Here is a 116,387-nt window from a genome sequence, read left to right as displayed (position 1 = left end):
ACCTGTGTAAACAGTTGTGACATTCAAGGTAACATAAAATGGACTTTCAATGATAAAAGTGATCTAAGCTTTCCATTGGGAGTTTCTGCAGATAACTATGGAAACGTTTTTGTTGTCGGTGCTAAGACGGAAAACGTGATAGTCATCTATTCTGATGGACAACACTATAGACAAGTTCTTTCCAAAGAAGATAGGCTCGTTAATCCGACTGTTCTTCAATATGTCAGGTCTGACAATGAGTTGATAGTTTCAAACTGTAGCAGTATTGCGTTCATTTATATTGTAAAACATAAACAAGGTGCTTGATACATGCTATGACAGCTTACTTAAAAAAGGTTTTATGTTATATTCAATATTAAATTCGCTAGCTCGCCATATTCTGTGTAACCCATAGATTTAATCTGAAGTTCTCACTTGTATTTGTAAATTTAAATAAAACGAGATGATTGGTTTACATCAACGATGCAGCATCCCAACGACACAATTAATAAAACGACAGCTAGATTTTAACAATGAAAGGATGTAACAATATGAATAAGTACTTAATCGTCGTTAACACTTTTTTTCTCAGAAAAATCTAAAGAAATACGAATGATACCAAAGTAATATTCAAACTTATAGTTCGAAAGCAAACTGACAATGTCATTGCAAAAAGCTACGATCAAAAGACAAACAGTTCACAGAAAACAACATAAAAAACTAAAGACTAAGCAGTACAAACCCCACCAAGGTATTGTTGATAATATTACTTTACGATTTAGATTAAAATTGTTGATAACATTACAATACGAATTCAAAAACTGATTTTATATGTTTAGAAATAATAGGTTGTTCTATGTTATCAAAGAAGTAAATAAAAAGTTTTAGATTGTTGGGACTTTTAATATACTTAATATATTAATAAAAACAATACCTTTATTTATTTTTGCTAGAAAAGACCTTTTTTTATCTTTTTATCAATTCGCGGGAACAGCCTATGGTAATTAAAAACCGTAACGATAAGTTTTCCCTCAATACATAGACTGAAAAACAGTATTGTATCACACTCTTAAAATATTATTTAATTCATGAATTTGTACTTCATCCATTTTCCTTAATAATTAATATTGAATGAGGATATTGTATCACACTCTATCAGTTTTATATCATTTCTTAATTTGGATTTCATCCATTTTGCATAATGATTAATGTCTACATTTATTCTTGAATATAGACATAAGATTTGGAAGTGAAAAACGTTTTCCATGTTCAATTCGTCTATTATTGTTGATACGTTTACCATGAAACCTGTGTTTCATTGCCTTTTATACAGTCAACAATACTCATGATATCAATTAAAGATTTAAATGTGTTGCCTTGTCCCATGATATAGTCATTTAGACCGAGAGTATATGCAGTATGTGGATTTGTTTTTTCTCAATCGATTTATGAATTTCGAACAGCGGGATACTACTGTTGCCTTTATTTGTCATAACTCTTGTAATCAACCACAGCTTTCAGATTTTTAAGTTAGGGGAATCTTCGAATTGTTTATATGATTGTTCATTTTTTTCAAAATGCTTGTAAATAAAAAAAAATGGATTTCTTTGGTCTATTTAAGTGGCATAGATTTTTGATGGACAAAATTAACGACATGTTTGTCCGACATGCAGTTATATTTTCGTCATGAAACCAGGTATTTAACGTTAAAAGTTTTCAAGTATGTCATCGGAAAAAGAGATCAATGAACTTCCCAATTTTACTGACATTATTTGTTGATGATATACAGGAGGAGGTGTGTCATGTTATGGATGTTTTATACATGTTGTTTAAACGATCTATGAAAACAGTAAAACAACAAAAATACCGAACGCCAAGGAAAATTCTAAACGGAATGTCCCTTATAAAATGGCAAAATCAAAAGCTCAAACACATCAAACGAATGGAAAACAACAGTCATATTCCTGACTTGGTACAGGCATTTCCTTATGTAGAAAATGGTGGATTAAACCTGGATTTTATAGCTAGCTAAACCTCTCACTTGTATGACAGTCGCATATAATTCCATTATATTGACAACAATCTTAATCACTATAAAAACAAACAAATATGTCAACAAAGAAAATCAAAATGGCATATGGATAAAGCACATAAGCAAAAATGAATGACAAGAATACAAAAAAGGCGATAGCACAATAACACAAAAGTTCTAAATTTGCAGGATGAACCGTCTAGGGGAAAGAAACCTGGACGTCAGGTGATACAATTAAATTCTCATAATCAGTTAGTCAGAATCATTAAAAAAAAAACTGCACTAATCCTTGACTGTTTGCTGACAAACTGCTAAATTCTTAACACTATCTACACAGAGCGAGCTAAATTGAAAAATTTATGAACAAGGAAGATGCTTTGAAACATAATTACATTCATTTTTTTCGTCTTTTAGATTGATATAAGTGTTAATTTTTAACGAAATGCTACACTGCCTATCGAATCTTTTACGTACCACAAAAATAAACCAGGAAGATATTTCTGAAAGGAAGATATTCTGTAACATGGTAACATAACGAAAAAAAATGTATCTTTTAGATAGATAAAAGTGTTGATTTGGGAGAAATATAACACTGTCTACTTTGGATAAGTACCACTTATTTGGATAAAAACACAACTGATTTTTATGCACTTGGTAACATTTCTGAATAATAACCATTCAATGGATATAAAAGTTTATAAAAAAGCGGTAGATGTTGGGGTTACGTCATCTGTCAGCAACCTATCTATACCAAATAACAAAAACGTTTTGGAGTCAATATACAGTTACTTTAACAAAGCATAAATGTCGTTACAAAATACCGAGCTCTAAATCGCCCTTAGTCTAACAAGATATAAATTAATTAAACAGAAACTATTTTGCTGCTCAACAACATCATAATATGATATAACCCCTGGTCATCTATACAGAGGGGAATCCTATGCCAAATGTAAATTCCAAATCAAATATAACAATATTTCTCTCTCTCTCTCTATCTATCTATCTCTCTCTCTCTCTCTCTCTCGATCGATCGATCGAGATCGAGATCGAGATCGAGATCGATCGATCGGCACATCATTTCTCGTTCCATGTGATATTTTTTTTTTTTATTTTTGATTCAATTTGTATATTTTCAATTGATGTGTTTTACAAGAATAAACTATTGTTGTCTCTAACTTGTTATATAAAACAAATACTAAAATACTGCAAGCAATAAATAAAAAACGTCTTCCAAAAAACTTCTAAAAACTTTTAAAAAAAAAATAAAGCAAAAACAATTACCATTTAATGATATCGCTAGACGCGCGATTCGCCTGCATAAGACTCTTAAGTGGTACTCGGATTTAAACAGATGGACATCTAAAATAATTAAAAAGTTAAAAGAGCTTCGAATTTCTGGATGCCTTCATGATTGGATTACACAAAACGATCGTATTGAAGGTATTTCATGTTAGCATTCTGGTTAAAAAGAGCATTCAAAATAAAAATGTGTACTATTTCTGGTAAAGGACATTTAAGCTTTGATTATGATATACCAAAGTTGACCACATCTATGGTAGTTCATGTAAGACCATGAGTTCCGACTATGGCGATGGTGGTACCCTTGTAGTCGGAGCCGAAACTTACACCAGAAGAGACTTCGACCCAGTGATTGTAAAACATACAAAAGATACCAGACATATATTTTCGTATGCCATACGCGCGTTTAATGAACCATACGACTCATCTTAAACGGTATTATAAATTGCTTCTAAATAAACATCATAGATACCAGGATTTGAATTTTATACACCAGACGCGCGTTTCGTCTACAAAGGAATCATCAATGACCCTCGATTAAAAAATTCAAAAAGGCCAAACAAAGTACGAAGTTAAAGAGCACTAGCTAACTTCCCTGTCTTGATATCTATTATAATAAGTAGCGAATACCGAAAGTGAAATAATAATAGATTATGGTGGCAATTTATTTTCTTCACATTTCAAATAAAAGAAAGGCAAAAGATACCAAAGGGACATTCAAACTCATAAGACGAAAATAAACTGACAACGCCATGGCAAAAAAAGAAAGAAAAACAGACAAACAACAGCATACAAAACACAAACTAGAAAACTTAAGACTGAGCAACACTAACCCCACCAAATCCAGAGTTGATCTCATGTGCTCAGTGTGGGTAAGCAGATCCTGCTCTACATGTAGCACCCTTCTTGTTGCTCGTGTAAGTAAAATCGGATGATATGTATGTCATATTCGCGGAAAATAGGATGGGATTTAAGGTACGACAATTGGAACATATCATTCGTCATCTGAGAAACAGAGATTTCATAGCAGTAAACCACCTCGCCATGGCGTCCGTAAAAATAACGAAGAGATAATTTCAACATCACCACTTTGAACTCTTGGTTTAATAACTTCCTTGTGAGCAGCAACTCTCAATCACGGAAATCATGATAAGTAATACATGGCCTAGACTATCATTTAAACTTGAAACTTTATACTTCATATGCAGGCGCTGCTGGAATGTTGCTACATAGAGTTCAAAAGTTCAAAAGAGAGGCGAAAATAAACTGACAACTTCATGGCTAAAAATGTAAACGATAAACAGACAAACAACAGTACACAAGACACAACATAGAAAACATACGACTGAGCAACACGAACCCCATCAAAATTATACTTATAATGTTTGTTTTGTCAAGTATTTGTACTGAAATATATATATATATCTTTAGCAACGTAATGCCTCAATGCATATCTTTTGGATAATCTAAGATAATATATATTTTGCTCTTCTGTGTGTAAAGGTGTAATCCTTAGTCAAACAATTGGCCTGTTATTTTTATATTGCTAAGCATTTAAAGATGAAAATGTACTCACAAATTAGAAAACAAACAAAGTAAATGCCACAGGCACTTTTGTTTGAAAAAAATCGTTCTCTGGTTAGGCGATGAAAATATCTTTCAATGAATTTGGTATACACATATTTGTGAATGTCGAATTTTATTTCATTTAAAAGAAAAAAAAATAAACAGATGTTCGATTCATTGTTGAAATATAAAAATTCCAGAAAAAAGGCGTCTCCTCTTTTACTACGACCATGCCTTATTCATGTTATTGGAAACAACGTAAAAGAAAAAATGATACGGAAGGCGGTCCAGATTATATGCGATTGACAGATTAAGTAGACATACACTTACAACTAAATAAATGTAAAGTACAATCTATTCAGTCAGGCGTACATCAGCATCTAGCAAGGTCGAGAAATTTATGGATATCGATAAGTCGTCATATATATAATGTTAAAAAAAAGTTTCAACCACTGGATTACTTACTGCATAACACAACGATTAAGTAAAACATTTCGGCTTGAAAACTAATAATAGAACGTTTACTAAAAATTTCGAAACAACCTTTGATATATACTGACTGTCTCAATTCAAATACAAGTAAAATGTCTGGAGGCGAAGCATTAGGTGATGTCCCAGGTTTGGCAGCGTCCCTAACCATCATGTGTGTCTTAGCTGTAATATTGAACAGTATTGTGATAGTGGTCTTTGCAACCAAAGCACAGTCGTTCACTTCGGTGCATTTGTTCATTATGAACCTCTGCATCAGTGATATATTTCTTGCTGGAATAGCTTTACCTGTTCGACTGGATAACGGCTCACACGAAGGAGAAAGTTTCAAGGGAGGTATGTTCTATATGTACATATATAAATGGCACATGTCGCCGGATGCCGAATGAATTGCATGTAAAAGATTTTTTTCTTAAAAAATAAAATGTGAATACAAAACTTTTCAAAAACGGGCCACCGAAACTTTACGCAAGTTGAACATTTGTTTTTGTAATATACAGATAACTGAATATATGCTATCTTTAACGAATATCCTTGGATTAGAATTGCTATGTGAGTTATATACAACCTAAATCAACACTGAATATCTAATCTAATTTCCTTAAAAAGTAATCAATCATGATAAAAAAAAACTTAATTCATATATAATACTTACTTGTATCTCATTTGTTCAAATATTATACATTGACTAGAACAAAATGTTAATTAATTAAAAGATCCGACTTTGAAACCTTTTGTAGTTCAAAGTCAAAAATCGATTTTTAAATTGCCAGCAGGTTACTATTTCATCTCCTAAATCTCGTTTTGGAAGGAACGTATTATACATGAAACACAACATGCAACTATTAATATTTATAGGCGAATTTGAACCAGTTTTAACGTACTGAAGTGTGAAAAATGAAACTTCCTAAATAAGAAGGAGATCTAAATTATCTTAAAACAAGGTATTCTTAAGTCTCAATTTATAACAGCAGAAATATCTTTTGAAATTAATTTAGCAAATAAGCAAATATCATACCATGTCATCTGAGTGGTTTAATTAAGACATTTAAGGATGTTCGCTACTCTTGTTTTTGACTTTTTGTCAGATATTCGGAATCCTCTAGTTTTATTCATGTTAGTGCCTATACAAATTTTGCCCGCTAACCCCTATTTTTCTTTTCATAATCTTATTCCATATAGTTTAAATAGCCATATTTTAAAATGCTTTAAAATCCTTGTTATTTTTTCATAATTTTTTAAAGAAAAAGGGTGCCAATGTTAAATGTATGAAAAGTCTAGAGAGAATTATTTCCCGCCAAATTTTCAATGGCTTATATCTCGAAAACAAGCACACGGACCCTTAAATTTTTTCTGCTTTTTTAGTTCCTTTATTTATATACTATCAATTTATAACAGTCTTTTAAACAGCTTGTTATTTTGAAACAGAGTAGCAAACATCCTTAAAAACAGTCCTTTCATACTAATTTAAAATATATATATCAGCTTTTCACAATTTATTAGAGTTACTATATATCTCTTATAACAATTATACATCCGTCAATTATTCGTTGATATATTCAGAATTAATTAAGAAACTAAGGTTCCAACTCACTGAAGCAAAGTTGACGTACGAAGAATTTGGCAATTTCTTAAAGTCCCTTTTGATCATATATCTCTGCACGTGTTTAGGTCTTATACATCTTTGGCTTTCAAATGTTTGAGGTAAAGGATGTACTTAGGTGAAATTGAAAAAATCTAGAACTTAAAATTGATACTATAAGTCAGAAGAACATTAGTTTAGGAACAAAATAAGCTAAAAATATTAATAGATTATGGAGCTCCTTTTCGAGATATTTATTTTTTTTTTTTAATGGCGAGAAAAGGCTGACTCGGACTTTAATCTTATATTTGCATTGTTATTATTTGGGTCTCAAATCGAAAGAAAAGATTTCTAGAATCTTCTTAAATTTTGGTAAATGACTTTTATGAGCTATTGAAGTCTTATATGAAAAGAAAAATGGGTGTTATGGGGCAAAATATTTTACCCTGTATCGTAGGAAAACAAACCAAGGAGTCCGAACATCTGACAAAAAATCCTGAACCTGACCTAAGTACATCCTTAAGTGTTCTTGGTGAAGGTCAATTCAGAAAAGCGCTTCAGACGCATGAAGTAAATAAAATGTTATTTTCATCATCTGTAATATGTGTACAAGAATTATGAATATACACATTTACTAATAGTTGACTAAATTAGCAGGCTGTTTTACTAACTGCTAGTTCAGATATGGTGGTGAGATTGCGTTGCACTGCATAAAAGTTTAAAAACAAAGTGAGATGAATTCAATTCAAGTGTTTCATATAAAAAATTGTTAATTCTTTCTTTTTTTTTTTCTTTTTTTTTATCAATCCTAATCTTATGTATACAAACACATTGTCATCTATATTTTCAACTTATTAGGCCTCTAAAGTTCTTACTGCCATTATTTAAAGTAAAAAATTGTCTTCAAAAATATTGTGATGAGGTAAACTCAACCAGCGGTGTCAAAAGGATGTGGATTCTTAGAAATTCTAAAGAATCTTCAATCCCAGTCCTAATAGTTTTGCAATACTCTCTTTACTAATATTCCCTATGCTCATTTGAAAGATCGATTATATCTTTCAACAGTGCTTTTCTAAAAAAAAATTGGAATCGATACATTTTTTTTTTGTCTTAGGTTATTACAATTCTTACCTTGTGAAGAACCACACTGATTTCAACAACAAAAACACAAATGACGATATCTTCACTTAACATTTTGATCGACAACATATTTTTTGAGTTTATTGGGTTTCTAATTCAGGAAACAATCGGTATTCCAGTGAGTATTAATTGTGTACCATACCGGTCGACTTGTTTCTGTACTCATTTGAAACAGAATTCTTGCAAAACCGTCTCAAAGACAAAAGGGAAAGCCTGCCAGGTTAATTTATTTTAACTTTCAGATGTATTGATGATGGCCTGTCACTCAATAACTCCCATTTCTGTGAGTACTTGTGTCCTATTTATCCAAATGAACTTGAAATTAAGGGAGCTACCATTTGATTTTTTTCGGGGGGGGGGGGGGGGGGGGGGAATAGGATAACAAATTGTATCCTGCATTTTCATTTTAGTTGTAATCTCTGTCCTGCATTTTTATTTTTCACTCTATTCGGTCCTGTCTTTTTTTTTATATTAGTTTATCATGACTTTTTTTACTTGAATTGTCATCCTGCCTTTTTTTCAAATTTCATCCTAGCCCCTCACCTCATAAAAATCAAATGGTAGCTCCCTAAGGATACTACTAGAAATAGAAGGTCTACTCCATATCTGCGTGTTTTTTTTTCTAATATTGACACATATGGACGTCTTCTAACTAGGATCACTGACAAAAGTAATACTTACGATTTATATTTTCGCATTGTCAACTTCCAATTTATCAGCAGTACCACTCCCTCTTTCCCATTGCATTATGTTTATATATCTTAATTTATACGCTATGCGCATGCACGTTGACAATATCCATACTTAATTAACTAATAAATAAAAAAAATGGTTTAACAGTATAATGTGGAAGAAAACCGATTTTTTCCCATTCCATATTTTTACACTTTAATAAAAAGTGGATTTGAATGGCAGGTTATGCGTGCATATCAGAGGACACACGTACCCTGGGGATGCATCCGGTCTTACTCCTTTTGAAATTCGTGTTATTTCACCAGTTTTATTCATAAAAAACAAAGATGCGGTTATAAGTTGTAAAACATTATTTACATTGGATGTTATTGTGATACTGGTATATGAAATTTGGTCATTAATGGTTAGACGTTAAAACATACGAATACTTAAGTTAATTATATCTTGCCCCTTTCATGTTAAAAAAGGTTTTCGTAGAATATGGTATCATTTGAACGGATCTACAACATTAAATTCGTGTTTTTGTTTGGTAGAGAACAAACAACGGTCCTCAATTGTTTTTTTAAAAAAAAGTAAAGTAAATAACAAAAATACCGAAATCCAAGGAACATTCAAAACAGAAAGTCCTTTATCAAATGGCAAAATCAAAAGCCCAAACAGATCAAACGAATGGAAAACAACTGTTATATTCCTGACTTGGTACAGGCATTTCCTTATGTAGAAAATGGTGGATTAAACCTGGTTTTATAGCTAGCTTTTAAGTTTCTTGTAAATGGTATATGTATTTGTTTTGCAGGGGATCCAGTTTGCAAAATGATTATGTTTATCCCTTTACTGTCTATATCGTCATCAATTTCCACCATGGTCGCCATTGCTGTGGACAGGTTTAGGGAAATCATTAAACGCCACAAGCTGCTTTCAAAACAGGCAATGTACGTCATTATGGTTTCATGGGTTTGGAGTGTAGTTGTAAGTTCTCCACAACTTTACGAGTATAGCGTTTACTCGAACTATGATGAAGAGTACAATGTTACCTCATGCGGGTCACATGACATCGTTGAAAATTTTGAAACTGTGTACGCTGTCATTGTGATTGTCCTGTCTTATGTCGTACCTTTGATACTCATTACGATTAGCTATGTCAAAATAATGATCTTTGTTTGGAAGACTGGAAAAAATGTAGCTGGAAAGGAAAGTCAAGTCCTGAAAAAGAGAATGAAAATTGTTAGACTTCTCATCACAATAACAGTTGTGTTTGCTTTGTTGTGGTCACCTTACTTTGCTTTGTTTGGCATGGAGGTATGGATAATTAATTGATTAATTGATAAATATTTATTTGTGTACACAATTTTAAAAACAGGAATTCGAACATGAATACTATCGTGTCTTTTCAAACTGTTCAGCAATTTTGAAATTTAAATGCCCCACACATAAAAAGTTATCTTAAGCTACAATAACTTAATTCCTTTCCCTAATAGTGAGGTTCCGTTTGGTCCTTCTTATGTAGTGAGTATTTCTCATTTGGTTCAACATGTGACAATTTTTTTTGATAAACATCATTTCGCTTATCAATAATTGGAAACAATACTTATTTAAATGTTTCTTTATTTCTCATTGAAATTCTATATAGTTTGTTATGGGCATCATACAAAATAGTGTCTTTCTGTACTGTCGTTGCATGAAATCTTCTTTGAAATTAGCAACCAATATCAATAGGTCGTACATTGAAATATTTGTATTTGAGGTCTTTTCTGATTTACTGTTGAAACAAGTTTACAATTACATATGCCTATTGCTTGTGTTTAATACAGCTGCGTGTAACTCAGATCTCATTTAAGTATTATACATTCAAAGGATTTCAAAAATCTAAAAAACATATTTGACAGTACAACAGACCACCCAAACCAACGATAATCGATAAAATAGACGTACAAAAAAAAAGACAAACAACTCCAAAAACATGGGGGACTAAATAGCCTGACTTGGTCCATGCATTAGTTATGTCGCTTCATAGAACGCTTCTATTGGTACGTATTTCATCTCTATCTAGATTAGACATGCAGAGGATTCGGAAATTGAATCAAATGTAATTAAGTAGTTAAAGTCATCATATTACATGTGAAGTAAATGATGCCTCCCGTATGTTTTCATTTTACTATTTTGATCGGTTGATTGATTGATTGTTTGTTGGTGTTGAACAACACTACTTTCAGCACTCTTGACTACTAGTATATCGTTGCAATAAGATTTTGTTGGTAGAGGAAGCCGGAGTGCCCAGAGAGAACCACCAACCTTAGGCAGGAAAACAGGCAACCCTAGTCAATTAGAAACGGAATGGAACGCATCTGCCACATGCGGATTTCGAACGCACAACTTCAGTGATACTGAAGAGAATATTCTTTTACCACTCGGCCATCGAGGCCCCTTTGTTATTTAGAAATATAACATACTATAGAATGTTACTGCATCTAAAGCTTATACATTAGACTAAGTAAATACAGACGTCTTTGGGTTTGAGTACTGGAATATTTTTTAAATACATTAGAAATATCATTTTCTTTTCAGGAAATATTGGGTCTGGATGATACACTTCATACTGAATCTGGAACACATGTGACCAAGAATGTACTTGTCGTGTTGAGTACAATGTCAAATCCAGTCATTTATTTTGTATTCGATGCTAAGTTTCGAAAGGATCTACTCCAGTTATTGACGAGAAAACCATGTGGACAGCTACACGTGAACCAAGTACAGCCAAGTACGGATGTAATAAATGAATTAAGAAATAAGTTAAATACGGCGAGCACAACCGTCGAATCCTTTGAAACAGATTAAAAACTATCCAGTCTATTAAGTGATATTGTGGAAAATCTTGGTGATCGATAACAGTCATAGGTTTCTTTCAATCATTTTCGTCGAGGTTTTGCCTATTAACAGTATAAGCTGCTAACGGAACTTTAAACTGTAAAGTTTGTTATATAATTGTCGCAATAATCACCTGTTTCTGGTTTATAGTTTCATTTCTGCTTAATATATTGTTAAAAATAATTATTTTCTGTGATCTTTTAATGTGAGTTACCGATATCTATATAAAAATAAGGAGATGTGGTAGTATTGCCAATGAGACAACTATCCATCAAAGTTGTGGATGTAAGCAATTATAGGCAACCGCACGGCCTAATCGTTTTATAATAATTAAAAAATGATAGGAATTCTTAATATAAATAAATAATTTGTTAATATTAATAAATAGGGAATAAATTCCACAACAGCTTGCCATATGAAACAATTCAATTGAGAAAACTAACGGCCTAATTTATAAAACAATTTACGAAAACAAATATGACAGACATGGACGAACGACAACCACTGAAGTACAGGCACACATGGCGGGGTTAAACATGTTTGTGAGCGCTCTACTCTCCCCCTAAATTGGGATATATAACATGTTTTCTTTCTTTTAAGGATGATGTTGATTTATCATGATACTTGATGATTTTCAGTTGAAAGAATCGTGAGTAAAGTTCATAAATTCCAATCTCATTCAGACCAGTAGATGCACACACGATTCATAGCTAGTTTACCAATCTTTTGGCATTAGTTTTGGTTGACTGCTGTATAACTTTTGATACCGTCGATTGTTTATCCCTTGTTAAGGTGACTCGGGTGTCTTCCTCCATCTTGGATTTCGAAGTAGCAGATAACGTTGGTCTAGATATTTCATGAAATGTGCAAATTTTGAGAGTAGTATGTAATTTATGTAAAAGACTTTTGATGTAAATATAGAAAATTGTGTGTTTTATCATAATTACGGCTGTAATTTCTCAAAAACACCTTATGTGTGTTTGATTAGATTTGTTCAACTTTGCCGAATAAGGGGAGATAACTCAGATAAAGTATTTTTTATAATAGAAAGTGAGTTTACTTATTTTGATATGTAACAAGAAAACAAGTTCCGATCGGTGACCCCATTTTTTCTTTTTCTTATCTGGAAGCATCTTATAAGAGCTATCTTCTCACATTTTATCTTAAAGTTCTATCAAGTAGTTTTCTTTTTATCACACAAAATTTGATTTTCCATGTATAATCTGTGCAAAATCTGACAATTTTGCACAACCTCTAGCGTGAAAAAAAGTTCGGTGACCCATACTTTTTATTATAATTTAAAAAAAAAGCATGATAAAAACTTCATTTTCACAAATTATCAAAAATTTCTATCAATTTTAATTAAGACGCCCCAGCCACCTTAATAGGCACCACTAATCAGACAAATTTTTCCATGCCCATAAATTCCGAATCTTGAAATTTTCCATTCCATGAAAAGATGTGTCTTCATCATTGCATCAGAAAGGATTGTGGACATTGTTAATTAACAGAAAACGTACAATTTTTCGGGAGCTTCTTGAATTATTCAGGCTTTGTTGATTTTTGATTAAATTCTATTTTCTATGAAACCCCCCTTGAAAAAGCAAAAACAAAGAGCACATTCATTCGGTTCATAAATATAACATCATTAATTACATTTTGATAATAATATTTCAGTAAAGAAAACTTTCAGTTTTGATAAAAACCTATGAAACAGAGAGCAAAGATTGTGAATTCTGTATCAACAGTTTAAGTTAACAACAAAAGTTAACCCAATAACCTCGTCTGTTAATTTGATAATTTGTTGTTAATGGCAGATCTTCGTTAGTCTCTGTGGTAGTTATTCCCAACTTTTTTTTTAAGACTCGGTCAATGTAGAGCTTGACATGCTGTATGATTAAAGACTGTAGATTTATTTTGTATTTTTGTGTGGCGTAGGTTTTGTCTCATTTACATAAACCCCCATATTTCATAAAGGTTGATTTCCAAATCTAATCATATATATCAGTTATAAGGTTGTTACAAAGTGTTTGTGTTATGCAACGATGCACCTCTGATTTTCCCGAACAAAATGGTAGAATAATTCTTCGACAATAAAACAAGAGTGCACACGCTGAAATGTCTAGCCTACTATACTGACCATTGATTTTGTGTTGATAGTCCTTCATATAAAAATTTTCTACAAGTATCACATTAACATTTATAATCCAAGAAAATGAGGTCAAGGTCAGATAAACCAAGCCGGAAAAACATGTACACCTTTAATACAATCATTCCATACACAGAATATAGATGACATATTGCTTATAGTATAAACGAAACAGACCAAACCATGGAAATTCTATATTGACCAATGAACCATGAAAATGAAGTCAAGGTCATATGAACCCCGCTAGACAGACATGTACACCTTAAAATCATTCCATGCATCAAATATAGTTTACCTATTGCTTATAGTATCTAAGAAACAAAGTTAACCAGGAAAACAGAACATTGACCAATGAACCATGAAAATGAGGTAAAGGTCAGATGATACCTGACAGACAGACATATACACCTTACAATCATTCCATACACCAAATATAGTTGACCTATTGCTTAAAGTTTAAGAAAAACAGACCAAAACACAAAAACTTAACATTGAGCAATGAAACGTGAAAATGAGGTCAAGGTCAAATAAAACCTGCCAGACTGACATGTACATCGTAAAATATTTCCATACACCAAATATAGTTGACCTACTGCATACAGTATTAGAAAAACAGACAAAAGCACAAAAACGTAACATTGAGCAATGAACCGTGAAAATGAGGTCAAGGACAAATGAAACCTGCCAGACTGACATGTACATCGTAAAATATTTCCATAAACCAAATATAGTTGACCTACTGCATGCAGTATTAGAAAAAAACAGACCAAAACACAAAAACGTAACATTGAATAATGACCGTGAAAATGAGGTCAATGTCAAATAAAACCTGTTAGACTGACATGTACATCGTAAAATATTTCCATAAACCAAATATAGTTGACCTTCTGCATACAGTATTAGAAAAACAGACAAAAGCACAAAAACTTAACATTGAGCAATGAACCGTGAAAATCAGGTCAAGGACAAATGAAACCTGCCAGACTGACATGTACATCGTAAAATATTTCCATAAACCAAATATAGTTGACCTACTGCATGCAGTATTAGAAAAAACAGACCAAAACACAAAAACGTAACATTGAACAATGACCGTGAAAATGAGTTCAATGTCAAATAAAACCTGTTAGACTGACATGTACATCGTAAAATATTTCCATACACCAAATATAGTTGACCTATTGCTTAGAGTTTAAAAAAAAAACAGACCAAAACACAAAAACTTAACATTGAGCAATGAAACGTGAAAATTAGGTCAAGGTCAAATAAAACCTGCTAGACTGACATGTACATCGTAAAATATATCCATACACCAAATATAGTTGACCTACTGCATACAGTATTAGAATGAAATTCTCCGCTGGGCGCAGCTTGATACGACCGCAGAGGTCGAACCCTGAACAGATGGGGCAAGTATGGACACAAAGTTCAGGCTTGATACAGCACTGAATTTGGATTGTGATTAAATATTTGACACAGCACAGGTTTCTGACACAGAATGAATGTGGTCTAACCATATCATTATTATTTGCTTTTATATATAAATCAGAAATAACCAATTTAAAATGGAAAATTTAAAAGAAAAAAAATCCCCCCCCCCAAAAAAATTTTTTGAACCCCCTTATGATTCATCACCCCCAAACTCAATCTTAGCCTTCCCTTTGTGGTATGGTACCTGCCGGACAATTTCAGAGAGATCCATACACTTGAACACAAGTTATTGTCTATAAACTAGAAAAATGCTTGTTTTTTGGCCCCAAATTCCTAAACGTTTAGGGCAATTACCCCCAAACTCAAACCAAGCTTCCCTTTGTGATATGGAACCTTGTAGTACAATTTCATAAAGATCCATACACTTACACACAAGTTATTGTCCTGAAACTAGAAAAATGCTTGTTTTTTGCCCCTAATTCCTAAAATTTTGAAGCAATTACCCCCAAAATCATTCCCAGCCTTCCCTTTGTAGTATGGTACCTTGCAGTACAATTTCAGAGAGATCCATACACTTGAACACAAGCTATTGTCTGGAAACTAGAAAAATGCTTATTTGTGGCCCCTTTTTGGCCCCTTATTCCTTAACGTTTCGGGAAATTACCCCCAAACTCAATTCCAGCTTTCCCTTTGTGATATGGAACCTTGTAGTACAATTTCAGAAAGATCCATACACTTACACACAAGTTATTGTCATGAAACTAGAAAAATGCTTGTTTTTTGCCCCTTTTATGGCCCCTAATTCCTAATATTTTGAGGCAATTACCCCCAAAATCAATCCCAGCATTCCCTGTGTGATATCGAACCTTGTGGTACAATGTCAGAGAGATCCATACACTAACACACAAGTTATGTCTGGAAGTTACAAAAATGCTTATTTTTGGCCCCTTATTCCTTAACTGTTGGTACCATAACCCCCAAAATCAATCCCAACCTTCCTTTTGTGGTATTGAACCTTATGGTAAAATTTCATAGAGATCCATTCACTTAAACTAAAGTTAGAGTGCGAAAACCAATGTGTCTTCGGACGACGCCGGACGGGTGGGAAGTCTAGGATGAGATTTGAAAAAAGGCAGGACAGGAGTTTTGAGTAAAAAAAAAGGGCAGGATGAGCAACTTGGCAAAAAAAAAAAAAACAAAAAAAAGGCAGGATGACAATTTATGTAAAAAAAGTCAGGACAGGCAGGACAACGTTTTTCATCCTAGCCCCCCCCCCCCCCCTAAAAATCAAATAGTAGCTCCCTTAGTCTCTGTGGTAGTTATTCCCAAATTTTTTTAAGACTCGGTCAATGTAGAGCTTGACATGCTGTATGGTTAAATACTGTAGATTTATTTTGTATTTTTTGTGTGGCGTAGGTTTTGTCTCCTTTACATAAACCCCCATATTTCATAAAGGTTGATTTCCAAATCTAATCATATATATCAGTTATAAGGTTGTTAAAAAGTGTTTGTGTTATGCAACGATGCTCCTCTGCTTTTCCCGAACAAAATGGTAGAATAATTCTTCGATAATAAAACAAGAGTGCACACGCTTAAATGTCTCGCCTACTATACTGACCATTGATTTTGTGTTGATAGTCCTGCATATAAAATTTCACTACAAGTATCACATTAACATTTATGATCCAAAAAATGAGGTCAAGGTCAGATAAACCAAGCCGAAAATACATGTACACCTTTAAGACAATCATTGCATACACAGAATATAGATGACCTATTGCTTATAGTATAAACGAAAGAGACCAAACCATGGAAATTCTATATTGACTAATGAACCATGAAAATGAAGTCAAGGTCATATTAACACAGCTAGACAGACATGTTCACCTTAAAATCATTCCATGCATCAAATATAGTTTACCTATTGCTTATAGTATCTAAGAAACAAAGTTAACCAGGAAAACAGAATATTGACCAATGAACCATGAAAAATGAGGTAAAGGTCAGATGATACCTGACAGACAGACATATACACCTTACAATCATTCCATACACCAAATATAGTTGACCTATTGCTTAAAACAGACCAAAACACAAAAACTTAACGTTGAGCAATGAACCGTGAAAATGAGGTCAAGGTCAAATAAAACCTGCTAGACTGACATGAACATCGTAAAATATTTCCATACACCAAATATAGTTGACCTACTGCATACAGTATTAGAAAAACAGACAAAAACGTAACATTGAGCAATGAACCGTGAAAATGAGGTCAAGGACAAATGAAACCTGCCAAGCTGACATGTACATCGTAAAATATTTCCATAAACCAAATATAGTTGACCTACTGCATACAGTATTAGAAAAAACAGACCAAAACACAAAAACTTAACATTGAACAACGAACCGTGAAAATGAGGTCAATGTCAAATAAAACCTGTTAGACTGGCATGTACATCGTAAAATATTTCCATACACCAAATATAGTTGACCTATTGCTTAGAGTTTAAAAAAAAAACAGACCAAAACACAAAAACTTAACATTGAGCAATAAACCGTGAAAATGAGGTCAAGGTCAAATTAAACCTGCCAGACTGACATGTACATCGTAAAATATTTCCATACACCAAATATATTTGACCTACTGCATACAGTATTAGAAAAACAGACCAAAATACAAAAACTTAACATTGAACAATGAACCGTGAAAATGAGGTCAATGTCAAATAAAACCTGTTAGACTGGCATGTACATCGTAAAATATTTCCATACACCAAATATAGTTGACATATTGCTTAGAGTTTAAAAAAATAAAACAGACCAAAACACAAAAACTTAACATTGAGCAATAAACCGTGAAAATGAGGTCAAGGTCAAATTAAACCTGCCAGACTGACATGTATATCGTAAAATATTTCCATACACCAAATATATTTGACCTACTGCATACAGTATTAGAAAAACAGACCAAAATACAAAAACTTAACATTGAGCAATTAAACGTGAAAATGAAGTCAAGGTCAAATAAAACCTGATAGACTGACATGTACATCGTAAAATATTTCCATACACCAAATATAGTTGACCTACTGCATACAGTATTAGAAAAACAGACCCAAAAACGAAAGTTAACTTTAACCACTGAACCATGAAAATGAGGCCAAGGACAGATGACACCTGCCAGTTGGACATGTACACCTTACAATCATTCCATACAACAAATCAGGCATGGGGCGAATTACATTGCAATGTTATGCATTATATTACAATTACTTTGACAAAACCATGCATTAAATTACAATTACATGCATTTATAAAAGTAAGGCATTAAATTACAATTACTTTTGCAAAGTAATGCATTGAATTATACATTACATTTGTAAATTTTATTATCAAGTGAAAAGAAAAATCAAACATTTTGAAAAACAACATGAAGTCACAAAAGATTCTAGCATATGCAGTAACTATTCCATGTATTGCATTTAAGTATACATGTACACAGTCTATTCAATACAACTATTGCATTTTAACATCATAAGGGTTTCAAAGGTTTTATCCTTCATGTGCATTCTATGTTTCAAGGTATACATCTCTGTGTTTTCTCTAAAAAGAAATCACAGAGATGAAGTTTAATACTTATTTCAACTTAATGTTAATGTTAATTTTACTTTATAAATATACATTTGTTTTTTTAATTTCAATCAAAATATTTACTGAGAATTTCTTTCCTAATTATATAATAAACATAGAGCTTAATTTATGACCGAGTGTCAAAATGATGAAAAGATTGATTGTAAAACAAACTAATTAGTATTTTATGACAATGTTCAATTATCTGTTATTTAATCATCACAAGGTATACATCGATCTTTTGACAACAATGGAATACAGTAATGCTTTTCAAATATCAATCTTTTTATGCAGGAAAATGTATGAAATAAAATGAAATAAAAAAAAAAAAGAACTCAATCTGATATACAGTGTTGTGTTATTCATTTAGAGTTGTAATTTGGTCATTCTAGTATTTATACCATTTTTTTCAAGTTCTACCTGGGGCAAGACCAAATCTCCAAATTCCCTCTAGTGATTTATGTAAAGGGTGAAAAATAAATATCAAATACAAAATCAATATTCAAATGATTATGTTCTTAGTTAACAAAGAAATCTTAAATTCTGCTTTAGTTAAATCTCCAACAATCTGTTAAAGATATATAGTATGTGAAAAAAGTAATGCCATATAATGCATGAAATTACACAACATTTTGCTAAAGTAATGCATTAAATTACAATTACATATAATGCAAAAATTGCTACATTACACATTACATGCAATTACTTGGAAAAATGTAATGCATTACCATGCATTACAATTACAAATTTGCATTACCCCATGCCTGCAACAAATATAGTAGACCTATTGCTTATAGTATCTAATATATGGACTTGACCACGAAAACTTAACCTTGTTCACTGATTAATGAAATGAGGCATGAGGACCTTGCAAGGTACGCATATACTAAATATAGTTATCCTATTACTCATAATAAGAGAGCAATTAACATTACAAAAAATGTTGACTTTTTTTTCAAGTAGTCACTGAACCATAAAAATGAGGTCAAGGACCATGAACATGTGACAGACGGAAACTTCATATCATAAGGTATCCATATACAAAGTATGAAGCATCCAGGTCTTCCACCTTCTAAAATATAAAGCTTTTAAGAAGTTAGCTAACGCCACCGACGCCGCCAAATCACTATCCCTATGTCGAGCTTTCTGTGACAGAAGTCGCAGGCTCAACAAAAAACCATCACGGTTTTAAACTTAAAGTTAACAAATCGCTGTTCGTTTCATCAACTGTGGAATTTAACGTTTCATTTTTGTTCAGTGTAGCTGTTCCCTGTTTTTCCCATTTATCCTGTTTGTTTAAAATGGTTATGTATTTTATTACCTCTTTTACCATTTGGAGGAAATTTTTTCAGCAATAAAAATATATCTTGTGCATATTATAATATTCTGTGAATGTTATCCACGGCTTTGGGAGAGTATGTGTTGTTTGTCTAGAGTTTTCTTCTTTGTGTTTTGGTCGGGTTTTTTTTTACATGGTGTTGCGAGTTTTTCATTGAGTTGGTAATAATTACCATAAGATGTGTCCAGTTTTCAAATAAGTATTAGACTTAACTTGTACATATTCGTTCAAGGACACGTAACTATCTATATGTTCTCTGATTGGTAAATATGTGTCATTAAATTTAGGCATTTGGTATGTCCACTTTCTTCCATGGTTTAAATTTAAAAGTATTGCACAGTCCTTTAAATATGTTTATATTTTTTAATTGTATATATTAAATAAGTGTGCTACATGTTTTTTGTTTCTTTTTGTAGATAAAGTAATTATGAAACATGTAAAAAAAGACGAATAAGTCAAAATCTATAAAATGATGACGGTTGGATGGGAAATACTAACACAGCAAATTCGGCGGTCATATGTTCTAATGTTAATTATATCTGCCACTTATTGGCATCAACTTAACTTTATTATGGCTTATATTTATAAGTAACTCTGTGATGACTATGATGGTTTTAAGTCTTTTTGTCTGTCTGCATTTTATATGTTCTTGAATAGTCCTATCCAGCATTCCAATACAGTCGATTATCGTTGGTACTAATTTTATACTGCACACATACAGAATATATATACATATGAATGTCTAAATTTAATCTAGTTATATAATTATTGTTCTGTATATCAATTGTAAATGCATATGAAAGGTAATATAGTCATTCTTTAATTGTCCAATTTCAAATTTTCAAATCTCTTTTTAAATATAAATTTTCTTTAAGTGTTAGAGAGTTGACTTTTAAATCAATATTTAAGGATGTTCGCTTCTCTTGTTTTTGAATTTTTGTCAGATATTCAGAATCCACTGGTTTTATTCATGTAGTGCCATTAAAAATTTTGCCCCCTTACCCCTACTTTTCTTTCCATAATTTGATTACATATAGTTTAAGATGTCATCTTTGAAAATCTTATAATTGCATGTGCACTTTAAAAATTGGTGGATTTATTTTTGCGATTTTGTTCTAAAATTTACATCCCAAGAAAATAACCTGCTATACAGTATATAGCAATTCAAAATTGACTACCTTGCCTTTATATGACTTTACATACTGATATGTGTTTAAAAATACATATCTGTATAGTCTGAAAGGATTGTAAGTATATAAAGCACAATAATATTTCAAAACTTTGGACACCAGGGGAATGATGATGACAGACATCCTAGTAAAAAGTGTAGCTTAAGAAACTAAAAACTTGCCACCTAACCAGAGAATATTATTTTTTTCCAGAAATTAAATAAAATGCTTCGCTGAGCGCAGCCTGATACGACCGCAGAGGTCGAACCCTGAACAGTTGGTACAAATTTGGACACAATATTCAAGCTTGATACTGTCTGAATTTGGATTGTGATCAAATTTTTGACATAATATAGATTTCTGACACAAAATAAATGTGGTCAACGATCTTACAAACCTATTGCGCAATACTGTGCAATTTGAAGATTTCTTCTTGAAACTTTTCAAAAATTCAAAATTTGAAAAATTTTGAAAAAAAAAATATGAATCCTCTAAAAACATTGAAAAAAATCCCCCTTGCTTGTTTTTGGCCCCTAATTCCTACATATTTTAGCAATTAACCACAAACTCAATCCTAGCCTTCCCTTTGTGATATGGAACCTTGTTGTACAATGTCAGAGAGATCCATACACTTACACACAAGTTATAGTCTGGAAACTAGAAAAATGCTTGTTTTTGGCCCCTTTTTGGCCCTTTATTCTTAAACTGTTGGCCCCATAACCCCTAAAATAAATCCCAACCTTTTACTTGTGGTATTAAACATTGTCGTACAATTTCAGAGCAATCGAAATACTTATACACAAGTTATTATCCTGAAACTAGAAAAATGCTTGTTTTGGGCCCCTAATTCCTAAACGGTTGGGACCATCATCCCCAAAATCAATCCCAACCTTCCTTTAGTGGTATTGAACCTTCTTTATAATTTCATAGAGATCCATTCACTTAAAGTAAAGTTATTGTCCGGAAACATATGTCTTCGGACGACGACGCAGACGACGACGACATCATACCATTATACGATCCCAAAAATTTTTTTGCGGTCGTCTAAAAATGGGCCAAATAAGAGTGAAACAAAAAGTAACAAAAACACCTTCAAAGCAGTTGCAGTTTCATTTACCAAACAGAAAGATTTTGAAGATCGGAACACTTCAGTCTAAATCTTATCAGCAGACGCATCAAAAAAAGCAACTATAAGCTTATCAGCATTCGTGAAGGATTCATATCGTGGTACAATGGTGCCATAAGGCCATAAGATTGAGATTAATATCAACTTGCACAAGTGCAATTTCGAATGTATTGTAAATTTAGTAGCTGTTCATCTTCACATATGTTCATTTAAATTCTTTTATGGGCAAATTTCACATGAAAATTTGGTGTAAGATATCTAAAATTGTGCTATATACTTTCTGCAAGTCATGTACACATCTGAAGTTCTATTTTTTGCATTGTATTTTTACTACTGTAGACATTATGTTCTTTTAATATCTGGAGTGCTACCATAAGGCACCATTGGCTTCCTTAAAATCGTCATTCAAGGGCACTAGATACTACAGGTAGTCATTTTATGAATTTCTTTATACTGACATTTTTGTAGCTCTAGTATTGCTGATCATTTTTGCTGATTCCTGTTTCTAAAGTGGTTTGGTCATACTGTGTTTTTTTTTAGATTAGTCAAAATTCATCATTCAAGGACAATAACTCAATGAAAAGATCCTGATGAGAAAACTGTCTGATGGCAGATCATCTGCACCTAAATATGAGTACTATTCCAAAACTAGTTTTAGGGGGAGTGGAAGTGACTTTATATCTATAATATGGGGTAATGGAGTTTGACACTGTTCACACATATATATATATTTTAATAAAAATAAATTTCTTATCAAAACCATAAATAAAAAAAAAAAAATTTTACACATATTTAATTTTGCAAGATCCCTGAGGTCACTCATGTAACAATAAACATACTGCAAAATCTTTAAAAAGTAAAATGGATCAAAGTCATTTACTTGATCTTGCGAATGTGAAAAAAGCCTACTTACAAGGACTGAATGACAAGATCTCTTTTTGCCAACAAAAGCTACTTCCAGACAGAATTTTGGGACCAAGGTAAAAGTATTGATAAGAAATATAGGCAATTACAACTCATTTTACCATCAGACGAAAACCAATACCTTTATCTAGCTTTCAAAAAATTTACTTAGGTTTCCAAATATCAAACAAAAACCCTGTGGTATGGGTTTTGTTCATTGTTGAAGGCCGTACGATGTATAGTTACTAACCTTCTACGTCATTTGGTCTCTTAAAAGGAGAGTTGTCTCATTGGCAATCATACCACATCTTCTTATTTTCATACTGTTATATCAACTGAATAGAACAATATACATGTTGACTTTTATGATTTTTATTTAATGAAGTCACAAAAAAAAATGTCTATTATAGCAACTACATATCATCTCAAATTAAAAGTATAACATGATTTATTTGGTGTATTACATAATTCAGTGACATTCTCATCAATTTTTATGCTCTCTTAAAGTTTTAACAATTGAACCCATGTTCTCATACAGTTCTACATATAGAAAGAAAGAGATTTAACAGATATTTAAAATTTTTAATTTCTCAACCTTCCCCTTCTTTTAATAATTTAATCATATTCATTAATACTTTAATCATATTCATCATATTTAAATTTATACGCAATTCTTTTAAATTCTTAACCATTTTAGTGAATTGAACAATAAACTAAATCAAAATCCTTCCTGATATGAATGTCAAAGGTGGATGGAAACCTGGAAATAATTTCATGCACTTTATTGCTAGGATCTGTTAAGTGTGTGACATAGACATTACTACTGAACACATGTACAGCCAACAAATTCTTAAGGTTTATGTGGTGCACAGCTAATGCTGTCCGCATGAAATGATGCATTTAATATGAAATTAAATGCATATTTTATGCATAATAAATTTCAAATTGAAAAAAATTATATGCATTTATTTCACTGAAAAATTTAACATAAGTTTAAACTAAATTAACAGAAATTGGTTTTCTTCATTTCCATCTATGGAAGTGAAATCCAAAATAGTTTAAACTAAACACATTTTGTTTGGTGTTATACACCCCAAAAAAAAAATACCCACATCTCACTATATGCACCTTTAAACAAAACGAATAATACAGCGTTATATATAGCACAAATATTAATAAACAGCACTTAAAAATATATATCTTACTTTCACAGTGATGGTCTAAATGATGTCTACATAGCTGAAGAAAAATTGCTGTAAATTTATTGTTGCCAATTTTGAACAGTTGACAAAAATGTGAGATCAATTATTTCAGGAAATGATGAATACAAATAATGCTATCAAAATTTAAAACTCAAATTTTCATTTAAGCGAACCATTTCCCTTTGCAATTTACACAATAAAAACATTTCTGTATTTACAGTACTCGTTAGGTTTTGTAATATTATCTCCCGAAGTTAACATCTTGTGCAAGAAGTAGAAATTGACCACAAAAAAATGAAACAAATAAATTAGAAGATTCAATTTTGGATTTGACAACAGATTTCTAAATGATTTAGCAGTTATTCAGGAAACCAAACAGGAAAACTTCTAATAAGCCATCTTTAGTAAGTTTTTGTACAAATACATTTTCTTAATTTAAAAGTAATTTACAAGAATGTTAAATGCAAATATATAGGTAGTCAATCATGCTGAATACTTGATCAATACAATTTATCATATGATCTGTGTTGGATGGAAATCGACCTTGTGCAAATAAATATCATTACATCTGTTAACTTATTTCGGGTGAAAAAAATCTTGATGCAACAAGTCTGTTACTGTTTTAAAAATGAGTTGATATAAGAACCATACAAAACAGACAAAAATTCATCTTTTATTTTGTATTTGAATGTTCTAAAATCAATCAAAGTCTTATACATTCACTTGCATTGTCGATTTCTATCCGACTCTGCTCATATATTGATATCTACACTGTACATTTAAAACTGACATCCTTCTGTCCAGGAATAACTTAATAGTTCTTAAAGAGTCTGAAGCAGGACATATATTTCATGATGCCTGTAACTTCTCAATTTCTTCTATCAATCTTCTGCTTTGTTCTGCCCAGTCTACAGGTGTAGCGTTAACACATACTGTCTTTAGTCTGCTTTCATCCTGCAATTTGAAAAAAAATCTTCCTTTTAAGCATCAGGAAATATTTTTAGAAGAAATCTGACACATAATCATGTACTGAATTATATATTTCTATCATCTTCTAAATATCAATTCTTACATGTATTGGAAAACATTCTATTTCTATTACTAAAAAGAAATCTGACAATACATTTTTCTCCATTAATTTGATTTGAAACAGCTACAGTTTGTAGAATTAATTTCACAGTTTTTTATTCAATAGCTGAAATTCAGCATTGAACTATCATTTGTCAATTGATTTGTTTTGATGACGATTACACTTCCTAATTGATATTCAATAAGAGTGTGATAATCCGGATTAAACGATTCAATGAGTACCAACAAACAATTAATAAAATTTGCAGAGATTAATTATATCTATTTCAGCAATGTATCAACATAAATATTACAATTTATCTATTTATTGTGTATTGCAGAATATTAGTAATGGTCCTGTATTCCATACAAGATTCAGACTGTGATTTGCATTTAAACTTCCCTATTTAACACTTCCTTTTGCTCTCAATCAAACACATCCTTGGATACAATAAAAATTCAGGCATTGTTTGCTAAAATCATTTATTCTGCAACAATATTTTCCTTAGCCTGTAATCAACCAGGACTGGAGTTCAATTTGTCTCCGGAAAAATCACTTTTCAATGGACACTTTTTACTTAGTTTAAGTCGGGATTTTTCCAGAAAGTCCCTGCGTCTTAAGCATATGAAGTAACTTTTTTCTTAAGTTTCAAGGGCCAAAAAAGGGGTGCAAACTATGCAGGACTGCATTTTAAACGCACCAGAAGACGGTATTTCATGAAAATCCTAAATATGGAAAGCATGTGAGCTTCATAATTTTTAAAAAGAACCGTGTAAAGGAGTCACTTCAATCAAAATAAGAATAAAAAATATCTAACTTAACACTTACATTATACGTTTCAATTTTTGCTCGCAATCGGAAGATATACGATTTGAACATTGCGTCTTGAAATGCCTGGTCATATGCTGCCTCATTCTGAAAATATAAGCTCAATTAGTCCCAACAATAAAGTATTCATCAATTCCTACAATCTTATGATGGAACTAGACACTGATTTGATAGTGTTACATCTTACTAAGCCTATACAAATTATTTTCAAATTATTTTTGCAAAGAATTCTGCTCAAGTCGGTGCTAGGGCCCATCTTAATTTTGCAGTGAGGTGAAAGAGCTTTTTGCTCGGTGTTGAAGGCCTCACTGTGACTTTGTGATGAAGAACACCAATAAAAGTGCTGTTCTTTTGCTTATTGTTTGTTTTTAGCTGTGCATGTACTGATTTTGTTTCATAGATGGATACCCAATATCCTTTGTTTTTCTATTAAACAAATTGGAGCTTATCATGTTTAACATAACACCCCCCCACTAGGCAAACCAAGTCCGCTTCTATACTTGCCAGTTTGAAATTCAACTACAATCTATATACCCTCAAGCCTGGTAATTAATTTTTCCTGTAAATTCGTTCATTTCGATAATATAACGTAATGACTTACAGAACAATCAAGTGTACAGGCCTGTATCGTAGATGTCTACATGTTGTTTATGACATCAATAATTTAATAGGAAGGTACATTGTATTTGCTTTCCTTGGGTGAAATTTAAAATTGATTAAGTTTAACACTATTTTGGCTGTTAGACAAGGGTAAACCGATCATATAGTTTTGGTACATGTCTTCTTTTATCTATCACATAAGTTGTTTACTGAGCAGCTATTTTTGGAGAATATTAGTTAGTTCCATCATAAACAGTGTAAATATCTAACAACAAGCCTAACATGCAGACATTTGGATAATGAATTGTTTTCTTATTTTCTAAAGTTTTGACTTTTACATAACTTTATATTCCCGTAAATCTCTTTTTCTTATCTAGTTATTATGAAACAGTTAACAAACCAAGAGAAATTTATCAAATTTATCAATTCAGCACTTTTTCAACAAATATAATGGGGAAATATTGGGATAGTGGTATGTAAACACAAACTTGTTTAACCTCGCCACATTTTGTATGTTCCTGTCCCAAGTCAGGAGCCTGTAGTTCAGTGGTTGTCATTGGTTTATGTCCATCATATTTGTTTTTTTGTTAATTAATTTGTTATAAAACGCCGCTAGTTTTCTCAATTGTATTGTTTCATATTTCTCATGTGCGGGCCTTTTATAGCCGACAATACAGTATGGGTTTTTCTCTTTTTTTGAAGGACGTACGGTTGTCTAACTCGTTAGCTGGTTTCCCTAGTATAAGTTAGACTTACTGTATCTTTAAGGTCTCCTAACTCATCAGCTGGTTTTCCTAGTATAAGTTCAGCTGACTCCTGGAAACAAGTTACCCACTGGTTGTCAGAGAAGTCTGCCAGATTTGCCTACATTAAAAAAAAATGCACCGAATAAGACAAAAAGTATGAGCAAATTTCACTTTATTACAAATGTTATATACAATACTGAAATTCAAAACTGATACAAGTGTATATACTACTTGTTCCTTTAAACCATTAATTTTGCTATGCAGTAAAACAATCTACTGGGTATTACTTCTTTTGGAAATTATGTCATGTTGTTGGTGGCATGGTTGGCATTATATCCATTGTTGTCTTATCTGATCAGAAGGTACAAAACACAGGAAACAAGAAATGATTGTAACAGGATGCTGTTACGAAGTCTCCCAAACGAAGCTCCCATAATTCGTAATTCCCAGGGTCCCCTGACATTGGGCAACGTCCAGTGAAAATTGGTTTGGTCCAGTAAAGTTATATGCATTAGTGATGCCTGGGGACTAACCTTGTATATCATTCAAATCATCTTGGCATGACAAACCAGAATATATATGGTTCAGGGGTGGGGATCTTGACCATTTACAAGATACTAGAACATTGGGGGTGGGGAGGAATCCCTGGGGACTTACCCTATATGTCATTCAAATGTTCATTACATGACGAACAGGAATATATATGGTTTAGGGGTGGGGATCTCAACCATTTACAAGATATTAGAACATTGGGGGTGGGGGGAACCCCTCGGGACTGACCGTATACGTCATTCAAATGTTCAAGACATGACAAATAGGAATATATATGGTTTAGGGGTGGGGATCTCAACCATTTACAAGATATTAAAACTTTCTTAAATGGCAGGGGGTGGGGGTGACCCCTGGGGACTAACCCTGTATTTCATTTGATATGCATTATCATGACAAACCAGAATATATATGGTTTAGGGGTGGGGATCTCGACCATTTACAAGATATTAGAGTTTTCTCAAATGGCAGGGGGTCGGGATGACCCCTGGGGACTAACCCTGTATATCATTCAAACCATCTTAGCATGACAAACCAGAATATATATGGTTTAGGGGTGGGGATCTTGACCACTTACAAGATATTAGAACTTTCTTAAATAGCAGGGGGTGGGGGTGACCCCTGGGGACTAACCCTGTATTTCATTTGATGTGCTTTATCATGACAAACCAGAATATATATGGTTTAGGGGTGGGGATCTCGACCATTTACAAGATATTTGAACTTTCTCAAATGGCAGGGGGTCAGGATGACCCCTGGGGACTAACCCTGTATATCATTCAAACCATCTTAGCATAACAAACCAAAATATATATGGTTTAGGGGTGGGGATCTTGACCACTTACAAGGTATTAGAACTTTCTTAAATGGCAGGGGGTGGGGTGGCCCCTGGGGACTAACCCTGTATTTCATTTAATGGGCTTTATCATTTAGAACATTTTCAATTAAAAAGATTGTGTCTATCACAAATGGTTTTCAATTTATAATCATTTGAAAATTTAAAAAATAAAATCCCATAGGGTTCTATAGTAAAACCCTCTTTTCTTTTTGCCCCTCAAAGTACCCCTTTATAAACCCCATTGCACAAACAAAACCCTGATTGCACCATTAGACATGTTAGTCTAACATATTGTGAAACCCTAAGTTAATCTGACAAGCGGTTTTGGAGAACGGGTGCGGACAAGTTCAAATTTAAAAGCGGCGGAAGAAGAAGAAGAAGAAGAAGAAGAAGAAGAAGAAGAAGAAGAAGAAGAAGAAGAATAATAATAATAACTGAGCAAAAACAATAAGTCTTCCCAAACTTCGTTTGAGAGACTTAATTATGATGTCATGTTGTTGGATGCATGGTTGGCAATGTATCCCTCATTATCCTATCTGATCAGAAGGTAAAAAACACGGGAAATGTTTTCTCCCTATTCTATTCACATTGTATATATTTTTTCCACACTGCATAAAGATCAAGCGTGCATGATGTAACTCACATTCAAGAAGCAAAATCCACTTTCACCTCCTTATATTGATATGCAGATTTAAATAATATATGGTTACATTAATTGAGAATAGAAATAAGTACTTACAGATAAAATCATTCTCCATTTAAAGTTTGGCACTTCATGATTACATTTTTCACATCTAAACATACCATTTCCTTGGTCAATGAGTTTCTTATTACAAGCCTCTTTTGGACAAGCCTACAATCATGACAATCACATTGAAAATATAGTCTTTTGTAATCTTTATTAATGTTAAATTATCAAGATATCATTTGCAAGAATAGTGAATGACTGACGGATGGTTATTCAGTGTTTCCGCCTGCCCAAAAAAGAAGGGCGGCTAGCCCTTGGTGCCCTACCCCTGCCCTTCAAAGCAAAAAAATGCACCACTCTGCCTTTTCAAAAAATAAAATTTCCAAATTACATGCCTATCTGCGTTTCCGGTAAAACTATTACCTGATTGTGTAACACTCTAATTAACTGACAATGGGATACAGTTAATTACCTTGCCTTTTAACAGTTTTTACACCTCTGTTAATGATTGTTTACTGCTAATTAGGGGCTTTAAGATAATTGAACAAATACTAGATATTCAAAACCGAATGAAAATGTCCACATGTTATCCATTTGTGATGTTTATGTACAGCATGAACACCTGAAAAACTTTATTTAAGTAGGCATTAAATAAAAATAAAATGTTAAAAAAATTTAAAGGCATACATAGTTTTGACTAAATTGTTAAAAAAATGTTTTGTTTCATAACCCTGAGAAAGAAATTTAAAGAAATTCATATTTTGAAAATAAACAAGATTGCACCACTTCCTGTTTTACTTCTTGTATTTATAATGCTCCTTACATAGGAGCACTTAACAAATGCTTTTATTTTTAACAATTATGGAGAAAAAAATTAACTGTTAATACCTTCTGCAATGTATGCATGTATGCATCAATATAATATTATCATCTCCTGTTTCACCTGTTATATTTATAAAACTCCTTACTTAGGAGCACTTTGGTGTACACTTAAAAAATACTTTTTTGTAACAATTTAAATGTTATGTTAGAACAAGTAATTTAAATGTAGATAATTTTATTGCATTAAAAATTCAATTTTGCATGTATTCCTCCATCTTTCAATACTACTTTTTTTATTTTTATAGACTGGTATCAGTTATAAAACATTGAAATAGCTGATGATTATTTTCCATACTAAATGTACAAGTTTGTTTAGATTATAATCAAAATGATATGCTTTGCTCCATGGTATGATAATTTGATAAAAATATTCCTACTGGAACACAATAATTTCTATATATGCTTGAAAATGATATGCTTTGCTCCATGGTATGATAATTTGATAAAAATATTCCTACTGGAACACAAAAATTTCTTTATATGCTTGAAAATGATATGCTTTGCTCCATGGTATGATAATTTGATAAAAATATTCCTACTGGAACACAATAATTTCTATATATGCTTGAAAATGATATGCTTTGCTCCATGATATGATAATTTTATAAAAATATTCCTACTGGAACACAATAATATCTATATATGCTTGAAGTACAATTAATGTTCTTCAGCTGAGCCTAACAATATTCAAGGTAATTTATACAGTGCCCTAACAATCTGGGTTATTGCGCTAAAGTGCCCTTTCAGACAACTAGCACCCTTCTGCCCTGAGATTCAAGCTGGAACACTGGTTATTGTAATGTCCAGTAGCAAATATTTCTAGCATATATGTAATAAGATAACTTTTAAATTTAACCATGGCCTATGTGCATATTCAACAAATGACACTCTCCAACATTGTAGACGAGAATAGAATTCATGACATCTTGGATTGCTGATAATTTAGTCTGTTTAGTTTCTCTCTATCTTCTTTAGTTTTTGCTCAAAACACAAAAGAGGGTAAAAAAAATCCTCATTTAAGGTCAATCACTTCTATAAAGAGTGACAGTCTAATAACTATATCGGCAAAATTTGATTTGTTAGCAGATCTTGCCTTGCTGATAATTTTTGTGATTTAAGGGGTCTATTATAATTTTTATCACATAATAAGGGCTATTCCATTAAAATGTATGTGGGAGGGTAGGAAGGGAAGTTTAATTATTGAATGTGGGTCATGGGTCTTTTTTCAGTATGCGTCTATTACCATTATGCAAAATTATCTAAAAAATGGTTCTTGGTTGTAGGGATATTTTGAAAGTCCTTTCCTACCCTCCCACATACATTTTAATGGAATAGCCCTAAGGCAAAACGTAAAAAAATGGTAACAATCGTCATTTAAGGGCAATAACTCCAATAAGGAGTCCTCGGATGATTTCCTCTATATTGTCTTCATTGTAGATCTTGTCTTGCTGATCATTTTTGTAAAAGTTTACGACAATGGACGCCAAGTGATGAGAAAAGCTAATAAACAGCTGTGCCATGAGCGCATGATACGCCCGTCGCTTTTAAAAAGAATAAAGTTCAATAACGTCTCAATGTCATATCAGAAATTTATGAAAAACTAAAGGGAGGTTATCTTAATAGATATTAACCAGTCACCAAATTTTCATGAAAACTCCTCAAAGCACTCAAAAGATATTTTGTCCGAAAACTGGAAAATCACCCCTTTTTTATGAATAAAATCCCATAACTCAGAAACTTAAAATCTAAAATTTATAATAATCGAAAGGGAGCTTACGTCAACAGATATAAACAATTCACCAAAGTGTAATGAAAGCTGCTGAAAGCATTTTTGAGTTATTGTCCGAAAGATTGGAAAATCACCCATTTTTTTAATAAATAAAACCCAATAACTCAAGAAATGTAAAATCTAAAATTTATAAAAAACAAAAGGGAGCTCACATCAATAGATATAAACAATTCACCAAAGTTTCATGCAAAGTGGTTAAAGGGTTTTTGAGTTATTGTCTGACATGTTGACGATGGATGGACAGACAATGGTATACCATAATACATCCCGTAAACGGGCGTATAAAAATTAAGTACTTTTGATCTGAGCAACAGAGCATTAATAACCTATTTTAATTTCATATTTTTTTTTAATCAAAATAAATTTCAATAAGGATTTTAGTGATCCACAATCCTGCCAAAATAAAATAAACAGCTGCGCCACGAGCGCATGATACGCCCGTCGTCTTGTGTGTGAGGTTTTATGCAATAATCATAAATCGTTTCTGAGATACGGGGCGACATGTGAAAACCCCCCTTTTTTATAAAAAAATCAATAACTCTAAAATAAAATTTTGAATCATCACCAAAAGGTATACAGATCTTTAGATTAATATAATTAAGAAGTGTGTAAAGATTTAAGCAATAATCATAAATCGCTTTTGAGATACGGTGCGACATGTGAAAACCCCCCCCCCCCCCTTTTTTTTTACAAAAAACTCAATAACTCTAAAATAAAATTTTAAATCATCACCAAAAAGTATACAGATCTTTAGATTAATATAATTAAGAAGTGTGTAAAGATTTAAGCAATAATCATAAATCGCTTTTGAGATACGGTGCGACATGTGAAAACCCCCCCCCCCCCCTTTTTTTTTTACAAAAAACTCAATAACTCTAAAATAAAATTTTAAATCATCACCAAAAAGTATACAGATCTTTAGATTAATATAATTAAGAAGTGTGTAAAGTTTTAAGCAATATATCGTTTTTGAGATACGCCACGACATGTGAAAACCAGATGCTCCGCAGGGCGCAGCTTGATACGACCGCAGAGGTCCAACCCTGAACAGTTGGGCAAGTATGGACACAACATTCAAGCTTGATACAGCTCTGAATTTGGATTGTGATTAAATAGTTGACACAGAATAGGTTTCTGACACAGAATGAATGTGGTCTAAGAACTTAAAACTAGAGGCTCTCAAGAGCCTGTGTGGCTCACCTGATTCTACTTTGGTTTTGGAAATCATGTAAAAATAGATTAAAATCATAACAGATACCCTAATAATGAGTGAGGCCAAATTTGGTTTAATATTGGTCCTGTAATTTAATAAAAAATCCTGGTGGCCATCTTGAACAGTAAATCGGCAACAAAGTAGCAACACTTAATCAGCACCTCATAAGAAACATTTATGCCATGTTTTGGTTTCATTCCATTCAGTGCACCTCTAGAAGAAGCATTTGTATGTATTTCCTTTAGGGTCTTATGTTAAAGGAAGTCCCCCCATTGGCGGCCATCATGGATGAAGGATCAGCTTCAAAGTCACAAAACTTAGTCAGCACCTCATAAGGAACATTCATGCCATGTTTGGTTTCAATCCATTCAGTATGTGGTTCTCTAAAAGAAGACATTTGTATGTATTGTCCATAGGGTCCTTTGTTAAACATTGTCCACATCTGGCAGCCATCTTGGATGAAGGATCAGCTTCAAAGTAACAACACTTGGTCAGCACCTCATAAGGAACATTCTTGCCATGTTTGGTTTCATTCCATTCAGTGGTTCTCTAGAAGAAGACGTTTGTATGTATTTCCCATAGGGTCCCATGTTAAACTAAGTCCCCCGCTGGCAGCCATCTTGGATTATGGATCGGCTTCAAAGTAACAACACTCGGTCAGCACCTCATTAGGAACATTCATGCCATGTTTGGTTTCATTCCATTCAGTGGTTCTCTAAAAGAAGACATTTGTATGTATTTCTCATAGGGTCCCATGTTAAACTTAGTCCCCTGCAGGCGGCCATCTTGGATTATGGATCGGCTACAAAAGTAACAACACTTGGTCAGCACCTCATACGGAACATTCATGCCATGTTTGGTTTCATTCCATTCAGTGGTTCTCTAGAAGAAGTTCAAAATGTAAAAAGTTAACGCCGATGCCGGACGACGGACGCCAAGTGATGAGAAAAGCTCACTTGGCCCTTCGGGCCAGGTGAGCTAAAAATTAAATTGGACATTCACCTATTATGGTCCAATATCCAAAATCTAAATACATGGTTAGATTCTGCATATCAAAGAACCCCAAGAATTTAATTTTTGATGAAATCAAATAGAGTTCAATTTTGGACCCTTTAGAACTCAATGTGGACGAATTTGATAAAGGGGCCCAAATATCAAAAATCTAAATACATGTTTAGATTCAGCATATCAAAGAACCCCAAGAATTCATTTTTTGTTAAAATCAAACTAAGTTTAATTTTGGACCCTTTGGACCTTAATGTAGACCAATTTGAAAACAGGACCAATAAAATGCTCCGCTGGGCGCAGCTTGATACGACCACAGAGGTCGAACCCTGAACAGTTGGGGCAAGTATGGACACAACATTCAAGCTTGATAGCACTGAATTTGGATTGTGATTAAATATTTGACACAGCATAGGTTTCTGACACAGAATGAATGTGGTCTAAGTACTTAAATTTTTTTAATTAACCTATTCAAACCATATCATTATTAGTGCTTTTATATATAAATCAGAAATAACCAATTTAAAATGGAAAATTTTAAAGAAATAAAAAGAAGGAAAACAAGAGGCTCTCAAGAGCCTGTGTCGCTCACCTGACTCTACTTTGGTTTTAGAAATCATGTAAAGATAGATAAAAATCATAACAGATACCCAAATAATGATTGAGGCCAAATTTTGATTAATATTGGTCCCGTTATTTAATAAAATATCCTGGTGGCCATCTTGAACAGTAAATTGGCAACAAAGTAGCAACACTTGGTCAGCACTTCATAAGGAACATTCATGCCATGTTTGGTTTCATTCCATTCAGTGGTACTCTAAAAGAAGACATTTGTATGTATTTCCCATAGGGTCCTATGTTAATCTAAGCCCCCCCCCCCCTAGCGGCCATCTTGGATGATGGATCGACTGCAAAGTAACAACACTTGGTCAGCAACTCATAAGGAACATTCATGCCATGTTTGGTTCAATTCCATTCAGTGGTTCTCTAAAAGAAGACAATTGTATGTATTTCCCATAGGGTCCTATGTTAAACTAAGTCCCCCACTGTCGGCCATCTTGGATGATGGATCGGCTGCAAAGTAACAACACTTGGTCAGCACCTCATAAGGAACATTCATGCCATGTTTGGTTCCATTCCATTTATTGGTTCTCTAAAAGAAGACATTTTTATGTATTTCCCATAGGGTCCTATGTTAAACTAAGACCCCTGCTGGCGGCCATCTTGGATGATGGATCGGCTACAAAGTAACAACACTTGGTCAGCATCTCATAAGGAAGATTCATGCCATGTTTGGTTTCATTCCATTCAGTGGTTCTCTAAAAGAAGACATTTGTATGTATTTCCCATAGGTCCTGTGTTAAACTAAGTCCCCCGCTGGTGGCCATCTTGGATGATGGACCGACTGCAAAGTAACAACACTTAGTCAGAACCTCATAAGGAACATTCATGCCATGTTTGGTTTCATTCCATTCAGTGGTTCTCTAAAAGAAGATATTTGTATGTATTTCCCATAGGGTCCTATGTTAAACTAAGTCCCCCGCTGGCGGCCATCTTGGATGATGGATCAGCTACAAAGTAACAACACTTGGTCAGAACCTCATAAGGAACATTCATGCCATGTTTGGTTTCATTCCATTCAGTGGTTCTCTAAAAGAAGACATTTTTATGTAGTTCCCATAGGGTCCTATGTTAAACTAAGTCCCCCGCTGGCGGCCATCTTGGATGATGGACCGACTGCAAAGTAACAACACTTGGTGAGCATCTCATAAGGAACATTCATGCCATGTTTGGTTCCATTCCATTCAGTGGTTCTCTAAAAGAAGACATTTTTATGTATTTCCCATAGGGTCCTATGTTAAACTAAGTCCCCCGCTGGCGGCCATCTTGGATGATGGATCGGCTACAAAGTAACAACACTTGGTCAGCACCTCATAAGGAACATTCATGCCATGTTTGGTTTCATTCCATTCAGTGGTTCTCTAAAAGAAGACATTTGTATGTATTTCCCATAGGGTCCTATGTTAAACTAAGTCCCCCGCTGGCGGCCATCTTGGATGATGGATCTGCTACAAAGTAACAACACTTGGTGAGCACCTCATAAGGAACATTCATGCCATGTTTGGTTTCATTCCATTCAGTGGTTCTCTAAAAGAAGTCATTTGTATGCATTTCCCATAGGGTCCTATGTTAAACTAAGTCCCCCACTGGCGGCCATCTTGGATGATGGATCGGCTACAAAGTAACAACACTTGGTCAGCACCTCATAAGGAACATTCATGCCATGTTTGGTTTCATTCCATTCAGTGGTTCTCTAGAAGAAGTTCAAAATGTAAAAAGTTAACACCGACGACGGATGATGCCGGACGCCAAGTGATGAGAAAAGCTCACTTGGCCCTTCGTTATACGGTTCACTACTGATCCCCTACGGACTATAGAGGGTGAACAAAATCCACAGGGGATTCGGCCTTCGGCCTCACCCCCTATGGATCCGTAGGGGGTCAGTAGCAAACCATATAACTTATATTGTGGTACAATGTCAGAGAGATCCATACATCACTGAACTAGTATACATATTTGTTTAGGGGCCAGCTGAAGGATGCCTCCGGGTGCGGGAGTTTCTCGCTGCATTGAAGACCCATTGGTGGCCTTCGGCTGTTGTCTGCTCTATAGTCAGGTTGTTGTCTCTTTGACACATTCCCCATTTCCATTCTCAATTTTACTTACACACAAGTTATGTCTGGAAGTTACAAAAATGCTTATTTTTGGCCCCTAATTCCTTAACTGTTGGTACCATAACCCCCAAGATCAATCCCAACCTTCCTTTTGTGGTATTGAACCTTATGGTAAAATTTCATAGAGATCCATTCACTTAAACTAAAGTTAGAGTGCGAAAACCAATGTGTCTTCGGACGACGACGACGACGACGCCAACGTCATACCAATATACAACCACAAAATTTTTTTGCGGTCGTACAAAAATTAAGAATCTAAATACACGGTTAGATTAGGCATATCAAAGAACCCTAATAATTCAATTTTTGATGAAATCAAACAAAGTTTAATTTTGGACCCTTTTGGCCCCTAATTCCTAAACTGTTGGGACCAAAACTCCCCAAATCAATCCCAACCTTCCTTTTGTGGTCATAAACCTTGTGTTTAAATTTCGTAGATTTCTATTTACTTATACTAAAGTTATTGTGCGAAAACCAAGAAAATGCTTATTTGTGCCCCTTTTTGACCCCTAATTCCTAAACTGTTGGAACCAAAACCCCCCAAATCAATCCCAACCTTCCTTTTGTGGTTATAAACCTTATGTTAAAATTTTATTGATTTCTATTTACTTATACTAAAGTTATTATCTGGAAATCATCCGTCTTCGGACGACACTGACGATGACGACGACGACGTGATACCAATATACGACCAAAATTTTTTAAATTTTTGCAGTCGTATAAAAACACCCCCTGTTTTAGTTTCAAAGTCCCGTAACTCAAAAAGTTTTAATCTTATTTTCACCAAAAAGTATACAGATCGCTTGACCATCATAAGAAATAACTATCTTAAGTTTCATGAAATTTGGATAAGTCGTTCTCAAGTTACCGTGTGACATGTGGACGCCGGACAGACAGACAGACGCTGGACATTTGTATACCATAATACGTCCCGTCAAAATTTTGACGGGCGTATAAAAAGACTCTTTACTGGTGAATTATTAGTTGAGACATATAAATACAATTTAAAACGCTTTGGTCACAAGACTACTAAATAGCATAGTAATGCTTTTTTTAACAGCTACTGATCAAATTCACATTGATTTATCAAATACAAAAAAATATATAAATTTGATAGGCAAATGCAATTTGCTGATAAAATGTTTACTTATCCTTGCCATGCGGTAATTAAAATTCAGAGTACAGCTATCATACTCAAGACTCAGAATTCAACCGAACAAAATACTAGATTTGGAGTTTCGAGCAAAAAATTCAGAGTATTGAGTAAAGTTTTAAAACAATACGCCCTGTTGTCTTAAATGATAAAGTGTTTCATGAGTATAACACTACAAGTCCTGATTTTAACAATGATACCTACCTTATACATAGAGTTCTCTTTACGTAAGAATATAACAGTTCCTTTACTGGTGAAATAATCAGCCTTATCTCCCTGACCAATACTGTTGTCAGCCTTAATTTCACTGAAACATTTCCAGTTGGTAGAAGAACCTAAAATTTAAATGGAACATTAAATGAGCTCTCACATTGACAGCAAAGCAGGTTTTTATATTTTGAAGGTAACCATTGTTGAACTGAAAGTGGGCAGCTTCTACAAATGAAATCGATGTATTCTAATGAATGGTGAATTTTTTATTTAAAATTGAATGATTCAAGTCACATGCTTTTCAAGTGTTAACTTCGATGAAAAAATTGCAGTTGACTGAAGTTCCAATTCAAAAGTGGTGATGGAATAATGGTCGTTCAAAATATAGTGACAAATAAAAACATGCATATTCAGGACCAGATGATGTACATGTGTCAAAAGAACATACCCTGGTTTCTACTAAATGACACACAGAGAGGGATTAAGAAAATGCTAGCTCTCAAGGAAACGATCATCAGGTAGACATATTACCTTACCAGAACTCACAATTCTGACTGCAAACCAACCATTTTTTTTTTTATTCCTAAACACTGTGTTCCAGGCCGAAAAGGAGCAAATACCAAGTTTTAAGTCTGTGATTAGGACAGTGAAAGCAAGACATGCCAAAAATTCTTTCTGGCAGTCTTCAAGGAGTTGAGGATCAAAGTATGACACAAACAATGGTAGAAGTGATTCCTATGGGTTGCTACCTACAACTGGACACAGTCAAGCAACACCAAAAAATAGTTAACTTTTCTTAATGTCAGTCTTAACTCATTCGCCCCCAAGAGATTTCTGGAAAATCAGGCATTTTCGAAAATTTGCAATCATATGCAAATTATATGCAAATTAGCAGACTCTTGATGCTGTAACTGATGCTCATCTATTAAACTATGTATTGAGATTTCGGGGCGGATGGCATGGGTGGGGGGTGGGGTGGGAGGTGGAATATTTTCTCGTGGGTTTGAACCCACCCCCACTGAAAAATGTAAATTTTCCGTCTATTTTCCGATTTTTAAACGACCTTGAGAGGTGAACATTGACCAGACTGTTTTTCTTTGTCATTCAAGTATTACCCTATAGTTACAGCAGTCCATTCATGCTAACTGGGAGTATATTGGACTTAAGTGTCTTGCTGGGGAATTATTATTGTCAAGTCAGGTGTGCCTAAATGTCCGTTTTTACGGATTTTTGACAAAACGGTGACCTAGATTTTACAGACTAGATTCCTATTGGCCATATTATACCTCGTTGTGTTCCTTTACCACCTATGCATGCATTTATGATAATAGTTTATACCTACAGTCACTACCAGTTACGTAGTGGCCATCAAAAGATGCCCACCCCCACCTGATTTTGGCTACTTTTCACGTTTTTCCGATTTTGAACTCTTAAACGGCTTTCAAAGTGCCATATTTTCATGAACAGACATCTGAGAAGAGTTTATGGACCATGAACTGCTTGGTTGAAGTCCCTGCTATCATGACAGTTCAGCTGGGGCAGTTCAAAAAAGGTATGGAGGGTCATACGGGCCATCAAAGAATGGTTGTCGCCATCACGCCTACAGGCGGGATTGGGGGGCTAAAGGGTTAAGTTAAGACTTCACAAGCTTTTTACTTGAAGATTTTAAGATGGCATTTTGTTTATTAAAAATATTAGTTTTTATTATTTTCTTGAGGAAGTGATACATTGTCATCTCTTACACTGCTATTTCCTCAAGTAGCATCACCTCAGCTGCAATGTTCACTTCATTAGGGACTTTCCTTTTTGAATTTTCCTCGGAGTTCAGTATTTTTGTGATTTTACTTTCCACAAGTTTAAGAGCTCTAATGAATGTCCATCACTGACCTAACACCCAACCACCTCAACTTATATTACCTCCACCACCTGCTCCACCACCTTCACTACGGTAAGTCTGGAACTCTGATGACTGTCCATCACGGTCATACCATCCTCGTAATATATGAGCTTCTTTGATGTCTGGGTTTATTAACATTTGACTTGATGCCAAAACTGATGCTGAACGACCTGTAATGATATAAACCAATAAGCCTCTGCTACTGACTAAGACATTTATAAGTGTCCCATCTTTTACTATTAACATACAGTGCTACTACCCTTTCCAACCCGACTACAATAAAGATTAACAACCATATTTTTTTTATTTCTAAGTAAAGTGTCAATGGTGTTTCACTATGGCGACTATTTTGGAATTTCATCAAAGAACTGATTATGGCGGAATAAATTTCTTTTTCTAAGAAAATCTATACCTTTCAAAAATACTTATTTCATTCTGGAATTTATAAATTGTCTAATTTCTTATCAATCTGTGGAGATATACAAAAGAAAACTAATATGGCATTATACAACATTGTACTTAGAAAACCGATATATGTCTTATATTACATCCCATAATTTTTTACAGTCTATTCGGCTGGTATCAATATCTCAGCACAGTATTTTGGTGACCATTACTGTCAATTCAGAAAAATTGAAGTGCATTTGTTATTGCGATTGTTGAACAATGGACAACTAGATGCTCTAAAGAGCCTGTGTCGCTCACCTTGGTCTATGTGCATATTCAATAAAGGACACTCTCCAACATTGAAGACAAGAATAGAATCCATAACAAAAATCTCTGTTTTGTTGATCTTGTATTGCTGATCATTTAGTCTGTTTAGTTTCTCTCTATCTTCATTAGTTTTTGCTCAAAACACAAAAGAGGGTAAAAAAATCCTTATTTAAGGGGCTGGGCAATCACTCCTATAAAAAGTGACAGCCTACCACCTTTACAGGGGTTAAAAAATCCACTAGCCCGATGCCCGGGACTACAGCATTTAGGCCTCGGGCAATCAAAACTTGTAACCCAATATGCCCGACGGACTAGTAACAAAAAATTCTTGGCGTTTCCAAAATAGAAAGTTGAAAATCTCCTCATCACTATTCTATCTTAGCCAATCAGATTCATCTACGCCATCTGGGATTCCAAGTATTTGAACTGATTTTGTACATGTTTTAAAAATAGAACAAATAACTCTGAGTGGACCCATATCATGTATTGATCGTCATTCCCGTACTTTCAAATATATCGATTTGTCAGTACAGGGGGTATTGTACATTGCTTATGCAACCAGAGAAATATAATGTAAACTGATTGTAACTCCTGAATAATTTATTGCAATATACATGTGGATCCCTTTTGACAAGAGAAATCTGACTTTTGTCAGATGTAACTAAATTTGTAACATGTGCATGACCACATGTTATAGACGACATTTTGTTTTGTTTACATACTGTGAAGAATCCTCGAGAACCATGACCTAAACATTAACAGTCTTCAGAAAACTTAAACTTGATGCAATAATATTTTATTAATCATGATAATCTTCATTGATATTCAAATAAATTTGATTTTTAAAGAAATAAAATATATAACAAAAATAAACAAATACAATTTCAGTTTAGAGACTGCAAGTCTGTAATCTATTTATAGCCAAATTAGCTTACCTGTGCTAAATGTAAATATGGATACTACTTCGTTTATTTATTATAGGTTTAACTCCACCTACTTAAATTGTTTGCAGATGTCAATCTTAATTACAATGCTTGAGCAAACATTAATACAAACAAAGCAAGCAAGCCAACCAAACCTTTAACTTGCTAGCATTAGGATAACAGCTGTAAAATGTGACTTCATTTTGTTATTTGTCTTGTTACAATTTTCACAATAATAAAGACAGGGCAACAGTTTTGAATTTCCCGTACTTTTCTCCTGTAGATGTGATCCATTTCAATCAATATGTTTACAAGATCCGAAAACTAATTCATATCTAAACTTACCTCCGTAATCTGACAGCTTTGCTCCTTTTACTGCCAATACTGGACAACCAGAGCCATCAAACGTTTGGGCCTGCAATATATTAAATTATTATACTTTTAGGAATACATTCCTGTCTGTTTTTCATCATTAGTGAAATATACAGAACACATCTACAATTAAGGAATAACAATACTGTAGTTGAAGACATTGTTATTTAGTGATTTGACAGTCACAAATGCATTTCTTATACTCTCAATGCGTAGTGGAGACAGTAAAACAGATGTTTGTGTTGACGGTGACAACTTTTCCACTACAGTACTGTTATTTCTATCCTAATGCATAAAAAATTCGTAAGGGTTCTGCGGAACCCAGTGTCTCGCCTACTTCTGCTGTTAATCACAGGCTCAACAAAAATGAGGAAAAAAATTAATAAAAATATTCCTCTCTATACTATCTTTTGATTGTAAGTAGCTTAAAGTAAAATACGGAAAAAATGGAACAAAATTTTAACAAAATTTCCTTTTAGATACTAGCTTTTAATCATAAACAAGCTTCTGTCCAAGTTTGGTACAAATCCAGGATAGTTTAAGAAAGTTGTTAAAATTTTAAAAACTTTAACCACAGAGTGAATGTAATGTTAACTGGCAGAAAAACTAAGTCCATTTATAAGTAAAATACGAAAAAATGGATTTTTTTTTACAAAATTTACTTCTGGATACTATCTTATGATCACAAACAAGCTTCTTTCCAAGTTTGGTACAAATCCAGGATAGTTTAAGAAAGTTATTAAAATTTCAAAAACTTTAACCACAGAGTGAATGTAATGTTTCCTGGCAGAAAAACTAAGTCCATTTATAAGTAAAATACGGAAAAAATGGAATTTTTTTTTTACAAAATTTACTTCTGGATACTATCTTATGATCACAAACAAGCTTCTTTCCAAGTTTGGTACAAATCCAGGATAGTTTAAGAAAGTTATTAAAATTTCAAAAACTTTAACCACAGAGTGAATGTAATGTTTCCTGGCAGAAAAACTAAGTCCATATATAAGTAAAATACGGAAAAAATGGAATTTTTTTTTTACAAAATTTACTTTTGAATATTATCTTATGATCATAAACAAGCTTCTGTCCAAGTTTGGTAGAAATCCAGGATAGTTTAAGAAAGTCATTAAAATTTCAAAAACTTTAACCACAGAGTGAATATTTGTGGACGCCGCCGACGGAATGTAGGATCGCTATGTCTCGCTTTTTCGACAAAAGTCGAAGGCTCGACAAAAAAGAAATATGTAAGAGTTTGATAAATGTATAAATTTGAAATAAAATAAAATTCTGTGAAACTTCATGAAGATTTTAGCGCATAAAGGTCATTGCAGTCTTCACGATGAACCACAGGCCCAGCAGCCCAAGCTTGTAAAATTGCTCTCGGGCCTGTAAAAATCATCTACAGGCCAACAGAATCTAACTAAAATTTTCCAAAAAATGAGCTCCGGGCCTGTAGATTTTCAAGTTCATCGTGAAGACTGTCATTGCTAAATGTGACGTCATACAAATGAGAACTTACAAACTGAAGGTTATAACATAACTTCTATGATTCAATCGTAGTAATCGAACATTTGTAGATCCACGCAATTCAAAATGGCAGATTACTCCTTAGTTACAACATGTCAACTGTGGATTTGATCACTTTTAGCCAATGAACAACATTGTTAGATAAAAATTGCATTATAATTGTCTATTTATTATTAGAAACTGTACAGTGTCCTACATACAACTTCATCCCAAATATGAAGTTTTAATGAAAGTAGGTCAAAATAGTTACCTGCTCTGGCGAATTCTGAATAAGGTCATCTAAAGGACATGTCAATTTAAAAAATAAAGACAATTTTTTTTTGCCTTGTTTATCTGTAATGTTTTTGATTGATGCCAGTATAAAGGCTCAAACTTTGAATATTCTTAAAGTCTTTATCTTTATGAAAGTGATTGATTGATTGATGTTTAACCCCACTTTATTTTTTAGCACTATTGCCTATTTCTTGGCACTCAGGTTTTATTGGTGGAAGAAGCCTGAGTGCCTGGAGAGAACCACTGACCTTCAGCAGGAAAACTGACAATCCTTGTCAATTAAGAATGGAGTCGAGCACACCTGCCATGTGGGGTTCGAACTCACAACCTCAGTGTTGACAGGCTAGTAATACAGAAGTTGAACTACTTAGACCACTAGGCCACCAAGGCCCTTTATGAAAGAGAGAAGCAAGACCAGAATTTCATAAAATAATTTCTCAAGTCAACCATACTTACCTCATTTCCCCACAATGTCAGATTAACGACCATGCCAGACTGGTCACACAACTGGACCTCTCTTTTGGTAATCTCCTTCTGACTAGCCTTACCAATCACTGTACCAACATCCCCACAAGATCTAACGACTCCAATCAGATCTGAAAAAAGCAAAAAAAAACCATACTGTATTCAAGCTTCATTTAACATAATTTTCAGAGCTATTCTATCAACGATATTCAAGATGCAAACATGTAAATATGAGATGAATATGATCTTGGTTGCTCTAACCTAACCATACTGAGTAAGTTTTTATTCATACTACTCCAAGCTGACCAATCTTTGCTCAAACTCCTATATGCAGCATTACTCATAGTAGCTAATGCAAATATAAAGTCTTGATTTAATCAGATATAGGATCAAAATTTACAGCCTCCTAAACTCCAGGTTACATTATTTCTAAAAGACTTATTTAATAAACCACTGACAAAAAAGATATTCAACTTCATACAGTAGACTTCTGTTCAAAGGAAGCTAGTTTGAGATGAAACAAATCTAGTGACAAAGCCAAAAGTAAACACTGAACCAAGTGAATATCATTTTACCACCTATGCATGTCTGGTGAGCTAGTTAACTTGTGGTTGATTTTTAAAAAACAGATTATGTGCGAATTTTCCAACCATTTTTTTTTTGTATATTTAAATACATGTATATGAACTAGTACTTGAACACAATTCTTATGTATTTTAAGAATTACCTTTGCATTGCTTTTTATGTCTAAATTTTTCACTTTATTTAAAATTTATTGTAACTGATTGAATCATTATGCTATTTTCAATTAATTATTGTTTTGATTTAACATAACTTCATTAAACTTTTTATTTTATTTTTTAACTTCCAATTTACAGCAAAATATACACAAATATAAAAGCAATATATAATATATAAATCTATTGATATTATCTTATCAATACATCTTCTAAGGAAGATTTTTTTTTTTTAAATATACCAATTTAAGATAGAGAGCACGACAGAACTTCATTAAACTTACCTATATTATTGCCAGGTGCTTTACTTTCCAATTCGTTAATTTTTGTAAATTCAAATTTGACAGTTGGTAAATCAACATCATCAGTGCACACTTCTACTGTTGTATCATTATTAAATGTCATTTCATAATCATTATTTACATTACTATATTGTTTGTTTGCTGTTTTCAACGTTCCTCTGCTGACAAAATAAACCTGCAATTAAAAAAAATAAAAATATGAACCCCAACAAGCTTACTAAACAAGAGATAATCTATGACTTTGACAACTTTCATTTTCTAGACATTTAGACATAAAATTAAAACACTTATTAAAACAGGAAACATCTCTGAATCTATAAAAACATTTGATAACAGTTCTACTAAAAACTCAAACTTTTGAACTTTTATTCTAATACATTTCTACATAACATCTATGGGAACATTTCTTCATTGTTCAGAGATCTCGAACAAAATGCTTTTCTCTCTCAAATCTAAAAATGTGTGTATACCTTGTTAACTTCCAACATGTCATAGTATTTATCAATAGCCTCATTAAACCCTGTAGCTCTGATTTCTCCAGATTCATCCAAGAAATTAACACTAAACAGTCTGCCCTCTCCTCGAGAATTACTCCATGTTCTGATACCAGATTTTTGTGTTACTCGAGCCCTGATCCGCCATCTGTAATAAAATTTCATATATGCTGCTGTTGATTTCAACATGTTCCTTCATGGAAATTTAAGAATATTCTTTTTTTTTCAAATGACAAGTGTACCTGTTTTTGAGCTTCCAGGTGACCATCAGAAGACGCATGTAGAAATGTGTTTGTCTTCTTGCATCTTTTTAGTTCTTTTATTTACTAGCTGCTGTCATATCAAAATATACATGTACCTCACATCTTCTTTTACTGATTAATGTTTATTTTAAAGAAAAAATGAAATCCATGTTTTAATTTGTATAAAAAATTTCCAAGTGTGAAATACATAAATGAAGCCTTAAATATGTAACAATACTAACATATACTGTATCAACACACACTAGAACCTAATTATAATTTAAGTTGACTTCAGCATAAAGCTGACATAACTTCTGTGAATGAACAATGCTGTGTAAACACCAACAAGACAGCAACCTGACAGCAGTATAAGAAAAAAGACATCTAACTGTTAACACAAAGCTTAAGTGACAAACAAGTGTCTACGCCATACATCAAGCTTAAAATCTGGCTGTATATAAAAAATAAAAGATGTGGTTCGATTGCCAATGAGACCAAATGACAAGGATATAAGTCTAAAAATAGCAATTTAATGGATCTTTTTGTAAGAAAAAAATTGTCAACTAATGGTTTATTATCAAAGACCTTCGAAACCTACAAAAAGGCAACTGTGAACACTGTATATTTTCCAAATTGTGTAAAATTCATAAAATGAAAGCGGCCATAAGAATTTTGTGCAGACTTTACACTGTCTGTTTATCCATGAGATTTTTAAACATTTTTATAAATATAACTTCCTCATGTAGATGTAGATACCTGTTTTGATATGGCGTCAGACTGGCAATAGAATGGACTCTTGTACTGCCTGGTGTACCTGGTGTTCCAGGGGCTGCCTTTATTGAATAATTACTGGCTGGTGGATTATTACCTAAACATCATCAATTTTTATTAAAAGATTTAATTTTTTTAACATATCCAATTTAAGAAACACATATATTTCCTATTTATAAAACATCTTTCGTGTAACATATACTTTGACAAATAACATGAAAGAGCAGAGTCTAATGACCCCTGCGCTGCATATATTTTATTCATCCAAGGGCAATAACTAAAATAAAAATTATTTTATCTTCAAAAACAATTTATAAATATCTGATTTCCATTATAATTAATTTTTCCAAGGGGCATAGCTAGATAAAAATAATTTATCAGCACTTATTTTCGAAAGTGTCAAAAACATTGCTGATATAAACTAATGATAAAAGTTTCATAAAATTCTGGGGTGAGTGCTACCAATGCAATTTTCCAAATACTCTTAAAAATAATTGATCTGCACTGATTTTGGAATTCGTCAGAGACATTGCTGATATAAACCTATGATATAAGTTTCATAAAATTCTGGCAAGAATTGTACACATGAGAGTGCTAACAATGCAATTTTCTATATGATCAATATTTCCAAGGGCCATAACTCTTTTAAAAATACTTGATCTGCACTGATTTTCGAACTCGTCAAAGACATTGCTAATATAAACCTATGATATGTTTCATAAAATTCTGGCAAGAATTGTACACATGAGAGTGATAATGATGCAATTTTCCATATAAATTATTAAAATAATGTAACATGATGTAAGGGGCACAACTCCTTTAAAAATAATTGATCAGCACTGATTTTCAAACACGTCCAAGACATTGCAGATATAAACCCTAGATGCAAGTTTCATAAAAATCTGGCAAGAATTGTACAAGTGAGAACACTAATAAGGACCGATGGACACCCAGTATTTCTATATCCCCTGCAACGTGTTCGCGGCGGACAAAAATATCACTTCGGGCTGTGTTTGGTCTCTAAAAAAGTGTCCCCTTTCCATGTGTTTAAATCTGGAACACCGTACAAAGTATACAGTAATATATGTTACTTTTAATATTTGAAACTACATTTATTTTCCAATCATCAATTTTTTTTTCAGAATAAAAAAGCAAAATTTCCTTAAAAAGGCTCATGCAAAAAGTTCTGAGATTCAATGTATCCAGTAGCATCTATGAAAACTTAAGTGTCCTCAACTAAAATGCCGTAAATTCAGAAATTATTGCGATGTTTTTATTATTGCGAAAAATGCAACAGGGTTATAATCCAAATAATTTAAACTCGCATTTTGAAATTTTTTATATGAATTAAACAGGATTTTTCTCAATATCGCAAAAATTAAAATCGCATTTTACTCTAAAATGACAAAATCGCAATAAAAAATGCACGCAATAATTTATGAATTTACAGTAGTAAATTTAATCATGTTTAGTAACTGACCTTGTCTGAAGTTAGAACCTGTGTTTTGTGGAGGTCTACTATTGTAGGCTGAAGTCGGTCCTAAAAAAAACAATCAAAAGATTAATTCACAAACTGCAACCAACAAACGAGTTGTACAAACAAGTAATATACTGTGGTACACACAAGGTGATTCAGTTAATAAGACATTGACAGAGAGATATGTCTCACCTGTATGAAATTTTGATTGTGTAATGCAAATGTTTAAATTAAAATGGCAATACTTTAACATTCAATGTCAATAGACCATGACTGAAGGTGCATTGCCAAACAATCTCTGTGGAAATAAGAACTGCAAGGGCTAGTACAATTGTACACCAAAATCCATTGACTTATCATACATGTAAGTGGATCCCCTTAATCTGACATAAACACAAACTTTTAAATGAAAATTGTGCAAAGTTTCAAAGTCAATGAACCATGACAGAGGGGCTAAATAATCTTCATCGAAGCGAGACCTGCTAATGCTTATACAACTGCACATAAAATATATTTGTCCTACCAGTAGTGGTTCGGTCCCCTTAAAATCACCTAATCACAAACTTAAACATTCTTGATGCCATTGTACAGTCAGGGGACTTATTGAAATAAGTGATTTTTAAATCACTTATTTAAGTAGCAAATTCGAAGTTTTGTCACAAATTGTGATTTTGTAGTTTTACTAAAATTTTAAACACATAGGTTTCGATAATATCTTTTCATTAGTAAAACTGAAAAACATGAACTTTTTGCTTCTTTTAAGCAGCAAGGTTTATGCCTTTGATGCAATCATTTAGCAGCAAATTCTATTTTAATTGAAAAAATGCTATAAAAATGGCTTTTCATAATGAACTGATACTTTCTTAACAGATTTTTCCCAGCAGTGGGAGTATTTTTCCTGTAAAATTCAAGGTTTCATCTTATAGATTATGTTATAAAATTCTACTGTTCGCGATCAAAATTTCACTGTTCGGGGGTGTTGAAATTAGTGGGGGTTATTAAAATAATGATACTTAAAGAAGTGATTTTTTGGAAGGAAATTGAGATATGATACTTAAACAAGTGATTTTTATGTCATTATCCTAGATTTAGTACAAGGTCATCACCTGACATGACCGGTCATCCTATCAACACAGATGTTGGTTCTGATAATTTTAGTAACATAATTAGTCCCTGGATCATTAGTATTTTATATTTAAAGCTACAATAAAATTAAATCACTTAGTCTAGTGATTAATTTGTACTACTTAAATAGGTGATTATTAAAGAAAGACAACTCTTACTTCAAACCTTTATGGACATAATGTTACTTGAATCAGTGATTTAGAAAATCACTCATTTAAGTAAGTCCCCTGACTGTTGTAGACAGCACGATTAAGTCATGCCTATAAGACATCATAAACACAAGAAACAGTCACTCTTGATTGTGATTTTCACAGTGAATTCCCTATTTGTTTATCAACTGGGTATCATACAACAGTGTTGAAAATTAGAGTGTTATTTCCTTTAATTACAAGCAATCGCTTTGTTTCACTCAACAAGAACAGTAATTATAGCTAAATTGCCATTCGTTGACTTTATGATTGATTGGTGTGTGATGCCAATTTCAGCACTATTGTCCATTTCATAGCAGTCACTTATTATGGATGGAGGAAGCCGGAGTGCCAGGATAGAACAACCGACCTACAGGAATACTAACAATCCTAGCCAACTAAGATTAGAGGAGTATAACGTACATGCTGGATTCGAACTCATTACCTCAGTGATGACAGACTAGTAATACAGTAGATGAACGACTTAAATCATTTAGCCATCAAAGCCAATGTTTAATTTATGCATAATCTGCCAGTCTTATAGTGATGACAGACTAGTAATACAGTAGATGAACGACTTAAATCATTTAGCCATCAAAGCCAATGTTTAATTTATGCATAATCTGCCAGTCTTATAGGCTAACTCTTCACAAGTAAGATATTACTTGCCTTTAATTGCATGAATTTATCAACTTGCTCATTTACGTGTGACTTCTTCCTCTAATCGCATGAATTTATCAACTTGATCATTTACGTGTGACTTCTTCCTCTAATCGCATGAATTTATCAACTTGCTCATTTACGTGTGACTTCTTCCTCTAATCGCATGAATTTATCAACTTGATCATTTACGTGTGACTTCTTCCTCTAATCGCATGAATTTATCAACTTGCTCATTTACGTGTGACTTCTTCCTCTAATCGCATGAATTTATCAACTTGATCATTTACGTGTGACTTCTTCCTCTAATCGCATGAATTTATCAACTTGATCATTTACGTGTGACTTCTTCCTCTAATCGCATGAATTTATCAACTTGATCATTTACGTGTGACTTCTTCCTCTAATCGCATGAATTTATCAACTTGATCATTTACGTGTGACTTCTTCCTCTAATCGCATGAATTTATCAACTTGATCATTTACGTGTGACTTCTTCCTCTAATCGCATGAATTTATCAACTTGATCATTTAGTCTGACTTCTTCCTCCATAATCGTTTGGTACTATAAACATTTTTGTACAATTTCATGACAGAAGCCAGACGCTCCAATACAATTACAACATGTTTATTGGCTTACCATTTGATGTATTTGATGGCTGTTCTTTTTTAACAGGGGACTGTACTTGTGCTACAGGCTGTCCATTTGGTTGTGCTGCATCTACAAAAGTTAATATACATGTAAATACTAAGATATGGGGTATAAGTCAATGTTACATGAAACAAAAAACACAACTGTTGACTTCAAAGAAATCATTACAGAAAAGAGAATGGGAACAGTGAATGTCTCTAAGAGACAACAACTGGACCAAAGAGCAGAAAACAGCCAAATGCCACCAATGGATGACCTTTTGTAACATATATATAACTATATAAAATCAGTAGCAATTAACTGCAGGAATATTCTTTCGAAAAAGACCCCAAAAAAAGCCTTATTAATGCCTGTTTTAGCGTTCTTTTATCATCTCAGAATTCTTACAATGTTGTAATAATGTTTTTTCTTAACTCAAATCTTACTTTCGTTTCTCACTTCCCCAGGTTTAAACTGCTGAGGGTTTCCCAGCCTCACTCCTACATCACTACCTTTGGCTATAACATTAAGATCTAGGAGTATCAAAACACGTCTACAAAATAAAGTACAATATTTTATCACAAGTGATTACATATAAAGATCAAAATTCTGTATCTACTTTTTCATCTTGCCATTGCTTACTCAGGCCAAACCAGAAAGTAAGTGTATTTAACAGAGTTCATAAAAATTCTATTTTTTTTCTGTCCGTTGATTAGTCAGGAAATCCAGAACACTCACTATTATTTTGGCCTGACAAAATTCAAATTAATTAATTGCAGCCAAATCTAACTTAGATTCTAAGCCAGTGTTCCATGATTTGACCAATAACCTATCACCAAAAGAATGTAATACATTGACTTCTTCTGTTTTTATATAAACAATTGAACCTGCAAAAATGTTAAATAGTGCAATTATGCATTTAAACACCTAAAATCTAGCAATTTATATTTTGTTACCATATGTGTCATTGTAAATTTATCAACAGCTATACCAAACATGCTACTAGTTCAAGGCAAGGGCTAAACAATTGGCTTAAAATTCAATCGTCACCATATACTTTTGCAGTTACAGGCCCTACACTCATTTTTTGCAATATTTTGTATAGATTCTATTGTCCTGTAGTCATGGTAGTAGAAATTCTTACACACCAATACAATTTTCAAATTCTGGGCTGGTGGCCCAGTGGAAAACTGCCTATTAAAATGTAATGATCCCATAGCAATCAAAAGAGACTGGTACCAAGTCCAGTTAATTTTAGACTTCCACAAAGATAGATAGAAGTGAAATTATACTTGATACAAAGAATCATGCATATATATCCATTTCAATGTATTCAAAATAATACCTGTCTCCCTGGATTGTATTACATAAATATTTGTCAACTTGTACCACTGCTAAATTGTCCATCTCCCCCGACTCCATTAAGTTGTTCAGTTGTGTGGCCAACATGGCATCTAAAATGAATACATGACTTGGTATTAAAAGATTATCTGTATGTTCATGTGTGTATATATGTATCCATGAATTTATCATGTGTATGTTGGCAAAGGTCTAAAATTTTTGAAATCAGTCACTTTTGTCCTAATTTAAGTATTTAAAGACTGCTGATTTTTTCTGATTTTCTTTTTTATTGGTTTAATTGGTTTTTGGTCAGTCAGATGAAGCATTGGCACCTTTCTGACCAAATATGCTCAATGTATAACAACTATCGTGATGGAGAACTAAACATGCATTTTAAACCATAAACATCTCAATTAACAGATTATTCGAAATATTTTTTTCCCTGGTGGTCCTTGAAGATCTGCTGGTCCTCACTATTATTTCTTTTGCAAAATACCCAAATTGTGTCGGTCCTTTGTAAGATTTTGGTGGTCAACACCTTCAGACCAACGCTTTTAAGAACTCGGAATTAAATCTTTTTAAGTATTTTATTACGATAGAAAGACCTTCGTCACCTTTTCTTTTTTAAATAAAATGCTTCGCTGGGCGCAGCTTGATACGACCGCAGAGGTCGCACCCTGAACAGTTGGGGCAAGTATGGACACAACATTCAAGCTTGATACAGCTCTGAATTTGGATTGTGATTAAATATTTGACACAGCATAGGTTTCTGACACAGAAAGAATGTGGTCTAAGAACTTCAATTTTTTTAATTTACCTATTATGGTCCAATGTCCAAAATCAAAATACATGGTTAGATTCAGCATATCAAAGAACCCCATATATTCAATTTTTGTTGACCCCAACTTGGACAAACTTGAAAACTGGTCCCATAATCAAAAATCTAAACACATGTTTAGATTCAGCATATCAAAGTACCCCAAGAATTCAATTTTTGTTAAAATCAAACTAAGTTTAATTTTGGACCCTTTGGACCTTAATGTAGACCAATTTAAAAAACGGGACCCAAAATTAAAAATCTAAAAACACGGTTAGATTTGGCATATCAAAGAACCCCAATAATTCAATTTTTGATGAAATCAAACAAAGTTTAATTTTGGACCCTTTTGACCTCAATATGAACCAATTTGATAGCGGGCCCACAAATAAAAAATCTAAATACATGGTAAGATTCAGCATATCAAAGAACCCCATATATTCAATTTTTGTTGAAATCAAACAAAGTTTAATTTTGGACCCCAATTTGGACCAACTTGAAAACTGGGCCAAAAATCTAAAATCTAAATACATGTTTAGATTCAGCATATCAAAGAACCCCATATATTCAATTTTTGTTGAAATCAAACAAAGTTTAATTTTGGACCCCAACTTGGACCAACTTGAAAACTGGGCCCATAATCAAAAATCTAAACACATGTTTAGATTCAGCATATCAAAGAACCCCAAAAATTCAATTTTTGTTAAAATCAAACTAAGTTTAATTTTGGACCCTTTGAACCTTAATGTAGACCAATTTAAAAAACGGGACCCAAAATTAAAAATCTAAATACACGGTTAGATTTGGCATATCAAAGAACCCCAATAATTAAATTTTTGATGAAATCAAACAAAGTTTAATTTTGGACCCTTTTGACCTCAATATGAACCAATTTGATAGCGGGCCCACAAATAAAAAATCTAAATACATGGTAAGATTCAGCATATCAAAGAACCCCATATATTCAATTTTTGTTGAAATCAAACAAAGTTTAATTTTGGACCCCAGTTTGGACCAACTTGAAAACTGGGCCAAAAATCTAAAATCTAAATACATGTTTAGATTCAGCATATCAAAGAACCCCATATATTCAATTTTTGTTGAAATCAAACAAAGTTTTATTTTGGACCCCAACTTGGACCAACTTGAAAACTGGGCCCATTATCAAAAATCTAAACACATGTTTAGATTCAGCATATCAAAGAACCCCAAGAATTCAATTTTTGTTAAAATCAAACTAAGTTTAATTTTGGACCCTTTGGACCTTAATGTAGACCAATTTAAAAAACAGGACCCAAAATTAAAAATCTAAATACATGGTTAGATTTGGCATATCAAAGAACCCCAATAATTCAATTTTTGATGAAATCAAACAAAGTTTAATTTTGGACCCTTTTGACCTCAATATGAACCAATTTGATAGCGGGGTCCACAAATAAAAAATCTAAATACATGGTTAGATTCAGCATATCAAAGAACCCCATATATTCAATTTTTGTTGAAATCAAACAAAGTTTAATTTTGGACCCCAATTTGGACCAACTTGAAAACTGGGCCAAAAATCAAAAATCTAAATACATGTTTAGATTCAGCATATCAAAGAACCCCATATATATTCAATTTTTGTTAAAATCAAACAAAGTTTAATTTTGGACCCTTTGGACCTTAATGTAGACCAATTTGAAAACTGGATCCAAAATTAAAAATCTAAATACATGGTTAGATTCGGCATAACAAATAAATAAATGTGGTCAAAGATTTTACAAATCTAATGCGCCATACTGTGCAATTAAAGATGACTTCTTGAAATTTTTCAATATTTGAAATTTGAAAAAAAAAATAATATTTGAAGAATAATTCTTTTTAATTTCTGAAATCTGAAATGAGAAAAAATTGACCCCCCACAATTTCCTTTTACCCCCCCCCCCCCTTTTTTCCCCGAAACCATAATTACCCATTTAAATTTACCATAGTGCTAACTTAATCTATTTTATAATAGAATTTAAAATATAGTGTCAAATCTTTCATATGGATTTTTTTGTAAAAAAAAAAGATACAACATTTGCAGATATTTTTACTGGTCTTCCTTTATAAATATGCATTTCTTTAAACATAATTTAAAAGCAGTGTAAGGGAAGTAACCAAAACGTTGTATTTGGATTACCTCCCTTACACTGTTTTAAATTATCTTAATTGTTCATTAACCATTACTTTATACATAATTTAAAAGCAGTGTAAGGGAGATAATTTCAATGATGTATTTGATTTATCTCCCTTACACTGCTTTAAATTATGTTTTGTACTAAAATATTTGTCCATTAACCAGGACAACCTTGTTTTTCCCCCTTTTTTGCCCCTAATTCTTAAACGGTTTGAGCCATAACCCCCCAAAGCAAATCCTAACCATCCCTTTGTGGTATGGAAACTTGTAGTATAATTTCAGAGAGATCCATACACCGTTCCACAGTTATTGTCTGGAAACTAGAAAATGCTTATTTTTGGCCCCTTTTTGGCCCCTAATTCCTTAACTGTTGGTACCATAACCCCCAAAATCAATCCCCACCTTCCTTTTGTTGTATTGAACCTTATGGTAAAATTTCATAGAGATCCATTCAATTAAACTAAAGTTAAGTGCGAAAACTAATGCGTATTCGGACGACGACGCCGGACGACGACTACGCCGGACGACGACGACGCCAACGTCATACCAATATACGACCACAAAAATTTTTTTGCGGTCGTATAAAAACTTGGAAAGAATAAAAACATGAACCTTTCATACACTACCTTATAATTTGTACAGATAATTTCTTCCAAACTGAAAGAAATTACAAAGCCTATTGTAATTGTTCAAGCTTATCTTAATAAAATAATTTTGTGATTTTACTTATATGCATTGTACACATATTTACGTGAATAACTGTGTAGTCCATCTGATAGAAGGAGTCTGTATCTATCTGCACTGGATCCTGCTGCTGTTATCTTCTTTGAGCTCTGCAGAAATAGAAATGTTATTGATTAAAAGAAATAAAATAAAAATTTCAGAAATTTATATTAATTCAAGTATGAATATGACTAAGCATGCTAAGAGGCTCCTAAGAATCTGATTTGTCACTGTCAAAATGAGTTTCTGAGATAAAAAACTAAAATGCAAGAAATTGTCATCATTTGATTTCATTTATATTTGGATGTTTTTTGTAGATCTTAAGATAATAGACAAAAATATTAAAGACTTCATCTAAATGAAGAGAAATCATGTTTTATAATGACTGTTTTCACAAATACAGAATATTTTTTGTTAGATTTATTTTCTTAGCCATATAAGGGGAGACAAGTCAGATTATCTAATGTTTATATCTACTGTTAAAGAAAGCACATAAATTTATGGATGAATGTGTAATAAATTTACTTATTTCGCTTCCTTTTTTGTTATCTCTGGTGGATAGGTGTATCATTGGTAATCATACCACATCTTATTTTTCTTATATCTATCTGTTACATCACATTTTTTTAATATTAAGCAGAGTAGCAACATTTGAGTTTTAGAAATTAAAGAAGTTGTCAGTTGTCAGTTGTCTTTTGCCCCCTTCCCTCCCCCATTTTGAGAATGGAAATGGGGAATGTGTCAAAGAGACAACCCCACCAAAGAGCATAAAACAGCCTGAGGCCACCAATGGGTCTTCAACACAGTGATCATACTTACAATAATCTGCAAGACAGGTCTATCAAATGTGTTTCCACCAACTATAGCCTACAAAGGGAAAACACACAAGAATTTACAAGTTATAGCACAATACGATTTACAATGGCATGAATGAGCTCAGGTTTTTTTTTTTTTTAAATCATTGCATTTAAAAATGATACACAGCAATGTAAACTTTGGTTCTTTCCAAGGTTGGCAAAGTATTACCCGCCCCGGGTTTTCCCGGGCTGGGCAATACTCCCAGAAACGGGTAATACTGGCCATTCTAATATGACGACCTATTATTGTCAACCAGTATAATCACAATATATCTACCTTTAGCGAAAACGCAGTAATACACATAAACGGCTGTTCCGCGTTATGATCAACTTATTTATACTGCCAGATATTCTCAATTTTCGACATCAAAGACCCCAGTTTACACAGGCCAAGCTTCAGATACAATATATTTATCTCTATTCTACAGCAAAATAAACAAATCAGTCCATTTCAATTTATTATTCATGGTAAAATTTCATAAAACAAAAATTCCGCGAAATGATGTTATTGTCTTGACATGGCAACGAAACAAGGTGACGTCACAAATATGTTTCCGTGGACAAAAAATCAAATGGAAATACCGGGCGTTTTAAAGCTTCTTGTACGACTCAGAATGAATAAAATTACATTGGAAGAAAATATATAAGAACTAGAGGCTCTCAAGAGCCTGTGTCGCTCACCTGTATTTACTGATGCTTTTACTATGTAAAATAAGGTTAAAATCATAATTAATAGTATTAGATATTAGATATTATAATGATATCTAAGATAATAACAAATAAAATGCTCCGCAGGGCGCAGCTTGATACGACCGCAGAGGTCGAACCCTGAACAGTTGGGGCAAGTATGGACACAACATTCAAGCTTGATACAGCTCTGAATTTGGATTGTGATTAAATATTTGACACAGCATAGGTTTCTGACACAGAATGAATGTGGTCTAAGAACTTAAAAATTTTAAATTGGACATTCACCTATTATGGTCCAATATCCAAAATCTAAATACATGGTTAGATTCAGCATATCAAAGAACCCCAAGAATTCAATTTTTGATGAAATCAAACAAAGTTTAATTTTGGACCCTGATTTGGACCAACTTGAAAACTGGGCCCATAATCAAAAATCTAAATACATGTTTAGATTCAGCATATCAAAGAACCCTAAAAATTCAATTTTTGTTAAAATCAAACAAAGTTTAATTTTGGACCCTTTGGACCTTAATGTAGACCAATTTGAAAACGGAACCAAAAATTAAGAATCTAAATACACGGTTAGATTAGGCATATCAAAGAACCCCAATAATTCAATTTTTGATGAAATCAAACAAAGTTAAATTTTGGACCCTTTTGACCTAAATGTGGACAAAGTTGATAACGGGGCCCAAAAATCAAAAATCTAAATACATGGTTAGATTCAGCATATCAAAGAACCCCATATATTCAATTTTTGTTGAAATCAAACAAAGTTTAATTTTGGACCCCGATTTGGACCAACTTGAAAACTGGGCCCATAATCAAAAATCTAAATACATGTTTAGATTCAGCATATCAAAGAACCCTAAAAATTCAATTTTTGTTAAAATCAAACTAAGTTTAATTTTGGACCCTTTGGACCTTAATGTAGACCAATTTGAAAACGGAACCAAAAATTAAGAATTTAAATACACGGTTAGATTCAGCATTTCAAAGAACCTCAATAATTCAATTTTTGATGAAATCAAACAAAGTTAAATTTTGGACCCTTTGGACCTCAATGTGGACCAATTTAAAAACGGGGCCCAAAATCCAAAAACTTAATACACGGTTATATTCAGCATATTAAAGAACCCCAAGAATTCAAGAATAAAACCCCATTGAAATTGATCAAGAAATAAGCAATTTATACGAAGTATCTTCTTTTGCACAATACTGTGCAATTGAATATTTCTTGCTATTGCGCAATACTGTACAATTGACAATTTCTTGCTATTGCGCAATATTGTGCTATTGGATATTTCTTGCTATTGCGCAATACTGTGCAATTGAAGATTTCTTGCTATTGCGCAATACTGTGCAATTGAAGATTTCTTGCTATTGTGCAATACTGTGCAATTGAAAATTTCTTGCTATTGCACAATACTTATTAGATAATAATTTACACATCCTGTTTGGTGTGTATCTCCTACCATATCATTATTATTTGCTTTTAAATATTAATCAGAAATAACCAACTTAAAATGGAAAATTTTAAAAGAAAAAAAAAAGGAAAAAAAGAAAAAAAAAGAAAAAAAAAAAATCCCCCCCCAAATTTTTTGAACCCCCTTATGATTCATCACCCCCAAACTCAATCCCAGCCTTCCCTTTGTGGTATGGTACCTTGCAGTACAATTTCAGAAAGATCCATACACTTGAACACAAGTTATTGTCTGGAAACTAGAAAAATGCTTATTTTTGGCCCCTTTTTGGCCCCCAATTCCTAAAAGTTTCGGGCAATTACCCCCAAACTCAATTCCAGCTTTCCCTTTGTGATATGGAACCTTGTAGTACAATTTCAGAAATATCCAAACACTTACACACAAGTTATTGTCATGAAACTAGAAAAATGCTTGTTTTTTGCCCCTTTTTTGGCCCCTAATTCCTAAAATTTTGAGGCAATTACCCCCAAAATCAATTACAGCCTTTCCTTTGTGATATGGAACCTTGTGGTACAATGTCAGAGAGATCCATACACTTACACACAAGTTATTGTCTGGAAGTTACAAAAATGCTTATTTTTGGCCCCTTTTTGGCCCCTAATTCCTTAACTGTTGGTACCATAACCCCTAAAATCAATCCCAACCTTCCTTTCGTGGTATTGAACCTTATGGTAAAATTTCATGGAGATCCATTCACTTAAACTAAAGTTAGAGTGCGAAAACTAATGTGTCTTCGGACGACGACGACGCCAACGTCATACCAATATACGACCAAAAAATTTTTAATTTTTGCGGTCGTATAAAAACTGCAAAATTTCTGTAAAATTACTAACTCAGGGGCAGCAACCCAACAACAGGTTGTCGGATTCGTCTGAAAATTTCAGGGCAGATAAATCTAAATCTGATGAACATTTTTGCCACACATCAGATTTGCTCTAAATGCTTTAGTTTCAGAGATATAAACCAAAAACTGCATTTAACCCCTATGTTCTATTTTAACCATGTCGGCCATGATGGTTGGAAGGCGGGATCATCGGACAATTTTTTTAAACTAGATACCCTAATAATGTTTATGGCCAGGTATGGTTAAATTTGTCTCAGTAGTTTCAGAGAAGAAGATTTTTGTAAAAGATTACAAAAATTTACAAAAAAATGTAAAAATTTACTATAAAATTTAGGGCAATAAATCCTTAAGGGGTCAACTGACCATTTTGGTCATGTTGACTTATTTGTAGATCTTACTTTGCTGTACATTATTGCTGTTTACAGTTTATCTCTATCTATAATAATATTCAAGATAATAACTAAAAACAACAAAATTTCCTTAAAATTACCTATTCAGGGGCAGCAACCTAACAACGGGTTATCAGATTCATCTGAAAATTTCAGGGCAAATAGATCTTGACCTGATTAACAATTTCACCCCATATCAGATTTGCTGTAAATGCTTTGGTTTTAGAGTTATAAGACAAAATCTACATTTTTACCCTATGTTCTATTTTTAGCCATGGTGGCCATCTTGGTTGGTTGGCGGGATGGCCAGACACATTTTTTAAACTAGATACCCTAATAATGATTGTGGCCAAGTTTAGTCAAATTTGGCCCAGTAGTTTCAGAGGAGAAGATTTTTGTAAAAGTTTACGCACGACCGTCGTCAAGTGACGAGAAAAGCTCACTTGGAGCTAAAAATGCGATTAAAAAAAAAATAATTGAATTATATAATATTACTTATATTATCAAAATTTGGTAAAACGGAACAGCCAAAACAGTATCGTATGTATAGGGCTTTCACGGTTAACAAAATTACCGAATTTGTCCTATAAGAATCGAAATAATTCATGGCAGCCGTAGATTTGTTTTCATTTAACCATGGGTTGAGCATTTATATTCGATTATTTTACCCATGGTTAAATGAAAACAAATCTACGGCTGCCATGAATTATTTCTTAAATATGATTTTTTAAGCATATTTCAACACAAAATAGTAAAGACTTGTTGTAGTTTCATAGTATTATAGCTAAATATATACATTCTATACAAATAACCATTGAGAGTCATTTCTAGAAGATTGAAAATTCAATTTCATTCTCTTCTCCACTAATTCTATGTAGGCAGAATACAAGATTTGCACATTTTAGGATACCCAGGGCTCACACTACTTCAGAATCATAGGGAGAAGTGACTTCTCTTTTTGAAACTGATAGGGAGAAGTGGTGAGATTTGAAAGAGAAGTGCTCCTTTGCGCGCTGCGCTACAATGTTTTGATTTTACTATAGTATAAAGGGGCATATGTAAATAATGTTCTTATTATATTGTTCAATTCATATCTGAGTATACAATTAAATTAACAGTTCAAATTCAAAGTTGTTTAGGTTCTTGTGAGAAAACTGTTACTACCAACTAAATATCTAGCACTAAAAAGAATTTTTTTTTATGTCAAAAAGGTAAAGAAGTTATAAAATATGAATTACAATTCAATTAAAAACTTGTTTATCATGTTTATAAAATTCAGTGTTTCTCATCAAAAGATATACAAAGTTAAGCTAGCCATAATATATTGATATTAGTGGTTAAGCAACTTTGATCAATATTTTGAAACAATCCATATAAATTATATGGAACTATATACATTAATCAATTAGATCCAACCAAAAGTCTGTTAATGCGTGTGGAATGCGTAATTTTTCCTTTTGGGATCAATATTCTTCAGTCAGCTGTTCCATTCATGCGTCCGTAGTTATTATTGTAAAAATACGGATTTCCGTCATAGCTGGTCCGGTTCCGATTCGTAGTTAGATAACGGTTAATGGCGGACGAAGAAAATTTACAAAAATAAACGATGTTTGACAAGCTATTTGGAAAGGAATATGACGTTTTTAATGCAATAAATGGATTAAACATTTACTGGAGGCAACTTTTATCACTTTCAAATGAAGTAACAAACTTTTTTTGCTGCCGAAAGTTAGATTGATGTACGCTCTCTGAGTAACAAGTACCGGAAGTGCATGCAGTGATAAAAAGTTGTCTTTTTATTAAATAACCTACTACACACTGTAAATTCAATGCTTAAACCTCGTTTCTTAAGAAAATGAATCGTTTATGTCTGAATTTCTTTAATAATCAATAAAAAATTGATGTTTTATCAACTTGGTAAAAATTGAAAATGTCCGATGACGAAAGCGACTGAAAGCGAGTATCGTCAACAACAGGGTGACATGTTTTCGCTTTTGAGGGTCGGGCAAAGCGAAGTGATGGACGGGAAAGCAATTTCTTTGCCCTAGTCGCCTGGTAGCGTGAGCCCTGATACCTTATTAGTATCAATTTGTGTTACTGTCAAGCGGACAGACAATTTTTTAAAACCTGACTCTGATCAGGGCAAAATTTCTGAAAAATTTACGGTTGCCAGATTTTCAATATATATATATATTCTAATCTACTAAATAGCAGTTATGATTTTTGGGTCGTTAATCATATATTGAAGTCGCCCAGGCGACCATTTCAGTAGACTAAATTGAAGGCTGAAAGGGTCAAAGTAAATATTTTGTTAATATTTTATGTAAATTAAACAAGCCTAATTAATTTAAGTCAAGTTGTTTGGTTCTACCTTAAACCTGTCAGTGCAAAAAAACTTGTATTACTACAGGCCTGAAAGCCCCCCCCCCCCCCTCCCAAAAAAAAGTACATCTGTCTTTTTTAAAGAAAATTTTCAGTTTAGTTTTAGCACAGGCTTAAAACACATACTACTTTCATTCGACATTGTTATCGTTTTATAATATAGACCTTATTGCTATTTGGGAATCTGCAACACTACAACTATTGACTTCATACAACAAGGCCAAGAAAAAAAATCTTTGTTTCCGGTAACCCGACCGACCCTGTTTTTTTAGCCCCGACCCTAATTTTTTTATTGGATCTTCAAAAAAAACAAAAAAAATTGGTATCAACCGACCCTGTTTTTGATACAGGCTTCTGTTAATCGACATAATTATTTATCTCACTTGTTTCTACTGGCACAGAAAGCCAGTAAAACATTTTATTTATGTCAAAAGGTATTCCAAATAGGTTAAAATCCAAGAAATTTGCACAGCAGTTGCTTCGAAAACATTGCAAATGGCCGCACTTCCGGTATTTAAAACTAATTACGCACCCGGACTTGGAAAAACCATGATAATTTTCCGGATTTTGTTTACAATGTCAAAAAAAAAAAAAAAAAAAAAAAAATCCGACCTACCGATCCTTTTTTTCAAAATGATGTTACTGGAAACACAGATTAATTTTTTTTAGGCCCAATCACTTTTCCTTTGTAGGTGTAATACCACCATTGATTTTCCCCTATTAGTCTTTGTTAAATTTGCACTTTTCAAAAAAATGTGCAGAATTTATCTTTGTTTCAAATAAAGAAATACTTGGCATTAGTAAAGATTTATCCTGTCCAGTACTATAGAAAAAATTTCACATAACATTTCATTGCATATAAGAAAGTAACCATCACTGGAAGTTAACCAATCAAATTTTCCCCCTTTTTTAACCTGTGTACAAGCTTTAGTAACCATGTAACCTCAAGTTTCCAAAATATTCTATAGAAACCCCAAATAAAAAAATAATGGTGCTTTGAAATACCCAAGATATATGTTTATGACCCAGAAATGTTTTACTGCAATGAAATGTAGGATCAATTACCTGCAACTGTCAAATTCAAGGGAATATTTTTTTTCAACCTATTTTCGTATGCAACCGGATGTGACGTACTATGATTTGGTGGTATTACACCTAAAGAAGACTTTTTTGTTAAATAAACTGAATGTGACTTTTTTCATTTGTAATACTGGTTATTTCAAGCATTCCTGTCAAGTTTTGTCATAATCAGTTCAATAGTTTGAGAAAAATCTAGTATAATGTAAGACGACATCTACAGCGATTCGAGCAAAATTTCTTCGAAAAATCCAAACCAAGCCGCATCATGATAGAATATAGTTTGGACCAATAAATGATCAAATATTTATCTCATCTGCCTACAAGCAGTTGAATATGATACAAAAGATGACTTTAGGATGATAAATACTACTAATGGACCTCTTTGTCTTCCTTATAAGGTCTCTTTTGGTCCATTTATACCTCTCATTTCCTCAAAATTTCTACTTTTTAGGCCAATAAATAAAAAATTTGGGGTAACTTTCACTCATTTATGATAGAAATGTTATAATAAATGATTAATTGAAGTATTCAAAATGAATGAACTATCCGTATAAAAGTTTACTGTCTCCAAGGAGGTTTCAATAAGTCCTTACGTAAAACTTAAATTTACGCCGTGTTCCAGAGAGGGACATAAAAAGCTTCTCTTTTGGTGAATAATTTGTTGTTCCTGCTTTAAAAATAATTTCATTTACTTAAAACTATATATTTATTAAAGTATTTCTTAGGAAAAATTTTCTAGTATAGCAGAATATGAGAAATAAGGAGAAAAAGCTTCCCAAAACTCTAAGTATGGCTTGTTCTGTCAACTAATATTCATGGTAAAGTCCCATTTCAAGGAAATTTTCTCATAAAATGTGTTTTGGAGACTCAATCCACTCAGAATATTTCATTATTTGTAATATTTCACTTAAATAGCCAGAAATTTTAACACATGAGAGTACTCACAAGGTCAAAGGTGCATGTACAGCTTCCCATATTAGGTGTAATACCACCATTGATTTTCCCCTATTAGTCTTTGTTAAATTTGCACTTTTCAAAAAAATGTGCAGAATTTATCTTTGTTTCAAATAAAGAAATACTTGGCATTAGTAAAGATTTATCCTGTCCAGTACTATAGAAAAAATTTCACATAACATTTCATTGCATATAAGAAGGTAACCATCACTGGAAGTTAACCAATCAAATTTTCCCCCTTTTTTAACCTGTGTACAAGCTTTAGTAACCATGTAACCTCAAGCAGGCCATAATCTTGCCGGCGAAATGACGATTTAAGTCGCCAAAGAATTTGGAAAATTGCTAAATCTTGCCGGCCGACTGACTTCATAGCGAAGTCAAATCGCTATCAAAATCGGTAAAAGGGAGACAACTTGTGATTGACAAGTCTCACAGGTAAAAAAAATGGCGGCTGACAAGGAAAATCGAGATTTTCAAAACGACCCAGGACTAATACTATAAACGATCAAATTAGATAAATACAACGGCGACTTTGAACATCCTCAGATATAACTTTCAAAACTGTTCAAACGGAATACTGACCGCCTGTTTAAGTTATCGTTTTACGATGATTTTAATCTGAGGATGTTGCGTAATCACTCAGCTGATTTGTTTTATCATTTTTATTACCTACACGAGTCGATCAATTTTACTTTACGGTAGGTAAAGGGTGGAAACTAAAGGTAGATTTATTATATTCATTGAATAAAAATTGAAATATAAAAGGTAGAAAGACAGCTGATGGATAATGTGATTGCAAACGTACGACACTCGACCAGATAGTAATCAGCAGTGGATTTTTTCTCATGACCACTTCGTTGATATGGATGATATTTTTTAAAAAATGATAGAAATTAGCTCTTTAACGGATAATTATTTTGCGATTGAAAGATATTTTTATTTATAGACTTACAATCTTTAACAATAATCTTAATTTTCAACTAACATAAATGTGCTGGACATTCAATAATGTTTTACAAAATAATGACAAGTTAAATTCCCATTCATGTGAAATTCATCAGGTAAACTGGGAGTCATATTTTTCTGGAGTTTTAAAAATAAATTGAGGCAGATGCACATGAATTTAATGCATCATAATCTTGATAATATTACTAGGCTACTCCTTCATGTCCCAATCAACTAATTTTATTTAGAACACATTATGGTATCAATAAATAAATAACAACTATATATTGTCTAAACCTTTTTATTAAGAACTTTCTATATATATATATACATTGTGTACAATAACATATGAAAAAACTGCAAGTATATCTTTATTGAATATAACTTGAACAATTTCCTTAGTGATACATGTGACTGTCAAATTCAAGGGAATATTTTTTTTCGACCTATTTTCGTATGCAACCGGATGTGACGTACTATGATTTGGTGGTATTACACCTGTAGAGTTCTCAAAAACTGGTTGTCCTAAGGTTTTGACCACCAACATTTTGTTAAGATCAGACACAAATTTGTTTTTTTTTTTGTGATAGAAGTAATAGTGAGGACATGCAGATTTTTTTCATGGACCACCAGGGTCTTTGTGACTCTTTTTCAATTGAAATGACTAAATTTTACAGGAACCTTTGTGATATGCAGTTACAAATAGCAATAAGGTGTAGTGACACAATCTGAATATTTCATATGGGTCCAGGGAGTAAAATGACTTAGGTCGGTCCAGTAACCATAAACAGACATGTTATATTTAGCTTCCAACTATAGACCTGTATCATTAACTTCCATCACATGTAAGGTCTTGGAACACATAGTCCACAGCAGTATTATGGACCATTTTGACAAACACAACATACTTACCAACGCACAGTATGGATTCCGCAAAAAACGATCATGCGAATCACAACTTTAATAACAATCAACGACATTGCAAAAAAACTGGAAAAAGGATCCCAAGTTGACATCATCCTTCTTGACTTTGCAAAGGCATTCGACAAAGTACCGCACCACCGCCTTTTACACAAACTAGAATTTTATGGAGTAAACCCTAAAACTACAAAATGGATTCAATCATTCCTCGAAAACAGAATGCAAAGCGTAATATTAGGAGCTGTCTCCTCTCAAGTCCCGGTACTATCAGGCGTCCCCCAAGGCACAGTTCTTGGACCTCTATTGTTTCTGACCTACATAAATGACATGCCAGAAACATCAACGTCATCTGAAACAAAACTTTTTGCAGACAATAGCCTACTTTTTAGAACAATAAACAACCAGGCAGACAGCGACCTTTTGCAAAAAGACTTAACATCATTTGAAGAATGGGAGAATAAATGGCAAATGAGTTTTAACGCCAAAAAATGCATAGTTATCAGAATAACGCAGAAGAACAAAGAAGTGAGAGATACATCATATAAACTCCACGGACACACACTAGACAATGTTGATGCAAGCAAATACTTAGGCGTAACTATCAGCAACAACCTATCCTGGGATAGACACATTGATAATATTGTAGGCAAAGGAAATAAAACATTGGGATTTATCCGAAGAAATCTGAAAGACTGCACAAAACCAGTAAAAGCAGCAGCATATACAGCCATGGTAAGACCTTCAGTGGAATATGCCTGCACAGTTTGGGATCCATCGAACCAAAAAAAGATCAAATCATTAGAACAAGTTCAAAACTAGAGGCTCTCAAGAGCCTGTGTCGCTCACCTGTATTTACTGATGCTTTGGAAATTATGTAAAATAAGGTTAAAATCATAATTAATAGTATTAGATATTAGATATTATAATGATATCTAAGATAATAACAAATAAAATGCTTCGCTGGGGCGCAGCTTGATACGACCGCAGAGGTCGAACCCTGAACAGTTGGGGCAAGTATGGACACAACATTCAAGCTTGATACAGCTCTGAATTTGGATTGTTATTAAATATTTGACACAGCATAGGTTTCTGACACAGAAAGAATGTGGTCTAAGAACTTGAATTTTTTTAATTTACCTATTATGGTCCAATGTCCAAAATCAAAATACATGGTTAGATTCAGCATATCAAAGAACCCCATATATTCAATTTTTGTTAAAATCAAACAAAGTTTAATTTTGGACCCCAACTTGGACAAACTTGAAAACTGGGCCCATAATCAAAAATCTAAACACATGTTTAGATTCAGCATATCAAAGAACCCCAAGAATTCAATTGTTGCTAAAATCAAACTAAGTTTAATTTTGGACCCTTTGGACCTTAATGTAGACCAATTTAAAAAACGGGACTTAAAATTAAAAATCTAAATACACGGTAAGATTTGGAATATCAAAAAACCCCAATAATTCAATTTTTGATGAAATCAAACAAAGTTTAATTTTGGACCCTTTTGACCTCAATATGAACCAATTTGATAGCGGGGCCCACAAATAAAAAATCTAAGTTCATGGTTAGATTCAGCATATCAAAGAACCCCATATATTCAATTTTTGTTGAAATCAAAAAAAGTATAATTTTGGACCCCAACTTGGACCAACTTGAAAACTGGGCCCATAATCAAAAATCTAAACACATGTTTAGATTCAGCATATCAAAGAACCCCAAGAATTCAATTTTTTTGTTAAAATCAAACTAAGTTTAATTTTGGACCCTTTGGACCTCAATGAAGACCAATTTAAAAAACGGGACCCAAATTAAAAATCTAAAAACACGGTTAGATTTGGCATATCAAAGAACCCCAATAATTCAATTTTCGATGAAATCAAACAAAGTTTAATTTTGGACCCTTTTGACCTCAATATGAACCAATTTGATAGCGGGGCCTACAAATAAAAAATCTAAATACATGGTTAGATTCAGCATATCAAAGAACCTCATATATTCAATTTTTGTTGAAATCAAACAAAGTTTAATTTTGGACCCCAATTTGGACCAACTTGAAAACTGGGCCCATAATCAAAAATCTAAATACATGTTTAGATTCAGCATATCAAAGAACCCCATATATTCAATTTTTGTTGAAATCAAACAAAGTTTAAATACTGGACCCTATCTTGGACCAACTTGAAAACTGGGCCCATAATCAAAAATCTAAACACATGTTTAGATTCAGCAAATCAAAGAACCCCAAGAATTCAATTTTTGTTAAAATCAAACTAAGTTTAATTTGGACCCTTTGGACCTCAATGTAGACCAATTTAAAAAACAGGACCCAAAATTAAAAACCTAAATACACGGTTAGATTTGGAATATCAAAGAACCCCAATAATTCAATTTTAGATGAAATCAAACAAAGTTTAATTTTGGACCCTTTTGACCTCAATATGAACCAATTAGATAACGGGGTCCACAAATAAAAAATCTAAATACATGGTTAGATTCAGCATATCAAAGAACCCCATATATTCAATTTTTGTTGAAATCAAACAAAGTTTAATTTTGGACCCCAATTTGGACCAACTTGAAAACTGGGCCAAAAATCAAAAATCTAAATACATGTTTAGATTCAGCATATCAAAGAACCTCATATATTCAATTTTTGCTAAAATCAAACAAAGTTTAATTTTGGACCCTTTGGACATTAATGTAGACCAATTTGAAAACTGGACCCAAAATTAAAAATCTAAATACACTGTTAGATTCGGCATAACAAATAAATAAATGTGATCAAAGATTTTACAAATCTAATGCGCCATACTTTGCAATTAAAGATTACTTCTTGAAATTTTTCAATATTTGAAATTTGAAAAAAAAATAATATTTGAAGAATAATTCTTTTAATTTCTGAAATCTGAAATGAGAAAAAATTGGCCCCCCACAATTTCTTTTTATCCCCCCCCACCCCCTTTTTCCCCCAAAAAAATTCTTTCCCTCAAGATATGGTCATAATCTCAATTCAAATTTCCAATGGAGTTGGCAACCATAATTACCCATTTAAATTTACCATAGTGCTAACTTAATCTATTTTATAATAGAATTAATAAAAATATAGTGTCAAATCTTTCATATGGATTTTTTTGTAAAAAAAAAAGATGAAAACATTTGCAGATATTTTTACTGGTCTTCCTTTATAAATATGCATTTCTTTAAACATAATTTAAAAGCAGTGTAAGGGAAGTAACCAAAACGTTGTATTTGGATTACCTCCCTTACACTGTTTTAGATTATCTTTATTGTTCATTAACCATTACTTTATACATAATTTAAAAGCAGTGTAAGGGAGATAATTTCAATGATGTATTTGATTTATCTCCCTTACACTGCTTTAAATTATGTTTTGTACTAAAGTAATTGTCCATTAACCAGGACAACCTTGTTTTTCCCCCTTTTTTGCCCCTAATTCCTAAACGGTTTGAGCCATAACCCCCCAAAGCAAATCCTAACCATCCCTTTGTGGTATGGAAACTTGTAGTATAATTTCAGAGAGATCCATACACCGTTCCACAGTTATTGTCTGGAAACTAGAAAATGCTCATTTTTGGCCCCTTTTTGGCCCCTAATTCCTTAACTGTTGGTACCATAACCCCCAAAATCAATCCCAACCTTCCTTTTGTGGTATTTAACCTTATGGTCAAATTTCAAAAAGATCCATTCACTTAAACTAAAGTTAGAGTGCGAAAACCAATATGTATTCGGACGACGACGCCGGACGACGACGACGACGACGACGTCATACCAATATACGACCACAAAATTTTTTTGCGGTCGTATAAAAACTGCAAAATTTTAGTAAAATTACTAACTCAGGGGCAGCAACCCAACAACGGGTTCTCGGATTCGTCTAAAAATTTCAGGGCAGATAAATCTAAATCTGATGAACATTTTTGCCACCTGTCAGATTTGCTCTAAATGCTTAAGTTTCAGAGATATAAACCAAAAACTGCATTTTACCCCTATGTTCTATTTTTAACCAAGTCGGCCATGATGGTTGGAAGGCGGGGTCATCGGACAAATCTTTTAAACTAGATACCCTAATAATGATTATGGCCAAGTATGGTTAAATTAATTTGTCTCAGTAGTTTCAGAGAAGAAGATTTTTGTAAAAGATTACAAAAATTTACAAAAAATTGTTAAAAATTGACTATTAAGGGCAATAACTCCTAACATGCCTAAAGGGGTCGACTGACAATTTTGGTCATGACAACTTATTTGTATATCTTACTTTGCTGAACATTATTGCTGTTTACAGTTTATCTCTATTTATAATATATTCAAGATAATAACCAAAAACTGCAAAATTTCCTTAAAATTACCAATTCAGGGGCAGCAACCCAACAACAGGATGTCAGATTTGTCTGAAAATTTCAGGGCAGATAGATCTTGACCTGATAATCAGTTTGACCCTATGTCAGATTTACTCTAAATGCTTTAGTTTCAGAGATATAAGCCAAAATCTACATTTTACCCCCATGTTCTATTTTTAGCCATGGTGGCCATCTTGGTTGGTTGGCGGGGTCATCGGACACATTTTTTAAACTAGATACCCTAATGATGATTGTGGCCAAGTTTGGTTAAATTTGGCTTAGTGGTTTCAGAGGAGAAGATTTTTGTAAAAAGCTAACGACGACGGACGACAACGACGGACGCAAAGTGATGAGAAAAGCTCACTTGGCCCTTCAGGCCAGGTGAGCTAAAAAAGCATCAAGATTTGTTCATAATAACTACTCAGACCGAACACCTGGCTGTGTAACACACATGGTTAAACAATTACAGTGGGAAAGCCTGGAAGAACGTAGGAAAACCAACAGACTATGTATGCTATTTAAAATCCAGCACAGGCTAATCGATATAGATAGACAACAATATCTAATACCCAACGACAGCCGGACCAGAGGTATAGGCCGCTTTTACCAAGAAAGAACAAAAACTGACACCTATGGACAGTCATTCTTCCCAAAGACCATCAGGGATTGGAATCAACTTCCAGCTAAAACAACATCGACTGACTCGATAGAGGGATTCAGAGCTGCTCAGAAAGCAGGATCTGATAGGAAGTAAACAGCATAGCATGTACACATGTAAATAATTTTAATTGTAAATTGGCGAACGTTTTAAATGTAAATAACTTTGAGAAGACTTGCTGCCTTGCCCGGCACTGCGCTAAGTTTTCGCGGGACCATACACATTCAATATGAATTCGGTTCCTTACTTGGAAGAAGAAGAAGAAGAAGACATATATTTTTTTGGGGCCTTACATGAAGATAAATAAAACAGCCTCTAAACAAGACAAATAACCAAGTTATTGTTTTGAATTTGGTCTACCATGTTACTTTCTCCATATTTCTGTTGTTTCATAATTACCATACTAACTCATACCCATACCCTAAACCCTCAAACTGCTGGTAGTTTTTTAAAGTTCTGGTTGCATTTCGTGTGCCAGAAAATACGATAGATCAATGTCTGAGATGCGCATGCCCATCAATGACGTCACATCCTTACGTCCGTTACATTTGGGACCCATTGAAGAAAAATATTGCACTGTTTAAAACTTCGCCTTCCGTCTTTTATTTGAAAGTATGGAGGTCGCCAATGCGATTCGTAATGTTATGATTTCCTTGGGACGGAATAAAAATCAAATTTTACCCAAATTCGATTGCTTAGAAAATGGTGAAAAATATATTGAATGACGAAAAAAGTGATACATTATTAAAGTTTAGATGTTTATATATCTAAATATATTAAGTTTTATGGGTATTGGAGTGATTGGGATGAAAGAGATACAGCAATGATCAGAAGCTTGCATCAAATAAAACAAGGACATATATGCTTCTACAGCACAGCCGGTGTGGGCACATTATGTCCCTCCGACAGCAAAAATGTCAAATCTTACTCTAACCTATAGAACACCGCTCACCTAACCGTTTACCCTAACCCTAAAGAGAAGGGACCCCTCATCGCCTATATTGGCTACAATTATAAAAGAAAGAAGGCCATGATAACATAAAGTATTAAATGGGATTGTTAAATTGTTATTCTTCTCTTCAAAATTCTATTCACCTCAATAGCACCCGATGTTAGATCTGGAGCCATTCTGTGTTGTTTTTCGGATAATGCTTTGCCGGCTTTCTGCTTTATTTGCTGATTATTGCTTATTCCCGCTAAATGTATAGCTTACTACGCATGCGGCAATTGTATTTCTCTTTCCGGTTGGGTTACACTAATGTCCTGACAATGTCCTGACAATGTCCTGACAAAGTCCTGACGGATATGAAAATGCTAATTACGTTTTCATTATATAAAGGATTTACTTTAAATTTGGAACCAAGCAAGATGACAACATTAATCTAATAAATAAAAGAAAAAATATTAAAAAAAATATTTTTAAGAGTTAGAAAACTTGACCTGACCAACTTCGACTTTGAAATCACTAATGTCCTGACCGATATGAAACGGCTAAATACTTTTTTATTATTTACAGGATAGACTTCAAATTCGATATCAAGGAAGATTAAAACATTTAATCCAAAAATATAAGAAAAAAATGAAAAAAAAATAATTTTTAGAGTTAGAAAACTTGACCTGACCAATACGATTTTGCCGCGACTAATGTCCGGACCGATATAAAACTGCTAATTTCTTTTTTATCTTTGGAAGGATTAACTTCAAATTTAGTAGCAAGGAAGATTTCGACATTTAACAAAGAAATAAAAAGAAATGAAAAGAAAGCAAATATTCAAAAGACCAAAAAACTTGACCTGACCAACATAGGCTATTCACCAAAAAAAGACATGTTCGTTTAAAAAATAGAAAGACTATGTATATTTCTTAAATAAATGTCTTTAAGTTTGATAAATATCAATATTTTATTAAATATTTAAATGACAAAAAGAAAAAAATGTGAACAAGTATTGCAAGGGTAAAAATATATTGACCTGACATTGTCGAACTTGTCCTGATCAATTTTCTAACTGAAAGAAAATGTTAACCTCTTACCTTAAATTATTGAAATTGAAAATATCCGATCACAATGATATTACAACATTGAACGCAGAAAGATACTGTTGAAATGAAACGAAAGAGAAATATTAGAACCAGTTGCTGAATGTGAGTATTGTTTATGCATGTTAACTTTCTGTTATTGCTCTAATTGTTTATCTGATTAGGGGCTTGTTATGATTAGATTAATCACCTACTTGTTAATCCAATTAATTAATTATGAACGTGAACTGTGACCAGCTATTATTAAGACTGATAATTTATGATAAACAATACATTGGTATTTATGGGCTTCTACAAGCTTTGGTGATTGCTTTTTAAAAGTGAACATTAGTTACTTACAGTTATAAATATAATACATATTTTTAGTCTCTTTCAAAAGTTTTCATAGTGCTCTAATACATACAACCTCAGTGCTTTTTATTCGAATTGATATATTGCTTTAGTGCTATTTTTCTTTGTATATAAATCTCCTTGCTTTTGTTTAGTGTAATTAATTGTAGAAAATTGTAAATATATTTTTTGTGCTTTTGTTACATATTACTTGATTCTAATCATGTCTTCATTTCCAGTGCTGATTGCTGGCCATTCCCAGGCCAAGTATTTTAATCAATATTTATCTTTATCTGAAACTAATGTGCTTTCTTATTCAGGTTTTCGTATTGACCAGATGTTCAACGAACTGCAACCAACCATCGACAACTACAACACCGTGGTACTTCACGTTGGCGCCAACGACCTCTCCCGTGGTTCATCAGTAAAGACTCTACTCAGGAAATACCAACAACTGACATCAGACATTTGGCACAGCAACCCAACAGCAGACATCATCATATCTGGAGTCCTACCTAGAGCCGACAACCAATTCCCAGGGGCACTTCTGCGCACCAACTTCCTAACGGAACTCAACCAGAGAGCTCGGCTACTCAATACCAAACTACAGTTACTAGCTACCCGAGTTCCAAGACTCCACTACGTTGGTCACCCGTCATTCGCCCAGAAAGGTACTATCCAGAGACACCTACTCAGTCGAGATGGTCTTCATCTAAGCTACCGTGGTACATCAACTGTGGTGAAAGACATCGAGAGCGCCATTCGTCATCTACGCAAAACCAAGGATACTCATGACAGCATCTGGGAACTACCAACGTCAACACCAACGTCAACACCAACGCCAACACCAAAAGCACCTACACCAATGCCTGACCCAACTGAACCAGCTGTAGACCAATCACTGTACCGAACTGCACTACTCACTTTACCGATACGAACACCAACACCAACACCAACACCAAAACCAGTACTAACTTCAACAGGTATTCAGGTGATTGAAGAGTGGCCTGCTCTTCCACGGGTATGTTATCTGGTATCTTCTCTTATTAACACTTCATCTACCTCTAACACTGTGCATGTTCCTACCACCACGTCCTCATCTGTTCCAGCATGTACCATCTCACCAAATCCTGTTTGTGTCGCACCTACCTCCACTTCTAGCCGCTCACCCACTTCCACTTCTTACCGCTTGTCTACCTCCACTTCTAACCGCTTGCCTACCTCCACTTCTAACCGCTTGCCTACTTCTACTTCTAACCGCTTGCCTACCTCCACTTCTAACCGCTTGCCTACCTCCACTTCCAACCGCTCACCCACTTCTAACCGCTTGCCTACCTCCACTTCTAACCGTTTACCTACCTCCACTTCTAACCGCTTGCCTACCTCCACTTCTAACCGCTCACCCACTTCTAACCGCTTGCCTACCTCCACTTCTAACCGCTTGCCTAACTCCACTTCTAACCGTTTACCTACCTCCACTTCTAACCGCTTGCCTACCTCCACTTCTAATCACTCACCGTCGTCTGTTACTAACACTCCCATCTATTTTAAAGGTGCCGGTCATGTTTTGTCTAATTTTTATCCATGTATTCTTACTTTCCAGGGGTTAACCTTCAGTAGTTCTGAACATTTGTATCAGTATCGCAAGGCTGTCGAGCATTCCGATTTCCATTTGGCGCATCTTATTCGTTCAGCTTCGACAGCCAAGGACTGCAAAGTCCTTTCAAAACATGTAAAAACTAACCAGAATTGGTTATTATTCAGGCAGGACATCATGCTTGAAGTTTTGGCAGTTAAATTAGATCAGTGTGCAAAATTCAAAAAATATTTACTTAGTACAAAATTATCTGAACTGATACACAATGTAGCAGACACTTTCTGGGGTATTGGTTGGAATGGCAGTGGTACCAACATTCAGGGTAAGCTTTTGATGCAGTTACGGTATAGTATTGCTAACACTCCTTCAGTTAACTCACTAGTTACCACCACTCCTATTGCTAACACTCCTTCAGTTAACTCACCAGTTACCACCACCACTCCTACTGATAACACTCCGTCAGTTAACTCCCCAGTTACCACCACTACTATTGCTACCACTCCTTCTGTTAACTCACCAGTTACCACCACTCCTATTGCTAACACTCCTCCCGTTTTAATTGGTGGTGGTGTCACAGTTTATTCAGTTACAGATCATATTCATCAGAGTGCCATTGTGGATATTTTAACTGATCCAGATACATCACGTACATCCGACATGCCACCAGCAAAGCCTAAGGGAAACGAGGTATATTTGATAAGATCCGATAACCATGATGATTGGAAGTGTGACCAATACCAGTGGCTTCATTATGGGAGTAAATTCATGGCTATGTTCCGAAATTATAAATGTGTGCATGAATATGCTAGCGAAACAATTTCCAATTATATCTGGATTTCAATCAACAGGTTTAGCGCCTCTTTTTGATGAAGATAAACAGTGTTGGACAGAAAATTTCGGGACATTCACCAGTCAAGATACACCATGTGTGCAAATTCACCATACCGGAAAATCTCATTGGATTACATCTCTTCAGACTAAAAAGGATAGTGCCGTTTATGTGTTAGATAGTTACAGTAAAGATTTCAGATTAACACCATCGACAGAAATTCAGTTATCAGCTATTTATTCTCATGGAAAAAAGAACTTGCTTGTTAAATTACCTGATGTTCAACAACAAACAAATGGATATGACTGTGGTGTTTATGCTATTGCCAACATGGTGGAATATTGTCATAAAGAAAAACTCAACACTCAAAGACGTACGAAGTTTATTGAGAAATACATGCGACCACATTTAATATCGTGTTTGGAAAAAGGACATTTTACACCATTTCCTCAAAATACAACATCAAGTACAGACTTTGTTAGGATTTTTGCCAGAAGAATTGAGTGTAGTTGTCAGTGTGGTAAACCAGATGTTTTTGAGAACATGATTGGATGTGAAGCGAAAAGAGGACGGATCAGCTGTACTAAGTGGGTTCATCAGACATGTTCAGGAGTTTCAGAAGATTGGTACTGTGATGAACATCGCGATGCTTGAACATTGTATTGTATTGTATTGTATTGTATTGTATTGTATTGTATTGTATTGTATTGTATTGTATTGTATTGTATTGTATTGTATTGTATTGTATTGTATTGTATTGTATTGTATTGTATTGTATTGTATTGTATTGTATTGTATTGTATTGTATTGTATTGTATTGTATTGTATTGTATTGTATTGTATTGTATTGTATTGTATTGTATTGTATTGTATTGTATTGTATTGTATTGTATTGTGTTGTATTGTATTGTATTGTGTTAACTCCTATATATTAGATATGAACGTTTTTCATTGTGGTAGGTAATCGTGACTAAATTGTTCTTTTCCATTTATCTTTATTGAACTCAATTTAATTGAATGTCTTCTTTTTTTCTGTTAGTGAAAATTGTGTGTATTAATTTATTTTATTTCTTTGTGATTCTAACATAATTGTAATTTATATGCTTGTATATACATCGTTTTTAAACAATACGAATCTCATTTCCTGCCTTTATATGACATGTATAATCACTCAATAACTAGATAAACAAAAAATAAATAATCAGATAGGAAAGAAAACATTCCAATTTGTGATTATAGTAATTAATATAGGTGTGATTTTATTTTAATGGTTCATATCACCTTCCTTTGCGTTTACTTTTATACAGTTTTTTTTTATTTAATTGTTACATCAAGAAGAAAAAACCTTTCCATTTACTTAGTTATTAAAATCATTAATGTAGGTAACTAATTACATTTCACTTTTATAATTATTTAATTGGGTTTAATAATTCAATAATTAGTTTCATTAGTCACACTTATTAATCAAATCAAATGAAGTAGAGTTGTGATGAGGGGTAAACAATACTCACAGTCAGCAACTTGTACTCATATTTCCCCTATCTTTTCATTTAACAAAATTTATTTGCTTTGGATGTTGTGTTTTATGGATAAGATAAATATAAATTCAATGACAATATAAGGTAAGAACTAAAAACGTTTTTGTTTGTGTATTAAGTTTAATAAATTGAAGGTGGTTAGGTCAAGTTTTTATTTCGTATGAAATATTGTTTTCCAATTACTTTATAAAAAGTATTAAAAAGAAAACGTTATAATTTGACTTGGTTTCAAATAAGAACTCAATCATACCAACAATGTTACAAGTATTAGCACTTTTATATCGGTCAGGACATTAGTCACGACAAAGTCGATGTTGGTCAGGTCAAGTTTTTTTACCCTTAAAGTATTTTTTTCCCAATTCTTTTCAAATAAGTATTAAATCAATATTACTTTCTTGTCTGGTGTCAAATTTGAAGTCAATCCTTCCAAAGAAAAAAAGGAAATTAGCAGTTTTATATCGGTCCGGACATTAATCGCGGCAAAGTCGTAGTTGGTCAGGTCAAGTTTTCTAACTCTAAAAATTATTTTTTTTGCATTTTTTTCTTATATTTTTGGATTAAATGTTTTAATCTTCCTTGATATCGAATTTGAAGTCTATCCTGTGAATAATAAAAAAGTATTAAGCCGTTTCATATCGGTCAGGACATTAGTGATTTCAAAGTCGAAGTTGGTCAGGTCAAGTTTTCTAACTCTTAAAAATATTTTTTTTAATTTTTTTTCTTTTATTTAATAAATTAATGTTGTCATCTTGCTTGGTTCCAAATTTAAAGTAAATCCTTTAAATAATGAAAACGTAATTAGCATTTTCATATCCGTCAGGACTTTGTCAGGACATTGTCAGGACATTAGTGTAACCCTTTCCGGTTTTTTAAATGCAATCACCCAAGCGCTTTACAGAAAGGTATTTACCTTTGTTTGTCAAGCATTTCAAACTGAAATGAAAAATGAAAACATTGAAGAAATGTGAAAAATGAAGATGAAAGGGATCGGTTATTCGTTTTATGAGCACCATGTAAAAGTGTTCAATTAGCAGATAGACTAATAAAACGTCAAAATGCCTTTTGTTAATATGAAAAAGGCTGCTCAGGCCTCAGGTAGCTCAAAAAGTTTTGCTGTGAAAGTTACAACAATGGATGCAGAACTTGATTTCACAACTGTTGAGGTGAATATTTCGAGCATAACTGCCTAGCCATGATTGATAAATTCGTTTCGGCCATGATATTTTGTTATATTAGTAAAGTAGTTAGTTATATGAAACACATTTATATCACATTTAAATCAAATGTTGTTTAGACAGTTAATTAGAAATTAGTCATTTCTGCTTTCGAGACGCGATGGCCATATTTCCATGACGTCCATAGGATGTGTCTGCCATACCACCACATTGTTCTTGGGATGTATTGTCCATACATTGTAAAGACGTATCGTATCGTCCATACTTTAAACTTTAAGTATTTATTCCATTGAGGTTATAACATAAATAATAATATAAATATAACCCAAAAACATCGGATGTTGAAAGTCTTCAAGCATTTGAAACATCAGTCAGAAGAACCAACGCAATAAATGCATGCCAATTGATCGGAGGGGACTTCAATTTGCCAGGATGGAACTGGGCAAACAAATGTCTATACCAGGGAACACAGCACACAGAACAACATTACCATTTTGCAGAAATCCTTGACGACAACGGACTAACACAGCTAGTGCAAGAGCCTACAAGAAACAAGAACACTCTGGACCTCTTGATCACTAACCGTCCTAGCAAAATAATGAGAATAGATATCATACCAGGAATATCAGACCATGACATTGTATATGCTGAAATGAACATCAACCCAGTAACAAACAAACAGAAACAACGAAAAATCCCTCTCTACAAGAGGGCGAAATGGGACAGCATGAAGGAAGATATGAAACATCTACACAACGCTATTCAACAAGAAAGCAATACGGATAGACCAGACATAAATATGCTATGGAAAATGTTTAAAGACGGTCTTGAAACAAGTACAAACAAACATATACCAGCAAAAACCTGTAAGACCAAAGATAAGAACCCATGGATTACACGGGAAATAAAATCACTCATAAGGCGAAAAGACCGAGCATATAAAAAGAAAAAGAAATCAAACCATCCTGATGATTGTGCAAGATTTAAAGAACTGAAAAAGACAGCACAGAAAAGCCTAAGACAAGCATATTGGAAGTATATTGAAAGTATCATCACCCCAGAGAATCCTGAAGAAACACATGCCCCTTCTAAAAGATTTTGGACATACATCAAGCACAGAAAAAGTGATAAAAGTGGAGTGGCACCTCTAAGAAAAAATGGTAGCTTAGAAACAGATCCAATCAACAAAGCAAACATATTAAATGAACAATTTCAATCTGTATTTTCCACAGCAAACAACATCAGCAACAGTGAATTCTACAATCAAAATCATATGTCCGACTCACCAGAAAATTACCCTGACTGTAGAGACATCCTTATCACAATCAACGGAGTAGAAAAACAATTGAGAAACCTTAACCCACACAAAGCCGCTGGACCGGATAACATCAGACCAATGATACTCAAAGAACTTGCCAGCGAAATCGCTCCCATACTTACCATCATATTTAATGTTTCGATGGAGACCGGCAAAGTTCCAGATGACTGGCGGACAGCAACAGTCACACCAGCATACAAAAAGGGTCAAAAGTACATCCCAGCAAATTACAGACCAATATCTCTTACATGTATTTGCTGCAAGATCATCGAACATATTGTTACCAGCCATATTATGAAACACGCAGAGGCAAACAACATCCTTTATCCACTACAACATGGATTTCGAAGTAAACGATCCTGCGAGACGCAACTCTTAGAATGCATTGATGACTTAACGAAGTACCTTGAATTGGGAAAACAGTCTGACCTACTGATACTAGACTTCTCAAAAGCATTCGATAAGGTATCCCATAGCCTGCTCCTACATAAACTCAATCACTATGGAATCAGGGGAAAGACCAACAGCTGGATAGAAGCGTTCCTGACAAATAGAACCCAAGTAGTAGTAGTTGAGGGTGAACAGTCAGACAGAGCAAAGGTAGAATCTGGAGTTCCACAAGGTTCAGTCCTAGGCCCTAGTCTATTTTTGTTTTACATAAATGACCTAGCGAATGACCTAAAATCAACAGTTCGTCTCTTTGCTGATGACACAGTAGTCTACTTAACCATCGCCTCAGATACTGATTGCCGACACCTACAGTCAGACCTTGATAAACTGGCACTATGGGAGGAAAAGTGGAAGATGGAGTTTCACCCAGAAAAGTGTAGCGTACTGACTGTCTCCAGAAAGAAAAAGCCAATCAAATGGGACTATGTATTACATGATCATGTACTAAAACATGAAACATCAATTAAGTATCTGGGCTGCACCATCACAAGCGAACTAGACTGGGGAGAACACATCAACAACATTACCAGCAAAGCCAGCAGAAGCCTTGGTTTCCTCCACAGAAATCTACACATCGGCTCTAAAAGCATCAAAGAGCAAGCTTACAAAACCCTAGTAAGGCCCCAACTAGAATATGCCACAACAGTATGAGACCCATATCATCAGAAACATATTGACCAAATTGAAAAAGTTCAAAGGAGGGCTGCGCGATACGTCACCAAGCGCCACAGAAACAGATCAAGTGTCACGGACATGATTAATGAATTGGGTTGGAAAAGTCTCCAAGAACGACGCAGAGAGGCCAGGCTCGCAATGATGTACTAGATCGTCAACGACAAAGTAGCCATCAACAAAGACATGTACCTCCAGAGACCAACCAGAGTATCCAGACATACACAACAGCATGGATACATGGTACAAACAGCAACCAAAGACTGCAGGAAATGGTCCTTCTTTGTGAACACCACCAAAGACTGGAACAAGCCTCCCCGGAGATCGCCACAGCACAGTCATTTGAGACATTCAAATCTCAAATGACCAACCTTACAAAATAAGTTGAACATTTGTTTTTATCCTGTTTTTAACCATGCAGAACCAATTTGCCAGTATATTCAGAAAGTTGAATGTGGGCAGTATATGGAAGAAGAAGAAGAAGAATACAACACTACCCAATGTATGTTTGTATCCGCTTGTCATGATTGTAGTCAGCTTGAGTGCTGAGTTTTTATAGTAATCATGATTTGTATTTCCTTTACCATTTCTTGACAAAAGCATAGTAAATACTTATGTTCATGAAAGAAATAATAATAAGCAATTAACAATCTTCTTAAATCATTATCTGATTACTTTGTCACAGTTTATATTTGACAGATGACAGAAATTAATATACCATTTGGATATTCATTCTTATTTGTTTTATTGCTTCTGTTTGCTTTACGAAAGATATTAAACATGTGTATATCTTAATCATGTTAATGCTTCAGAAATAAATTATATTTCAAAAAAAAAAAACCATGGACAACGCGTCTTCACATCTTTTTTGGCCGTTACATCTTTTTAATGTATGGACATCATGGCAGTATAGACGTTGCGTCCTGCATCGGTCATATCGTACCCTGACCATTATCCTTCAATTTGTATCCTTGCATAAACCATACGTACCATATGGAAGTTTTATATATGCCATTTTGTACATCATGAATTATTTATAGGTACATGTATGCCACTTTGCATTTTATGGAAGAATTTTGCATAAATGTGTACCACTTTGTACCATTGTCTTCCATGACAATCAAGGCTCCCACTAGCAGGCGACAGGCGAAAAAGTCGCTTTCCTGTTCGTCACTTCGCTTTGCCCGTCCTTCAAAACAGATATCTAGTTGCCCTGTTGTTCACAATAGTCGCTTGCAGTCGCTTTCGTCATTCATCAGCAATTTCTCATATTTTCAGCTAGTCCGATTCCGATGAATCCTGCCTCTGATCTGTTGTTCCTACAAATATTTCAATGGCGGATGAAGAAAATTTTCAAAAATAAACAATGTTTGACAAGCTATTTGGAAAGGAATATGATGTTTTTAATACAATAAATGGATTAAAATTGCCTTTGATTCAATAATTGCATTAAACGCGTCATGTTCCTAACCAAATCGCTTGTCAAACATTGTTTATTTTTGTAAATTTTCTTTGTCTGCCATTGAAATATTTGTGAAGCAAACCAACTACGACTGAAATCTGTATTCTTATGATAATAACTACAGAGGTCTGAATTGAACAGCTGACAAAAGAATAATTATCCCCAAAGTGAAAATTACGCATTCCACGAGTATTAACATACTTTTGGTTAGATCTCCTAGCTTTCATGTAAATGTGGTGTTTCTATTTATTGTTGAAAGTTGCTTAACTAAGTTAGATTTATATATATTTTTTTAATGAGAAACAGTGAATTTCATCAAGTATGTATTACTAACATATCATATATGTCCTTGCCCCCTCAGACATGGTCTATTAACTTAAATACTTTGGCTTAGTTTACATGTATTAGTTTGTGATTAGATCAGTTTAAGATGAATCGCTAATGTTAAGTCAATGATATTTGGTATGCAAATTTATTGGCATTTGCAAGTCTTGTTTCCATGGAGATTATATAGCCAAACCCCCTCATCATGGTTCATTGACTGAAACTTTTTCATAGTTTACAAGTTAATGTTAGTGTTTAGGTTTGTTTAAAGGGAACGAGTTAAGTCAATGGTATTTGGTATGCAGTTGTATTAGCATTGGCACATCTCATTTCCATGCAGATTGTTTAGCCATGTACCGTCAGTCATGGTCATTGACTTTAAATATTTGCATAACTTACAAGTTACATGATAAAGTATTGTTATTTTAATTTCAACATTTGCAATTATCAAAATTACAAAAAGGAGAGACATATCTCTGTGTTAACAGTTTATATTTGATATATATGATATTTTCTTTTCCTTTTTGTTGAGCCTTCGCGTTTTGTCGAAAAAAGCGAGACATAGCGATCCTACATTCAGTCGGCGGCAGCGTCCACAAATATTCACTCTGTGGTTAAAGTTTTTGAAATTTTAATAACTTTCTTAAACTATCCTGGATTTCTACCAAACTTGGACAGAAGCTTGTTTATGATCATAAGATAGTATCCAGAAGTAAATTTAAAAAAAAAAAATCCTGTTTTTCCGTATTTTACTTATAAACAGTCAGGGGTGCTACTTAAACAAGTGATTTCATCATCACTTATTTCAGTGATTTGATAAATTCAGTTATCACCTATTTAAGTGATTTTAGTGTTTTCTTTGATCTTCAAATGCTAATTTCATTGATTTTCCATATTTTCACAATCTTTTCTTTAATTTTCCTACATAAATCAATTATCCCTTTTTCTTTGTATATTAATTTCACCAGTGCGCTTGGGCAGTAAGTTAGTGCGCTAAAGCTTTTAAAAGTACCCTTGGGAATTTTTCTGTAATCAAAAATTCATTAACTACTCTTACTATCAGAAAAAGATCAACAATATTAGGTAACCTGATTGGTTTTCTTTTGAGTTAGAATGATCTACTTCAAGGTTATGACCTGATCTACAAACTATTCCAGTTTTTGCATATTTTAAAAAAACTGTAAAAGTGTCAGGCTTATCAAGCAAAATACAATTTCTGCATATACATAGTTGTTTTTTCAATGGAATTGTTGTCTTTTTACCAATAAAAAAATCAAGCTTGTGGGAAAAATATCAAAAAAATGTTATAAACACTTATTAAAGTGATTACATTTTAACTTCTAAAATTACTTGTTTCAGTGATTTTAAAAAGTCTGTGTGAAAATTTTTAATATTTCACAGCCAAAATCACTCGAGGGAGTGATTCTGAAATCACTTGTTTAAGTAGTACCCCTGACTGATAAAAGGACTTAGTTTTTCTGCCAGGAAACATTACATTCACTCTGTGGTTAAAGTTTTTAAAATTTTAATAACTTTCTCAAACTATCCTGGATTTCTACCAAACTTGGACAGAAGCTTGTTTATGATCATAAGATAGTATCCAGAAGTAAATTTAAAAAAAAAAAATCCTGTTTTCCGTATTTTACTTATAAATGGACTTAGTTTTTCTGCCAGGAAACATTACATTCACTCTGTGGTTAAAGTTTTTAAAATTTTAATAACTTTCTCAAACTATCCTGGATTTGTACCAAACATGGACAGAAGTTTGTTTATGATCAAAAGCTAGTATCTAGAAGGAAATTTTTATTAAAATTTTGTACTTGTTTATCCATATTTTACTTATAAATGGACTTAGTTTTTCTTCCAGTTAACAGTCTGCAGTTAAATTTTTTAAAACATTTATTAGATTCATAAACTATCCTGGATTTTTACCAAACTTGGACAGAAGCTTCTTACAATAAAAAAATTGTATCGAGAGGAATATTTTTATTAAATTTTTTCCTCATCTCATTTTTGTTGAGCCTGCGATTAACAGCAAAAGTAGGCGAGACACTGGGTTCCGCAGAACCCTTACGAATTTTTAATTTTAAAAAAGTTCTTTTAGTGCTAAATACTTAGATTGTAGATTCTGACAAGAGGACTAATATAGTTGTGCAACTCATTGCAACTATAAATGACTATTTAAACAGTGTTCTCCCCAGATATTTCATATAGCATCCTGCAGGTACACAGGGAAATTTGAAATACACATCCATAACACAATCTGTAAGGAAATCAATTAAGAAAGAATCACATTCAAGAAATATAGCATCACATTACCATGATGCTAAAAGCATGAAAAGGCCCTGGGGAGAACACTGATTTAAGACTAAACTTAATTTTCTTAAACAACTGTTACATGTACTTTAATTGACTCTGATGTTAATTGAACACCAATAAAAAAATTAGAATACAAACGGCCCTTTATATAATAGTAAAAACCAATTATTGTAGTGCCACGAGCCAATGAGCACTCCTCTTTCAAATCTCACCACTTCTCCCTACCAGTTTCAAAAGTTCTCTCTATGATTTTGAAGTAGTGTACATGTGAGCCCTGGAGGTCAGCCTCAGTGGTTGGATGTAAGCAGGATATTGCAAATTGGACTAAGCACAGGCAAAGGATGAAAAAATGAGACCTTAAAGTAATATAAAATCAACTTTTAATCAATGTGTAAGTACATATTAGACATAAGGGTAACTAAAGTTTTATTCTATTTTTAGCACAAAGCTACAGGTAAAGATTTATTTGAATTGGTGTGTAGAACAATTGGATTGAGAGAAACATGGTACTTTGGTCTGCAGTATGTTGACACAAAAGGATATATAGCATGGCTCAAATTTGATAAAAAGGTATCCTAAAATTGTTTTGTGAACTCATATGCACTGTTTCCTGGTTATTTATTCAACACCACTGTTACACCAGCAATATTGACTTTTAACTGAATCAAAATAAAATTCTCATGTTTCTCAACATTTTGATGATTTTCATGATTTTATAGTATAAAAATCAACCAGCATCTATTATGTTTTCTGGAATTACGCCTCCCTTCAAAAATCATAGATCTGCTCCTTACCTTATATAGACTCTATCACCATGTATTGACAAAAAAATCATGAAAATAGAAAGATGGTTTAAAGATTAAAGAAAGAATGGTTAAAAGTATAGTAGTTAAATATAAAAGTTGTGTAGTTTGGTTAAAAGTATAGTAGTTAAATATAAAAGTTGTGTAGTTGTTAATTTCTATGTCATTTGGTCTCTTGTGGAGAGTTGTCTCATTAGCAATCATACCAGATCTTCTTATTTTTATACCCCACGGAACAAAGTTCCAAACCGTCCCATCGAGTATAAAGTTTTTGACCCTTCAACAGTCCGTCTGTCAAGCTGTCCGTCAGTCCTGTTCTTGTCATCACAACTCTTCTGAAACCACACAACAGAAATTCCTGAAACCTCATAGATAATAAAGACATACTATGTAGATGTGCATATCGACCTGAAATTATGATTCTATTTCTTTTGTATGTGTTATGCCCCTCTGAACTTAGAATTTTGGCCTTAATATACTACTTCAACAGTTTGTCATAGCAACTCCTGAAACCACTCAACAGAATTTCTTGAAACTTTGTAGATAATAAGAAAATACTATGTAGATGTGCATATCGACAGGAAATTATGATTTTATTTTATTTTCTAGGAGTTATGTCCTTTTGAACTTAGAATATTGGCCTAAATATACTACTTCAACAGTTTGTCATTGCAACTCCTCTGAAACCACACAACAGAATTTCCTGAAACTTTGAAGATAATAAGGAAATGATGTGAAGATGTGCATATCCACAAAAAATATTATCAGTTGATTTTTCTGTGACTTATGCCCCTTTGAACTTTAAATCTGGCTTTAATATACCACTGCAACAGCTTGTCATCTCAACTCCTCTGAAACCACACAACAAAATTTCCTAAATCTGTGTAGATAAAGAGGACATGAAATCCACAAGAAATTATTATCAGTTGACTTTTGGAGGCGTTATGAGTCTTGGGAAATAATTAGTGAGATTTTGTTTACCCACTCACAATGTGGGGGCTTCAGCGTGCTGACACATTGTCACAAAGCATGTGTAAAGGTTCTTTAATTATAATACTATGGTTTCATTATTAGTCCCCTACCGACGAAGTCGAAGAGGACTTTAGGTTTGCACTCTGTCCGTCTGTCTGTTTGTCCATCTGTCAGTCCGGCAAATCAGTTTTCCAGACTTTTTTATGCCCCCGCCGTACCGGAGGGGGCATTAAGTTTTACCCTTGTCCGTCTGTACGTACGTACGTACGTACGTACGTCCCGAAATTGGTTTCCGTTCTCTAACTTGAGTTTGCCTCAACCAAATGTTATGAAACTTATACACAATGCTTATTACCACAAAACACAGATCAAGTTTGAATTTTGGTGGCGTCACTTTAACCGATCTAGAGTTATGCCCCTTTATAAAAGGAAATATTGCAAAATTTTTAGTTTCCGTTCTCTAACTTAAGTTTGCCTCAACCAAATGTTATGAAACTTATACACAATGCTTATTACCACAAAACACAGATCAAGTTTGAATTTTGGTGGTGTCACTTTAACCGATCTAGAGTTATGCCCCTTTATAAAAGGAAAAATTGCAAAATTTTTATTTTCTTCTAAATATCAAGTTTATATAATATATTTTTAAAATTGGAGTTATCTTCCTTTGACCATGATTATAGTTGAATCAACTACAATCAATGCTTTATACAATGCAATGTTTAATTTTGACTACCACTGATAAAACACAGATCAAGTTGAATTTGGGTAGTGTCACTTTAACCATTATTGAGTTATGCCCCTTTATAAATAGAAAGATTGCAAAATTTTTTAGTTTCCATTCTGTAACTGAAGTTTTCCCCAGCCAAACATTGTGAAACCTATACACAATATTCATTCCAACAAAACTCAGTAAAGATCAAGTACATTTTTTTTGTTTCAGTTCTCTAACTTGAGTTTGCCTCAACCAAATGTTATGAAACTTATACACAATGCTAATTACTACATAATACAGATTAAGTACGAAATTAGGTGGCAACACTTTTACCATTCTAGAGTTATGTCCCATTATAAACATAAAAATTGCTGAATTTTTTAGTTTGTCTCAACCAAATGTTGTAAAACTTATACACAACCGTTCTAGAGTTATGCGTCATTACAAATAGAAAAATTGCTGAATTTTAGTTTCTGTTCTCTACTTAAGTTAGCCTCAACCAAATGTTATGAGACTTACACACAATGCTTATTACCACAAAACTCAGATCAAGTTCAAATTTGGGTAGTGTCACTTTTACCGTTCTTCAGTTATGTCCCTTTATAACTATATGATATGCAAGCGGGGGCATCATCTGTGTCCACATGTGGACACTATCCACATTTATTTCTTCATGCTTTAAGATATTGATTTGATATTTGGTGTATTGTTTTATCATGACAAGTTACAGGTCAAGTTCAATTTTCACGATTTTAGCTTTTCTCCTTGTTCAGTGAAATCCCTTTCCCTAGAATTAAATTTTTGATGAAATACTTATTAATTACTAGATTTCTGTTCAAAGGGAAATAACTCATTTTTTAAAAGACATTGTATCAATGATAAATTACATTTTGGATTATTTTCCTTTTCTATAGTAAATTGTTTGAAGAATTTTGTGGTGGGTTTGTTTGTTATTTTATGTAGTTTACACCATGACAAGTTATAGATCAAGTTAGAATTTTGTTCCATTACAATGAATTTTTAACAGGTAGGGGACTATGTATTGCCATGCAATACTCACAGAATGCTTATATTTCCTGGGATACCAATTTTCGTGTTTTTCATAAGTAAAGGGAACCAAAAATTTAAATGCTGAACGAATTACAAATTTGTTATAGGCTTGTATGCATACTTTTGCAAAACCATGAATTCAAATATACATGAAAATACAATTGTTCCTTAATCCACGAAAATTGATACCCATGAAAATAAATGAATCCACAGTAACTATAATAATTTTGAATAGCCATTTACATACAGTGATCTTGCTACACCCTATTTTTGTGCTAACTTGGACACTTGATTACATCATATTAATAGATATTTATAGTAGACATAATATACATATATGATAGCAAAGATTATATCAATAAAAAGATTTCAAACATGAATTGTAGAAAATATTTAACCTCATCCGCATTGGGTCACCTTGCACATAATATGGGTCAGTCAGTGTAAAGTTCAGGAATGTAAAATTCACAGATACCTTAAAGGAAAACTAATCAGTACCGTGTGTTCTTTCATTTCAGGTGTTAGACCAAGATATACCAAAAGAATATCCAGTACAGTTTTTATTCCTGGCAAAATTTTATGCGGAAGATGCTTCGGAGGAATTGATACAAGAGATTACTCAACATTTATTTTTCCTCCAAGTTAAACAATCAATACTTAATATGGACATATATTGTCCACCAGAGGCTTCTGTATTGCTGGCATCTTATGCTGTACAAGCTAAGGTTTGCTTTATTGCTGATTGTTTGCAAAATAAAGTCTGCTTCTAACCATGTGACACCATTACCACTGGAAATCCGTATAAATTATTGAATATGGCCAAACAAAAATTATTGCCATTTATTAGCTTTTTGTGTCTAAATTGTATAAAAAGACTGCCACATATATACATTTATAAACATTTTATAGGCATATATGTTAACAGATTTTTATATTTACTGGTATCATTATTGCCTTCAAATTATGAATTCAATGATTTAAATTTTTTTTTGATTAATGCATATGTCAAGTTTGACATTACCTTGGTCCATTGTTTTCACAACAATGCTGCAAAACATAGACACAATATTGTGAATATGATTTGAATAAAAGAAGGCTCAAAACAGATAAATTCAATAGTGACACAAAATGAATCTTTACAATGATTAATGAAAGAGTTTGCTTTGCTCCTTAACCCAAAAGCTTTATATAATATTTTGAGACAATGTATAATTATTCAATAGGTAACAGTCTACATAATGAGAGATATTATGACGCTGTGAATACAACACAATATAGGCTGTGAAATCACCACATGTTTTAAGGTTCAAACGCCTGCAACTTGTATAATCAGTTCCAACCAGGTTTTTTTTTTAAATCTTGCATGGCTTCCTTGTTTATACAATGTATATTTATATGAATCATATCATATTTTCAGTATGGTGATTATGATCCAAGTTCATATAAACCTGGTATCTTGGCAAGTGAAGATCTGTTACCCCAGCGAGTGATAGACCAGTATCATATGACAGCTGAGATGTGGGAGGAGAGAATTAAAGAATGGTATGCTGATCATAGAGGCATGTCGAGGTGAGTTTTAGTGTCACATCACTGCTGAAGATATGCACTTTTACTGGATGCATGGTGTCCTCAATTTCTTGCAAGAAAAGTATGCAGGACAATGATGCAAATCAATAGACTACCATGGATTATCAATGCTCAGTTCAATACTAGAAACTGGTTTGATACTGCTGGTAGTTGAACAAGTGATACAAGTTTTAAGAATGACAAAGCCACATTAAGTTGATATATATTACCTACATATATTTTACTTTATTCAGGATTTTTTGTGCCAACATTATATTTACAACAGATTTTTTCTTTTCATACAGAGAACTAAAAGCAATGACAGAAAAAATAGCATCTTCAAAATAATTGTAGTGTCGCGGAAATTATTATAGCAATACAGTAAGAATTATAGAAATTTGTTGCTGCAAGTCTATACAGCCTGGGGAGATCGCTTCAGTATCATTTCTTATATTCATTGTCCAAGCATAAATTAAATCATTATCCTTAATCAGAACTAATGAATTTATTTTAGAAAACTCACCATACAAGTAACAATACTACATGTACTAATGTACACCTCTTATTTTGTTTTTGATTCAAATTTCAGATTTGTTCGCAATACATCTAGTTTTGTTACGAAATCTCATGAATGTATGCTATCAATGCATGCATTTATCATAAGTTATATGCTTGAATGATATATTGGTTGTGATATAGAAAACAATTTCAATAGCAAACATAAGGCTATAAACCATTCTCTGTTCAATAAGACTAAGTTTATCAAAAATTATATATTTCGAATTTTAACAGCTGACATGTATAATGATTTTCCCTGAATTTTAGCAGGTTCTGCTACTTACATAATAGATATTATTGAAGACCTTAAATAGGATCAAATTTTATAATAATATTTACTGTTGGATAAATGATAATGGATAAAAGGAGATGTTACATTTATAAAATATTTTTTATCTGTTTTCAGAGATGAAGCTGAGATGGAATATTTAAAGATTGCTCAAGATTTAGAAATGTATGGTGTTAATTATTTCCAAATAAAAGTAAGCAAAACAAATACACATTTAAGTGGTATAGTTTGAATTGATTAGTTCAAGAGCAATTAAAAGTTATTAGAAAACATACTTCCTAGGTGTCAACATGTGGCAATATAGTAGTGTAACCATAACAATCATGTCAGGGTATTTTATAGCTTATGGTCATGCGTTTTTCTCATTGAAGGTTATACTGTGACCTAAAGTTGCTTAGATTGACTGTATTTTGACTCTGTTAGATTGTGGTATCACTGACAATCATACCATATCTACTTTATGAGATTGCTGACTTGGAACAACCATAATAAACATGATTGTTGTAATTTTATTTTGTGAGTACTCAATTTTCAACCAATTGCCTTCCGTCGTGGAGAAAAAAAGTACAATAGAAAAGTCATATTCAGCCAAAAATTCTTGTATGGATTCCAGCTTTTGTGTCTTGTGGATTTTTTGTCTTTTAATAGTGTTTCAGAATGGGCAAATCACAAATCATTGCAAATATTTGATTCAGGGGTATATAATTTTTATTTTTTTTTATCTTTAAACTTATACCCTACAAATAGTAGTACTTTCTTAGAATTCAGAAACTCAATATTAATTGAGTTCTTGAAATCTTTTTTATTCCTGGTGGTCATTGGGACCACCAAGACTAAAAATCTGGTGGTCCTTGAGAAAATCTGGTGGTCCTGTAATTTTACTTGAATTTATCAAACACCTATTAGTTACATGTAAGTCATTGCTCAATACTATATTAACTCCATCCTAGTTTCTATGTTATATATTTGGTTGTTTGTTCACTAATTTTTATACTTTGTCAGTTTGATTACATGTATATTTTATGTTTCATGCATTATAGTAAGTCTTTGAACGAGATGGGCCATGCGGCAGCCATGATGACTTGTAGGACTGGTTATTTTTCAAAAGTATTACCGTAATTTTGTGCTATGCTACAAAAGTTAAATTACAGTAGTTACCAGTTCAAAAACTATCTGAATACCAAAGAAACCGACAACTGGTTCTTTTTCAAAAGTATTACCATAATTTTGAGCTATGCAATTAAAGTTTGTTTACATTAGTAACCAGTTCAAAAGCTATCTGAATACCGAAAAGATGTAAAATAAAATTGAACAACCACCAAAATTTTGTTGGTCATCAGGACTGTCACTACACATGCAATTGTCGGTCCTATCCGATTTTTGGCGGTAGGGACCAACGGTTTTCGAGAACTACGTATTAAAATTTCCTTTATTGCAGCATGTCTAATCAGAAATTTGTGTATGCCTATTGACCAAAGGAGACGTTGGGTTTACATCAATGAGACAGCAACCCTCAGCCCAATGACACAATAAAACCAAAAGAAATCTTAGAGGTTAAGATAGTCTTCAACAATAGACATGTGCCAATCAATATGTCATGCTCTAAATCATCAAAGTATAAAAAGTTGTTAATAAGTTTAACAGAGACTCATCGAAGATCTTGAAATGACAATAAACATTAAGATACAACAAAAGACAATCACTGATGAAGTTCAAGATTTGGGACATACATGTATATCTGATCTAAACTGAACTTACAATTTATATTTCAGAATAAACGTAATACAGACTTGTGGTTGGGTGTTGATGCAAGTGGATTGAATGTTTATGAGCGTGATAATAAATTAACCCCTAAAATAACGTTCCCCTGGAGTGAAGTAAAGAATATATCATTTAAAGACAAAAAGGTAAGTAATTAAATGAGCAACATATATGATTTTTTTAACACAGTTTATAAATAACATACAAAAGAATGAAGAACCACATTAATTTGAACAAACTTTTGATGTCATGAAATTATTTGAAAGATTTAAAGAATTTTACACCACTGTACACTACAGGGTTCTTATTACTAGAACTGCCTCTGTGGGTAGCTTGCTCGTCTCCTGGTCAGATTAAACCAAATACTTAGGTACTGGACATTAAACACCAATTTATCATCATATTATTACTATACAAAAGTTATTTACAACTATGAAACTTATTAATAAGGGAGATAATTTACATATTTATTTATTTTGCTTAAACAAAAACAAGTATATTGCTATCAAAGCTGTTGTTACTAATTTTTATATGACCGCAAAAAATTTTTGCAGTCGTATATTGGTATGACCTTGGCGTCATCGTCGTCGTCCGAAGACACATTGGTTTTCGCACTATTTCTTTAGTTTAAGTGAATGGATCTCTATGAAATTTTACCACAAGGTTCAATACCACAAAAGGAAGGTTGGGATTGATTTTGGGGGTTATGGTACCAACAGTTAAGGAATAAGGGGCTAAAAAGGGGCCAAAAATAAGCATTTTTGTAACTTCCAGACATAACTTGTGTGTTAGTGTATGGATCTCTCTGACATTGTACCACAAGGTTCCATATCACAAAGGGAATGCTGGGATTGATTTTGGGGGTAATTGCCTCCACATTTTAGGAATAAGGGGCCAAAAAAGGGGCAAAAAACAAGCATTTTTCTAGTTTCATGACAATAACTTGTGTGTAAGTGTATGGATCTTTCTGAAATTGTACTACAAGGTTCCATATCACAAAGGGAAAGCTGGAATTGAGTTTGGGGGTAATTGCCCAAAACGTTTAGGAATAATGGGCCAAAAAGGGGCCAAAAATAAGCATTTTTCTAGTTTCCAGACAATAACTTGTGTTCAAGTGTATGGATCTCTCTGAAATTGTACTGCAAGGTACCATACCACAAAGGGATGGCTGGGATTGATTTTGGGGGTAATTGCCTCAAAATTTTAGGAATAAGGGGCCAAAAAGGGAAAAAAAAACAAGCATTTTTCTAGTTTCAGGACAATAACTTGTGTGTAAGTGTATGGATCTTTATGAAATTGTACTACAAGGTTCCATATCACAAAGGGAAAGCTGGGTTTGAGTTTGGGGGTAATTGACCCTAAATGTTTAGGAATTTGGGGCCAAAAACAAGCATTTTTCTAGTTTCCAGACAATAACTTGTGTTCAAGTGTACAGATCTCTCTGAAATTGTACTGCAAGGTACCATACCACAAAGGAAAGGCTGGGATTGAGTTTGGGGGTGATGAACCATAAGGGGGTTCAAAAAATTTGAGAGGGGATTTTTTTTTCATTTTTTTTCTTTAAAATTTTCCATTTTAAATTGGTTATTTCTGATTTATATATAAAAGCAAACAATAATGATATGGTTTGAATAGGTAAATTAAAAATTTTTAAGTTCTTAGACCACATTCATTCTGTGTCAGAAACCTATGCTGTGTCAAATATTTAATCACAATCCAAATTCAGTGCTGTATCAAGCTTGAATGTTGTGTCCATACTTGCCCCAATTGTTCAGGGTTCGACCTCTGCAGTTGTATCAAGCTGCGCCCAGCGGAGCATTTTATTGGTTATTGTTTTCATTCAAATGCAATTTTGTTTTGGGTAGTTATTATATATAAATGTGAGATACTCTATAGAAAATACCAAAGTTTTTAAATATTTAAGAAGGTTTATGTTATGCATTTTAACCACATTCTTCTATACTAGATACATGTATAAAAAGATGTGGTATGAGTGCCAATGAGACAACTCTCCATCCAAATCACAATTTGTAAAAGTAAACCATCATAGGTCTAAGTATGGTCGTCAACATGGAGCCTTGGCTCACATCGAACAGCAAGCTACAAAGGGCTGCAAAAATGACTAGTGTAAAACCATTCAAACCGGAAAACCAACAGTCTAATCTACTGTGGATTCATTATTATTCGTTGGATACTAATTTTTGTGGGTTTCGTGGATACAAGTGAACCATGAATTCATATGTTCAATGAATAACAAATTTTCTATGGGTTTTGCAAGCAGATATAAGCAAAACCAGGAAATCACATATTCTCGAAAATGCAAGTTTTCCGCAATCCACGAAAATTGATACCCACAGAAATAAATAAATCCACAGTATATAAAAAACGAGAAACACTTATGTACCACACAAACAAACAACAACTACTAAACATCCTTACTAAACTGTTTGGCCATAGACAGTCAGGGGACTTACTTAAATGAGTGATTTTCTAAATCACTGATTCAAGTAACATTATGTCCATAAAGGTTGGAAGTAAGAGTTGTCTTTCTTTAATAATCACCTATTTAAGTAGTACAAAATTAATCACTAGACTAAGTGATTTAATTTTATTGTAGCTTTAAATATAGAATACTAATGATCCAGGGACTAATTATGTTGCTACAATTATCAGAACCAACATCTGTGTTGATAGGATGACCGGGTCATGTCAGGTGATGACCTTGTACTAAATCTAGGATAATGACATAAAAATCACTTGTTTAAGTATTATACCTCAATTTCCTTCCAAAAAATCACTTCTTTAAGTATCATTATTTTAATAACCCCCACTAATTTCAACACCCCCGAACAGTGAAATTTTGATTGCGAACAGTAGAATTTTATTACATAATCTATAAGATGAAGCCTTGAATTTTACAGGAAAAATACTCCCACTGCTGGGAAAAATCTGTTAAGAAAGTATCAGTTCATTATGTAAAGCCATTTTTAGAGCATTTTTTCCACTAAAATAGAATTTGCAGCTAAATGATTGCATGAAAGGCATAAGCCTTGCTGCTTAAAAGAAGCAAAAAGTTCATTTTTTTCAACTTTACTAATGAAAAGATATTATCTAAACATATGTGTTTAAATTTTGGTAAAACTACAAAATCACAATTTGTGACAAAACTTCGAATTTGCTACTTAAATAAGTGATTTAAAAATCACTTGTTTCAATATGTCCCCTGACTGATAGAGTTAATGACCCAGTCTGTTTGTCCACTTTTGTTTGTCTGCCTGCACTCTGTATCCACAACTTTATATAGAGTTTTACTTACACCTTAGATGTCTTATGTATTTTTAAATTATTTTCAGTTTACAATCAAACCATTAGATAAGAAAACTAGTGATTTTGTATTTACTGCTCCTAAGTTACGGATCAATAAACTTGTAAGTATTGACAGTTATAATATGGGATAAAGGTAGTAAACTTGGTACATTTATTTATGACTGATATTGGTTAGTTCAAATGCAAGGTTTCCTAAATAAGTTTCAACATAACAAATATGTTTTTGGGTAGTCAGGAAAAATGTATGATGATGAAAGGGTCTTTAGTAATTAATGAATTAATTTATACACAAAGAAATATGTCATTAACCGAATTTGGGGGATGTATGGCCGGCAGATGGGCATCACGGTGTGCTGGAATCCGGGCGGGCAGCTGCCAAACAGTGTTCGTGCATTTACTCATGAACCGTTCAACCAAAGCTTTTCAAATTTTAATATGTTGTTACTGATAAAAAATGAAGGTCAAGTTCTATATTGTTGATTTTTCTCTTTCACCATTTTGGAATAAAGGTTCTTGAAAGATTGAAAAATGGTGTTTCCAGTCGTGACTATGCTTTAACTCATGAATCGTTCAAACAAAGCCTTTAAAATTTTCATATGTTGTTACTGTTGACAAAATTGAGGTTAAGTTTGATATTGACAATTTTCACTTGCACCGTTCAGGAGTTGTGGTTCTTGAAGGAATGAAAAATGAACAGCTCAACTAAGTTTTTCAAATTTCATGTGATTTTACTGATGACAAAATGGAGGTCAAGTTCAATATTGATGATTTCCACTTTACAGTCCAGAAGTTATGGTCCTTGTGATATTGAAAAATACCAGGACACATATAAATGATAAAAAATCTGGTTTGCTGTCACTTTGACAGCCTCTTGTTTTATATTTATTTTATGTATTAAAATTGTGTGTAGGCAATCATGATATATTTATGTAAATACATTTTTTTAATTTATTTTCGTTATTAAAAGTGTATGTAGGCAATCATGAATTACATGTATATATATATATACATGAAATTACATTGTTTTTAAATTATTTTAGGTATTAGAATTGTGTGTAGGCAATCATGAATTATTCATGAGGAGGAGGAGACCTGATTCAATGGAGATACAACAGATGAAGACTCATGCAAGAGAAGAAAAAGTCAGGAGACAGGTAATTTTTACCTTATTGCTTACATACAGTTGAACCTTGATAAACTGAAATAGAATTGTTCATGTACAGTAGAACCTTCATAGCTAAAATATAATTTTTCATGTACAGATGAACCTTCATTAGCTGAAATAGAATTGTTTATGTACAGTTGAATCTTCATGATCATAATCTGCAACATATAATTTGTCATGTCACATGTGCAGTTGAACCTTCATTAGCTGTAATAGAATTGTTCATGCATGTACAGTTGAACCTTAATAATCAAAAATATAATTGTTCATGTACAATCATACCTCAATAGAAAGCTCAAATAGAATTGTTCATGTACAGTTGAAACTTCATTAGCTGAAGTAGAATTGTTCATGTACAGTTGAACCTCCATATAATGCTCAAATTGAATTGTTCATGTACAGTTTAAATGTTGATGAGCTGATCTAAAAGGGACATTTTTCTGCTGATGAACTATTGGTGTTATGATCAACAAACATTTAATATGCCATTCTGATTATAATATAAAGCCTTTTGAAATGACGAAAACCTTTCTGATCAATTTCATCACTTTAAAAGTTTTAAAAAAATTGACAGTCACAACAGGTACCATAATTCTTTTTACAGGTAATTCACTTATGAATCCCTTGGGTCAGTAATTATCTTCAAAACTAATTCATATCAATTGAATATAAAGTGAGATATTTTTGTGAGTGATATTTTTTTGCTAATTACGTGATTACAATAAAATCGTGAAAAAATCAACTGACATCAATTAGATCTCTAACTTATACCAGAATAAGGCACAAGTATAAAAAGTAATTAAAACCTGCTTCATATTTGTTCCTTGAAATTGTGAAATTTTAACTCCACAAAAATAAACCATTTTAGAGTATCTGATTTTTCAACAAAACAGGGTTTTACTGTATCATTGTGTAATGCAGAGAATAATTTTATTGAAAATATTCATATTCATATCAAAAGATCTACAAATAAAAGTATTTAAATACCTGTATTATACATGTGATATGAGTTGAATTTAATATTTGTATTTTGCAGCAAGACAGAGCCCGATTAGCAAAAGAAAAGCAGTTGAAAGAAGAAGCTATTAGAGAGAAAGAAGATATGGAAAGAAAGTACTTACTGTTACAAGAGGAAGTGAGGAAAGCCCAAGAAGAATTGGTACGCATCATTTGATTGGTCACTTGTTTTTACAGTGAAATCTTGGTCAAAGTTTTACACAATTAATGTGATTACATAAATAAGAATCATTGGATATATAATTTTATCAAGTTTCACTAAAATTTCACAACAAGGATCTATTCTTAGTATAGTTAAACCTACTATAAAGGTTAGTTTAAACATATTTATTCATGGTGGATTGGGTAACAAGTTATTACAACTTATATTAATCCCTTTCTACTTTGCGGGTGTGAGTGCTGCCATGTAGCGGCATTAGCCTGCTCTTTTTTCGAAATCTACAAGGGTAGCTTTTCATGCAAGAGATATTGCTCTCTCTCTTAACACGGGTCAGCCATTTATTGTTCTCTTCTGACGGACTATCATCGTTACTCAAGACCATTCTCTCTAAAAGTGTCAAGGGAGATATAAAACTTTAAAGGTTACCTCTATAAAACAAAAACCTGTCTTTTTAGATCACTGTTGTCTTGTCCCACTGTAGTAATCATGCATTTTGAACCTCAATTCAATGGTCATCCTTCTTATAAGGTTGGTTTACTCTGATCTTAAGGTTCCCTTCATACGCAGGTTCACCAGCCAGACAACACTGAGGTTGTGAGTTTGAATCCTTCACTTGGCATGTGCACTTGACTCCAATCTTAATTGACTAGGATTGTCATTTTTCCTACAAAAGGTTGTGGTTCTCCCCGGGCATTCCGGCTTCCTCCACCAATATCAACTGACCGCCACGAAAAAGCACAATAGAGTTAAAAGAGGTGTTAAATCACCAATCAATTTTTGAAAGAAATAAACAAATGAAAAGTGGTGCACTCCTGTTGCTCAATCCCACCAAAGAACAACCAGAGCGGATCATCAAGATGTTGCTGAATGGTACTCACAATTGGCAGACTTTAACTCCTTGCAGACATGCTTCAGAACTAAATCATAAAAATAGTAATCACATCAAACGTCGCTTCATTTCACATTTTTAACTCAGCTGAAAAAAATGTAAATGTTTACTTTATAAAATATATAACGGTCAATCTGAACAAGTTTTGTTTTCCTTACTATCAGTAAACAAACCAACCCGTTTGATATTTGGTTTTTAGTATGATTTATTATGAAATAAACTTTGTATAGTGTGAATTCGTTTATTTTAGTATATACCAATTTTCGTGGATTGATGAAAAATTGTATTCTAGTGGATATTTAATTTCGTGGTTTTGCAAAAGTAAACATACAAGGCTTATGTACTATAAAACAACAAAAATAGGTATCCAAGGAAAAACAATAATGAATCCACAGTATGCATCAGATTAATTTTCAGTTTCTCATAATTGTTGTTTTAGGAATTATTCCTACGATAAATGTGCATTTTTAACACTAGGTCTTCAATTTCAGAAAAGATCTCAGGAAACAACAGAATTATTGGCTGAAAAAGCTGATCTGGCAGAAGCAGAGGCAAACCTGTTAAACCAGAAAACATGTGAGACTGAGGCTGAAATACAAAGATTTAAAATGTCTGCTGTTAAGGTAACAAAACATTACCAAAGGTTATCAAAGGCCTTATCTTATGTCCTATTTATATTGTGAAGACTGTTATTCATATTTTAATTTAGGAATAAAGGTTGAAAGAATTGTATTAAAGATTAAAAGTCGTATTTTAAGTACTGTAAATTCAGAAATTATTGCATGCATTTATTATTGCAATTATTTTAAGAAAGGACAAGATTGCAAGAATAATTATTGCGATTCCAGGAAAATCTTCATACACTATTAATATGTATCAGAAATGTGAGTTCTTTTAATTGCTATTATCACGCAGTCACATTATTCGAAAAAATAAAAATCATGCAATAGTTTATGAATTTACTGCACTGTAAATTTAGAACTCTGTGCATATATTATTGAATTTTTCGATGAATGAACAAAACGAGAGGGTATTGTGATTTCAATGAATCCTGCTTACAAATAAATTAATGCTATCAAAATTTAAAATGTATGTGTTTTTTAAATTTTTTGTTAATTTATTTGGTTTTAATTTTCACAATAAATCGTAAATTTTCTGAATTTACAGTTGCTGATTTTCTTAATGTCCTTAAAACAATTAATTTCCTTGTGTAAAGTGTGCATAAAAAAAAAAATCTGTAAACTCATGCATCATCCTTCTATGATTTTCATACTGCAGTATATTCCATGTAAAGTAAAACCGAAGATTACATTTTGTTACTGCTTCATCACACATATTAATGGTCTTATATGTTAAAATAACCAATGATCATGTCATTAAACATTATCCCTTTTTTTTTCAGACAGAGGAAGAGAGAATGTTAATGGAGTATAGAGCCAGAGAGGCTGAAATGATTGCTACAAAGTTGTTAGAGGACTCAGAAAGGAGGTATTTGACATAAACTCAAATTAGTAACTGATAGTATTAATAAACTAAGTTTTGGAGAGTATATAGGAATGCCCCTGTCCACCAATGTGCTTTGTTAGTAAAATTGAGAATGGAAATGGGGAGTGTGTCAAAGGGACAACAACCAATCAAAGAGCAGAAAACAACCCAATGGCCACTGATGGGTTTTCAACAAAACCGTGAAAAAAATCCCACACACCCCAAAACTTATCTAAAACTCAGCTAAACAAGTAACTCATCTAAAACGTCTAAAGAGATGATGAAACTGCACACTTTCACAAATTATTACCTTATTATGTGGATAATGATATATAATCTTGATCCTAAAATTTATAAGGGGAGATAATCAAATTCAATATTGCAAACTGTGGTTATTTGCATACCTCATACAAAATTTGCTACCTGTATAATGTTATGGTAGATTTAATGGATTAGGACGGAAGTTCCATCTTAATCCTCTTCTTTATATTTCAATACTTATTATTTTTTTAATTTTGTCCAGCTCATTGATTGAGGTTTTGTGCACCCTTGTTATGATGCCATTTTTTGTGCAAAGCTTTTTTTTTTTTTGGTAATCTAATTTTTATAAGCAACACATGCAGGTGAAAATATATATGAAACTACTATACACATTTAGAAAAGGGAACTTTATGAGTTGATGTGATTATAAAAGGTATTGAAAAGAGCAAAGGGCATTATAAGGATGAAAATCAGTATTTGGATGTGCAGTTGAGTATTAATATTAAGATATTTCATAAGATAAGATTGAGAATGGAAATGAGGAATGTGTCAACGAGACAACAACCTGACCAAAGAGCAGGGCTTAAGCTGGGCCCTTAACAAAATTGTGTACTAGTTCAGCGAAAATGGACGTCACACTAAACTTCGAAACATATAAATGAACTAAAAACAACATGTTTATGTTGCCAATAAGAAAAAAAATATTATTTTATTCAAAACATTTCAAACTCATTAATTATTTAATGGAAATTATTTTTCAGAGCTAAAGAAGCAGAACAATTAAAGGTAGATTTATTACAGTCCAGGATGGCAGAAAAAATGGCTAAAGAGAGGCTGATGGAAATAACCAGGAGTAATGTTTATCAGGTTTGTTATTATGATCCTCCATAAAAATAGGAGCACCTCTTATTTGTGTTTGATAGTGATATACAAAACTTCAACTGATGTATATGGTTAAAATTAAATAGGGTAAGCTTCTTACCTTGTTAGTAAGAATACATATCATACAGATGGATTTTTTCTATAAATGAGAATTCACAGTGGATTTCAATAAAATATGATTTTTGTCAGCTATTTTATACATTTCTTTGGAACTATTTTGAATTTTTCACTCTTAAACTGAGATTTACTAAGTGAACCAAAATGGAAAATTTGAGTTTCTCTACATCTACGTCTGCATCACAAAAAAATACGGATGCAAATTGATTTGAATGACATGTGTTCCTCATTTTTCAATTACCAAATATGAAACAAACCTGCAATGTTTTTTTTTGCCAGAAATGGATCTTGCTTTTAAGTTTGCCATTAAAGAAGTCTCTAAATAGTCTGTTTTACATGTCACATTACAAAGAAATGTACAAGAAATATTTGGTTCTATGTTGTGAATTATATAAATATATTAATATGCAGTCGATGCACAATAAGTCAAAGTCAAGGGAACCAAACTTGGGTCTTTTAATTTGTTCCATAATTATCTTAGGTAAAATGTCATCTACAAATATAATTTTTCGGCATTTTGGCAAATAAAAGTTTTACATGCCATATTCATTCTTATTCAAAGATTTTGATTTATATAGAATTTATAATCAGTATTTCGAGTTTAATTTTCTTTTCCTTTAAAATTGTCTTGCACTTAGAACTTTGACACACCAGGGTTATCTAAAAAGTATGTTCAATTTTCTTTGAGGAGACATTGTTATATATTTGAGTTAGACTTAGATTCAGAATCAAATGAGTTCGATTTATATGAGAAAAAAAAAACACTTTGAACAAACTAGAAATTTACCTTTACTGAAAAATACATTAAGTTATCAGAGTTTTTGACACAACAAGATTCTACTGTATTTTAAGAGTATTAGCAACAGTTTTATACCAAAATAATTATATATGCCTACCTGTTTGCTGTGATTCTTTCCTGCTATATATATTTATTTATATGTGTAATTCTCTCAAACACTTTATACATATATATCTTTACATTTATAGCAATACTGGACTGAATTCCGTCTTCCATTATATAATACACAGGTTCAAGTATGCACTTAGGACATTTGTTTTGTATAAAGCACTGCAGATCGATCAATGTTATGTTTTGTTATCCTGTCTTCTACAGTAAAATAATTAGACATCATATTTTGAGGGAGCCTAAGTAGTTCAAATACTGTGTCACTAACCTGTCAACACTGAGGTTGTGAGTTTGAACCCCTCACATAGCAAGTGTGTTAGACTCCTATCTTAATTGACAAGGATTATCAGTTTGCCTGCCAAAGGTATTAGTCCTCTCCTGGCACTCAGGCTTCTTCCACCAATTAAAAAATGACTGCCATGAAATAGCCAAGAGTGCTGAAAGTGGCATTAAACATCAACCTTATTTTATAGTGTTTTTTTGCATTGCTTGCAAGGAAATAACGTGATTTCACCATGTTCACATTAAAAAAAATCTAATAATTTTGCATGTAAAATAAATCCTATAATTTCACTTGTCTGACATCATACAACAAAGCTTTCGATGTCGTTGCATTGAAACAAACTCGGAATGAGTAGAAAAAGATATAATTCCATGTATTTTCTACTTTTTTTCCATTAAAAGGGCCATGTTCAATTAGATAAAAAGAATAACTAATCGAAGAAATGAATTATCAAAAAATATTCATTTTGTGACCAAACAGCATTGATAATTAAGTCATGTGCTACATGCTTAATAATGCAGCATTTGTGAATTGATAAGTTGTTCAGTCACTCATTGAATATATATATTTGAATTCTTTGATTAGATGTTTAATATAGAATAAAATGGATACCTGAAGGGGATTGCTTTTCTACCTTTACTGTTGTTTTCTTTAAAATGTTATTAGTAGTAATGTGGATTCATTTGTTTTTGTGGATTGAGGAAAACTTTCATTCTTTTATTTTGTGATTTTGCCAAAGTCTGCGTACAATCCTATAGAAAATGTGTCATTCCTTCAGCATTTATATTTGTGATTTATCTGTAACCACAGAATCCATGAAAATTGATATATCCCAAAAATAATGAGTCCACAGTAATGATTTAAACAAGAATTTATCAGTAGTTCTTTGGCCAGTTTAATTTGACGGAATTTGAATATTGTGCCAGTTGTTCAAAAAGATTCTATCTGCAGTGTTTTAAACTTGATGAATCTATTTTCTGTTCTTGCTTTATTTGCTATTATGTGCCAAATGGTTTTTGTACTGTTTTGTGGTTGAATGTATAAAGTTATAAAATAGTAATTTTATCTTTATCAGGTGCTCTATTTCTAAGCATATGAGTAATCTTTAATGATTCTTGAAAGAAAACATATATTGTTATGGCTATTCCATTAAAATGTATGTGTGAGGGTAGGAAGGGACTTTCAAAATATCCCTACAACCAAGAACCATTTTTTAGATAATTTTGCATAATGGTAATAGACGCATACTGAAAAAAGACCCATGACCCACATTCAATAACTTAACTTCCCTTCCTACCCTCCCACATACATTTTAATGGAATAGCCCTTACTTACTTTTATGTATATGATTTTAAATCTTGAAAACTTTGCAATGTCTTTCATTTTTTGCAAAAAATGTGACGGTTAGATTTCGTAAAAATAAAAACTATAGTACTTTAAATTTGAAAGCGTTATTTGTAGGCAGCATTTCTTAAAATTGAAATAATTAATCTTGCATTTTTATCCTTTGTTCAACAATTGCATTCAAAATGCTGACAAAAGTTTCTGAATTTAAATAAGTTCACAGCAGTAATAAGAAATAATTTATTGAGGAAGTAATTAACAAAATATGTCCGATATATTTGTAAATATTTGTTTCCTTAAATGCTTGTATGCACTGCATCACTTCTGGATTTTGATTTGTTTTATATTTTTTTTTGTATTGTTGGTTTTGTTTTGGATCTTTTTCTAGTTTGTTTTTTTACTCTTTTCAAAAGTGCATGACAAAACTTTAGCAGATTTTTTTTTCAAAAACGAGAACAGATATATTGTAACAGTATGTTCTGTTTCAGATAGACTGTTTAATTTACAATTTGCTTTTCATTCTTCAATGGAAGTGATTTATTTGATATTAGTTTTTCAATACAGGTAAAGGTGTAGGCTCTATATGAGGGGTGGACAGGGGTAAGATAACATGGGATAGCAGGAGTCAGGGGAGGGAAACAGGAGTGGGAGTCAGATGGCGGAAAACTAGAGGGAGAGTGGGAGATAAATATAGGGATATGCTGGACAGAATGACAAGTCTGTATTTTTGGGGAGTAAGGGGGAGGGAAGTGAAAATCTTGGATCTTTCTGTGTCCACCCCTACTATATAATAAAAGTTCCAGAAGTTGATCCATATATGTCTTTATCTGTCAGTTTAACAAAAGATACACCATTGTATAAAATTTCATAAAAAAGCAATGGACCTTATTACTGTTTAATTGATACATTTCAGCCCTCATATCAACTGCCAGAATTGACTTCAGATATAACAACAGATCTTAATGACGCCGAGCTCGGAGGAGATTTGTTTGGAGTTGGTGATATGGATCAACTCTCACTTGAAATTGAGAAGGAAAGGTAAAAATGTATTTTGTAAGGAATTTATTCATATTTTTAACAGCAATAACGATGGTTACTAAATAGAAACTGACCAGATTGTTGAATGTTTTGAGTGAAGCTAACTGTATCACGTCATGTATATGCTTCTTAGTTAGTAGAAATTTAGAAATGTTTTGTGATGAATTTTACTTACTTAGGTATCTACTCGAAGTATTTATCACCAGAAGTTATTGATAGTAAACCTTTAAATGTGATGAGAATTGGTAGCAGAGTGGTCTAAGAAGTATAACTACTGTATCACTAGCCTGTCAACACCGATGTTATGAGTTGGAACCCCGCACATGGTAGGTGTGCTCGACTCTATTTTAATTGACTAAGATTGTCTGTTTTCCTACTGAAAGTCAGTGGTTCCCTCCGGGCACTCAGGCTTCCTCATAAAAAAAAAAAAATGACCGCTGCGAAATAGCCAATAGTGCTACAAGTGCAATCAACTTGATCGATCAATTTAAATGTGATGATTATTACTTTTTTTGTAAAAACAGGGTGGAATACATGGAGAAATCTAAACATCTTCAAGACCAGCTACGAGAATTGAAAACTGAAATAGAAGTGCTAAAAGTAGAGGAAAATGAAACAGATTATGATAGATTACACGAAGATGGTATACAGAGAGGAGATAGTAAATATTCCACACTCAGACAGGTAAGTGAATTTACAATTTGAAGGTGGGAATATAAGGAGATGTGGTATGATCGCCAATGAGACAATTATCTACCAGAGACCGAAGGACAAGGTAGTGTTTCCTGCAGGATGTTTTAGCATGGTATGGCGCCCTGCCGTGTTTTCTGACGCCCTGCCCTTTTTAGGAAAAAAATTTGGCGCCATGCCCCTTTTCCGTCATATTTTAGAATGCCCTGCCTTAATTTAATATCGGTTCTGCAATTCATCTTTTAGCAAGACCATTTAGAGTTATTTCCATTGGAACGAAAATCTAAATTTTAATGGCCGACATTTTATTGAATTTCGTAATGTTTGAACAGTTTTGAAGCGACAGAGTACAAATACGATTCATGATTGAATCTAAAAGTGACAACATCGATTTGTACCTCTTCGAATTTAAAATGTAGACATCTGAAAAGAGAACCAGGCAACCGTTTGAGTTATAATTTTACGATGCATGGAATGAAACATTACCACTGATAATTTACGTAAACAATCCGATGTTTGTTTATATTTTCTATTTATACTATTCGATCGGTCTAGACGTCGGATTGGGTGAGAATTTACGACGGATGTCATACTGTTAAATTAATAAAATTAAAGTTAAGAATATAGCTGATATAGCTTTGAATACAGTAGTGTCCGGTAATTCTGCCCGTCCGGTAAACCCGCCCACTCCCATTTCTTGAGTAATTGTCACTTCCGTTAATATTTCGTCTGCTATTTTAATCATAGGAACTGTACTTATCATCACTGCATGTCAAATTTTAAAGAAAAATTCTTTATTACGAAAATATCTAGTGATATATAGAATACAGTTCCTAAAGCTAACGATAATCATATTATTTCTTACAAAACTCATTTCTGACTTGAAAATTTTTTTGGGATTATCTGGAATCTATTTATAAGTGGTCTATTAATAAATAGATCGCCTTTTTCTTTCATAAATTTGTGATAAACTGGCCCTCCATACATATTAACTGCGCGTGGGAGGATTTACCGGACAAACACATTTCCGATAAAAATACGGATGACCCACTTGTTTTGTTGATTTTAAAATTTATTTCAGATATTTTTTGGGAAATGAGATAAATTACTCAAAGTTGATTTGTCAGTGCAGTGTTTTCCATTCGGCATTTAAGCCGGATGTGCCGACCACCTTCTTTTTAAAGCCGACCACCTTTACATTTTAGGAGGTGGTCGGCTTTTTTTTCAAATTCTGGATTTTTTTCGGTTCCACACAAAATCAACAACGTTTCAATAATAATAAAAAAAAAAACCAGATGGAATATAAGATGAAAAGCTGCAGAATATGTATAGTAAGTCTTGCTATACAAGGTAGCTTTGATTGGGATAAACATGTGAGATCCAAAAGGTATTTGACACTTCTTTTGTGCATCTAAAAGCAATGCATTGCATATGCTCTTGGTCATGCAAAGTCCACTTTCACAACACTTCCTTAGACAATCAGTCTCAGTGATTCAGTATTAAAGTTTATAACGATTTATTGATAGAAATGAGGCAGTTGCACAATGAACATGATCAAAATTCTATTACCTGATTATAGAAGTGATAATCTTATTACAAAATGGAATTAAATTACCAACCTAATATGCATATCTTCAATTCTTACCAATAAATATGAAACAATGGTATATTCGATTAAATCCCTATCCATTATGGTGCCTTATATCTATGTAAAGAGTGCCCTAAAAGTGTAGTCTTCCGCACAAAGGGTGCCCTTAAAATGTAGCCAATCGCGCTAAGAGTGCCCTCTGAGAAAAAAAATTACCCTGCCCTTTTCAAAAGCTACAGGAAACAGTAACAAGGATACAAATAACTACAGCTCACTGTATTCCCTTCAACAATGAGCAAAACCAAAACTATGTTGTTTAAAAAGACCAAGCATGACATAAAATAAATAAGAAACAATTAACAATAGAAAACCAACAACTCTGGTTATGATAAAAACAATAAAAGAAAAACAAATGACAGACTGCAACCATTGACAACATCTGGACTTGTGTAATAGGGGACGAAGTCCCCTATTACAGTGAAAAAATCAAAAAAAATCAAAAAAAAAAAAAAAAATCGGGAAAATTTCGCGAAATTTTCATTGTACTAATGAACTCAAAATCGTTAACTTTTTTTTTTGTAACTTTTTTAAATTCCTGCATTTGCACAGAAATCCTTTCCTTCTTCCGGTCTCGTTTGTTATGAGACTTTGAGTGAAATATATATTTATCAGTCCAGTAAAATATAGGAAGGAACACAATAACAATTTCATTTCTAATTATTCTTTGATATGAAAAAACGTTACCTGATGATAGCATTTCTTTGTTTACATTGAATATGACGTCATAACTAGAATAACATCACAACTAAAATCCCTTATAACAGAACCAAAATCGGAAACGTTACGGTATTTCCGTTTCTTTTTTAACAGATTTAGAACTTAAAATATGTTTGAATTAAAAAAAAATAATTTATATAGACTTCGTCCCCTTTCACAGGTAATGCCTGTCCATATTATATAATCAGAGAGGGAAAACTAAATGATATATCCTGGTGATGAACACAATTAACAATAAATTTTATCCTCAGACAGGAAAACTGCCACATGTTTAATATACATGTATTAAGTAAGAAATCTCATGAATAATTGTGTATAATATATGATAACAACTGTCCTCTAAGAGTCCAAGTGACCTGGATATCAGCAACTTAAGGTCACTGTACAGCCTTAATCAGCTACACCCATACTGTATAGTCAGCTATATAAGGCCCAGACATGACAAAATGTGAACAATTCAAATAAGAAAACCAACAGCCTTATTAATAACAAAACAATTAAGAAAAAAGTTATGACAAAAGGCAACAATGACAACCATGCTCATATGAAATTATTGCTATTTTGTTACTGGGCAACTATAATTTATGAAGTCTTGATATATGGGAACAAGCTTCATCTGCTTACCGTGTGACAATTTTTCACTTACTTCAATGATCTAATTCCTATTTGCAGAAAATACATATAGACAATATTCACTGCTGGTGGACGTTTCTAGTCAGCACTTTGGTGTTGACATGAATATCAATTATATGGTCATTTTTATAAATTAACTGTTTGCAAAAGTATGAATTATTCGAAATACTTAGGATTTTCTTATCCCAGGCATAGATTACCTTAGCCGTATTTGGCACAAAATTTTGGAATTTTGGGTCCTCAAAGCTCTTCAACTTTATACTTGTTTGGCTTTCTAACTATTTTGATCTGAGCGTCACTGATGAGTCTTATGTAAACAAAACGTGAGTCTGGCGTATCAAATTATAAGCCTGGTACCTTTGATAACTATCAGTACATTGTAGGAAAATATAAAATTAGTTTGTACAAGCTTTTAGAAACAGAGAGAAAAGTAAAGCTCACAGAGCTTTTCTCTTGCTTGGTAGCGAGTTCAAATACATTTTATGTTTTCCTACAATATATGAATATTGTTTTTATCCTGCATTTAACATTTTATATGCTTGAAAGTACATCACAAAATTTATTTATCTTTAAATCTTAATTATACTTTTTCTATTTCAGGCCAAAGCCAATACAACCCAGTCTAGAGTAGCTTTCTTTGAACAGTTATGATAACCATTATATAACTTATCAGTATTTGGTGCCAGAAAGTATTTCTTTGTATAAAATGTGATTCATGGCTTTTATCGAGTAAAAGTGCTGGAAAAAGTACTTTGAAAAAACATTATGATAATAATCCACCAGAATATATTTTATAATCTTAAAATATTTAATGTGTGTCCCAAATACCTCAAAAAGTTTTTTTTTTAGAAAAGCAAACTTTAATCATGTTATTGCATTTAAATGGTATATACAAGTTTAAGGAAGCAATATCTTCAAAATTCATTAACTGCAGCATGAACTTGTGTTGTGTTGTCATTTATGACCTGGAAAACAAGAAGATTCACAACTTGTGAAATGCAAATTGTGTATGAACATATTTTTAGACAGTTGTTTGACAATGTGCTATTAGAATGTATAAATATGTATGGAGAATGGTTATAGTACAGTACACATTTTTACACAATTTTTGTTGAAAGTACACAGAATTTTGTGGAAAAATATTGAATATGAAAGTCTGTATACTTTATTTTTTTTAAGTTCTTATTTTCTATTCTTTATATTCTAGCACCCCATAATTCTCTATTCCTTATTTTTAAGACTATTTTTCATTATTTTGTGGCCATTTTTTCTGTAGTGTAGGTTCATTTTTCTCTATTCTGTAAACCCCAACCAGACCCTTGACTATGGGACACACATTACATGAAGTTTTCATTTTTATACTGAAATGCTTATATTTTACATTTTATAATGTTATTGATGTTGATATGTGAAATCAAACTTGAAAAGTGTTGAAATTTTGTGCTTACACTACCAAAATATGAAATAAAGACAGTTTTTGTTTCAAAAGTAACTGATAAAAGTAGAAACAGATTTCATTGATAAATTTGTTTTTATATTATTTTTTAAATTTTAGAGAAAAATTGTAATTAATAGGTCATTCAGTGTTCTATCTAGGATTTAAAAGAAGGGGGGCACAGTTTTAAGATATAAGGCCCATTAGTGTGGGTTTTGTCAAAAAAGGGACACTTGATCATGTTTGTATATAAAAGAAAATAAAATAGTTTGCCATGGTTTGGTGGGGTTTGTGTTGCCATGACATTGTCAGTTTGTTTTAGACCTGTGACTTTGAGTGTCCTTTGGTAACTTTTGTATCTCTTTGAGTTGATAAATGTTTTTTAACTGGACTAATGTAAAGAGCTTTTTTAAAAATCAAACGATTTTTTTCACATTGAAAAATATTTATTTCCGCCAGAAAACAAGAACACACAGGACAGGACTGTAAGGCAAAAAAAATCAAATTAAGGTTGTTTGATGTTGCCTACCTACCCACCTAAATAGCAGCCTACCCGAAAAAATTAAATGACACAAATCAGTTAAATATTTTTATAAATATTTTTTTCTTTCTCTAATGTCTTTTTCTTGTCTAAAACAAGTAACTTATGTTGTTGGCAAAAAAAAATCCCTACCTACCTAGCTACCCAACACTACAAGGCATCGGTAGGCAACTGTAAATTAAGAATTTTTTTAAGGTGGCCTGAAGGCAGAGAGGTTTACAGAATAGGAAGAGAGGAACTGCGCCCCTCTATTATGGATTAGCCAGGACACTGTAATATAGTTTCACTTTCTATCCATGCTTAAAAGTTGTTTTAGGATTGTTGATACCTTTTTAACAAATATGAAGACAAAATATGGTATTTTGACTTTTGAGTTCAGTATGTGTACAAGATACGCATCTATTAAGTGCTATTTTTAGCAGTGAATACAGTTGTTAAGTTTCATGCTATGTTTGTTCATAACAAGATCTGATATTTTTATTATTGAGTATGCTTTTAGAATGTGCAATACTTTTTCTAGCTATTTATATTATTTGTGCTATTATTGGTTGTTTCATTGTAGAATAATGTAGACTGGTTCCTGGTCGTATGCATGTATATATTTCATCCAGATACCAGTCTAAGCAATTGCAAACTGATTTTTTACCCATGACTCTGAAGTTTATATAATGTCTTTCTACCAATATAAATACATATGGATCTGGTGAGGGCCTTTCTAAACATTGATGTGCAAGGGCAGGTAGTTTTATATTTTGTCATTGGTCATTTATGGTTGTATGTCCACTTGTTGTATACAAAATTACTTAAAATAAAATGTATATTTGTTTTGGGGGGATTTTAGGAGTACATTTCAACCTTCTCACATACATTTTAATTGAAAAGTCCTTAGCAATATTACCAGATTATTGTCATTTACCAAACTACATTTTATTTAGTTATTAATTATATTTTATGTGCTATACAGCAAAGCTGTTTATATATTACACATTTAATTGTCAAATGTAGCCTGGTTCCCTGTTTTGTTCTCTGAGCTACCTGTCTATACTTGTTCACAAGGTTCATTTTTCATAGGACTGTTGTTGTTTTTTTTGGGGGGTCAAAATTCTGACACAAACAATTGTGCATACATTTTGTTGAGAAATTCTCGAAAAGCTTTACCTGGAACTTGTATGACTATAACTATGACCTCAATAAGTTATGAAAACTTTAACTAAACCAATAAAGATCAAGCTATTTGGTAGTTACTAAATATATTAAATAGAGGTCAAATTTTCAAACCATTACAAAGGGAGAGGTAGGAAGGCGACTCATCCTGTATTAAATAATGTGATTAAATCCAGAATTTCAGGGAAAATAATGTGTCCGTTCCTGCAGCACAATATAATTAAACCCCTTATTCCCGACGATTTAACTGGCTATTCTCGAATTCTTGTGAAAACCATGGCTCTATCCTGTAATCATTCGAATTTTAATTCTCTTTCTGTCAAAATACTTCTTAAATGTTTAATTTATAACACAAAATTACTGAATATTTAGGAAGTTAGAATTTTAGCAACGACATTAATATCCAAGTTGAAATTTCTTTACTCCTTTCCCGCCACCTAGTGATTGTGTATCAAATATAAAGGGACATTTGGTCTATACCATCTGTATTTGATTACTACTCAATAACGATAATTCTTACTCAAATTTAAACCAGGTTTTGGCTGGTGAATTGGAGAAGAATAAGGCCACAATATTACCTATTGATTAATGTAGCATTATATGACATGTGTTCAAGAGAAAAAAAAATCAAATTATTTCATTGTTCATTGTACATTGACATCAATATCATTGGAATTATTTATTGATTTTTGTAAAAGATTGTATAAAACCTTTTTTTATAAAAATATAAAGCCTGCTGGAGTGAATTTTTGTATAAACCTGATAATTTCAAAAATGTGTACAATGTGTATAGTACTTGACACCACTCTTTTGTTTCCATAATTTATTTCATGTGGTCAATTTTATTTTATTTTATTTTTTTCACAACCTAGCAAAGATTGTAAATGTTAGAAATTATGATTTGTACAAGCTATATGTACAAGCGTTTTTATAATTTTGACAACTTCTTTCTTTCAGCAGGCAAAAAAAAACAATTAAACCAGCTTAATATTTTCTCAAACATTAAAATACTTCAACCCAAGATTAGCCACTCTCTACTTTGACAGACATCTGCTAGATTCTTATTAGTTTTGATTTTACCTAAACTAGATTCTAAGTTTTAATAGTATTATATGCTGTGGATTCTTCTTTTTTTGTGGGTACCAATTTTTTGTGGATTGAGGAAAAAATGTATTTTCGTGGATGGTCTACTATCAAGCCTAGATAAAATTTATAGTTTGTTCAACATTTAAACCCTTCGTTTTAACTTACCCTCCGAAAATACACAAAAAATAGGTATCCCACGAATAATCAATAATTAACAGTAAAGACCTTTGTATTGGTGTAAATTTTAAGGCTTTGGCATGTAGTTACGCAAATATGACAGCAATGAACTAAATCAAAGAAATTGTGCTTATTTTATCCAATAATGTTTAGAAATTTGAAAATTACCCATTACTTGTACAATGATTATGTACAAATTAAAAAAATATGTGCAAGGAGCTTATTTTTTTACTGTAAGAACCAACTTATTTATCCAGTTGATTTATTTTTACTTTCGAGAGTAGATTTTCTGAATAGGTTAACAATTTCTGTTGAAGACAAAATTTACTAATAGGATATCTTATTTCACGTTAAAAATGGAAAGACAGAGTAGTTATTATCATATAGACAAAAATGCATGTTTCTTGAAATGAAATCCTAAAGAAAAGGAAATGTTTGCGCTTCATGTCAGAACATAGACTATCACCAGTTAGTTTTATAAGGTTGTTTAAAGCAGAGTTGGTTCTATGTCTTAACATGGCATTTACATGTGTATCTGTAATAAACTGTGAACTAAAAAAACTTTCTTGCTTTTTTATTGGATTGTGTACATCACATTCGGAGACAATTTGGAATTGACATACAATTTATCTATTTTTTAGTGTGACATAAGTTATTGCTATCAATTCGCCTCTTTTAGAATCTAAAGGACTATGGGTAATCTCATTGTTCTTACTCCAAAATGAAAATAACGTCACTTCATTGGTTAAATTTTCATTGTTAAGGACATTTATAACCAATCACCGCGTTTTGGTGTAAACTTTTGAAAATATTACTCAGAATGCATTAGATTCTGAGACGGCCAATTAGATACCCAAATTACATATGTGTGCTTACAGACAATTTTACAAGTGTCCAGGAACACACACTATTAGTTCATCTCTTCATACAACATTTGACATCCCAACCTTTTACTCAAGTATTCCTCATTGATAGGTAAACAAAAGTAAATTTGAAAATCTTGGTTTAAAACGGGCTAGGATGATATCCTGTTGAAATTAGACAAAAGAAAAGGAACTCTGTATTGGAGAATGTAAAAAAGAAATGATTTATGTTTTCGGCCAAATAAATATATATTATTGTTACAGCCTTTAATCAAGCCAAAAACTATTTTGGTATATTTGAATTGTTCACATCTGTTTCTTTGGGCTTTTAAAGTTTAATGTAAGTGAATATGTTTTTTTTTTTTTTTTTCATCTTATATGTATGATTATAATTAGATTAAAGTATGGACCTTGGAGATATTTGTAAACTTTTTAATTCAAGACAAATTGTCACAAGACAATAGATTATGGTAGGTGCAAATATATGTG

The 116,387-nt window shown here is 32.9% G+C and overlaps 4 protein-coding genes across 6 annotated transcripts; 3 read left to right on the top strand and 1 right to left on the bottom strand.

Moving 5' to 3' along the window:
- The first annotated feature begins 5,242 nt into the window (after nucleotides 1-5,242).
- LOC127713104 (neuropeptide FF receptor 2-like) lies at nucleotides 5,243-11,828 on the top strand. Of its 2 annotated transcripts, none has more exons than XM_052219740.1 (3): nucleotides 5,243-5,701; nucleotides 9,577-9,749; nucleotides 11,346-11,828. In XM_052219740.1, the coding sequence occupies exons 1-3, from the start codon at nucleotides 5,461-5,463 to the stop codon at nucleotides 11,613-11,615; spliced, it is 684 nt and encodes a 227-aa protein (XP_052075700.1). In that variant the 5' UTR covers nucleotides 5,243-5,460; the 3' UTR covers nucleotides 11,616-11,828. The 2 variants fall into 2 exon arrangements, with proteins under 2 accessions (XP_052075700.1, XP_052075698.1); XM_052219738.1 differs by having other exon boundaries at nucleotides 9,577-10,079.
- Nucleotides 11,829-24,483: 12,655 nt separating this feature from the next.
- On the bottom strand, nucleotides 24,484-73,517 carry LOC127713093 (replication protein A 70 kDa DNA-binding subunit-like). Its single transcript, XM_052219719.1, has 18 exons — nucleotides 73,400-73,517; nucleotides 57,556-57,603; nucleotides 56,765-56,846; nucleotides 53,040-53,148; nucleotides 52,141-52,247; nucleotides 51,704-51,784; nucleotides 49,094-49,153; nucleotides 47,599-47,710; nucleotides 46,577-46,748; nucleotides 46,089-46,281; nucleotides 45,059-45,198; nucleotides 42,779-42,848; nucleotides 40,817-40,966; nucleotides 38,894-39,024; nucleotides 29,964-30,077; nucleotides 27,848-27,955; nucleotides 26,492-26,578; nucleotides 24,484-25,548 (listed from the first exon to the last, which is right to left on the bottom strand). Exons 1-18 carry the CDS (start codon nucleotides 73,430-73,432, stop codon nucleotides 25,444-25,446), a joined length of 1,902 nt encoding a protein of 633 aa, XP_052075679.1. The 5' UTR covers nucleotides 73,433-73,517; the 3' UTR covers nucleotides 24,484-25,443.
- A 37-nt stretch (nucleotides 73,518-73,554) lies between these two features.
- LOC127712906 (uncharacterized) lies at nucleotides 73,555-77,751 on the top strand. Its single transcript, XM_052219502.1, has 4 exons — nucleotides 73,555-74,446; nucleotides 74,992-75,930; nucleotides 76,906-77,025; nucleotides 77,315-77,751. Exons 2-4 carry the CDS (start codon nucleotides 75,009-75,011, stop codon nucleotides 77,749-77,751), a joined length of 1,479 nt encoding a protein of 492 aa, XP_052075462.1. The 5' UTR covers nucleotides 73,555-74,446; nucleotides 74,992-75,008.
- Nucleotides 77,752-79,549: 1,798 nt separating this feature from the next.
- On the top strand, nucleotides 79,550-112,609 carry LOC127713094 (merlin-like). Of its 2 annotated transcripts, XM_052219720.1 has the most exons (16): nucleotides 79,550-79,798; nucleotides 86,797-86,925; nucleotides 90,414-90,620; nucleotides 91,313-91,464; nucleotides 92,426-92,501; nucleotides 94,081-94,215; nucleotides 97,423-97,497; nucleotides 98,437-98,550; nucleotides 99,598-99,720; nucleotides 101,119-101,250; nucleotides 102,030-102,115; nucleotides 103,135-103,240; nucleotides 104,360-104,407; nucleotides 106,820-106,944; nucleotides 107,469-107,628; nucleotides 111,233-112,609. In XM_052219720.1, the coding sequence occupies exons 1-16, from the start codon at nucleotides 79,691-79,693 to the stop codon at nucleotides 111,281-111,283; spliced, it is 1,827 nt and encodes a 608-aa protein (XP_052075680.1). In that variant the 5' UTR covers nucleotides 79,550-79,690; the 3' UTR covers nucleotides 111,284-112,609. The 2 variants fall into 2 exon arrangements, with proteins under 2 accessions (XP_052075680.1, XP_052075681.1); XM_052219721.1 differs by lacking the exon at nucleotides 104,360-104,407.
- The last annotated feature ends 3,778 nt before the right edge of the window (nucleotides 112,610-116,387 follow it).

This window comes from Mytilus californianus, unplaced genomic scaffold (genome assembly GCF_021869535.1).
Source record: "Mytilus californianus isolate M0D057914Y unplaced genomic scaffold, xbMytCali1.0.p SCAF_8, whole genome shotgun sequence".
Lineage (NCBI taxonomy): Eukaryota > Metazoa > Mollusca > Bivalvia > Mytilida > Mytilidae > Mytilus > Mytilus californianus.
Note: the sequence above shows the minus strand (reverse complement) of the source record. Positions and strands in the feature narration are given on the sequence as shown.

Bases quoted from the DNA above. Each gene is read 5' to 3' on its own strand.
- LOC127713093 (XM_052219719.1), bottom strand. From the start codon at position 73,432: ATGGCTCCAGATCTAACATCGGGTGCTATTGAG. The intron at 46,749-47,598 runs GTATCTACATCT...ATTTTATTACAG, and splicing joins CTGACGCCATATCAAAACAG to ATGGCGGATCAGGGCTCGAG. The intron at 46,282-46,576 runs GTATACACACAT...TTTTAATTGCAG, and splicing joins ACATGTTGGAAGTTAACAAG to GTTTATTTTGTCAGCAGAGG.
- LOC127713094 (XM_052219720.1), top strand. From the start codon at position 79,691: ATGCCTTTTGTTAATATGAAAAAGGCTGCTCAGGCCTCAGGTAGCTCA. The intron at 98,551-99,597 runs GTAATTTTTACC...TGTATTTTGCAG, and splicing joins AAGAAAAAGTCAGGAGACAG to CAAGACAGAGCCCGATTAGC. The intron at 99,721-101,118 runs GTACGCATCATT...CTTCAATTTCAG, and splicing joins GGAAAGCCCAAGAAGAATTG to AAAAGATCTCAGGAAACAAC.
- LOC127712906 (XM_052219502.1), top strand. From the start codon at position 75,009: ATGTTCAACGAACTGCAACCAACCATCGACAACTACAACACCGTGGTA. The intron at 75,931-76,905 runs GCTTGCCTACCT...TAACTGATCCAG, and splicing joins GCCTACTTCTACTTCTAACC to ATACATCACGTACATCCGAC. The intron at 77,026-77,314 runs GTAAATTCATGG...CACCATCGACAG, and splicing joins CCAGTGGCTTCATTATGGGA to AAATTCAGTTATCAGCTATT.
- LOC127713104 (XM_052219738.1), top strand. From the start codon at position 5,461: ATGTCTGGAGGCGAAGCATTAGGTGATGTCCCAGGTTTGGCAGCGTCC. The intron at 5,702-9,576 runs GTATGTTCTATA...TTTGTTTTGCAG, and splicing joins AGGAGAAAGTTTCAAGGGAG to GGGATCCAGTTTGCAAAATG. The intron at 10,080-11,345 runs GTATGGATAATT...TTTTCTTTTCAG, and splicing joins TTGCTTTGTTTGGCATGGAG to GAAATATTGGGTCTGGATGA.